The sequence below is a fragment of the Salminus brasiliensis genome, chromosome 23 (genome assembly GCF_030463535.1).
Source record: "Salminus brasiliensis chromosome 23, fSalBra1.hap2, whole genome shotgun sequence".
NCBI classification, from domain to species: Eukaryota; Metazoa; Chordata; class Actinopteri; order Characiformes; family Bryconidae; genus Salminus; species Salminus brasiliensis.
The window spans coordinates 28362275-28506453 of NC_132900.1; the positions used below are offsets into that span (position 1 = coordinate 28362275).

General features: G+C 41.7%; 7 protein-coding genes across 11 annotated transcripts; 3 read left to right on the plus strand and 4 right to left on the minus strand.

Annotated features, from left to right (window-relative positions):
- Positions 1–1838: 1838 nt before the first annotated feature.
- afg3l2 (AFG3-like AAA ATPase 2) lies at positions 1839–13005 on the minus strand. Of its 2 annotated transcripts, XM_072669171.1 has the most exons (18): positions 12812–13005; positions 11377–11476; positions 11192–11272; positions 10898–11046; positions 9583–9735; positions 9415–9489; positions 8214–8338; positions 7848–8121; positions 7439–7576; positions 5570–5723; positions 5357–5464; positions 5075–5200; positions 4646–4756; positions 4334–4449; positions 4048–4248; positions 3534–3728; positions 3167–3440; positions 1839–3086 (listed from the first exon to the last, which is right to left on the minus strand). In XM_072669171.1, the coding sequence occupies exons 1-17, from the start codon at positions 12902–12904 to the stop codon at positions 3198–3200; spliced, it is 2442 nt and encodes an 813-aa protein (XP_072525272.1). In that variant the 5' UTR covers positions 12905–13005; the 3' UTR covers positions 1839–3086; positions 3167–3197. The 2 variants fall into 2 exon arrangements, with proteins under 2 accessions (XP_072525272.1, XP_072525271.1); XM_072669170.1 differs by having other exon boundaries at positions 1839–3440.
- Positions 13006–17000: 3995 nt separating this feature from the next.
- plcd1b (phospholipase C, delta 1b) lies at positions 17001–38100 on the plus strand. Of its 3 annotated transcripts, none has more exons than XM_072668865.1 (15): positions 17001–17080; positions 22748–22906; positions 25457–25685; positions 26467–26596; positions 27788–28016; positions 28592–28793; positions 29486–29630; positions 29821–29973; positions 31974–32126; positions 32748–32907; positions 32992–33108; positions 33980–34158; positions 34897–35029; positions 36262–36411; positions 36854–38100. In XM_072668865.1, exons 1-15 carry the CDS (start codon positions 17050–17052, stop codon positions 36943–36945), a joined length of 2262 nt encoding a protein of 753 aa, XP_072524966.1. In that variant the 5' UTR covers positions 17001–17049; the 3' UTR covers positions 36946–38100. The 3 variants fall into 3 exon arrangements, with proteins under 3 accessions (XP_072524966.1, XP_072524965.1, XP_072524967.1); XM_072668864.1 differs by lacking the exon at positions 17001–17080 and adding an exon at positions 21247–21470; XM_072668866.1 differs by lacking the exon at positions 17001–17080 and adding an exon at positions 21619–21706.
- Positions 38101–39094: 994 nt separating this feature from the next.
- Positions 39095–58885, minus strand: ctdsplb (CTD (carboxy-terminal domain, RNA polymerase II, polypeptide A) small phosphatase-like b). 2 transcript variants are annotated; one of them, XM_072668721.1, is made up of 8 exons: positions 58030–58885; positions 51091–51251; positions 48592–48624; positions 46452–46553; positions 45491–45547; positions 44084–44176; positions 42416–42601; positions 39095–41775 (listed from the first exon to the last, which is right to left on the minus strand). In XM_072668721.1, exons 1-8 carry the CDS (start codon positions 58103–58105, stop codon positions 41650–41652), a joined length of 834 nt encoding a protein of 277 aa, XP_072524822.1. In that variant the 5' UTR covers positions 58106–58885; the 3' UTR covers positions 39095–41649. The 2 variants fall into 2 exon arrangements, with proteins under 2 accessions (XP_072524822.1, XP_072524823.1); XM_072668722.1 differs by lacking the exon at positions 48592–48624.
- Positions 58886–63325: 4440 nt separating this feature from the next.
- Positions 63326–75996, plus strand: hhatla (hedgehog acyltransferase like, a). The gene is made up of 13 exons (XM_072668910.1): positions 63326–63457; positions 67459–67597; positions 69461–69528; positions 69649–69762; positions 70843–70863; positions 71877–72071; positions 72698–72907; positions 73066–73237; positions 73333–73477; positions 74059–74094; positions 74663–74864; positions 75258–75399; positions 75546–75996. Exons 2-13 carry the CDS (start codon positions 67492–67494, stop codon positions 75680–75682), a joined length of 1548 nt encoding a protein of 515 aa, XP_072525011.1. The 5' UTR covers positions 63326–63457; positions 67459–67491; the 3' UTR covers positions 75683–75996.
- Positions 75997–77546: 1550 nt separating this feature from the next.
- On the plus strand, positions 77547–82053 carry klhl40a (kelch-like family member 40a). The gene is made up of 6 exons (XM_072668578.1): positions 77547–78734; positions 79082–79242; positions 79386–79493; positions 80520–80705; positions 80820–80969; positions 81471–82053. Exons 1-6 carry the CDS (start codon positions 77607–77609, stop codon positions 81580–81582), a joined length of 1845 nt encoding a protein of 614 aa, XP_072524679.1. The 5' UTR covers positions 77547–77606; the 3' UTR covers positions 81583–82053.
- zbtb47a (zinc finger and BTB domain containing 47a) lies at positions 81858–94221 on the minus strand. Its single transcript, XM_072668577.1, has 7 exons — positions 94031–94221; positions 91723–92248; positions 89770–90545; positions 89133–89280; positions 88933–89048; positions 88603–88747; positions 81858–87940 (listed from the first exon to the last, which is right to left on the minus strand). The coding sequence occupies exons 1-7, from the start codon at positions 94031–94033 to the stop codon at positions 87540–87542; spliced, it is 2115 nt and encodes a 704-aa protein (XP_072524678.1). The 5' UTR covers positions 94034–94221; the 3' UTR covers positions 81858–87539.
- A 2167-nt stretch (positions 94222–96388) lies between these two features.
- On the minus strand, positions 96389–141424 carry vipr1a (vasoactive intestinal peptide receptor 1a). The gene is made up of 13 exons (XM_072668923.1): positions 141301–141424; positions 136315–136402; positions 130510–130614; positions 117963–118069; positions 116986–117083; positions 114298–114430; positions 106924–107077; positions 106092–106152; positions 104292–104358; positions 103836–103927; positions 102338–102467; positions 100796–100837; positions 96389–99398 (listed from the first exon to the last, which is right to left on the minus strand). The coding sequence occupies exons 1-13, from the start codon at positions 141352–141354 to the stop codon at positions 99207–99209; spliced, it is 1323 nt and encodes a 440-aa protein (XP_072525024.1). The 5' UTR covers positions 141355–141424; the 3' UTR covers positions 96389–99206.
- Between the last annotated feature and the right edge of the window lie 2755 nt (positions 141425–144179).

Genomic DNA, 144179 nt, shown 5'->3' on the forward strand with positions numbered 1-144179 from the left:
AGCAGCAGCAGCAGCTCTGTGACTAAGCCAAGCTTCACCTGAACTTCCCTGCCATAAAAAAAAAATTAAAAATAAAATAAAAAAGGCCTGAAACAGCCCAGACGATGACTAAGACCCACGCTGAAAGTCCAGAATCAACTTCAAGTAAAATAAACAAATGAAACCTCAGTAAATCACTCAGCTAATTCACAATCAATAACACAAGCGGGGCAGCAATCTGCGTGCAGGTGATGTCACAGGCTCGAGCTGGGAAAAGTGGAAGGGGGGGGGTATTGGGTTGGCACATCCTCTCAGCGCTGAGTCAGAAGAAGAGAAGAAGGCAGTGAGGGAACCCTCTTCGTGTCTGTCGTGTCTAAATGTGGACATCCTCCTCGGCTGCTGAATCACGCCTGCTCTCAAATCTGCGCTGCCACTGTGGGGCGGGGAAGAGGGGGGGGGCTATTTCTGATTGCTGCGTGTTTTGATGACACAGCTCAACACATGGTCTCGAGCTGTAAGTACACGGTGATCTGGCTGTGAGTTTTGAGAAGAAGATTTCCATGTTTTTCCCCTCAGGGCCAGAGAGAAAGTGTGCGCAGCCAAGAGCCAGCCTGGAGCAAAGGCTCAGAGGCAAAATTCTAGGTGATACAGCGCTCCCTAGTGTCGTTCAGAGAGACGTCCGGCAAAGGTTAAAGCAGCACATACACATACACCTGTCTTTACCAGAAAAAGAGGAAAATAAACAAGAAACAATAAACATAACACAACACAGGGCATGCCAATATACCAGCTAGTGGGCAAAACTGGCTGATATTGATGAGTCAATTAAAGCAGGAATAATCAGCAACTTTTATATTTCCACTTTGTGTCATTATTAGGATTTGAACTCATCCTAATGATCTAGAGTTGCACAGTATGAGATTTTCACATCTCTGAAATTTCACGATAGTTAGGGCATTGCTCAATTCTTCCTGTTCTTGTTAATAATAATAATTAACAATAATAATAATAATAATAATAATATTGTATGCTGACCCTTAAATGAATAAAAATGTTTTTGTTTTTGGTTGAACAAAACTTCACTTATAAAAGTATATATAAATAAATAAATAAATAAAGGTATATAAATATGCGGAGCTCGTTTGGTGTTGAGCTAATTATTTTCACTATGGTTTATTCTGCTGATGATTTTTGAGACTTGGTTGGTTTGCGTTTAGGGTTGGGTTGCATTTTTCTTTTTCCTCTAACAGTATTAAGCACAAATACGCGGCATGACAACCATCAATTTTCATACCACGGCATACCTAAAACCGACACAGATGCAACCCTTATGATAGCAATTCAGGCTAAACAAATCAATATCAACACAAAAGAGCATCAAGGTTACAGGAACAAAAAATTAAATACAAAATATGGAAAAATATATTAAATATTAAAAATAAAAACATTAAACGAATGTAAACATAAAACAAACATATATATTGTTGCTGTCATGCAAAAAAGGGAATCTCCAAAAGAGCAAATATACAAGAGAAGGTCTACTCGATTTTTGGAGCTTTTCCATAGATGTTTGACACAATGTAATGAACAACTGCCAGATTTACATCATGTCAAAAAGTAAAAAAACAAACAAACATAAAAATAATCTTTACAATACCACAAAAGCTCTTTTTACAAAAGAGATACAATAAGAGAAATTGAGGTATTGGAGAAATTGGAAATTATATAGCTGTAAATCACAGTTATCAGACTTTTTAAGAGGGTTAAATTGGTATCGGTTGGGCTCTACTAAAGATCCAGAAATCTTGGAGCCATGCAGTCTTCAGAAAGAATTAAATAAACAAAAAAAAAATCATAACTAAATTCATATACATTTATTCGAACATTCCATTTTCACAAAATACAACATGTACAAGAACTCTTACAGAATCCAGATTGCTAGAACGCCTCACAGAAGTGCCTAATATATGTGTGTGTGTGTGTGTGTGTATTGAGATGCTTTCGCCGGATGTTTTCTGAATTAAAGGGCTTGTATGCACCACATTAGGCTTTGTTCTGTTGAATAAATAATGCATTTTGAGACGCTTACTGGCAACCTAGACTAAAATGGAGAACACACTGCTCATCTGTGTGTCCGCTGGACTTCGCTTTTGCAAGCCACATGATATATTCTGGAAACCGCTATAAAAATCAATGCTTGTAATCAAGGCTATAAGTCTAAGCTTCAAATTAATGTTGTCTTAACGAGAGTGACCACATACATACATACAAGCTGATTTGGGCTTGGAGCTGGGGAGCTTGGTCTTCGTAGATTACCGCAAAGAGACTCAGAAAGATGTGACTTTGTAGGTGCAGAGGAGCAGGTTATGCTATGGTTTGAAGGTAACACAAAAAAAGCGCTCCAAGAAAAGGCTTTGGCCTACTGATTTATCCTTCAGGATGATTTTCATTTTTGGGTTGGATAGGTAGTGACCAGGCTCTGTTTGTGTGGATAATAATTTGCATGGATAAAATAAATAAAAATCCATATTTACCCAGTGTTTCAACATGTTAAAAAGCAGAATTTCGTGCTCTTTCTGTTGTCTTTCTGTTTCAAATTTAGTGAACGAACAGTGCATTTTTGCCTTTCCAATGCAATGCAAAACCATAAAATCGGCATCAACATCTTTTAATCATAGATCTATTATACAGAGAAGAGACAAGCTATGATGTATGAGACCTTCAGAGAGGTAAAGATTACTGAAAAACAACCAGAAATACTGAACTTTAGTTTTCATTTAAAGATATATGCTCTTATAATGTTCTTATGAAGTCATCTAACATCCGCTGTACTCTTCTTGGTCATCAAAATTCAGACATTGCTAGAGCATTTGTGGGTTTGCTTTGAAAATGTGGATTCTGAGGCAAAGCAGTGATGTCTGCCATCAAACCCAACCTCACTCACTTTCAGCCTGGAGTTCACTGACCAAGACACTGAGACAACAAATGCCTTTCCACAAAGCATCGTTTCTCCACGTACCTCTACATTCAGCTGTGCAACAGAAACAAACTCAATCAAGGGTTGGGTGCGGCAGTATGGACTTGCAAGGTCATATCACCAGCCCTTCCTGCTGAGAGAAGATCTGCTTCAGTTACCTTCTCCTTCCCCGAGCAGGACTCAAGCATTAAAAACTCGTCCCTCTCCTACCAATAAGTGCTTAGTCTCCTATTGCGCCTATCTAGAAAGGCATGCCGCCTTTGATCTGGCGGGCAACCTGCTCCTCCGTGCTCTCTTCTTTCTCGCTCTTGCGCTCCTTGTTCCAGTCCTTCAGGCCTTCAGGGAGTGTGGTGTCCTCATCCAACCCACCGGTGCCCTCCACAAACTCCTCGTACGACGACTTCTCTGCAAACGGCCGCCGGCCCAGGAGTTCCACCATGTCATTCTTGTCCAGCACCTCCTTCTCCAGCAGGCGCAACGCCACCTAGTGGGAAAAAAAAACAACAATTAAAGGGGATATGGTAAATCATGAGGTCGGGCACACAAAGGAAGTAACAGACATGCATCTAGATCATACCTTCTCCACATCTGCCTTCTTCTCCGACAGTAGTTGTTGCGTACGCTGATATGCGGTGGAAATAAGGTTTCGAACCTCTGTATCAATCAGACGGGCTGTGGCCTCACTGTAGGGCTTCTCCAGAACGACGTCTCCCTGTCGAGGGAGGTCGAAGGACACCTGGCCCACCTTCTCATTCATGCCAAACTGCACTATCTGCGGACCAAGCGACGAAAAGCATTTTTTTCAGAAGCCAGATCCTACTAGCTACTCCTAAATGATTTTTAATGAAGAGATCAGCTGATTAGATATAGTAAATGCCAATAGTACCCTGGCAGGTAAAAGCGTAACTCTGTTAAACAAAATGTACCAGAAGATGATCTGTAAAGAGTGCCAATTCTGTATATCTTCAGTTGGTTCCTAAAAGGGTAGTATCTACAGTTTAGACTCTCACTGTAGTCTAGGTGACACGTCCCATGTCTATCCACTGTGGTTGGCCAAAGGGAAAAAAAAAATTGGTCAAATCCTGACTGACCTGTGCATATGCGCTCTGAGTCACTTTCTTGAGATCATCCTGCGCCCCGGTGGTGATCCGTCCGAAGAAAATCTCTTCGGCGACACGTCCGCCCAGGGTCATGCACATCCTGTCCAGCAGCTGCTCCTTGGTGTACAAGTATTGCTCTTTGGGGAGATACTGAGCATAGCCTAGGCCTTTCCCACGAGGGATGATGGACACCTGAAGAAACAATGACACAAGTCTTACAGCATACAAGAGAGCAGGCAACCCCCCCAATAAGTGGGATTTCTCACCCCATTCTCACCTTTAGCAGAGGGTCTGCATGTTCCAGGTACCACCCAGCTACTGCATGTCCTGCCTCATGGTATGCTACGGTCTTCTTCTCCTCAGGCTGCAACACCTGTGTCTTCTTCTCCAGGCCTGCACACCCACACAGAATTAGAAGAACTCTCTCTGTACTTTCTGTGCTTTCATACAGCCCAAGGGGTTAAACGGAATTCTTACCCCACAGTGTTTCACCAGCTGAGATGCTATAAGATGTGTGAAGCAGTATGCAGCAGCATCTCCTCCACACTAGCACGCTGTGCTTACATAAGCGACACGTTCACACACTCACCTCCGATCACACGCTCAATGGCCTGCTCAAAGTGTTTCTGGTTGATGGCGTCGGCGAGGTGGCGAGCTGCTATCAGCGCTGCCTCGTTACACACGTTGGCAATGTCAGCACCTGCCAGCAGCATCAGTAAATGAAGAAGATGATGATGATGTGAGGTAGGGAATATTTCATTTCTGAGACATAAGCAAGATATGACCAGTAATGGTTCTGTTTATCCTTGAAACTATGAGCACTGCATGTAAATCTTGCTAATATGAATTACATAAATGAATACTTAATACTTAATGTTATTTAATAAATGAATAAAAGCAATTCATTCATTCATTCATTCATTCATGTATTCATTCATTCATATGTATAAGTTTCTTTCATGCCAAGCAATGATTTATGTTTAAAAAATAAATAAACAAATAAATAAATATTACTTACCTGAAAAGCCAGGAGTTAGAGCAGCCATTTTTCTGGCAAGTGCCTCTTTGTCCAGCTCTGCGCCCAGTTTTAGCGGTCTCAGATGCACTTTGAATATAGAGGCCCTGCCTTTGATATCAGGAGGACCTGCACAGTGTAGGAATAAACAACAGGTGAATGGATAATGCACTACCATTAAGCCTAGACTAATCGAAATTTCCAGTGTTGAACCACTACTAGCGCAGACTATTTCATGCCCAGGACACCAGCCCTATAGATATCAGACGGTCCAAGACAACATACCAATGTATATCTGCCGGTCAAAGCGTCCTGGTCTCATCAGTGCCGGGTCCAGGATGTCTGGTCTGTTGGTGCCAGCCAGGACCACAACATTGGTGGCAGTGTTGAATCCTTTATGAAGAGATTATAGGGGACCATTAAATTACTAAACACTGAGCTCATCGGGAATGAATGCTATATATAGGAAGCTTTAACACAACAAAGTCAGGCACCCACCGTCCATCTCTACTAGTAACTGGTTAAGAGTGTTCTCCTGCTCACTCTGCCCCCCGAAATTGCTCCTGCCTCGCTTCCTACCTACAGCATCGATTTCGTCTATGAAGAGGATGCAGGGTGCGTTCTTACGAGCCAGAACAAAAAGATCTCGGACCTGGAGAAATTTATTTTGTACACAGTATTAGATACAATTGCAAGTAGGGGGGTGCTACAATTGATAAATAAAATTAATACATAATATTGTTTGAGGCTACAATTAATTGTTTTGGGGTTTTTTTGGCAAATATAGAATGCAACTTTAAAACCACATTATTGTTCCTACACTCCTTGTCCATTTTATCAGCTCCACTTCCCATATAGGGACACTTCTATAATTCCAGACTGTATCCATCCGTTTCTCTGCATACCTTGTTAGCCTCCTGTTACCCTGTTCTTAAAAGGTCAGGTCCCCACAGGACTGACCACCACAGAGCAGGTAGTAATTGGTTGGTGGGTCATTCTCAGCACTGCAGTGATACTGACTGACATGGTGGCAGTGTGTTAGTGTGTGTTACGCTGGTGCGAGTGGATCAGACACAGCAGTGCTGCTCATTGTCCATTGTATTAGACACTCTTACCTACTTGGTCCACCTTGTAGATGTAAAGTCAGAGACAGAAGCTCATCTGTTGCTGCACAGTTTGTGTTGGTCATCCTCTAGTCCTTCATCAGTGCTCACAGTACGCTGCTCACAGGACCCTGTTAGCTGGATATTTCTGGTTGGTGGTCTATTCTCAGTCCAGCAGTAAAGTTGAGGGGTTTAAACACTCCAGCAGCAGCACTGCTGTGTCTGATCCACTCATACCAGCGCAACACACACTACTAACACACCACCACCGTGTCAGTCAGTGTCACTGCAGTGCTGAAAATGACCCACCACCCAAATAATACCTGCTCTGTGGTGGTCAGCCCTGTGGGGTCCTGACCACTGAAGAACAGGGTGAAAAGAGGCTTACAAAGTATGTCGAGAAACAGATGAACTGCAGCCTGTAATTACAAAAATTACAAAGAGCTCCTATTTGGTAAATGGAGCTGATAGAAAGGACAGTGTCAAAGGACAAAGTGTCTTTGTTTTTACACTCATTGTACATTCTGTCAGCTCCATTTACCATATAGGAACTCTTTTTGTAAGTTTTGTAAGCGTAAATTTGTTGGAGTACATCATAATGTAAGAAATCAAAATAATCTTTGTTTAAAGCAGCGGATCTCATGTAGTTAACTGAGAAACTATGGATGGTTGTGGGAAAATTAATAGAACTATTTTGATATATTTTTAAAAAGTTGTTGCTAATGTACATGTTTTGTTTGACAGCAACTAGCTGCTGTAAGGAGCTCACATCTGTAAACACAACACTTCCAAAAATATGATGCAAATGTAATTAAATATCAGATTAACACCGTTAAACTATTAAGAATTGAAGGACTTGAACCCTAAACTCTACCTAGAACACATCCCTCCAAAACCAACCAAGAATGAGACTAATCACTGAGACTTAATTAAAGGTCAACATGTACTCTGACGGAGTTGTACTCTGAAAGCTTCTACGACGAAGAATGGTCACATGGATCACAACAACCTAAGTAATCCACAAATCTGGCCCATCTGGTAGACTGGCACAAAGGAAGCCATTAGTCATCAAAGTCCACCATGGGCCATGTCTTAACTATGCCTGAATACCCTCAAGGGATGTTGCAGGCATGTGGTCATCTGCTTCGCGCTTCGACAGAGGTTCAATTTCTGACCTAAAATGTGAAGGCCTACGTTTGGTAAAACCTCATCACTCAACCAAAACCTCTCTCAACACTAGAGGACAGTTGCTTAGTTCACCTACCCTGGCTGGGCCAACACCCACGAACATCTCCAGGAATTCAGAGCCGTTAACAGTAATAAAGGGGACGTCGGCTTCACCTGCTGTGGCCTTTGCTAGTAGAGTCTTCCCCGTACCAGGGGGTCCAGTCAGAATAGCCCCCTAAGACGCAGCGAGTCAAAGGTTATTACAAATAATACATACATAATTACCTGAATTAATTACATTAACTTAAATGTTTGACAACCATACAACAAAATGTTATCAAGCAGTCAATCACACCATAACCAACGTTAAGGTCATCAATTTTTTGTGAGGATTATTGTCAGAGATAGAATGGAATAATCTTATTTGCATGATAACTGGTCGTTTAATTATTAGCACCATGTTCAGAGAACAGATTCTGGTCTGAAGCCTTTGGTCAGTTTACTACCTTAGGAATCTTGGCACCCAGATCCTGGTACTGCTTTGGGTTCTTGAGGAAGTTCACAAACTCCATGATCTCCAGCTTGGCCTCCTCGCAGCCAGCGACATCCTTGAATTTAATGTCAATCTCGTCCCGCAGAACTTTGGCAGTGGTCTCGCTGACACTGAACAGGCCGCCCATGCCCCTGCCGGGACGACCTGCACCGGGAAACCCCCTCCGCAGCATGAAGAGCAGGGAGCCGATGATCAGTATAGTGGGCAGCAAGCTCAGGAGGAAAGACCTGGGGGGGAATTCAGACCACTACGTGTCTTCACATGAAAAATGAGAATTCCATTAATTTATATAGTTTATTGCAGTTACATTTGGTCTTACCCATCACTCTCAGTGGAGTAGACCACTGGCAGTGTGTTCTCCCCTTCAATACCCAACTCCAGCTGAGCGGTCTCTAGATTCCGCTCAAAGGTGTCCACACTACCGATGGTGAACCACACATACGGCTGTTAAAAACAATACAATAAAATCCATTATATTACACTAATCGTTACATTATTGTGTTATGATTTATAGAAAACAATCAATGGAACATGTATGTGTGGTAGCAATGTACAAAGCACTGCTTTAGTCCATGCATGAAATCTTTACTGCCTGTTATTGTGCACCATGAGCTACTGTATAACTAAGGACAAACTGTAATTAAGGACATGCTTGTGTGTGCAAACATACACGGATAAGACACTTCATTAAAACCATCCCCTTGTTTCTACACTCACTGTCCACTTTATCAGCTCCACTCACCATATAGGTACAGGCTGTAGTCCATCTGTTTCTCTACATACTCTGTTAGCCTTATTTCACCCTGGTCCACAGAGAAGGTAGTATTTGGGTACTAAGTCATTCCAGGTGCTGCAGTGTAACTGACGTGATGGCGGCGTGTGTGTTGTGCTGGTGGTACGAATACATCAGACACAGCAGTGCTGCTGGAGTGTTTAAACACTGTGTCCACTTAATTAGACACTCCTACCTACTTGATCCACCTTGTAGATGTAAAGTCAGAGACCGACGCTGACCTGTTGCTGCACAGTTTGTGTTGGTCATCCTCTAGTCCTTTATTAGTGCTGGCTGGATATTTCTGGTTGGTGGACTAGTCTTAGTCCAGCAGTGACGATGAGGGGTTTAAACACTCAGGCAGCACTTCTGTGTCTGATCCACACACACTACTAACATGCCGCCGCCACCATGTCCGTCAGTGTCACTGCAGTGCTGAGAATGACCCACCACCCAAATACTGCCTGCTCTGTGGTGGTCAGTCCTTTGGGGTCCTGACCACGGAAGGACAGGGTGAAAGGAGGCTAACATGAGAAAGTATGCAGAGAAACAGATGGACTATAGTCTGGAATTATAAAACAACAACATGCTGCTCTATGGTCAGTGGAACTGATAGAATGGACAATGAGTGTGGAAACAAAGAGATGGTTTAATGAAGTGCTCGATTGGTGTACTGATGCTGAATGCCTTAAAAGAACTTACTACTGACCAAGTAAAAAAACAACCAAACAAAAGAACTACAACTCACCTCATTAACTGGTGCTTTTCCTTGAGGGAAAATGACCTTCACATAACGCTTGTTCACAACCTCCAACTTCTCAACCTGCACAAGAAGAAAACAGAACCCCAGTTTTAGTCCACTGACTGCAATCCAAACAAACTCAGCTAGGAATGAAATCAGCAACCAGAAACTCACAAATCCTTTAGCCAGGTAGCCGTTTACAAAGTCTTTCCAGGTGACTTCTTTTCCTCCACTCCGAAAGAACAAATGGTATGTGGCCAATGTCCAGAGGGCCACAGAACCCAGGACAACCATACGGAACTCCCTGTCATCCCATGGGAACTCACCCTTCAAAAAAAAAAAAAGGCAAAATTCAAAAGTGAGGTTTCATAGGGCTCAGAGTGGTCCTGCAATTAGGCCACTTGTGGACGCTGCCACTAAGACTAGGAGGATCACTGGTTCGAAACCCGGCTCATGCTGCATGCCATCAGCAGCCGGAGCCAGAGAGAGCACAAGTGGCCTTGCTCTCGTCGGGTGGGAAGATGGCTCTCTCTCTCCACCCACACCACATTAGCGTGAAGCTGGCCAGCACTGGGTATCTGCTAGCCAGTTGGAAAAGATGGTTACGCATGTGTAGGAGGAGGCATGCGTCAGTCCTCCCAGTGGTTGGGAGCATTACATGCGATAAGGGGAGAGTACTAATGAGTGTGTTGGGTAACTTGGGCTGTCTAAAATTGGGCATTAAAATATATTTTTATGTAAATGTCAGATACTTCATTCAGAGTCATCTAAAGGACTTCCTTGCGTCCTCAGAGGGCAGGGTCAGCCATGCTATGCCACCCCTGAAGCAGAGAGGGTTCGGTGCCTTGCTTAAGGGCCCAACTTTGTGGACACAGGTATCAAACTCACAACCCTGTGATCAATATCTCAGTGCTTTAACCACCAAGCTACCAATTCTTATTAGGACGCATAATTATGTGGTTTGTTGCAGCAAGTAATTTTAAAGTGTGCTTAAGAGAACATTTAACATTAAACAGTATACAATATGGAAATATATGGCAATATGGATTTCAAATTGCTCCCTACTGACTCAATAATGGACAGCTTCGACAGATACAGATACTACAGATACTGTGGCTTCACTACCCAAACAGTAAACGCAATGTTAAATATGAAGCCATGCAACCTTCATATAATGGCTTTATATGAGACATACGACATTGGGTACAGACGCTGATGTTTTATGACCTAGCACACCTCAAGAAACAGGGAGGCCTTTGAGATTCAGCCTTTGGTTTTATATTGCTTGGTGTGAAAGGCCTTAGATTATGTATTGCTCATGTTACAGAGGTAGGTGAACGTAGCATTATGAGATAGGAGTCTTGCCCAGGGACCCCATACTGCCTATGAGAGAAATACTCTCCTCTAGGTCAAATGGAGGGCAGAGGAGTTATTCGTCGTGATATTTACCACAATCATATCCACAACAAAACATCAACAGGAGCCAAACCTTTTCGAGACGACTGTACCAGGTGGAGTCATCTTTCCTTCCTTTCCTTTTGCCTCCACCCCCACCACCTCCTCCTGCACCCCCACCACCTCCTCCTGCACCTCCATTAGATTTATCTGTGGTCTTCTGTGAATTGTTTGGCTTTGCCTCTGGAATAAAAGACATTCTAAAATGTAAATATACATAAACAGCTTTATGTACAGTCAAAATTCATGCAGCAGTAGTCCAAGGCCAGTGGACGCATAAGTACAGCCTACTACCGCAATCTTAAACAGGATAGAAATGATACATCACCTTTGGCCTCCGCACTGGGCGGTTTGGGCTCACTGTTCTTTGGGCTTCCATTCTTGCCATCTGGGAAGTACTTTTCAAATCCTTAGAGAAGATAAGATATATGAGAAAACAAGGACAGCACAACCTGAAAGAGTAGCAGCAGCAGCAGCATCCCAACATAAAAAGCCTTCATGTTGATAACATACCTTTCGGAGGCTTAGAGCTTAATCTTCTGTACGCTCCCAAAACCTGGGAAAGCAACGCTCCTCTGTCCAGAGTCTGCAGCGCCTCTCTCTGAGTAGATATCTGAAAAAACACAGGCAAGTTCAGGGTCAGGTGGGAATGGTGGTAGAGGCTGTGCACAAAACAAGATATTACTGGTTTTTAATTTGTCCCATTCATGCACAAGATAAAATAGCAGATGGTTTTATTTCTTATTTAAATTGAACTTTTTAAAAGATTTTTTTTTTCAATTATTAAAAGGGCCCACATCCTACATTGCTTTTCTTATATTTTATAATTTTCCTTGAGCTCCACTTATAACATTTGTGTGGCGTTATGTCAATTGTTACATGTCCGTTTTCCAACCTTTCTTTATCTTTTTGAATTACACAGGCTGTTTCCGTTACTGCGCCTTTAAAATGAACATAAACAAGCTCTTATCACCTTATCCACCTTAAAGGCATCAGTTCAAATCAGTTTCTAAAAACAGGCTTTTTTTTGCAGCTTAGGTATTATACATGAATAGTACATACTTACACATCACATTAAACTCTTTCATTTCAATAAAGTGAAGGAAATTAAGTCTCTCATCTTAGGGATCCTCTAAAAAAAAAAAAAAAAGTTGCACCGCTCTATCAAATATATGATCAGCCCAAGGCAAGGACTTAAGGTTGGCTTTAACAGCATATACACTGCTCACTTCCATTTAGACCATGACAAGAAATAATAGGACCATCATATTTGATTGTCAAGCCTTTATAACGATGTTATAAGCATTACAACAAAGGCTTCTGAGCAATTGCTGATTCTAAAGACTACAACATTGTACAATGACATGAGTACAGTATAGTACAGTATGAAGAGTAAGGTTTACGGACCTACTGCAGAGCAAATAGACAAACAAATGCCCTACAGCAGCAATTTAAGATATAATACAGTGGTTCTTAGACCAGTCCTGGGTTCCCTCAGACATCTAAGCCAAACCATTAAGAACACTGATACCTGGTACAGGTGAACTGGGGGGGGGGGGGGGTGTTGGGGGGGGTACAGTCATGGGGGAAATAAATATCCAGTACAGTCATGGGAAATGAATTGGTTTAATTGGTTTTACTACCTAATAATTATTAGCTAAATATAAAAGCAATGGTTTTCCAGCTATAGACCTAATGGCAAAGCAGAATTCCCCCTTTTTACTTTAGATTGTGTGCATAAGCTTTTAAAAAACGAACTTACTAAGTGTTAAGTTACCCTTTTCCTAATATGTGCAGTTATATAGGCTATAAACACTAAAGCATAACGTTAGACAAGTCAAATCTTAGGTAAGTTGGCCAGCAGCAACGTTCGTGAAGGGTAACTGTCAGTGGCTAACGCTGGTTAGCACAACAAGCTAAAGCTGCATTCAATAAGGCTACACCTTACCACTCGCCCGCAATTCGTTGCTCTGTAGTTGGGCAGAAAAACGCCGAGGAGGCTCCTACAGCCTCTGGAAAGGCGAAGGTATCTGTGTGCCATGGCGGAGACTAAATCAACACTGGTAACGGTGTTTAGGAAGAGAGTTTAACGCATAAATAACTTCACGAGCCATGCCAAAGAGCAGGAGAGGAGAGCTTCCAGCGCATGCGCACTGCTCGACGCTAGGCGGAGCCTTGTTTTTTGCTGATCCCCAAATCGTACTTGTCTGGTATTTCCGGAGTGTATGATTTGTAGATCGCGTGGTTTACACAACGCTTATGCTTGTCCTTATGATGCTCCGACGACCATGAACGTGCAAAGGAGACTTTTTAAATGTTCAAATAAATATATTGAAAAAGCGCAGTGCTTATTATATCCAAAAATAACAAAAATCACAAGTTATAAACTAGCTAATATTTATTTAGGTGAATAAATATGCTTGTTATGTGTGACCCCTGCTTATGTGACCTTTTGTGTAATGCACGGGATTACATGAATTATACAGATATTCTCAAATTAGCTTTCACTGAATTATTTTTTTAGAGGAATATTTGAGTTTTTTTCCTATTTTACAGTTTATATAAATTAATAATCTATAGCATATGTGTTTGAAATAAAGACAATAACATTTAATAAATTAAAAAAAAATAAAATAATCATAAAAATATCAAATAGACACTGCAATCCATAATATCCATAATATTTCTATATGATCTCAGTTGACAAAAAAAAACAACGAAATATTTAATATGAACAGGGCAGACGATTATAGCTCCTCTGTGGCCTTCCTTTATGAAAGCCTAGTTCACGACCACAGCCTCTACTGCCACCTATAGCAGATCTGACTGACTGCACAGGGTGATTAAGCAGATTAAAGGTGTAAGGTGCGTTGCTCATATTTTGCCTGTGAGTCACACGTTACTGACTCACTACCGGACACATGACCAACCACTGGACTTGCCAAAACACCAAACCCCAGTATAAGCTACACTGTCAGTACAAAAGAAAGACTTAGCCCAGTTACTTCCATGAGATGTTCTGTATGATGAATTCAACTGAGCCATACTGGATTAAATCATTATAATGTATAATTATTGTTTTCTATATTTGTATTTAATATTGTAGATTATATATATATATATATATATATATATATATATATATATATATATATATATATATATATATATATATGGGGGGGGGCATATACAAATATGTGACAAATGAATAGAGGAAAATTATGGCCAGTGTCTTAGTAAGTGACACTTAGCAAGTGTCAGGACATAGTAGAACACCTAACTTCTTCTCGACACTGTCAACTTAGCAGAAGACCTCCAGGTCTGAGATATTCTTGGGCTGTCTTGCAGCACAGCTTGATTAAGGCCCTTGCCTTGTGGACAAAGATAACTTTCATATTCAGGTCTTTAGACTGTCGCTAGGACAGTCTAATATAGTTGTTGAGCGTCAGTATGAGCATTAAAGAGTCAGAAAATCATATTATAAAGCTTGGGATTCTGGTTCAGCTGACAGTTCCCACTCACAACTGGTGACATGCCACAGGCCTGATTTGCTAATGATGGTGTGAGACCAAACAATCTGGGCCCTTGCAGTCCTTAGGGTCCGCCATTGTTTGCACAAGCTACACTAATGATTCAGATTTGAACTGTGCATTAGGGTTAATTACGTTTACAATCAATTTTTTGCCAAGGGTGGCCAAACTTTCACACAAGACTGTATGCATGTATGTATGTATGGTGTGTATTAGTGTTAGCTATGTGTGTGTATGTATGTACATCTGTATGTATGTATACATGTACTATAGGTATGCAGTGTATGTATGCATTGGGTATAGCTATCTATATATACAGTATGTACTGCATGCATGTACATTCATCACAAGGGGGCATCCAAGTAGTATCAGTGCTCATCAGGGGCTCTGCTTCTCATCAATGTACTTGTTTTATGGGCTGTTTCTATAAACTGTAAAAATGACAATAGCCAGGCGCTGGCGTGTCTGTGAGATCTGAACTGGGCAATTCCACAATTTTAGTTTCATTGAACTGACAGCACATTTTTTTGCAGTGTCAGATGAAACTACACTGCTGTGCACCATTTGCCACCTCAGAAACTACGATGTGGAACCACTAACATCTAACATTGAGTTTCATTTATTTATTTAGTACAACTTTACCTAAATATTCAATACCATTAATTTAATTAATCTTATAAATTACACTGATTATGTGGTTTCTGACACTCTATCACTGCATCTATAGAAATTAACACAGCAGTAGCAGTGTGCTAGCAGCAGAGATCTTGAGGCCTGAATCTGGTTATTTATAAGCACACATTGAGGCATCTTGGTTGAATGGTGGCATTTGAGGTACATTATATGTCCAAATGTTTATGGACACCTCTTTTAATGAATACATCCAGCTACTTTAAGTCGCACCAATTGCTGACACTGATGTGCAAATGCACACACACACACACACACACACACACACACACAGCTTGCTTGTCCCTGTAGAAAAGTACTGCCAATAGAATAGACCAGGACTCTCTGGAGCAGATAAACATCAACCTGTTGGCACCATGATGCTGGCTAGAGGGGTATGACGCTCCCAGCTGTGGAGCAGTGGAAAAACTGTGTTCTCTGGAATGATGGATCCAGTACCTCACTAACGCTCTTATCACTGAATGCAATCAAATTCTCACAGCAACACTCCTCCAAAATCTAGTAGAAAGCCTTCTTCCCTGGACAGTAGAGACAGTTACTCCAACAAAAACAGGAAAAACATTTGTTTAATACTTTTGAGTTTGGAAAAAACAATGAATGAGCAGGTGTCCCAATACTTTTGTCCATACAGTATAAGTGATAAAACTGTGTTAAATGATGATGGTGATGTTTGGCCAAGCTTTAATCACAGTGCCTTCTTCTTACCCTCCCCTGGCCTCTCTGAACACATGGATGGGCCTGGAGAAGCTGCCGATGGGGCCAGTGTTGAAACCCACTCACCCCAGCGCTGACTCTGCTGGGGAAGTAAGCCAGGAATGAATGGGAGTGCTGAGTGGCACAAGAACACACAGCCACCCATCAGTCCACTGCCTTTGTTTCAACAGGGCCGGAGCGCACATGGACGGTCAGAAAAAAGCAAGATGTCCACATGAACGAGGGCCTGAGGGTTTCGTTCTGCTCGAGTACCCGCTTGCTTTGAGATCATGCCACCTGCATATCACGGTTCTGCTTTGAGCGGCTTAGCGTGGTTCTTCGGGTACAAAAACAACAACACTTCATTCATTAGAATCAGTCAGTCAATAAATAAACATTTGGAGACGTTTGAGATCCCTGTGCAAGCATTTGAGGACAGCCAGGTTCTCCAGGCCTTCTGGTGTTGCTGAGATCTCCAGGGCATTTATTTTATAATGTACAAAATTCATGACTTATTGACTCCTAAAGTTTTGGCTCCCTCTGATAGGTTTGTTCCGTTTCTTTAGCCTAAAGTTGGCCTCCTTTGCTTGCATCATCTCCACTTCGGACCACATATTGATATGTTCCCATGACCAGCTACCAAACTATAGCTTGACCAGCTATAATGATAAACAGCTTATCAGTCAACTGTCCAATTACTTTTGTAATTGAAACACTCCTTATCACTTCAGAGGGAATGTGGGTGGGGCTAAACTCATGTAGGCTGAATAGGTGGTTGAGAAAAAAACTCAACCTTGGTCCTCCCGGCTTTAACTCAATAACTCAGTTAATCAGCTGATCAGTCGGACCAGGCATGTGGGTAGCAGGGAAACACTAAAAGGGCAGAGCCCTGCTTCCAACAACAGCATCACCCTCAAGAACTGAGTGAACATCTGCTTACTGCCTAAAATGTAAATCCACCCATTGACAGGTGCCATTGGAACCAGATAACCAGTGCTATTCTATTCACCTGCCTGTGATTTTACCGTTATGGCTTATTGGTGAAAACCGCTTGTGTCCACCAGGTGGTGCTGTTTCGCATGCTGTTTTACTCAGTGCAGGCTCTAAGTTCGCCAGTCTGCCTTCCATTGGCCACTGTGTGAGCTTCTCCTCAGTCTAGGGTCATGCGGGCTTGGTCTCTGCTGTAACTTCTCCTGCAGTTACTTGGTTTGACCCTAAAGAGAAAACTTGGGTAGACGATAAATCATTTATCTCTGTGAAGATTTACACCACAATGGATTCCAATGGCGACGTGATCAAACATGGTGAGTTTTAACTGAAGTTAACCTCTTAGAAGCTTTGATTGGTGGCCTTTGCCTTAATGTGATGTGAGATAAGTTACATTTTGAGAAAAATGTGCTTTTATTGCTAAAAAAAAGTCATTAAATTGAGGTTGGATGAACTCGAGGTTGGAGGTCTAATTTAGTGATCTGTCCTTCTGAGTTACCATAACAAGATATTTTTTATTTTACAGCTTAAATGAGACTGTATTGTTTGAATTATCTCTTTAATAGGCCACGTTATATCAAATTCAGCTGTGCTGATCCATGAGAAAGCTATACCCAGACTACTGGTGGTGGTGTTGTTTTTAAACTGGTATTAAAGTGAATTAAGAAAGGCCTAAAATGTCAAACCAAGATTTGACAAGGTTGCTTCAAAGAGGCCTCAGTTTATCAGGGTGGTACCATGGACAGTTCCAGGGGGGGCATGTCCGTCTTGGACCTAATGTATATCCGATTTTAAGATTGTTCATCATCGCGGATTACAGTGAATGGAACACAGTCAGCCTCACTTTAAAGAGAGCCGCTGCCGAAGCATGGTGCATGCTGTTGTTTTCTTCTATGTATGATTAACTCTGTTTTTTTTGTGGTTGAAAACGTTGGTTAACTCAAGTCACGTCCAGAACGGCCCTACGCCCAGTATTCCGTTGGGAGCTTGACTCCAGAGTTGGCCCGGGGGGACATTCCAGCTAGCAAGCAGGCGGAGCGGGTAGCATAACACATAATCCACTCTATCACTGACTGCTCTCCTCTCAGTCCCCTAGTGGGACGGTGCCTCAAATCATAGGCTCACCTGTGTGATTATACTGATGGGCATTTTGTGACACAGTAGGAATAATTATAGGCCCCTGACCAACACGTTATTATGTGGAATGTAACACTGAGTTGCTCAGTTTTGGTAAAAGGGCCCTAGCCCACACTTCTCTTCCTGTTTTGCCCATATCCAACATTGTTTTTTCCCCAAATCAAGGCTTATCCTGCTTGCTGGAGTAACTGTCTCTACTGTCTGGAGAAGAAGGTTTTCTACTAGATTTTGAAGGAGCATTGCTGAGAGCAAGAGCAAGTCAGGATTTTGGTTGATCACCACCCCACCTCATCATTCCCACCTCCCCAAATTATCCCAAAAGTATTGGATGGAGCTCCAACCATCATTCCAGAAAACACAGTTCTTCCACTGCTCCACAGCTCAATGCCGGGGGGCTTTATACCCCCCTCTAGCACACGCCTCGCATTAGGCAGCATGGTGCCAATAGGTTGATGTTGATCTGCTCCAGAGAGTCCTATTCTAATGGCAGTACTTCTCTACACGGAATGGCCAAGGTGTGCTGTGTGTGTATGTGCACATCTGTGTCGGCAATGGGTGCAAATTAAAGTAGCTGAATGCATTCATTAGAAAGGGTGTCCACAAACTTTGTACACATACAGTGTATCTGTTGATGCTGATGCATAAATATAATATTGGGACTAAATCCGCCTAAATCAGCATGATCAAACATCTTACAAGTGCAAATGAGCTCTGTTCTGATTGGCTGGCCCAGTCATGAAAATATATAAAAAGGTCCAGGCTGGAACTCTCCTTATAACTTCAGAGTAAATGGGCGGGGCTAAACTGCTGGCTGCATAGGTGGCTGTATCTGAAAGCCATAGTTTTTGTGACATCACAAAAGTAAAGAAGTCAAATCAGCTGGTTTCCATATATTGTGTATCTTTCCATCTATACATATTGATATACTGTGTATATATATATATATATATATATATATATATATATATATATATATATACACACACACACACATATATATGTGTGTGTGTGTGTGTGTGTATCTTTGCATTCATACATTTATCAAACTCTTTCATTTCAATTAAGAGCATTCTGTACATTCAGTTTTCCATGATGTGAGCCATTTAAAGGGATACTTCAGCATTTTCCAACCTAATGTTTATCTGTAGCATCTGTCTGATTACCACGAGCAGTCATTTCTGTGCACCCATAACTCAGAAGTCACACACTGAAAATGAAAGTCCATGGGCAGACGCTCCTGCAGCTGCCCACTGGCTTCTGTTATACGTGTATTACAGGTCAACAGGTTTGAAATTTTATAGTTAAGCAGATGCAAATGTATAACATATACTACAGATGAAAATGCTGGGCTGTTCCTTTAAGATGATTTGAGAGCGTGATAATGAGCAGTCTGCAGTGCTGATCATTGACACGTCAGCTGTTTGTTTAGTAAACACTTGTTATTTGTTATTAACAAAAAATAAAATATGGGTGATTATGTATTGCATTCATTATGAAATGTGCAAAAAATAAAATGAGGCAAAGGTGTACAAAGGTTATGGCACATTTCATATGGTAAATGTGTATAGAATACTAATTAGAATTTCCAGCAACCACTTAGCAAAACCATAGCAACCATGTAGCAACACCATAACAACCACCTGGAAAACCATAGAAACCACCAAACAACACCACAGCAATCACTTAGCAACATCATATGAACCATCTAGCATCACCATATGCTAATTTGTTCACTTATTTCACTTCCTTTTGGTGACAACCAGGGTGTCTAAACTTTTGCACATGACTGTATACCTAATATACCTCTAGCACAGCAAACTGAACAGAGTTAATTAACAGCCACTGTATTCAACCGGTTTCTCCAGCCCTCATTTAAAGAAATACCCCAGTGTAGATCATATGCCCATTGGCCTCTTTTATTAATAAACACTGTATGGACAAAAGTATTGGGACACTATTGCTTATTTATCATTTCTTCCGAAATCAAGGATGTTAAAAGAGAGTACTAGTAGAGACTACTAGACTACTAGACTAGAGTACTGATGTGAGGATTTGATTGCATTCAACAACTTGAGCGTTAGGGATCCATTAAGTATTGGATGGAACGTAAATGACCATACACTACAGACTGCATCTGCTGCAGGTACAGATTAGGTTGAAAAATGCCAGCGTTTCTTTAATAATCCAGTGTCCTCACTTGACCCCAGTTTTACTGCCACTGCTAACCTCAGGCTGTTGCCGATGTCCCTCATTTGACCTTTAATTTGTCTTTGAGGTCACTTAAAGCCTTCAGACATTTTCATACACATAAATGTCCAAAAGTATTCAGAAAGCCCTTCAGGTTAGCAGGGGGGTTAAGTGGGTAGAGGGCCTCCCATTATTAGAGCTGTGGAGGTGTGGAACTGCCTTCTCTGGAGTGATGGAGCTCCACTCAAAACCTTTTGGGATGAGTTGGGGTGCAAGAACTATTCATCCAATATCAGTACCTGACCTCACTCACACTCTTGATGCTAAATGCAATCAAATCCACACAGCAATGTTTTAAAATAGAGTCAAGCCTTCCCAGAAGAGTCGAGGCTGTCACTTCAGCCACAGGGAGGACAAAACTCCCTATGCTGTGCTGTGTGTTGCTAGGTCGCTGCTGTAGCATCCCAGGTGGTTGCTATGGTGTTGCTTCACCATGGTTGCTATTGCAGCATCCCATGTGGTTGCTTTAGTGTTGATAAGTGGTTTGCTATGGCGTCACATATAGATTGCTAGGTGGTTGCTGTGATCTTGCTAGGTGTTGATAAATCAACTGTTTATTTTGGTCAGGTTTCCCAATAGCATCTAAAGTGATGATCATCTTTAAGGGTAGAGAGAGAGAGAGAGAGAGAGAGAGAGAGAGAGAGAGAGAGAGAGAGAGAGAGAGAGAGAGAGAGAGAGAGAGAGAGAGAGAGAGAGAGAGAGAGAGAGAGAGAGATTGTTCAGGGGGATGCTCGCTCTACCACTGAGGAATCACCAATGTGCTGAGATGCTTTTGGGAGACGGTAAGTCAGGAATCCTTCAGCAGCACCAAACTATGTGTTACCATCTCAGACCACTAGATGTCGCTAATGCTTCAAAAAGCAACACGTACAATTTTACTATTATATATTTTTTTGTTACTATAAAAAAGGCAAATTCGTGTTTTTTAAGGCCGTATATTTAATTACACCTTTATTAACATTTCTCCATAAAAATGCTTTAAAATAAAAATCACAGTCTGTCGTTAGAGCAGAGAAATGTAGGCGCGAGCTGCAATACTTCACAGTCAGCCGTGAGTTCACTGCGATAGAGATCTAACTAAAGATGGTCTGGCCCGCTTTGTAATCCAAGGAGTGAACTTTGGATGGTCCACGCCCAAGGAAAAGATACGAACACAAACTTCCCTCAGGCAAACAGAGCAGGGTAGTTGTTCTCGGAGCTTTTGCTCGGGAAAAGGCGCCGAGATGCAGTGCATACGACAGCAGGCGAGCCGGAGCAAGTCTGAGGAATTACTGCATCAGGCCCAAAGCAAGAAGGTGGCAAGTCTGAACTCGAAGCTGCTGGGTAGGAGCGAATCGTTTTTGCACCGTGTTGTCTTTCGTTTCGATTAGTGGATAACAGTTTTCAGGCTTTATATTCGTCAGTTTCGTTTTTGAGTTCCGTGGTCCACCTTAAATGGGGCAGCGGTTTCGCTCTGGCACCTGAGCAGTAATTGGACCATATGGCTGCCCAGCAGCTGCGATATTTAAGGTGGAACGGTAACTATGAATGAAAGCTGGCGAGGACTGAAGCACTCAGCTGTAAGTGACTTGTGCATACCTTGAGCAGCTTTCTCTGAATTATATCTAGATAAATATATTTGGATATAGGCAAATGTTTTAATATTTAAATATAGAATAAAATAATCACCTATATAGCAATTTTACAAATGCAGTAATATTAAAATAATAATAATAATAATAAAAATGAAAATGTAATGATGTAGCATGATGTTGCAAGTACCTGCCCAGGTGAAGTGGGTGGAGGAGCCTCCAATATATATATTATACAATATATATATTTCACATATTTTAAAGGCTAGCCATGCAGGTTTGGTGCCATCATAATATTCAGACTGGTAAATATGAAAATTAATGATGTAGCATGATGTTGCAAGTACCTGCCCAGGTGAAGTGGGTGGAGGAGCCTCCGATCGTAGTGACGTTAAGATGACTAAGTTACTACAAGGAGATCGAAATTCACAAAGTCCAAAAATTCCTCCAGTATCAGTGTAGGAACTGAAATTTCACACAATTTAGGGGTAAAAATCCAGTAATTTCAAAAGTAGGTGTGTGCAGAGCTTAGCCCCCATCCCCTCCCTGCGGCTAACTACAGCAGCTGTACCGCATGACAGTGGCTTGGACACTGCTGGTGCCAGGACAGATGACAGATAACTGGGGTTTAGATATGACTGTCTAGGAAATTCTGAAAGGCGTTCTGAAAGGTCTTACCATAATTGGAGCCAACGCTTTCAGTTAGTGACATTTCCTTCCACCCTCAGCTGTGAGTGGCATTATTGAAAAGAGCAGGCGGTTACAACCCACAGCAACTCCACAGCCACCAAGTTTCAGACCACGTAAAGTTACAGAGCGGGAACAGGGCCGAGTGCTGAGCTCAGAGCATAGTGCAGAAAAGCCTCCAACGCTCTGCTGCTGACTGAGAGCAAAGGGGGACCGGCTCCATATTAATGCCTATAGGTTTAGAATGGGGTGTCATAAAAAAAAGCTCCTGTCGGTGTAATGTGTAGGTGTCCCAATACTTTTGTTTATATATGTCTCTTGTTTCCTCCTCCCTGGCCCTAGGCATGGAGGATGATCCGGATCTTCAGTTTTTGCTGAGTGGCACTGAGCTGGTGAAAGTGCGCTCTGGCTCCTGGAAGAAGACGCGCTTCTATAAGCTGCAGGAGGACTGTAAGACCATGTGGCACGAGTCCAAGAAGACCCTGCGCTCCAAGCAAACCTGTGAGTTTGTCAAACATGTGACTGTGTGCACACACTGAGCTTACAGTTTCTTACCTTACACACACACACACACACACACTCATATATATAAGATCTATACTAAACATCTCCACAGCTCTCCTCATGGAGTCTAGTATTATTTAGCATTCTCCTCAGATCAACACCTGGTTTGGAGGTAAATCAGGGCTTAATGATGGTAAATCAGGTGAGCTGCTGTTGCTGCTGATGGAGTTGAACACATCCTCCACGCTGTGCTGGCTGGACAGGGGGGCATCCAGAAGAAACCTGGAGGAACCGAGCTCTGTTCTTCAGACTAGCTCACCGACAAGATCTCACTACTTTCTTCAGAATGAGAAGCTCTTATTCCTCTTTATGTTCACCTGCATCTGTTAATTGAGCTGTGGATGGTGCTCCATCCAGTACTTTTAGAATGAATTGCGGAGAGTTAGGGATAAGGTTGGGTCGTGATCATGAACATCCTGACCTCACTGATGCTCTTGTCACTGAATGCAATCAAAATCTGCTAGCAAAATCTAGCAGAAAGCAAGCAGGTCAAGTAGAAGCAGTTACTTAATATTTTTTAAACATCCTTGATTTTGGAAGAAACAATGAATGAACAGGTGTCCCAATACTTTTGTCCTTTTTACTGCTCCCAAAGTTGCTTGGTTTTAAAATTGTGTTTTATGAGCAAAGCGTTTATGAGCTTCCCGCCTGCCAAGACTGGCATGATTAGATTAGATTGGATGCTTGTTGGATTAGATTCTGACGTGGGCGTTAACCTCATTATATGTGTTGATTTATGCTTTTACTCAACTTTTTCACCTAATCTCATGCTCACATGCTTCGTATTAGATGCTGGGCGTCAAGCAGGAAAGTATGATAGTTGCCATAGAGATGTCATTTTCTCGCTCCAATGGGTGATAATCCTGCGAGACAGGCTGACAAATGACTCGATGCAGGTGACGACAGCTGTTTGAAAAAATCATCATTTCCTTTTGTATCAAATATTTACGAAGTGACCAGATCCATGCTGAAAATCTCAGACTGGGTAAACACACACAACACCAGCGCGAAAATTACTTACTTTATCAGCTTCGATCAAAGTTCACCGTCATCATGTTGGCAGGGCTGCTGGATCACCATCTGTTTCTGTAACTGCACCAGTTCACTGTTTACAGTCATATGGAGAATACATGGTACGAAGTAAGCTGTGCGAGTTCCCCCCGGAAGCCTTAAGCTATTAACTGTTAGCAGGTAAAGTTCAGAGCTGTGTCCGAAACCGTGCCCTATTCACTGACCCCTACATGTGAAAATCCAGGTCACTACATAGGGCACTATTAAAGGAACAAAATTCGACAAGGGAGTAAGGGAGATTTTGGACACGTCGTCCTGTGCGACAGTCTGAATAAAGGAATCCTCCAAATAAAAACACAATGAATTATGGGTATGGATTATACATTATTTGTACAATATATATTACAGTGCACTGAGAATTCAGCACCCAAGCCCTGCTCATGTGAACTCCCCCATTACTAGCAATGCCTTCAACACATGTCAAGCTCATGTCTCTTTTTCCTTTTCGAACTGCCGCTGATGCAGCATCGCTAGGTAGCCAGCGCGCCCGGAGGAAAGCACGGCTCTCCAGCTCCGAGACAACAGCTAACACTAGGAGTGATGTGGGGAGAAGCCCGACCCAAACAGTCCATTGGATCATGCAGATTCCCAGCACTACGTTTTTCAACACCCCTGCAAAATGGCCAAGTAGTGCACTATATAGTGAATAGGGCACAGTTTTGGGCAGAGCTTAGATTTGCACTGTATTATGGGAATTGTAGTAGATTTATAAGTGTAACACAAAGGTAGTTTTGTTGTCAAATGAACAGTAACCCCAAACTTTATATTTTCCATCTCCACCTATCAATAATTCTGTCTTTGGTGGTCGGCACTGTGGTTTAGAAGGTAGTGGGTAGCTGATATTAGCTAAAGGTAGCTACTCTCGCTGGTATTAGCAAAACGCTACCTTGTCTAACTGATATTAGTTTAATGGTAACTAGCTGATTTTGTTAGCTAGATGCTAACTAGTCTAACTGATTTTATTTTGATGGTAACCTGCTGAAGTTAACTACACTAGCTGGTGTTAGCTAGATGTTAAGTACTCTAGCTGGTGTTAGTTAGATGCTAGTTAGAAGTTAACGACTCTAGTAGATGTTAGTTGTTCCCAGAACAGTGAAAATTAATTTCCCTGCCAAACTAGGTAACACACCGGCACAGCGTCCACTGAGGAGAAAAGACTAGCACTAGCTTATTTGCTCGTCTGAAGAGGCAGCTTCTGTTAGCTGTAACTCATGGCCATTTCTTAACAGCTTTTAAATGCATTCCTCTGTCTGTAAGTGCGTACATATCTGTATCAACATTGTCAGATATGCACATAAACAATATTAGATATCGGCATCAGCCTCCACTTCTCATATCAGTGCGCTAATTTGATAGTTTTCGCTGATATATAGCTATCAATAATTCAGTCTTTAATTCTTCTTCTCTTTTACCCAGTTTCTGTTGAGGATATTGAGGCGGTGCGGTCTGGCCGGCGGACGGAGGGTCTCAGGAAGTACACAGACGAGACTCTGGAGCTGCGGGCCTTCTCCATCCTCTTCAGAGGTCGCCGCAAAAACCTGGACCTGGTCGCCAGCTCAGATGAAGAGGCCAAGCACTGGGTATCTGGCCTGGAGAAAGTCATCTCCAATGTGGGCAGCCTCAACCAGCAGATGAAAACTGAACAGTATCCTCACGAAATTGCATCCATTAGTGTTTGTATCTTCTTGTGGGGCTTTATACTGTTATCTACTGTGTTTCGTTTTTGGAGCATTTTTATGAAATTATGTATTAAATGAGACTGGATTAGAATTAGCTCAAGTAGAGGTCTGTGTGCTACCATTATGGCCCGAGGGTCACAAGTTCGAATCCTGAGCTATGCTGCTTTGCCATCAGCAGCCAGAGTCTGAGAGAGCACAATTAGCAGATGGCACTCTCTCCACTTATCACTATTAGCGTCTGTTCGGTGGTGTGGTGGAGCTGGGGACCCGGCATTTTCCACAGAGAATGTCTGCTGCCTGACGGCTGTTCAAAAAGAGGTGCTGGCTGGCTTTGCATGTATCGGAGGAGGCATGTGTTAAGTCCTTACCCTCTGAGTATTTGAGAGCATACCTAGTGCTAGGGGAAGCTACGAAGGGTAGGTCAATTGGGAGTATCAAATTGGGAGAAAAAGGGAAACAATCGACAAACAAATGAATTCATTTTAACGTTTTAACCCTGTACGCTTTAGACTCATTATTTTTCAATTGTTAAGTTATTGTGGTTATTTCAAGACTATTATGGAAGTAATGTAACTCTGAAATTGTGTGAAATTGACGTCTTGGCCAGTCAGTGGGTCTTTAGAGGTTAATGCAGTTTGACTGTAAAAATTATATCAAATAGTCAATGCTACATTTAGGGAAAAAAACAACACAATATAATATGTGCAATATTATTAATGTAATTTTGGCCTTACATTAAAGCTTCAGCTGGATACTTAACTGCTTGCGGAAAGCTGATATAAACTGTGACAACAAGATGAGTCCACAAGAGCTGAAGAGTTTCCTGCACGACATCAATATAGACGTGGAGGACGAATATGTCAAGCTGCTGTTTGAGGTGACATCTCAATTAAATACACTGATCTCATTCAGATCCACTGAAAATGGAAATAATACTGGAGGCACAAAAAGTACTTTTTCTTTTGCAGCGTTAAAACCCATTTGAACTCCTTGAGTTTTGTTCCATGTTGATAATCAAAATATTTTTTCTAGATTTGACATATTCTAGCTAATGTTACCTAGAAGTGAACTACTCTAGCTGATGTCTCAACAGTGAAAATACATTTCCAGTAGAAGACAGTGAGGGAGTTCCCATCATCCAATGCAGCGATTAGCTCTACCTCTGTAGCTCATCTGAATTACATGACTGTCACTACGACCAGAAGACAGCTGGTTCGAACCTCAGTCATTCAATATGAATTTATTTATTTATTTTAATTTTGACGACTAAACCATCCACATTAACTTGCATCTCTAGTACAGCTTCCCACTGATGGCTACACTATATGGACAAAAGTATTGGGACGCCTGCTCATTCATTTTCTTCTTCTGAAATTCAAAAAGAGTTCATCCTGCTTTTGTTGGAGTAAGTGTCTCTACTGTCCAGAGAAGAACGCTATCTACTAGTTTATGGAGGAGCACTGCTGTGAGGATTTGATTGCATTCAGCAATCAGAGAGTGTTAGTGAGGTCAGGATGTTGGATGATCACCACCTTACCTCACCATCCCCTCCCATCACCATCCACAACTCCCCAACTCATAGCTAATAGCATTTATTAAAAGGGGTGTCCACAAATGTTTGGACATGTAGTGTATATGCCATCTCATAGGGTTGGGTGATATGGTAAAAATACTTTATTACGATATTTAAAGAATTTAAATATTTAAAAGATACATGTAATACATCAGTAGTGACAGAGTCTTAAAAACTCCTAATAAGATACTCTCCTGTACTGAGTACAGTGATTTCTACTCAACATCTGATGCCCTTCATCTAATTAAACCAGTCTAATTACACTGTTGTTAATGAAACCTGCGGTTCATCAATCCGTGTTTATTAAGCACTAACAGTATCATCGATATGCTTAGAAAAGCAGAATTTATCATGATATGATAAAATATCGTCATATTGCCCAGCCCTACCATCTCTACATCTCTACTATACCAGCTATCAGTAATTCAGTACACAGTGTACGCTTTCTCATGGTTGAATCTGCTGAGACCGCTCTTCCTCTCTATTTCCCTGCAGAAATGTGACCAGTCGAAATCTGGCTTTTTGGAGATTATGGAAATTAAGCACTTCTATGAGATCCTGACCCAGAGGGAAGAGATTGATGTGATTTACGGAGAGTACGCAAAAACAGATGGAGTGATGAGTGCTGCTAACCTGCTGGAGTTCCTGGTGAAGGAACAGAGAGAGCAGGTGGATCTGTCATATGCTGGTCGGCTCATCGAGAAATACGAAGTGGATGAAGCGGGTAAATCCAGGAATTTCATAAAAACCACCTTAGAAATCCTCACTGAAACACACAGTGCAAACAGACCCTGAGTGTTCCCGCCCTGCTCTGCTTGACTGGCTGCAGATGTGTGGCACTGTTGAATGAATGGGGCCATTCATCTCTTTTCCCCTAGTATGGTGTTTATTTAATGGTGCTTTATTGAGTATACAGTATTGACCGCATGCAGACAGTTTATATGATACATGAGTGATATATAGGTGCAAAACTGTTGCTTGAAAAATTTGTCCTTTGACTCAAAAGTAGGCAAATAAGACATTTGTGATGAATCATGAATGACTACACAAAATACTGTTATTAGTAAAAATTAATTATAATTGCTTTGGAGGCATTCTACACATACAGAATTTTGATTAATCGTGATTAACTGCATTATTTTGTGTAGTTATTTTGGATTTCTGAGCCATTTTGCACACTTTACACATACACTATATATATATGTATAATAGGGACTGACAGCAGTTGGTTCTTTTGTTTAAGAAGAAGGCCAGGCTAAGGCTTTGCATACATGGATTTGTTTGCCTTCACTTTCTCAGCCAAAGCAAAGCAGCTGATGACGAAGGATGGTTTTCTGATGTACCTGCGCCAGCCCGAGGGTCTGATCATGAACCCAGCCAATAAGAGTTTGTACCAGGACATGAAACAACCCTTAAACCACTACTTCATCTCCTCCTCTCATAACACCTACTTGCTGGAGGACCAGCTCAGAGGCCCTAGCAGCACTGAGGCCTACGTACGGTGTGTACTGGACAGACTGTTCTCTTACACACACACACATACACAAAGCTTGGACAGCACAGCTATAATTCAGGGTGTTTTTCTGCAGTTAGATCCTGAATCAGAATGTTTTAGGACATAGCAGTCACAACATCTTACATAAACCACCTTTGCTGGCATAACATAAGAATATTATGACCAACCCTGGTTTGGAACGAACAAGACCTGGGACATCACAGATGCCATGTGACAGGGTTTGCCGTATGTATAAATAAGCGAGCACACCAGTCAGTTGTAGCAGAGTGCAAAACGGTCGTCATGGGCAAAGGATGCGACTTGGCTGAGGTCCAAAAGGACATTATGATAGCCGTACCGGACGAAGGACAGGAAACTTTGTGAGGTTTTCTAGAGCTGCTGTAGTGAAGGTGTACTGTGAATGAACTTCTGGCACACTGAGAGCCTCCTTAACGGCATTACAGTAATGCCCCACAGGCCGTTGATGCCAGTGATGAATGACGACTTCAGGGAGAGGTACAGAGCAATCAACGCACCACTGTGAAGCAGTTAACCTCTATAACGAACACCTTCCGTCATTTAATACAGTCCATGCCATGACGTCTTGTTAGTGTCATCCCAACCAGGGGTGGTCTTGTATGTATGTGTGTGTGTGTACATATAAACACTATCACTGAACTGTACCGCCCTCCTGACAGAGCCCTGATGAAGAGCTGCCGTTGTGTGGAGCTGGACATCTGGGACGGTTCCGATGGGGAGCCAGTCATATACCACGGCTACACACTGACCTCCAAGATCCTCTTCAAAGATGTCATCAAAGCCATTAAGGAGTACGCCTTTAAGGTAGAAGCTGTACTTACTGCTGGTTCGGTCAGTGGTGTCCCATTAGATAATTCCAGACAATTTCTGCCTGATTAACCAGGCCTCACACACATGCATGGAGAAATGAAAGTCTTCTGTTAGGAACCAAGCCATCATTGAAAATAGTGTAGAGTACTGCAGTCCTTTGCTGACCCTTGCTGTTTCTTCTCAGACATCGGAGTATCCAGTGATCCTGTCCTTGGAGAACCACTGCAGTGTGGAGCAGCAGAAGCTGATGGCCCAGTACATGACCTCCATCCTGGGCAGTGCTCTGCTCACAAAACCCCTGGGAGAGAACATGCCTACGAAGTTCCCCTCTCCAGAGGTGAGTTACTGCCCACAGCACAAGTGCAGCAGGTGGTTTAACGGTGTAATTCATGGTGTATTTATGTAATTACATTTAAATAGTATAGCGAAATGACAATAATTCCTGAAAAGACTCCTATTGGTTAAAGAGACAGGCTGACCAAGTCTGACTAGTGAATGAAAACTCATAACCACCTATTATGCAAATAAGATAATTCTAGCTGATGGCTGTTTGATAGCCCCATTTGCATATATTCAAAGTGTTCCTTGAGGTTTTCTGCTAGCCAGAAGTGATGGGGGATGATCTTTTCTCAATAGCACACTTTGAGAGAACAAATGATTGATAGTGTACGCCAACTGCAGTGATCACCATGCCAGTGGTAGTAGTTTTTAATTATGATAAATGAACATTTGCATACAGTGATGAACCATGTTAATTAGATTATCTTGTCAGTCTTTTAAAAAAGATCTATACGCCTCGTCTTGGAGAGCAGGGGTTGGTGGTGAGCAGTGGTAGTGGCATTTCATTGCATGTTGGAGCAGGTGCTTTTTCTCCTGAATTCACTGTGGCATATGAGGAATGCATGCAGCTGGTGTCCACTTGAGATTTTAGATTTGAGCTTTTTACTCTTTAGCCTGTCTGAAGTAGCTCAGAGAAATCAGAGTGAAATCAGAGTGAAATCAGAGTGTCGGCCATTTTACTATACCTTTTAAATACCATACATGATTACATAATTACACAATCAATTACAGTTATGCAATCATTTCCAATCACTACCCTTGTTGCTTGTCCAAATGTTTGTGGACACCCCTTCTAATGAATGCATTCAGCTACTATGGAAGAATGAACGAATGCGCTAGTATCCCAATACTTTTGTCCATATAGTGTAATTGTTCAATTATTTAAATTACTTAAATTACTTAAATACTTTTCCAGAATTCCATCATGAATGAGTTCAATGCCTAAAAAATTACCTCACAGAAAGTTTGTACACAAGACAGTTAAAGATACACAGCTTGATGCCTCAGACACTGTATTCCAATTAGTACTGACAGAACGATTTTAGTTTTGGGCCTAAAAAAAAAAAGATTAATAAAAATAAATAATTAATTTAAAAAATGTATTTATTTATTTATTTTTACCCATTAATGGCAATGGGATACATGCCACATGGGTGGGTGCTGTAAGGCAAATTAGTAAAATAGTCCCCAAGGAAAGATTATTGTATTGAATATGCCATTAGTTTACTATTATAAACATATGAAATCACATAGTCATTTTGGATTGCAAATAAAACAGCTGTATTTGTTGACCTCTGCTAACCCTGGTTCCTGTCACTCCAAACCCCAATTCGAAAGGCCTTGTTTCTATCTGAGCCACAAAAGAATGCAGATATTGTGAAAAAAGGGTGGAATTCCCCCTTGACCCTCGTAGCGCCATACCTTTGTAAGCAACAGTGATAACTGTATGGTTCTAAAGGTTTCATTACAAGCTGGTGGTTGAGCTCATCCTGATAAATGACACATGGGCACTTCCCGGTGGGGTTGTTTTGCAGGGGGAAGGGTAATTGTAGCTGCCCTATTGTTTTGTTCCATTCACCTCAGTCAAGGTGTGCCTTCGGTTTTTGACCTACCTTAACAATGAAGTAGACAGCTGATCTTCTTTGTGGGACGACGGCTGTTTAAAACTCTTCAGTTTTCTATTTTTAAAGGAATCAGTCATATTGTGGGGTTTCCAGTTAGCATGTGTGACAGCACTATCACTACTTCTTCGAAGTTAGCCGCATTAGTTTGTTGGTGTAAATCATTGGTTCCCAACCCTGGACCTGGAAGGCCCCCTGTCTTTCACATTTTAGCCTGTTTACCCTGCTCCCACCACACCTGATCCAGCTCAACAACTTAACAAGCCCTCTTGAGTTGAAGGTGGTGCGTTAGAGCAGGAAACCATTCCAACGTGCAGGGCAGAGGGTCCTCCAGGACCAGGTTTGGGTTCTGTGCTGATCATCATGTTTCTCTCAGGAGCTGAAGGGCCGGTTTCTGATCAAAGGGAAACGCATGAACAAACTGGAGGCCTTGTTCTCGGACCACGCGGCTGGAGAAGAGGAAGAGACGGTGACAGAGGAAGAGGACTGTCGCAATGACGAGGAGGAGGGTGAAAAAGACACGTCTAAGGTATAAACTCAAATTATTAAGTAATTTCATTCAGTGCACAAATGTGTGTCATGGTTTCTCTGGCTTAGCCCCGCCTCCTTTGGTGTCTCACTTTCTTCATTTTTCCCAAGCTCCTCCCATTACCTGTTATAGCCAATCTTGTTTCCACTGCCATATTAGTGTAAATGTAGCAGTTAATCAGTTTCATAGGCCCCATAATAGAGCCCTTTGTAACGGCAAAAGCAGATGTTTCATCAAATTGTGTAATTGGCCGATTCTCAACATCTAGCTAGATGGCTGGTGTAGTGCACTGCCTTTCCCACAACAGACTAGGGTTTGATCCCCAGCCAGGCAAGCACACCACACTACACCAGTAAGAGTCCCTGGGCAAGACTCCTAACACTACATTCCCCTACCTGTGTGATATTCAAATGTAAGAGCATGCAAATGTCTCCCTGTATCACACACTGCGCTACCAAAACTGAAAGGGTGAGGTTTAGCATGTGCTTCCATTGAGTCACGTGAAGCGCCACCACATCACATACTATTAGTGCACTAATTAAAATCTATTCTGCTGAGATTGTCACTGTTTTGCAAAACCTTTAGTTAGAAGTGTTCATTTCGGACTGTGTGTGGCCTCAGAAACCGAAGAAGCTGAAGCTGGCTAAAGAGCTCTCGGACATCGTCATCTACTGCAAGAGTGTCGGGTTCCATGGATTTGAACACGCGCGGGACAGCCAGGCCTTTTACGAGATGTCCTCCTTTAAAGAAGGAGACGCGGTGAAGCTTGCGGAGAAGTCTGGTAAGGCAGAAAAATGATTGGTTACTGTGTCATTCAGGTGTAGAGATGCAGCTTCAGCTTCATAACTGATCTACTGGTTTGCAGCAAATGAGTACATTCTTCATAATGTGGACAAGCTGAGCAGAGTTTACCCATCAGCATTCAGGACAGAGTCCTCCAACTTTGACCCGGTGCCTCTGTGGAACGCAGGCTGCCAGATAGGTGAGATTCACATGCTATTACCATAATAATAATAATAATATTAATAATAATAAAAGAATCATAAGAAGAAGAATGAGGGTGATTTTTCAGTGCCTAATCTTTGGAATCATATAATTGAAGTCTGGAATTTAACGCAGCCTGGAATACGGCTTATTTGCATTTTGCATGCGTCTCACGTCTGGATCCTATGTGGATATACTTTGGACGGAATCACATTCCATTTACAGTTGTGCTGAAGGTGGTCAGGATCTGTCTCAGACCATCTCTGAATATGGTTATTATAACCACAGTGTGTGTGAGACCACAGTGTGTTTGGATGTGTTTACACCTGACTTCAAGTGAAATGCAAACTTGACCCAATTACCCAAAAATGCATGCTATATATATATATATATATATATATATATATATATATATATATATATATATATATATATGCAGTGGCTTTATATATATATATATATATATATATATATATATATATATATATATATATATATATATATATACATATATATATATATATAAACCCTGTTAAAGCCTGAACTCTCAAATAATTGCCAAAACAATTTGAATTCTTTGGATTAATAATTAAATATCACTTTGCAAATATGACTTTTATTTTGTATCATATTTGATACATCCGGTATCAAAGGTTTACTAAGTAATTTTTCTGGTTCTGCTAATCCACCAGTCAGAAATCATTGTTTTAAAGTATCTTATTTTATTTTACTTTATTACGTAATGTATTTTTATATTAAAGTGTTGACATAAGTTATGACAGTGAGTTACACTGGTGTAACTGCAGTTTTATCACATGACTGCTTGATGTCATCATAACTATTAATGTGAATCTCTATTCCTCCTCCAGTGGCCCTCAACTTCCAGACACCATGCAAAGAGATGGACCTGAACCGGGGCCTGTTTGGCCAGAATGGACTGTGTGGCTACGTCCTGAAGCCAGCCTACCTCAGAGACCGAGCGTCAGAGTTCGACCCCATCACTCTGACCAGAGGGCCGTGGCTCAAGCACAAGGAGTTACATGTGATGGTGAGTAACTTCCTCTAGCTTAATGGTGTAATTTAGCTCAGAAATCTCATTTACATGATTTTCTCCTTACCCCAAATATATGGTGTTTTGGGGTCTACTACGGTTAATAAGGGCCACAGCTATGGGACCACCAGAAGGAGGTGGGGTGATGTCCAGGGTGGGTGGGGTCTGCTATGATCTTGCCAGTGCACTTCATGACACTCTGGTATATACAGTACATCTTTAGGTGTTTACTTTTAGTGTACACCCAGTGAGCTGCTCTGCTGCCCTGATAATGTGCTGAGACTCTTTGGCACCTTGCAGTTGGTCATTTTAGGAGGCCTTTTCAATCTGAGGTTGGACTAGTAGCAGCAATTTGCCTTTTTAGCTTGTTTGACAAGATCATGCACCAGAGAAACTGCAATGCATACAGTGGCAGGAGTCTAATACAGTGCCAGTGGACATCGGCCGTCCGAGTCTGAATAAAATACATGTGTATTTATTAATAAATACATGCATATTTATCCACATCAGTTCATTCATATAGTCCCTATTGTATCCATCACAGATTGTGCCTTTGTTGCTGTATGCAGTTGCCCTATTGCAACAACTGGATCTTTTTATGTACCTAGATTGCCATTGTTTCCATATGGCAACACCATGCAGTAGCAGGTTCAGTATTAATTATTGTTAAAGTAACAGCATTTTATTATATTTAATGTGAGGACCGGACTTTTGGATTTTCATTGTTATTTTCAGGTGATCTCAGCCCAGCAGTTACCCAAAGTGAGCCAGAAAGCATTTTCTATTGTGGATCCTTTGGTGCGAGTGGAGATCCATGGAGTGCCCGCAGATAAAGCCCAGAAGGAAACACGACACATTCAGAACAATGGTACTGTATATTTGTCTTAAAAAATATATATCTATAATTTATGTTACAGTAAAAAAACATGATTTAATTAATTTATTATTTGTGAATTTATTTAAAGTGTATAAAAAGCTTAAATTTAGTTTATATGTATCTAATATTTCCCAGGTTAATGTGAGAATATTATTATGTAATATTAATGTGAGAAGTTTATTATAGTTATTATTATAACTGGTTTGGTATATTTTTGGTATTTTGTGGTATATATAAAATATCTTTAAAAAGAAAGTTTTTAATATACTAACATTATTGCAAAGTATTAGATGTACTGACTATATTTAAGATTGGGGTGTAAAAGTATTAGATATAATAATTAATAAAATGCATCTTTCATTCTGTGAAAATAATTCCACAAAACAAGTTCCTCTGGGAAACGGCGCACAGATGGTTTGGTTAGAAGTTAAAACATTGCTACGTCTTGCTCAGCAATGCCAAATATATTTGCAGTGTCATCAGAAATAGTTTGCATGCGACCTACAGTAGTTTCAGATGATGTGAAAAGCGAGAAGTAAAGACAGAGAACAGAAACAGGCCTAGTACTGTTCTCAGAGGATCCCCGCGAGGAGTGATTTTAATGTACAAAAGGAGTGGCCTATTAATCATATTCATAACCTATTTGAGAAATCAGTTACAAAAGGTGACATAGAATGCATTTATTAAGTATTTAAATAAAAAAATGTTGACTTAACTGAAGAATAACAAACTATACACACCCATTTAAGCCATCAGAGGTTTAAAACATGAAAAATCTGAAAAGGACAAGTGTCCATTTGGCTGTTTCTTCAAAGAGAGACCAATTGAAAAACTTAAAAGCTGCATTATCATCACTCACATTGCCAGCTAATCATGCTAAATACATAAATTCATACAGTTTAATCAAATGATTATTTAATCAGGTGTAATTAACTTCTCTAATATGCAGCAGTCTTCTAAAATCAGGCCTTGTTTCCAGTTGTACTGCTGAGGTATTGGTTCAGCGCTTGTGAGGAAGTGCTTCTGAAAGCTTCAGGTGTCTCTGTTTAACAGGCCTTTCTACTTGGAGACTATAACCGTGGTATAAACATCTGAAATCCTGTGCTCGGGGCCATTTTGGCTCGAGAACAACACTGGAGGTTTCTCAGTGTGAATGGACTGATTAAAGAGAAGGGCAAAAGCCATGAAATAACACACTCACACACTCCTTGTCTTTACCAAAGGCTTCAATCCCATGTGGAACGAGAATTTCCAGTTCGACCTGTACGTGCCCGATCTGGCGCTGGTCCGCTTTGTCGTGGAGGACTATGACACCGTATCCCACAACGATTTCATCGGCCAATGCACGGTCCCATTCTCCAGCCTGCAGAACGGTCAGTGTTCGCTCGCCTTCTTCCCCCTTCATTCCTGACTGATGCGTTCTGCATAGTTTACAGTCATCTGGAATACATCAGTGTACAGATGCAGGGTTATGACTTTAGGGTCAGGGGTGTGGGTCGCAACATAGAATAATACATATATAATACATATGGAAGTAGCATGATACGTGTATTTACCTAAGCTGGAGTCCTCACTGAAGCTACACAATAGCTGAAATAACACACATACAGTAAAAGTGAGCTTGCCAAAACACATGGAGCATGCTGAGAGATGAGGTGTGGCCTCTGCTTCAGCATTAAATGGCCCACATCACAAAACTGAACATTATTTAATATTAAAAATTATTCACTCTCCAGATTGCCATTTAAAAGGTACCAACTGGGCTGGGGAAAACGTAATTTTGGGACCTCTGATCTTTGTTGATTTCATCTGCAGGATACCGGCACGTGCCGCTGTTCAACAAGGACGGGGACCTGCTTTCCTCCGCTGGATTGTTCGTTCACGTCATGGCTGTAGATGCTGAGTAAGCAAGCCATGAGAGCGTTTCTGAAGAGGTCTCTGTATGCTTCCGGGTCCCAATCCAGTCTCAATTTTCGTTCTACAGACACTTAAAGAGGGGTACTAAGAATGCTGATAACAAGGGCCAACCGCATTAGAGCTGGAACAGGACCAAAACATAGACGGTTGGTAATTGTGAGGGGGGGGGGGTCTTCTGGACTGTAACTGTGCATCATACTGTTTATTAACATTTCAGGGTATCAAGCCCCCTTCACCACATCACTCACAAATCTAACAGCTGTGTTAGTAAGACTGGTGTAACAGTCTGTAGTAGACCTCAATGCACCCCTAAAACCATAAAGACTATAGAGAGACTACACCTGCAGACTAATAAAGACTTCCAAGATGTACAACTAAGGGAAAGCAGATGACCGTCTGACGTAGGGACTTTATTATATAGCTGAACATGCTTTAGGCCTTCCCCCCCCAAATTGTGAATTTTGACCTCAATGTTTCTCCCAAAGGTTGTTACCATAACTTCTGAGTACTGAAATTCTCTCCTATATTATTAAATCCCTCTTGGTGGCTCTAAGAGAGCAGTTTTTAAGCAGATCAGCAAGTCCCAATTAAGCCTCACCCAAAAAAAACTAAACGAGTTACCCATATTCCACTCTGTATAAATCCAGAACAGTTAATGTCTTGCAAATTTCCATTCATAGATCCATTAATAACGGACCACAGCTGTGATGTAAATAATTTTTTTAATATCAGCTGTTTTTTGGAGCCAGTGTTTGACAACTGCTGTTCAGTCATGTTTATTTGGATGCAGATATTTGCCCGACTGCCTAGTAGGCCGGCAAAGAAGATGCAATTTCTCAATTATGCAAGGACTGCCTCTTCTTTGCCTAGAAGACATACTGTGGCTTTAAAGTGTGTGTCAAAGTCCTTAGCAATAGCATGTTGACTCAACATCACTACTGTGACATTAACAGCATGCTGCCGCTGGCCTCGCCCAGCATCACTACCACAGTGACTGCTGGCCTCGCCCAGCATCACTACCACGCCAGCTGATGTCCTCACCTCACGATCTCTACTGCGGCATTAGTCACAAGCCATGCTCATGTGCTCATGTTGTAATGTTTCTGCATGGCTTTTGTTTTAAGTGATAAGTTGAATTTGTTGAATGCTGAAAAATAATATTGCTTTATTAAAAAAAAAATACAATACTTTAATTATTTAGTAAAAATGAAAATGTTAGAGGCCCCAGAGTTTTTAAAGAAAATACATCAGAACTGAGCAAATGAAAAAGGCAGCTGCTTTCAAGACCACAAACTGACACGGATAAAAACAAAAAAAAACGTGTTATCTTGCTGGGACAAGATGTAAACAACCCCCTCTGTCAACTGGATGGAATGCGGGGAAGCTCAGGGCTCATTGCCTAGACAGAGCTATTTCAAAATGAAAGGGCCAGACTCGTGCAGAAGTCTCATAAAAAAGACAGTTATATTAGGACGGTTTTCACAGCCAGCTCGCATTCATAACGCTTCGTAATCACAGCCAGATGTTTCCTGCAGGATTATCGTGGATAAGGAAGAACGCCATTGTGCTCCTGAACAAGTGGTCCGGAAATGCTTCTAGTATTCTCCACAGAATGCTCCAGTTTCTCTCCCCTGACGCCTCCTGGTGGTGCTTCAGGGGTCCGAACACCAAGACACTTGTGGGAAAAGACATGCATTAGAACACAGCAGAATACATCCATGAGAACGTTATTCACTGTTATTCTTTGCAACATGAAACCAGACCAGGTTCCAGACGTCAGCATCTGGTAAATGACTGACACAGCTGCTGTATAGTAAATGCTCCTGTAGGCATACCTGTCCCCTTTTTTTTGCTGCAACAGGCAAAAAGAAGTGTGGAAAAAGTGGTGATGGGTATCTCTCACCACTTACATGACATGGCCAAAACTTTGTGGACACCCGATACAGCATTTCTTCCAGAAGCAATGGTATCAAAGAGGAGAGACTCTGGAGCAGACAAACCTGTTGGCCAGACACAGGATAGAGGGGCATATGATATGTTGGTCATGGTAAAGTACTAACTTGGTACTGTCAGTTATCCCATTTGTTTAATCACCCCCAACCCAGCGCAAGAAAAACTGTTAAATCAGACGCAGATTCGTTTTCTTAAAAAGGTGCTTTAATATAACGTCATAGTCTGGAAGAAAATTTGCAACAAACCATGGATCAGATCACCTTGAAACATACTGTAAAATGTGGCACCGCACAGCCCCTTGTCACTGGTTTCCAGCTGCAGTGACTTGTTAACACGTCTACATGGCTTTCCAAATAGAAACAAAGAAAGATCTACAAGACAGAACCCCAAGTGGATGTAATGCTTTGCGATAAACTTGACCGTGTGTGTAACCGTGCCCGTAGCGATTAGAGAAGAAAAAACACACACCCCTGCTGGAAGAACATCAGAACATCCTCAGCCAACACCAAAAGTGCTCCAACTTTGATAGGTCAACTGGACCATGAGAAAAGATGAACAATGAGAAAAGAACATGTAAATATTGTCAGTAAAAGAAAGACCAAACAAATAATCCCATAGCTTCTCAAATTCTACACTATGAGAGAAAACCATGATTATGTTAAAAAAAAAAATTAAATTGTCCAGTCTGAAACCAGAAACCATGCAAGGAGCTGTACAGAGCCGAAAACAGGAAGAAACAGCAGCAGCAGAGGGATAATATATATGTTTAACATTTCAAACCAAATACTGACAGATTATCGTAATGAACACAACGAATACTCTCTTGCCTTGCTTGCAGAGATGAAAGATGGAGAGAGGTAGCGCAAAAAGGGAGAAATGATTAGAGAGACACTGAAATAAACACGGACGAGTCGTCGAGAGTGAAGTGTGGTGTGGCGTAGAGGGGAAGGACATACAGAGAGGTTATTGCGTGCTCTGCGGCGCTTCTCTATAAGCCGCGGCTGCTCCTCTCCTAGGCACTGAGGTGTCGGGGCTCCACACTTACGACGCGGTCAGACAAAAAATAAACAGAACACATCCATCTCTTGCAAAACCTACGGTACATCTCAGCTCAGCTAGAGCTGAAGCTAAAGCTTGAGCTTACACTCCAAACATGGCCCCTCAGTCCAACTAAAACCTTCCAGACAATTGAGCGTGTGGCGACGGACTGCTCATGCTGGCCTCGGTGCACTTTAACGCCTGCCGATCGGCCCCGGCCCGAAGCGCAGCCTTCTCCCTGGCTCCTGCTCTCGTGTCTTAATGCACTGGAATCTGCTGTGTGGCAGCAGCATCAGGTTGCAGTTCTAAACAAAATTACCAACTTAAAACAACAAAGCGAATCTCATACAGGTGGCTCAAACGAGCCGCATTCAAGAAAACAACTACACCAAACGATAAAATCGATAAAAGAATAAAAAGGGATACATTTGCAACTGTGCATCCTCAGGAGAACAGAAAAAAAGGATGATTCCCCTTTCAGTAGAATTAAAGGGGATGAGGCTTAAGCTGCATGGTGTCTACGCTACATCACCAAAGGCAGACTGTTGTTGCAAATGCAACAAACCATGCAAAACACATTAACGCTAAAACTCAACTTAACTCAACACTAACTCACTCTAATCTCCGGGTGAATGCTGTGAAACGGCCACAAGCCACGGTCGACCATCACAGGCTTGTGCTCTCCCCTACATTTCAATACTCTAATTAATTTACCTGGTAAAAATGGACCCACATGCTGATGACTAACTTCAGCAAGTGAATGGCATGAAAAATTAAATGTTAAAGAAATGGTAAAAATAATGGAGCAGAAACAACCATCCGTTGGCACGATACAAACATCAGGTGTGAGATTGGAGCTCATCATCTTGCTACAAAAAAAGAAGAAAAAAAAAGGAGCCTCAACATAGTGTAAAACGATCATAAGTGCAAATGCATTCCTTTGCTCTTATAAGACAAGTAAGATACACACGTCTAAAAGAATCAACGATAAAGACCACGTCTATATGATGGCACAAGCTAAAGAAAGCAAAAGAAATCAAGAACACAGATGAAGACGTTTACCTATAGTTAAAAAAAAAAACAAAAAACAAAAAAACAAAAACCCTGGCCTCTGTGCCTTTACAAAACAATTCCCCATGTTCCTCCGGTTTAAAGAGTAGAATTCTGGAAAAGATTCTCTCAAAATATGCCATGTACAAAAGTGTGTTTCCCCCTCCCCCATAAAAATGACATTCAAAAAAGGCACTTGGGTAAGCGAGGACAAAAGGGAAAAAAAAGTGTTACAAAACAAAACAAAAAAACCAAACAAACTAAAAAAAATAATAAACAGTCCTTTAACTTCTACAGGCCACAGAGCCTGCCTGCATAGCGACAACCCAAAGATCTCATTGGGAGTCTCTCGTTTTCACAAGAGGACAAAGAAAAAAAGGGGAGTTGGTATTTTTTGGTTTATTATTAAGCACTTAATAGGAGAGCCAAATCTGGGTCTCTTGAGCAGTAAAGGTCCGCATGTAGTGAAGTTTACGTCACACTGTGTGGGTCTCCCTGGTGGGCTGCAGATGTAGACCTGCTGTTCCTGTGTAGTGAGCAGTGGGCTGCCGTTAAGTGACATCTGGGAGAGCAGGGAGTCGCCGCCCCCTTGCCTTCCCTGTCCTCGCCGGACCACTCCACTGCGCCCCCTTAAGGCAGGGCAGCTCAGCTTGCTACCTGGCTCTGAGGTTCTGCAGAACTCCGTACACTTCGTCTTCTTTGCTCAGTCCTTCGAAGAACGGAAGCAGGTCCAACAGCTCTGTGTCCGTCATGTCATCAAACCACGACTGAACTGGAACCTGAGAGAATGACACACAACACTAGTTGTTGACTGAGCGCAATAAAGGATGAAATACTGATTAAAGTCAAGACATACACTGATTCATATTTTTGCTAGTTTATGTGCAAACAATAACAGTTCACGGTCATGCATAATCCTTGTATTGTTCATTGTGGAATACCAATTTGAAATCTGAAGTACTAGCATAATTTATCATTTTAGACAATAATATGCAACCAAATTAGTTTTATATAATTGAACACAGCAATTCCAGACTTCTCAACACTAGTGTATACTTTATTCAAGGGGTGCAAATGTATTTATTCATAATACAATACTATAAAACAACAAACACACTGTGCTTCTGTTTCATGAACAAGAAGGAAGCCTGGAATCATTGTTTTTAATGAGAATTAAATAATTAAATAAATGCATACAATATATAAGTATGGTTTACATTTGAGAATAGCCAGACCTTTTGTTTGGCCAATAAAACCAATAAAATAAAAACAATTAACTAACTAAAGAAAAATATGAATGAATATTTAATATCAGCTAAACTAAATTCTAACATTCAGAAATCTATGCAATTAAAAAGGCACATCCACACGAATTTTCAATTGTTTAGTTTCAGCAAAAATTACGTAAAAGTGGCTCACAGCATTCTCAGGGTGGAAGATGTAGGAAGCAGGGGAGTTGTCCACTATGATGACATTGTGCAGCTCCCTCCCGAGCCGGCTGAGGTCTTTGACATAGTTTCCTCGATGGAACACGCAGGATTCCCGGAAGAGCCGAGCCCGAAAGACTCCCCACTGGTCCAGAAGGTCAGCCACAGGGTCAGCGTACTGCAGCAGAAAAGCCAGAATGTCAAACATTCAAGATGTTAATAGAGTAACAATATGATTATACACCACAGGACTTAAAAGTAACTACTAGTAAGGTATGCAGTCTTCCAGTTGCTCCTAACAAATAAAAAGCCAAGAAAAAAAAAACTATTATAAAATATGCTAAAATAATTAATCTACAATAAATAAATAAAGCCATCTATTTACAAAAGGACCACAGGTACATGCAGGCTGACCTTAAGGGACTTACCTGGCTCATTATAATCTAAACACAAATGACAGCTTCAGATCAGAAGCACCTAGCTAAGCATTCAGCCACTTAGGTTCTCAGCCTAACAGACAAGGCAAGCTAGGGCATCCTACAAACAAAGCAACTAAGATACACACACACAACTCTAGAACAATCAGCCTTGACTTTTAACAGCGCCATGTACAACTAATAAGACAAAGAGAAAGCAGTGACCGAGACGCCGTATACAGTCACAGCAACAAAGGAAACTTCACGATGGCCTGCAAAGCATCCCGACGGAAAACAACGGAAGCTTTCAAAAAACAGGTGAAGCTACAGGTCTGCGGCTAGGCTCTGTGGGCTAATGCTACCGGTGCATGGAGTTGTGGTGGCAATAGAGACACTTACCCATGCATTAGCAGCTAAAACAAATGCTGGCCACACAGAGACAGAGAGGGGTGGGTCAGATATTAGGAGGAGAGCAAAAGAGTTCACAACCCATTCACAAGCCTTTAGGCATGCTTCAAAACAAGCATCACAATAAACAAGCCCTGCCAAACAGTGAAACAAGGTTCCTATGGTTTGTTTTTAGAGGGTTCAAATAAAATAGATAATAAAATAAACAAAAAAATAATACAAATAAGGCTTGGATAGATCACTAAAAAGGGTCGTTGCAGAAAGGTTACCATGAGATGCTAAGAACAGCTTTATAAAACCAGTGTCAAAAGGATTCTTAGCCATGATATCAGTGCTGGCAATAGATCATGTGTATTTGTGTACTCTGCTAAAGACATACTATTAAATTGATAGTTCAGCAACAGTTTAGCAGCATATTCAATAACATCTAAGCATGAAGTCCATGAACAAATCCCCCAAAAAAGGTTCATTTTTTATGCTTTACTACTACTACCATCACTCAATTTCGATGCACATCATTTACTAAACACCAACATAATCCAAAATCCAAATAAACAAGACATCTGCAAGACATTCTTTTAAGCAAAAGGTTGCAGCATTGAGGTGTATAAAACATCAAACTGAAGTTACCACAACACTCTACATAGCCCTACATAACAGAGATAGCCTTGTGCTGTGTGCAAGAACTTGTAAATTCAGACGCTGCATGCACTCATAGCATGTGTGCCAAAGGTCAAAGTAAGCAGAGTGTTTACATTATGGGCATATCACATTAACCCCCCCCCCTTCACTTCTGAAAATGGCAGCATTAGAAGGGTGTTGTGAAGCAGCCAAACCTTGGCTAGACTGGCTGTGAAGAGCACACACTCGAACAATTCTCCCATCTTCTGCAGAAACTCGTCCACATACGGCCTCTTCAGTACATAGACCTGTAACAGACACACACCGCAACATTTTTTTCCAGTTTATTCAAGTTACATATGTTAACTGGAGACTAGGTCTATCACAATCACTACATTTTAGACCTAGTTTTAATGCAGATATTAAAGTTTAAGTCTAATTATGCTATTGTGATACATAATATGCTATTTTAAGCGTATTGATGCTATTATCAGTTCTTAAAGAACACCGATCAGCTGCACATTTCAATAGAAACAGTGTAACTAGACTGATTTAACTGGATGAAGTGCAGTGGATTTGAATGAATGAAAAATCACTACTCAATATGGGAGAGTATTAGAATGGTAGTTTTAAAAAGTTACATCATGATGGATATCATGTATCGTGAAAATGTCCTTAAATATCATAATATTTTCACCATATCGCACAGCCCTAAGCCTAATCTTACACTTGCTTCCCAACTATCTTGGTAGCTAAAGGGCCCCATCATGGAAAACTTGGGTCACACAGTCAAGATTTGTAAACCAAGCTGTGAAATCACACCACCAAACTCATTTACATATCTCCGCCCTTTTAACCTACCACCATTTAGCCCCACCCATTCATACTACACTTCTCAGGAGTGTTTTTTTTTTTTGTATTTTTTTTTATATAGCACAATACAAGGCAGCCATTCAGAACAGAGCTCATTTTTATACCAATCTTAAAGGCACAGAAATAAAACAGCCCGTTTAATTTTACAAGATATGGGGTTGAAATGGGGTTTTGTGGAGAATAATTTTGGTATTTTTTGGCACATTAAGCCACTCAAACATTGTTAAAATTTAAATGTGGACCTCAGAGAAAATATACAACACAAGAAGAAGCTAGGATAAGGGCCATTTAACATGATCTAATATGTACAGGCACATTTGCACGCCTACAGTTATGTAGAACAATACAAAAAGTCAAGAAATCAAGAAAGGGTGTGAAAATAACGAATTTTAAAGAATGCAAACACCATATGGCCACCATACACGATCATCCCAAATAATTGATAATCTCAATAAATGATAAAATGGTACAATAATTATGATACTACTGGAGAGGACTTACAGCACTACACAAACACATGAAGAACTGCTGCACACCGATGAGGGCCATCCTTCGACGACATTGAGCTGCCACCCAGTGCAAGTAATCATGAATAGGCCAACCAGGACAGACACAGCCTATCCTGGATTACTTGAACCAGGTAACAGCCATGCTTGCCTCCTTTAAAAACCACCACTTTATAAAGTCATTAAAAAAAAATACATTAGATCTGAGAATAAGCAGACATTGTTTTCTTGGAGTTACAGTACCTGATGCACTGTGCCATCTATCTCCACTGGGACGATGAAATCAGCATTGCTAATGGGCTTTGTGCAGGAAAGAAAAACAAAATCAATTTGTCAAAACCACATTCAACAATATTACTGTCATACAGCACAATTAAGATAATGAATGTTACTACAAAACATGTAAACAAGCACGCAAAGTGCTTTATACTAGTGTATGCATGCAGTAATCAAACTAAACACCAGGTGGCGCCAGGGCACTACAGCTATAATGTTACCACACACATTAATTATTGTATCTTCATTAAAGTGCTAAGAATGGTCAAACAGCAGATACACTTGACAAAGCAGGAGTTCACAGACAGCAGGAGAATTTAAGCTAAGTTCAAGACAAAATATCCATCCTTAACCATCTGTCTATGGGCTATTTTTTAACTTTTGGCTTAAATTATGTGGCTAGAGCAAACTCCCTTCATAAAACAGCCCCTGGGATTTTGTTTAGGCACATCAGCCCCTTTCCTACGCTCTTTCAGCTGCACTAAAAGTGGATTAGGTGCAACAACCAATGAGGATTACGTCAAACACTGGACAAATTTAATCAGAACAAATTGAGCAAAGGCTGCTCTCCTGGTTAGTTTAACTACTGGCTAGACTACCGGCCCCTCTCGCCCAAAAATGTGAAGGCTCAGACCACACAGATCCTAAGAGCTGCTAAAATAGGTGCTGCTCTCCAAATCTTCTCGCAGCAGGAGAAGCAGTAAATGCAGCGTGACTGCTCAAATCCATGTGCACATAGTGCCGATTTGAACAGTCACAGCAGGTCACGAGCACCATCATGTTTAAAAAAAAACAAGCTGCACTTTAGTAGTCCCTTCAGCAGAGCAACCGTATATGTGCATGTCTTGCACAGCCTACGCACTGATTATGGTGGCGCGTTACTGGAGAACAATCCAATGCTGATGTAGTCGGTCATTAACTGGCCTACCTTGAATGAACTGTGCACCAGGGTCTCGTCCAAGTCTATTACAACACACTTCTTGCCATAGTCGTTGATGTTCACCTCGGGGAGGAGGTATTTCTCTGGAGGCTGGAGGAACAGAGCACAGGGAGGAGGATGAGTGCCATGTAAAGAACGAGGAGATGCTGTCAAGACATCATGAGAGATATAGTGGGAGGGGATGGGGTTGAGAAACTGCATGGATGGAGCTGCAAAAGCTTTAGGTGTGTTGGGGATGTTAAAACAGTCAGTAAAAGGCAGTCAGCAATCAGGCAGTAAAATTCCAGCTCGGTCCCACAGATTCCTCAAAAATGGGGAAGAAAGGATTATGGGAGAAGGCAGGAATTAGCAGTTTTTGCTCTCACGCTCAAACAAACAGGAGATGGGTCACAAACACAAAGAAACCAGTGCAGTACACAGAAGCAGTGCTGTTTGAGAACAGAAGCTTATGTTGTGCTAACCTAATCTATAATCCTTGTCTTTTTTAAGTGGATGAGTCAAACTAATCTTTTAAGCAAAGTAAATCAGAGTGCACTAATGAACCTGCCCTGGCGAGCTGCAGACCCAAAAGAGAATCACTGAAGAAAAAAAAAAAAATTATAATAAAAAAAATTATATATATATATATATATATATATATATATATATATATATATATATATATATATATATATATATATATATATATATATCTCCATGAATAAATAAAAATCCCTGACCAAGGAATCTATACACGTCTTCTCAAAATACTGTAAAACAGCGTCTGAGGCAGGGGCAGCATGAGATTACCATAGCATGTAATAACTTTCTGTGAGGGAGGTTTTGGAGGCATCTGGTTCCTATCACCACCACCACTGTTTGTGTAGAACAGATCATTTTATTTCAAACTACCCTGAATAACCTTGTTAACACATTAGTAATTCAATTATGGTTACATTTTATTAGTTAGGTGGAATTCTCCATGACTAACCCTAGAAAACGGTCCCTCATTAAAAAGACTAACTCATCAGCTCATTACCTTGCATGATAAATAAACAATGTTTATTTATCTGTGTGATAACGTACGTCATTCTTCAGTGTCCTGAAAACTTGAATGGTTGTGCATGGCTTGTAACTGTTTAGTACAATTAAATAAAAACTGTTCAATAAGTATGACCTTATGCTTTAAAACTTTTAAATTACTCCAATAACTGTCAAATAACCTGTAGATTACTTTCTAAAAACCAATACTCCGTTCATATTGCAGAAAAATAAAACGTTCCTATGCATCTCTTCCCAGTTATAGCTTATAACAATTACTGGAAGAACCAACTGTTCCACCCTGGGAAAGATATCCCTCCTGAAACACTGTGAGACATAAATAATTAAGAGAGTAAGAGACTAAACATAAACCAAACAAAGTTTTAAATAAAAGGCTTCATTGCCAGCAGCCGACCGGCTAAGAGGAAAGCGCCGGGTCCCCAGCTCCACCACACCACCTAACAAGACTCCTGTGCCAGCCAACATTGCTTAAGGAGTGCTGAGGGGAGAAAGCACCCACATGAAGAGAGCTGGCCAGTTGCGCTCTCTCTGACTCTGGCCGCCGGTGGCAAATCCGCAAGGGTCAGAATTCGAACTTGCAATCCCTAGGCCACAGTGGTAGCGTTTTAGACCACTAAGCCACATATGAGATTTTATGTGGCAAAAATATGTCCTGACTGATTTATTTTATAAATAAATAACCCCCCTTAAATCTCAAATCGTGCATGTGGTGTGTATATAGTACAAGCCCCTCCCCACCTTTGCTCTGATCAGTCAGATATCTAGTTCAAATCAATGATCATGGATAATTAGAACAGACCATACTGAACTAGTAGACTAATACCATCCCACCTCCATTAGTTTTTATTCTGCTACATGAGCATGTGGGGCCTACACCTGTGTTTTAAAAGATCTTGACCAATGAAGCTGCACCAGAAACAGTCCAGTCAGCCCAGCTGTGTTGGAAAGGTAACGCAGCACGTACAATTTGGTAAAAGGGCCTTCGCACTAGAGCTTGGTTCAGAATCATGGCTCTGAAATTGTTCCTCTCGCCCCACTCTGCATGCAAAAACACAAGCAGGAGGAAACAGAAAGGGGTAATACATACACCGGGTACAGGGATGACCTCAGCCTGTTCACACTGGGCCACGACACCAGGAGAGATGAAGACAGAGAGACACAAACACACACAAACAAACAGGAGAGTGTGAGGTGATATAAGAAACATAGAACATGTAACCAGTCTAGAAAGGTAGCAATGAGGTTGAAATGAGAACACACTCATGGTGAAACTGAACACAGAATTACACACAATACTGAACATAAACACAGCCAAACAGTCTCAAAGTTGCCGTCCAACAGATTGACGAGTCACACTGGAGTCCAAACTATGTGCAGGATGACTGAAAACTGGTCCATATCTTAGGCGCCACAGATTTATGGGCATCTGCAAAAATCTTACATATAGAGCACCTAGTTTTATATAATAAAAAGTAGTGTGAAAGTATCCCACAACACTGACAAACAACTATTTACCACTCTCTATACTGTATTTATAAACATTACATAGCATTTTTACCTTAAAATTGCTCAAATGACCTGTAAAAGGGGAAATAGCATCTCCATCATTCCTATTTCAGCCTCCTGCACTATGTGACTTTGGTGAAGGAAGCAGGACAACGCTTATGAAATCGTGAAGCGTCCAATCTTTTTGCGGGGCAGTGGTGGCTCAGCGGTTAGAGCGCCGGGTTGATAACAGTGTTGTGGGTTCGATTCCCGGGCTTGGCAAGCTGCCACTGTTGGGCCCTTGAGCAAGGCCCTTTACCCTCTCTGCTCCCGGGGCGCTGGAGTTGGCTGCCCACCGCTCTGGGTGCGTGTGTACTCACTGCCCCTAGTGCACTAGTGCGCGTGTGTTCACTACCACAGATGGGTTAAATGCAGAGGACACATTTCGCTGTACAGTGTACAGTAACAAATACGTGCACCTTTTAAATACGTAATGCTGTGTTCGCATGTAAACAGGGGTTTATAGGTGATCATTTCCCTGATAGGAGCAGTTTTGTTGGATACGGTCTTGTGCTTTTAGCCCTGAACTTGGATAGGAACTTGATCAGTGTTTCAGCTTTGGTTTACGTGGTGTCCTTAACTGTTATATGAAGTTAATGCCAGTCATGGTGGTGTATTGTTTATTTAATGAAGTTAACAAATGCTTAAATGAAGGGGGATTTGGGCAGGTTTCGCAGTATAGGGGAACTCTCTGTCCTTAATAGAGGGGGGTTGCGTCTGTAATTCTACGCATCCCAAGCTAAATGAATGTGTTAAATCTATTTGTGTTACTCCGTCATCTCAGTCCACATGCTTTCACACTTTCAGTGACTCTTCTGGATCTCTTAGCTTGTTGCACATGTACAGCATGTCTTTCAGTGGTGGCTCAAAACACGAATTACATTTCCTGGCTGAAGAGGGTGCCCAAGAGCAAAAAAATTCCCTTCTCACAGAATGCTGCTTTAAGTGCCAGTATTAGTATCAGCAAAAGAGAACACTGATACCATGTCAGCACTGTGTGATTATTTTATGCCAGAGGAGAGTAGAAGCTAAAAAACCCTTGGCAAAAAATGGAAGAGATGTATTTTGAGAGGTGCCTGGCCTGAAAATGCCGCTACACCACTGCAACATTATGTAGAAGTAAGACATTTTAGATGATAGATTTTATTTTTTTATGAAAACTGTGAGTGTAAACAACTAGTTAAAAGTCCCTTATTAAAGTGAAGTAAGAACCTTTATACACAGTGTCCTCTTTTAAGCCTAGATTTTATTTCTGGTCCAGAACACTGCCATTTCTGTAGGTATCTGAAAGGTTTAGGCACCTACTGAGCAGTTAGGTTAGGTAGTGCTGCTATTGGCATCGGCAGATACTTGACCAAGTATTGGTTTTGGAAGGGGGGGGGGGTCAATTTTACGTTGTTAGATCAGTTTTTACAATTTGACAGACAATTCACAATTGGCGACATCACATCTCATCACACAGTAAAAAATTTTTTGAAATTATAATTTTTTTCTGAAAATCTATGATAACTTTCCTACCGGTTGGGACCTAATCTACATCAAGGTCCCTCAAAGTCCAGACCAGAGAAGCCACAGTATTGGAAAGTTTTGTGCGTTTTCCCTGCTCCAACATGGCCAATCTAATTAGCGAAGGCCTGATCATTATCTGATAAACTCAATTAAGTGTGTTACAGCCCAACAATGTGTATGCAGTGCTGTGCCTTTTCCGTATGCTTGGGTGATTTGATAAAATTGTCTCTGCAACGTCGACAGTCCTGGTCAACGAGGTCATAAACAAGGTCAGAACCAGATACAACCATATGTTACGGAAGTATTGGCTCAAGACATCAGGCATGAGCGTTCGAGATTACACAAACCAAAACCCAGACATTAAGTTCATTTCAAAGGAGAGAGTTCCTTCCCTCTAGGATTCTTTTAAAGATAGGCAATCATCAGGTGCTGCAGGAAACTACAAAAGACCATTTTGTTGTCTCATTATAAAACTCTCAAATGAGCTACTGTACTGTTTAGGACTGGAGTTATCCAACTGTGGTCTTCTTACCTTAGGCAGCGCTCCGTTCTCCTCCACAGGAGGAGGCAGAGGGCTGGTGTTGTTGTTGGTGGTGGCAGGAGGATCAGCTTCATAGTTCCGCAGGCAGCAGAAGAACGAGCTGAAGAGACTTCGGCGACTCTTCTTTTTCAAGCTGCTGCTGGACAGTGAAACTGTCCCAAAGAAAAGGGGAAAACATGTTGAAAACATTTAGCAGAAAAAAGGCAAACACTGCTAATCAACAAAGAAAGTTGGGGGAGTTATAATAATAATAATACTTATTATTATAAAAATAATAATTGATCATAATTGAAATCCACTTTTACATATGGTTTTAGGGTATTTGTTTAGATTTCTTCAAAAGAGTTTGAACTCAGAAATGAGAAAACTCTACTTTTAGCAACACTTTTCTCATGTATGCTGGAAACAAATGCTTAAGTACATAGGACTGACATTTAATGGCATTTTCACAAATTTTAACAAATGATCCATAGCGAAAAGCAGTATAAAGTTGACTATGGTATGCTTAAGTGCATTAAATAAAGCTAAATTACAAATTCCAGATCAAGATTTGAAGAGTTCAGTCTTTACCTCTGAATTCACCCAACTAATATATTAACAATTACCATCTTCACCAATGCAGAGGCAAAATTCTCTTACAGCCTGATACAAGTCATATTGCCCGGCTCTACTGTAAGCTTTAAAGGCTAAGAAACTGCTGTTTCAAGCATGATTTAATACTAAATCTGTAACGATAATTTATGCAAAAACCAAAAAACATTAATCAGTCACAAGTTCGGCATCAATTGCAACATAACTTCATTAAACGATGAACTACAGAGTATATTGTTATTCTCGGTGTTGCCAAGATTTGTGCCACCATACTCACCACTACAACTATGTTATTGAGGTTACAGATTTTTCAGTAACCTCTAATGAATTATTATAGATATTTCTTACATTCATTAATTTTTAATTAAAAACAAAAAAATCATTTTACATCTTGTGGAAAGTCTCACAGGGTTTTTTTTTTTTTTTTTTTACATTAAAAAACTTTAAACTGTCGACAGTACTGTCTGCTTTAATGTCTCGTCAAGCCACACAGACTAGCATCAGCCTTTGGAAGAGCTTAAACTGAAGTCAAAAATCATTAAGCTAAGTGTCTACTGGTGGCATGAGAGCTTAAACTGAGTTTAGGAATACTTTAATAAATGTTCTATTTTGGGCACCATAATAACAGGCAAGGAACAAATTCACGCCACGGCGTGACAGTGAGATGCCATCAGTCGCCTCTCTTTCAATCTCACCCTAATAATAATCTCCTGCCATACCAAAGCCACAGCAAGCACTCTAAACGGCGACACTGAGGTCACCGGCGAGAGAATGTCCTTTAAAAATAGAGGCGGGGAGGGGGTAAGAAACAAGACCCTCTTGCTTCCTGATGCCACCCAGTCCTCTATGGGCCCAAACATACATTGGCTGCTGCCTGCAGCTCCATTTTAAGGGCATGCAGATATTCCCTTTCCGTCCGGAGCTCGAGTGACGACTCCTGTGGCGGCACGGAGCAGGGAGAGCACGCGAACGCTGGTAGAAGGAGGGAAAGAGACAGGAGGGCTGGTACAAAAGGAGGAGGCGCCAGATTCTACATACAGCCAATAAAAATGCTGAATTCCTCTCCTGCCCCTTTGCTCAGAGCTGCAACTCTTAACTTCAGACCCAAAGATCAGATTTCAGAGCGAAGCCTCTCCCAAGGCTCAAAACCTAGTCTTTAAAAAGGGCTTCTTTCATAAAAGTAATGGCAATTCCTGGAACCTTGAGGACTCAAGGAGCCTACGATGGTTTGATTTATGCATGCCACTCAAAATATGCCCTTTATTTCACAGAACTTGTGGCAAACTTCTTTTGGAAGGCCTTTGAAAAATGGCTCTGTACAACACTTACCACATAAAGGGCCATAATACTGTAACAAGTCATAGAACTCTGTAACTGCTGTTTTGGTACTACAACAAACCCTTTTAGGATGCAATCAACACTGCAATTCATTTTACAAGGTTATATTTAAAGTCGCATGTGTGGCAATCTTGGATTCTACACATCTACACTTGGGTTCTCCCCCTCTGCTCATGTAGCAGAATATAATCTGAGGAGAGTGGCTGTTCTGTTTATAAACAATATAAAAACTACATACATGCCCATTTATAATCAGGAAAATTATAGTGTAGTTCATCCCTGAAAGTGCCGTTTATACTTGTAGAGGTGGACAGTATGATGATAGTTTAACATTGTTGTGATTAATGTTGCCAACAGTACTCGGTTCTGAGTATATCGTGGATGTCAACAGTACCTAAAAACTGCTGACCAACCAACACTTTGCTTTATAAACAGGTTTAATACTTAGTGGTAATAAATCTGCCAAAGCTTTTTTAAAATTCTGGTCCTATCAGTGTACAGTATAGTTTACATTTAAGCCACATGCAGTTCTGCTCCTTTGTTTTTACCACTGTGTTCCAGCAGAGCAACGTCTGGCATCCCCAGCCTATAGCAAGCTGTGAGGAGCATTACCAGCTCAGTGTTCCAGCTAACTGTGGCTCAAATCACACAGTTTTAGAGGATCAAGCCTCATATCTGAGAGCACAGAGTTGAGTGAATGGGCTTAGGAGTGTTTTCCACTGTTTTCAGGTACAGTCAGTAGACTGCTTCATCCAGGTTTGCTTGCTCAGTCTTTCAGTCGAACTCTGCGTCACTAAACTCACAACTACTGCAGGCTTGTTTTTCTCCACCTGTTTTTAGAGGAAACTCAGTGAGCTCCCACAGCACCCCAGACCTGTGGCTCTCTTTAATGCACATGGGTGAATGAGCTTATTTGGCCATGTACTAGATACTAGATAGATGTACTATTAAATACATAAGTATGCGGCTTTGGCATGTAATACATCATGCTCAGCGCACACATTGTAGAAAACCAAATATGGCCAATTTATTATAAGCCTTACTATAAAATGTTTTTACATCAGACATCAATAAAACCAAACAGATATCAGTTCAGAGTGTGTATCGCCACACACAAAATGAGTTTTTGCTGCAGTGTTTTAAAGTAAGTGGGAGTCGAATGTTTGGAGGGATAGGTCAAACTCTACTGAACGATCGTAAACTACATCTATAACTATATATAACATGAACACTCTGATATATGGTGGAATATGATGGATCATCTACCAGCATGGTCATTTGCATGAGTTTAATACAAGCTGTGGTGCATATTCAGATTAAGTAACATCACACGCACACAAAAACAAACTTCCTCGTTTAATTCTGTCTGAACAGTACTTCAGTACTCATGGCAGCTGTAGAGAACTAACACTTACTTACGGCCTCAGAAGACTTAGCTATAATTAGCGTGTTTCATTATCATATGCCAATATTAACAGTCATGTTTGAAAACAGCAGTCAAGAAACCATCTCTGCATACAAATCATCAGGGTGCGTTCACCTGGGTTCATAAAAACCTACTCCCATAGACTTATCAACATTACCTCTTATAACTGGTTGACTTAACAACAAACAATAAAACTGATACACCCAAAAAACCAACTAGATAAAGCTTTTTTTTTTTTTTATTTACACACACTTGTCTCCTTCAACAGAAACCAAACAGCCTGCCATTCCTTTGAATAACGAAGTACAACGATCCTGCAGTTACTACATGCACTTGGTTTATGAAAACGAGCCTGAATATCCTTCGGCTACAGCATGGCCTTGAGGCCTGTTTGAATGGCTTGCTCATGCTCTTTCACATGTACACACACACACACACACACACACACACACACACACACACACACACACACACACACACACACACACAGTGCAGCAGATGGGAGGCTGATCAAATTTAGCAACGCCAAAACCACAGAATATGTTTGAGGTCAATGTATCAATATGGTTGCGCACATCACAGTGTAAGAGGTAGAGGTTTCTGGATGATTTTATCTGTACTACTGAGGGTAAATATAATAAATGGAAAGTCACAGTGAGGTGCAAAGGAGGTGGTTAAAACATCTAATGAAACCGCAAGCTTAAAATGTTGCGTAGCCCCCCCCCCCACGCTACCAAAATAGTTAAGAGCTGTCGAGGAAAGGACTCCACAAGGTACCACATCTAAAGGTGTCCTGTGATTTGTGACCAGACATTAGCAGCAGATCCTTCAAGTCCTGAGCTGGTGCCTTCATGGATTGAATCAATTAGCGGATTAGACTTTCGGTCGGCACTAACCACTGCATACCATGTGCACCCTATAAGACCTGCCTGATGTCTTGGAGATGTTGTGACCCAGTCGTCAAGCAATCACAATTAGGCCCTTGTCAAAGTGGTTCAGATTCTTACGCTTGCCCATTTTCCCCCCACCTGAAACAAATCAACTTTAAGAACTGACTTGTCCACTTGCTGCCCAATATACCCCACCCCACTGAAACAAGAGGGCTTTAATGTTATGGCTGATTGGTGCATAATCCTTCTGCTTTTTAAAAGAACATAACAGTCACGCCAAGCGAAACATGTGGCAAGTCGGGATATATAAAGAAATATCAGAAAAGATCTGGCATGCAGCGTGGAGACGACACCGATCATTGCAGAAGGCAACGAGGCACCAGTGGAGCTGAAGGTATGTTAAAATGCAGCTGCCTCAAACTGCTCACCACCCATTCACCCACTCCCTCGCTCTACTCTACACCTCCTCCTCAGCCCATTCCTATTCAAAGACGCCTTAGTGCCATGACCATATTAAGTTCCCAACTCGAGCAACTCCAGCTTAAGTACAAGTGTAAATTCATTCAAACTCATTTGTCTGAGTGAAAATCTAAATAAGCTACAGATTAACTGGGCTGCTGTAGCTCGGGGTGTGTGGTGCACAGTAGTATACTGTAATACTGACGGCACTTGACTGACAGTTTAAGTGATTTGTGCAATAAATTACAGGGATGATGAATTTAGTGCAAATCGATTTGTTTTAGCAGACAGTTTAGCACAAACAGTCCAAAACACATGGACACAAGCCACTAAAACCACCTGCCTAAGTTCTAAGTTGTGAGTTTGGCCCTCCATGGCTCCACAACAGTGTTGCTGGTTCACCGGTTGACCTTCCTTGGAGCACTTTAGATCAGTGCTGACCACTGCAAACTGGGGACACCCCCACAATACCTGCCCGATGCTTTAGAGATGCTCTGCCCCAGTAGTCTAGTCCAGACACTTTTTCTTTTGGTTCTTGTCAACATGTCTCAGATCCTTACCTTTGCCCATTTTTCCTGCTTCCAACACACCAACCTGAAGAAGCGACTGTGTCCTTTCTACCGAATATACAGATCTCACACCCCTGAAAGCTGCCAGTGGAAGCAGAAAGTTAATTAGTGATTCACTTCAACAGTCAGTGGTTTTAACGGTACGTCCGATTACCGTAAATCAGTGTAGACCTTTTCTAGAACTGTGGTTTGTGTAGTACAAATGTACATGTACATTTAGGCCCACCAATTCTCACTGGTCAGTCTTAACGGCACAGTAACAAACACAGCCTGTTTAATTCCAAGTGAAGAATGTGGTACAGCGTAGTGGGCAACAACACTGCCCTCCCTGCAGAACTGATCTACTGACTGATCCCCAGCAACACCAGTAAGCGAGGGGGTCATCAAAATGGCATAAATGTAAACATACCTAATAAAGACCTACGAGGCCGTGGTCTCGTTTTAGAGAAAACGACACGTTAAATGATCAACAACACCCAGGCCGAGTATGCAACTTCTCTCCGAACAGCATTGCAACATTTCTAATCTTCATTCTTTGCATAAACGAAAAAAGCAGCTGTCAGGGGTCGCTCCCATCACAGAGCCAGGGGTCAAAAGGTAAAGGCCTGGAAGCACTCAGCGCTCAATTTGGTCAGCCGAAAGGACAGAGGGCAGCTCGTGCTGACGGACAGCAGTAACAGGGCAAAAACGCCACCATCCCTGGGTTACTTTTCACCCTAGATAGCTTACCATAAACAGCCAGAGTTTTACGCAAGGTGCAGCATCCTGTTTTAGACCTTACAGCTTAACAAACCTGTGGACACACACAATTCCATAGCAGGCCGGTCCAGATGAAGAGGGGGGGGGGGTTTGGGGGGGGTGCTATTTGGGTTGAGAAACATGCCAAAAGATAACAAGACCTACATTTTTAGCTTCAGCTCAAGTTTGCATGGTTCAGATGGTTCAGTTTACAGCTCTACAAGTGAGTGGTTGTTGGTTTACATGACTTTAAGTGCACTAATGTGGGTGTAGGCTTTTTCTGGGAATGAAAATAACTAGTCTAACAACTTCATTCCCACAAATAGGATCAGTTTTCATATACAAACCATTTTGATTACACTTGAGAGCTCAACACACTGTAAAAACACAGAACTGTACACAGCTAGCCTCATGATTACAGCCCAGGATTCACTCACGCCGTAGCTATAAACATCAGGCAACACCAACCTGTATATGGCAACGTTGTCTTGCACAGCAGTCCCTGCTAATGTAATTTGCTTATTAACAGAAATTAAATTTATTTCCATGCAAAATTCATTAGTTACTACAGCAGAGATATGCCCATTTAAAGTCCCTGTCAGTTAGCACTAGCTAGCCTGTGCTAGCTAACCATCTAACGTTCCCTACAGCTGCGGCTATTATACTAGCTATAACTTAGAGACGTAACTTAAAAGTTGCCTTATCCAGCCATATCTCCATTTAATAAGTAATAATCTGCCTTATTTCGAGACTTTAATTTCAGATAAATATTACTATGCTACCCTCCCCGCTTATTATCAGCCAATATCCGCACTTCAGTGAGCCCAACACACGCCCGCTACCACGGTCCACAGCGTCGCCACCAAGCCGAGCTCCCCCCCAGCAAACCCCGATCCCTACACCGCCAAACCCGCCTTACCTTTCTCAGGATTTGACGAGAGTATCTCCTCCTCCTTTGGATTGGTAACTTGCGTTATTATGGACGTGTTGTCCATGGAAAAACCAGGACGTTGTTCCCTTTTCTTCCCCAGGAGCAGCAAGCTAACAGCAGTAACCGAGCTGGACTCTTGTGCTCCACCTCGACTGTAGCTAGCTAGCTAGTGCCGAGCTAGCGCTAACGAGCAACGGGCAAAACAAAGAGCTGAAACGAGCTGGTTATGGACGTCCTGAGGAGAAAACTGATATTATTAGGACGTTTCCACGAGTACTGCTATCACCACCACTCGCTATGTTCATGGAGAAGACAGCCAGAAGACGAGTTAGGCGAGTTAGCTACAGCTAGCTAGCTAGCGCTAACGGAGTCAGCCGAGCTATAACGGAGTGCCGCCAGCAAACCGATTTGTTTTGAAGTCAGCGCTCGGGCCGCTCACAAACCTCGGGTCTCCTAAACCTGATAGTATTTGTACATTACTACATTTATAGCTAGCTAAGTAAATATCCCCTTTATACGCAAGTAAACCAACGGAAAACTTCCTAAGCGCGATAAACGCGCGTCCAGCGTCCAGCTAGTAGCTAAGCTGCTAGTGCTAGCTAAGCTAACTTGGCTGCTGCAGGCTGCCTATAAAAGCAACAGTAAAACACGGGCTGGAGAAACGAGCCGCTTCGTATAATAACAGTAGCAAAATGCACAAAACCCGCTTCAGGAAAACAGCGTGAAGGAGTATCCGATCTCTGAGGAGGGTTTAAGCTTTGGTGATCGTGAAAAAGCCCGTGTTTTCAAGCCGAATGTCTGATATCTGTAGATATCCTCCTTCCAATATGGTGGCGGCGAGTGTTTGAAATTGGCCAGATAGATGTGAGGAATCCTCCTCCTCCTCCTCCTCCTCCTCCCCTCATATTAAAAATAAAAGCCACGGTCAAGCAGCGGGGCAGCCCTCGCTTCAAGGACTTTTATTACCCTAAGCGACTGTCCATCGATTATTTAAGCAATAACTTGGGTGAGCAGGACGCTGCAAAACACCCCTGTTTTACAGGCTGGCTTCGTATGGCGTGTCTAACTTTTGACCTACACCGGGCTGTGAAACTACTGCGATCAGCTGTGCCTCACCTCAGCTATGCCTCAAACGTATTAACATTAAGATATTTAACCAGCTTTCTCTACATTTCTAAAATAACGAAGATTATGAGAAAGATTAAAGCTGCTTAAGTTTTAAATATGCAAATGAAATTGAAAATTTTGTGAAAAATTATCTAAATTAACTAAAATAATATATATATATATATAATGTCAGAATTATGCTTTAATTGGTGGTTAATAATAAGAATACTAATACTAATAATTAATAATAATTTGCCGCCCAGCGTCGTTTACGGTATAGTGCAGCTCCCTCTAGTGTTGAGGTTATGTCAGTGCAGCTTCAATACCGCACACTCAACAGTGCATCTGCACTGGTCACTGTAGTCCAAGCGTTTTAATATGAGCACTCAATACAAATAGAATAAAAATGAGACACTGAAGAGCATTTAATTGCTAAATACGAAATAGATTAAGTTTTTTAAAACTTATGGTTTTTATTTTTATCATTTGATTATTGATGATGTGTGTGTGGTTTTATGTGGCACAATACTTTGACGTTTTAATACTTTTCCGTTTACAAATCTATTTCTAACCATTCGGTATGCAATTCAATTTACTTTGATGTTATTGTCATTAAACAGGGTTGTGCAGTTAAGTACAACGAGACACTGTTAGATGTCTACTGTAAGTCTCCGGTAGAGGGTAAGTCTCCATAGAGAGCATCCTGAGCTGCTGCATCACTGCCTGGTTTGGGACCTGCACAGGCTCTGACCGCAAGACCCTCCAATGCATTGTGAGGACAGCTGAGAGGATCATCGGAGTCTCTCTCCCCTCCGTCATGGACATTTACACTGCCCGCTGCATCCGCAAAGCAACCAGCGTTGTGGATGACTCCACCCACCCTTCACACAGACTGTTCTCCCTCCTGCCATCAGGAAGAAGGTACCGCAGCATCCGGTCCAACGCGGCCAGACTCTGCAATAGCTTCTTCCCCCAAGCCATCAGACTTCTCAACTGATGTTTTTTTTTTCTGTTCCATGCACACACATACTCTCTCTCTCTCTCTCTCTCTCTCTCTCTCTCTCTCTCTCCAACCATTTACCCCAGATAATATGAGAAGGCTGTCTGAATAAGGTCCATTATAAATAAACAGGCTTTTTTTGTGGGACTGTGCCTTTAAGACTGAAATATGTAAATATATGAACTGTGATTGGCTGTATTAGAGCAACGTCACCACTGGCGGGAGTCCCTGTGGTCAAGCCCACTGAGTGTTAGCCAGTGGTCAGTGTGAATTCCGGCGAGAACACACACACACCTCTGAAATGGAGAAGGGCTGCTGTGCGGCTGACTGTAGAAATGCACTGAGCAGAGCTCAGAGATCTCCTCGTACAGGCTGCTGAGTATCTCCATGATGATGGGCCTCGTGTAAACTGTAGCTGTGGAAAGTTTTAGTCGGACCGGAGAAACAGTAAAGATCATTATGGTCACTGGAATGTGTAGTTTAGACGTTGGAGAGAGGTTTCCTAGATCTTAACACACAGATATATCATTGGTTGCGTCCTAAAGAGAACAGTTGCCAGTGCTTATGGGTAATGTAGTGCTGGTACTGTCTACCAGACTGTGTTTACATTTCAGCCTGACCAGCCAGGCAACTTTTACTGGATACTGTCAATTATTTTGCAGCATCAGTTCAAGAACAGCTGCACACACACACACACACACACACATACGTATGTATATATATATAATCATATAATATAATACTGCTGTTGAACAAAACCTTGTATCTCCATAAAACAGCCACTTTCAATGAAAGTCATTTTGGAGCATATCTATTGGTCCATTTATCATGAAATTTTGACATAATGTAAAGAACAACTGCCTGATTCACATTACATCAAATATGTGGATACAAGGTTTTTGCATGATGATACTTAAAGACTTTTTTTTAAATAGATACAATAGTTTACGATAGGGTTTCCATCACTGAGAGGAGTCTGTATGTATTGAATGGTCCTTTGAATGTTCACAGTTCTACATAACATGGTAAGATTCTGCATGACACAGGTGATCTGAATGTCCTGTTCTGAAAGGTACAACAGTAAATATTACATTACTAGTAAAACTTGTTTGTTTGTTTCAGGAAAATAAATGGTGACGATGCCCGACACCCTGACTACAGGCCAGGTTAATTCAGTTTCACCTCCACCCCTGACTGAACTAACTGGATCCACGATCTGAAGAAGTTTCTGAGAAAAGGCTTGTCAACACCAGTAGGAAGCAAGAAGCCACAGCTCTCCTGAACCGGAGAGGACAAGCAGATGTACAGACTGTTGAAGTCCCAGGCATTGAGGCCCAGAGAGGAGGAGACACACAATGGCCTCATCTCATAACCTGACATAACAGATTAGATCTATAACCCTTAAAAGCAGTAAGGCTTATTACACACTAAGGTGGATTAATAACACTTTCGGGCCCTTTAAAGGGTAAATACTGAAAATCACAAACTAGAAAGTGAGCTGAAATGTCATTCACAGCCTGCTGTAAAGTTTGATGACAGCAGAATGATCATTTTTCAGAGGACTACCCAGTTTCCCAGAATATCTACTGGTGTCCTCCTTCCACCTTAAGGTACCACCAAGCGCCAAGGCCTTTGCCTTTGTGGAGAAATTAGGCACATGTTAATATCAGGAAACCCGATTCCTTGCCAACTGTTAATATCAGTGGTTATTTGGGAATTTGGCTGGATGCAAAGTCCAGCAGCTTTTAATTTAAGCAGAGAATCTCTTGTTTTATTCCTGATTTCTCAGATTTAAATGGTTTTGCCACCCGGTTCCAGCAAGAGCATGACCTCAATGCATTCCCCTAACTCTGGCTACTTTCACTAAGCAGTTCAGGCCGAAACACTCCTTATAATATTCAAGTGAATGGGTGGAGCTATACCTCCAGGTTAAGTACATGATGGATGTAAACGTGGCAAAGAGCCAAATACACACAAGCGAGTTTGTCTTCCTGTCTTGCTAATTCTGTTTGTACACTGAAAAACTAGCCTTGATATTTGATATTACACAAAAAACTAAACACAGTTAATATTATATATTTAAAACTATATATATTCAAACTATTGTGATAAGACTGTCTTTAGGCTATTCTGCTTATTTATTTGCTTTAAATGAAAAATACTGCAAAAAAACACCAAACACAGATTCAGCGTATCACATTTGGCCCCCACAAAGAGCCAAATACACACACACACACACACACACACACACATATACACACACACACACAAGACTGTATTCCTGTCTTGCTAATTCTGTTTGTGCACCGAAAGATTTGAATTTGATTCATAAGTAGTGGCACCTAAACAATATGTTGCATCAACACTTATTAACATGTTTTGCCAATCAATCAATCAACCAATCAATCAATCAATCAATCAATCAATAAACAAATAAAGACAGTTACATGCTGTATTTATGTGCAAACCATTTTTATATAATTAATTACGTTAATTCTTTTAATGAAAAATAAAAAAACAACAAATTTAGCATGTTTCCATTTAGTCCCTACAAAGATCCAAATACACACACACACACACACACACACGAGACTGTATTCCTTGCTAACTGTGTTTATACACTGCAAACTAGCCTGTTTAAAAAGTGATGACACCAAAACTACTACTCAACACTTATTATTAACACATATTATTGCCAATCAATCAATCAATTAAATAATCAATCAATAAACAAATAAAGACACTGTGTTGTTATTGCATACTTTATTTATGTACATAAATCATTTTATATAAATGTATCTTCGATGTTCTGGAGCTGCAAAAAAAAAACAACCCATTGCCAAATTTTACATTTGGTCCCCACAAAGAGCCGAATACCGGGCTACATTCACACACGCACACACGCGCACGGTGAAAACACACTGTATCCAGAGCGCCGCGCAGCAGCAGCCAGGGTTTCTTTTACACTCAGCTGCATTACACTGACGGACAGCACTGGACCCCCCTCCCTTTACTGCTGCAGTACTGGACTGAAAAAAGAGCTAAATATACCCCCCCCCCCCCCACACTCCCCCTCCTCCTCAACCCCCCCCCCCCCCCCCCCTCCACCCTCCACCCTCCACCGCGCACCTCACAACATCCACACCAGCCCACTGCACATCGCCACTGTACAATCAGCACGGATGTATTAGGGCAAGCCCCGCACTCATCCCCCACCTTTTCTTTTCTTTTTTTTTTTTCCTTTTTCGTGGGGGTCGACATCAGCTCTCCAAACCAGCGTGACCTCCTCAGAAAAGCGGGAGACCTCAGGTCAGTATGAAAGCTCGACTTGACTTCTAGGAGCTCCAGTGAGAAGAGTGCGGCGGACCAGCCGGAGCTGAGGCATCCCTGCATGAATGAGCCACGCGTGAGTGCTGGAGGGGTCTCCAGTGAGCGTGCGCTTCTCCCTCCGTCGCTCGTGCTTAGACCCTGCATTTGTCTCAGCTCAACTACTTTCACGAGCACCGAGGCAGTGTTGACTTAATGGGGGGTTTCTTGTTGAATTATCTGCTGCTGGAGATCACATAGCACAGCAGATGCCCCGCACTGTGGCTAAAATAGGAAGAGACTGTGCTGAGCAGCTGACGGTGCTCTTTCTGAGGAGCTGTGAACCGGGGCACTCCCATTTAAGTCACTAACTCTGGAGCCTTTGCAGTCCGCAGGGGTTTAATGGGCTACTGGCTGGACGTCTTTAGAAGTAGCCTGGGTTGCTGCTCAGTTCAGATTTGCAGGTTATTACATTAAAGTCTTTATAGAGTTAAATATATATATATATAATCTTTGTGAGGCAACATATGTGAGCTAAAATATGAAGAAAAGGATCACCAAAAATAGATCACCATATATGGCTTAAGTATTTTTTTGAATCAACCCTGTTGAAAGAATGAGCTGGTAGTTGGTGTCAGACCAGGTCAAAGCTGGTCTTCAATGGTTAAGGTGGTTAAAATGCTGGTCATCGAGGCAAGACTAAGACTAAGACACTAAGACTAAGGCTGGCAAACTAGTTAAGTTAAGTTAAGCAGGTTAACCACTTAGCTCTTGTAGCTAGTGGTCATTAAACTGGTCATACTGCTAGACTGCTTGGTTAAGCTCATTGACCGGTTTGGTCATAACTGTGGATCAGCATGGTCAGGCTTTGCTCTTAACCAGAATAGCATATGTTTTTAAAATTTGAGCTTGATGGAGTAACTGGTCCATCAGTATGGCCAACTTGACCAAGATGATCGCCAAACTGGTCATACTGGTTGACTGGTAAAGTAGGTTCGCTAGTATGGTCAGGCTAGTTATGAAAATCAGCCAGGTTGGTCGTGTTGGTCAACAAACTTGGCCATACTGGTTGACTAGCTTGGTCAGGTTGGTCATGCTGGTAGACTAGGTAAACTAAACTTGGTCGTACTGGTTGACCAGCTTGGTCAGGTTGGTCATGCTGGTAGACTAGGTAAACTAAACTTGGTCGTACTGCTTGACTTGCTTGGTCAAGCTGGTCATAATGGTGGATCAGCATGGTCAGGCTTTTCTGTAGCTTTGCTCTTGAACAGCATAGCATGTTTTTATTTGAGCTTGATGGAGTAACTGGTCCATCAGTATGGCCAACTTGACCAAGATGATCGCCAAACTGGTCATACTGGGTGACTGGTAAAGTAGGTTCACTAGTATGGTCAGGCTAGTTATGGAAATCAGCCAGTTTGGTCGTGTTGGTCAACAAACTTGGCCATATTGGTTGACTAGCTTGGTCAGGTTGGTCATGCTGGTAGACTAGGTAAACTAAACTTGGTCGTACTGGTTGACCAGCTTGGTCAAGCTGGTCATAATGGTGGATCAGCATGGTCAGGCTTTTCTGTAGCTTTGCTCTTGAACAGCATAGCATGTTTTTATTTGAGCTTGATGGAGTAACTGGTCCATCAGTATGGCCAACTTGACCAAGATGATCGCCAAACTGGTCATACTGGGTGACTGGTAAAGTAGGTTCACTAGTATGGTCAGGCTAGTTATGGAAATCAGCCAGTTTGGTCGTGTTGGTCAACAAACTTGGCCATACTGGTTGACTAGCTTGGTTAAGCTTGATGGAGTAACTGGTCCATCAGTATGGCCAACTTGACCAAGATGATCGCCAAACTGGTCATACTGGTTGATTGGTAAAGTAGGGTCACCAGTTTGGTCAACCAGGTTATGGAGGTCAACCAGTTTAGTCGTGTTGGTCAACGAACTTGGCCATACTGGTTGACTAGCTTGGTCAGGTGGGGTCATGCTGGTTGACCAGGTAAGCCATCAAACGTAAACGAAAACATTCCCTATACTGATGATTAGAAGCTAAGATGGTCAACCAGCTTAACCAGTTGGTCAGGGTGTTTTTTTGGCTGGGTTATTGTTAACCAAACCAAACCGAACATCTACATTTGATTGTGAATGAAAGTATTGTTAAATACCAACCACATTTCATCACCGTACACCAATAAGACCAAATTCTGTGCTATTTTACTTATTATACTGATTTTATGGGACGTGAATGGGTTAAACCGATGTTCATCGAGGTGAACGCTCCACGTGAGTGCTTCTGAAGGAAATATGATACTCACAGCATCTTATTGATTGAACTGCAGTGCGTTTTAGATATGCTTGATAATGTAGGGACTGCTTTCAAAGGCAACAAAGGTTTGCCACAATAAAGAGTTCAAATGAAAGACTGAAGAAACTATATAAGCCTCCACTTATTGACTGTTATACGACCCAATTCCTGAAGTAACATTAGCTAGCATGCCATCTTTTAGCTTTCGGAAAATGACTTGGAAAGACTATGGGTGCGTATTCTGAACTGAAACACCTTCTAAAAGGTTTAATCTGTGTGATAACTGTCCTTTTTTATTAGACTAAAAGCCTTTCGGGCAGATTAATAGGCCTACTTGATTATTATGATGAACATTAATTCACAAGCCTGCGCAGCAAAATCAGGAGATCAACACAAAAAGCAAATTATTTCTAAACACACACTCCGGGTATGAATTATACAACATGAAGGACCATTAAGTGACCAATCAGACTCTGAATTTATCACATGATTTAACCATTATTAGCAACATGCTAGCACTATCTCTCACACACAGTCTGCTATTCTGGAGTATAAACTCAGATTCTGGAGAAAACATATATAAATCCATATTTGAATATCAAACACAAATAATTTAATGTGTAGTCATATATTTGTTTTGATGTAATTTACAAAAATCTATAATTTGTACAGTTCCTCCTAGATAACATTAGCTAACGCTAGCAAAATATAACAATATCAAGTAGAGACGGAACTATTTAAGTGGTAATGATGGCTAACGTCATATTGCACACAATAATAATAATAAAATAAAAAAAAAATAGTAAACATGTGCACATTTGAACACATTGAAATTTTACTAGCTTTACAGGTTTAATAAATTTGTGTTTTTTTTCCTAGACACTGCTTGAAGTTTACAGCAAAAATTACGTTAAGAAATGCAATCCCAAAAAGCGTCAGGTCTCAGATACTGGCCATTTGGGATTAGATTCCAAAGACCAGAAAATTGACTATATTTTGCTTTGATCAAAGTGCAATGGTTTAACTAGCTATGATAGTCTAGTTGCCATGCTGTGGACATATAAGACAAACACTTAAACTGACAATTGTGTTCTTTAAGAAACCAAGTTAATGTGTCAAGTACCATCTGTTATAATAGTATTATTATAGTATTATTATAGTATTATATAAACCTACTCAATATTGAGCTGTTTATTTTGTCCTGATATTGGCAGAGAGAAAATTAGCACTCTATTGATTCTCTTCGCGTGAAATTGATATTGCTGAGGTAAAAAAGGTCCGGACTTGAACCGTTGTAGCAGAAATTTCAATTCGTATGGTTTATTGAACAATTTTACTCAGAAAATAAAGCTAGAGAAATTATGTCAGAGACGTTTTAAGTTACACTAACTCCATTAATATGGCAAAATCTTAATTGGTAAGGTAAAAAATTCAGGACTTTAGCAGTCCTTGCGAAAATATACATTTGTGTGGTTTATGGTAATCAACTTTACCTCAGAAACGAAGTTGGAGAAGTTAACAAGTCAGAGAATTTAGCTTTTGCAGGTGTTATAGCAGGTGTTGTTACACTACATGAATTTAATATAGGCTCCCCAGCTAACACAGCTAGGGCTGTAACGAACTAATGTGACCTATACTGTATTTATTGATTTATTGCCTGTATTTTCATTCACCAGCACATCTGTCCCTCTCTTGAACCTAACAGATTCCCCTCAGTATTTGGTGCTAGATTTTAACCATGGGGATCAAGACAGCCCTTCCTAAGACTGAGCTCTACCTCTACACGTCTGTCTTAGCACTGGCTCTTGCATGGGCAGGCAGTTGGATCATAGAGGCATCTAGTGGTAAGTCATGCTGTTTTTCTTAAATGTTGCACAAAACATGGCTAATCCAGAGCTGCATTTGAATCTGTTCTTAGTGAGGGTTCAATTTTAGCCTGTGGGGGGATAATTTGACTATATTCCCCCTGCAGGACAGGACCCAATTAATGTTGTCCCAGTAGAGACCCTGAACTATTTCTCTCAGTCTCTCACACACTGATTAGAATGACATCCATAATAATTTTTTAAATGTCCCATATACTTAAAATCTGAGTCTTCTTACTTTTTGAGACACCAAAGTGTCTGATGTTGGACGCAAATGTTGTTAAAGCTTCTAAATATACCATTAATTCCACATATAGAAACAATGCTGCAAAAACAGCCCCATCCATTCATGCTAGTTTCAAGTTTCAAGCCAGACTACTAAGAGATAAAAAAATGGTTAAATGATGATTGTCTTTATTATAGAAAACGACTATCATGCCATAAGTGGACCCCAGAGGCAAAAACAACATGCTAAATATATTATAGAATATGGGCTCTTTAATATACTTCATATAATATACTTTATGTATACACACTTGATGGCAATGGTCAAACCAAAAAAAAAGCCAACTAAGAGCCCTTCAAGCTTAGAGTACGGCTCGGCTCGACCCGCCATCCTTTAAGATCCATGGAAGACAAGCATCCAGGCTTTTTTTCTGGCCTGGCACCGAAGTGATGGAATGAACTTCTCCTGGCAGAGTCGCTCACGGTCTTCAAATGCCGAAAGAAGACCCACTTATTCCAAGAGTACTTGGGCGAAGTGTATTGCAGAGTATTGTGGTCTCCATACTAACTTTTGTATAGTTGTATAGTTTTTGTAGCTATGAGTATTTTCTGAATAAAAAGTGAAGCACTTTTGTAAATTGCTCTGAAGAAGAGCGTCTGCTAAAGGCTTTCAATGTAAATGTTATATATCATGTATAGTAAGGCACTACTTCTGCATGTACCATAAAACAAGCAGTACCCTGAATTTTACCTGTTGTTTTTTTAAATTTCCATTTCACCCTGACCTTTTCAGGACACTGTCCTACATACTGCATGGACAGACAGTTTGGTTTACCAAGTAAAGGGTGCCAGTCACTTTGCTGGCTTTAAAGCAATAGAAATGCTGCAATGACATTTTTTTTTTATAAAAGCCACCCATTCATGCAGAGTTATCTGTAGTAGAATCTCTTAGTATATACAAGTGGCATACAATCTCTAAACGCTTTTAACACCCACCGCCCACACACAAACACACCAGCACACCCAGTTTGCTGGGGACGCATGTTATGTAATCCCTGATTATTTGTATTTCAACGAAGCAAATGAGATTTTCCCGAAATAGGCCTGGTGCTCTAGATTGCACTGCACTGTGAAGCAAATATCTTAATTTCTTGGTTTGTTTGGTGTTCTAGAAAAGCATGTGGAAATGCTGGTATAGAAGGATATGTGAGTCTGTATGTATATATATATGGCTTTCCATTAGATGTTGAAAAACTGATGTGATCATTTGATTTGATTGCATTCAACCATGAGAGCATCTGTGAGGTCGGGTACTGATGTTGGATCTTAGTAGATCTGACAAGCTCCACTCCATCACATCCCAAGGCTCCATAGAGCTCCATCACTCCAGAGAACCCAGCTCCACTGTTCCACAGTCCAACCCCAGGAGGCTTTATACCCCTCTAGCTAATACGTGGCCTTGGGCATGGTAACCGTAGGCTCATGTGCAAGTGCTCCAGAGTACTCAGTTTACTAGTAGGGGAGGTGTCTGAATACTTTTGGACATGTATTCTGTTCGGTATTTTTTCTGTTAGGCCTGAAATGAGAAGTCCTAACATATTTCCCTTTGTTTTGTAGAAAATGTAAACAGGAAGGCCTTTAAGGAGAGTGTTAAACCAGGATGGCACTACTTTGGAAGGAAAATGGTAAACATATATGTATATACATTTATATTTATATACATTTAGGGTAACGCATCCTAAACATACCTTGTTATGAAGTGATATTATTAAGGAATTATTAATAATCTCTTGCTCTCTCTCCAGGATGTAGCTGACTTCGAGTGGGCGATGTGGTTCACAACCTTCCGCAACCACATCCTGTTTGCCCTCTCTGGTCACGTAATCTTTGCCAAAATCTGCTCCATGATTTCTCCCAAGGTGGGGATGTTGTCTGCACGGATGTTGTTTCTGAGAGCCTTCCCAGTAGTCTTGTGCTGTAACATCAATAGCTATTAAAAATGCATGTGCAGTTTAATGTTACATGTACTTTTATTGTATATGAATGGCTTGTGCTTTCGAGGCTGATTACTAAATAACAGGGGTGGAAAAGACTAAGAGAAACTCTACTTTAAGGGTATTCTGGTCTTAAAACTAACGCTTAATCCATTTTTGGAGTCCTACGAAAGGCTACAGTTCCTGGTCATCTGAAACCAAAGGCACCTGTCATAGGGTTGTATCTACAAATTGGGACTAAATTGTGAGGCTAGATGCTCCAGAAACCCACCAGAAACATCACTGGCAAGAAGCATTGGGGCAGGTTGGTGGGTTCGACACCTGGGTTTGCTAAGCTGCCTTGGTTGTGCCCTTGACCTTTTGTGCTTTAAGGGTGCCGTAGCATGGTGACCTTATGCTCTGACCCAATTCTTCTGGGCTGGGATTAGAGAAGGATTTCGTAGTACTGTACTTCATAAATATTGATATATCGAAGTATTGCGATATCAAAAACACAGGATTTTTCATTAATAGCTTACATACGAAGATTGATGGCAGCCAGTGGTTCATTTTGTGTTAGATAGATAGTAGTGGTGTCCCCTGTCCTTAGATCCCACTGTTCTGATTGGATAATACATCAACTTTAATATTATGCAGGTGTGTTTTTTATACAATGACCGTTTTCCTAAAATACCATTAAAAAAGAGCTGTATATCGCCCTTCTTACAGTATCGCAATATATTAAATCATGACCCCTGTAACGTGATGCGTACCATATCAACAGGTTACACTTTCACACATTCACACAATACACAGCCCTAGTGTACCGTACTGCAAATATAACAGGAACAGTTAAAGTTACTTACTAAAAGTACAAGCATTCAGTAAAACTCAAGTATCTTGAAGTATTTTCCACCCCTACTGCAAAATGTTGTCTGAGAACCAACGATAACTACGTGTTGTCTCAGTGTTATTAATGTTACTGTACATGCACTCTTATTTTGTTTCTTTCTGCTTCCCGTGAAGATCGGTGTAAATGGATGTAAGGTAATGCTAATTATGAAACTTCTAGATTTAGATATAACATCAGTTTAGTTCTAAAAACTAGATGTTTATTAAAGCATTCCTAACAAGAGAAGCACAAACAAGAAAAAACAGGCAAGGTAGTTTTGCCAGACTGCTATTGGCTGCATACAATCGTCAAAGCCTATTCAACAATGGGGAGTTTGGGACCAACATATCTGCTTTTAATTAATTAATAAAAGGTTCAGTGGTATAAAATGGCCTCTATTCATATTTACTAGTTTTTAGATGTGAAGGGCTCAGGACCTCATGAACATGGCTTATGAATAACGTTGTGCTAGCAACGCTGGCTGAAGCCGATAGCCACCATGGTAGAGATGCTAACACTGTGATAATGATGTTAACACCATGGTCCCAATGCAGAGGAGGCTGGAGGTCGGCGCAGTAATGGTGCTAACACTGCAATAGCTATGCAAGGCCACAGGAGCGATGATAATGCCACTGTAACGATAGGACTTACTTTGCCACATACATTCATGCCACAGTGTCTTCACACCACTTCCTTTTACAATAATATTTTAGGCTAGCAGGCCCAACTTCCGCTTACCTAAGATTACAGCTCCTCTCGGCAACACAGAGAAACATAGTAAAACATAGCAAACAAGTAAAACATAGTAAAACATAGCAAACAAGAGGCAGTTCCTGCGCATGTGCATTTCAACAAGGTCCGTCCATCAGTCAGTCAGTCAGTGAGCGAAATAGCTTCTTCTAGAATGGCCCACTAGGCAGTCTGGCAAAAAATAGTAGTACTGTAAGTAATGCATAATTGCTGAAGTTTGTTGTCTAAGTAACAGTAGTATTACCATGTGTTAGATTGGTTACTCAATTGAACTGTTGCTTGTGTTACCATAACTTGCATGAAGTACTAACTAACTCACTCTTCCATCACTATTACCACTATACGCTACTATTTAGCTATGCTAAACTCCTTCCCACTGCTTTTCTAATGCCATCATTTTCCACATCCTGATCCACAGAACAGGTCCCTGATCTACATGCTCTATGGCTGCTTGACAGTGTTCATCATTATGGGCTGGACATACGTCTCACTCATCCTGTCGCACTGCATCGTCCTCTACAGCGTGGCCCTCATCAAAAGGAAGTGGCTCTGCTTCGTGGCTGGACTCACCAGTCTGGCCACCTTCAAGATGGAGCCCTTTGTCTCCTGGCAGGCAAGTGATTGCATAAAAAATGTCTTTATGACCTCCTGATCATGATGGCCTCATTAAAAGTCAGGCTTATTACTCAGTTATTAATCCTTAAGGCTGCTATGAACAGTGGTGCTATGAACTTAGTAATAGCTCCTATGGTCAGGCAGGTTTTACCTCCAGGCCAAATCTAACCAAGCCCCTTCAGCTAGTCAGGGACATCTAAAAGCAATTGGATGGATAAAATTGGGTGAATTAAGGCTGTAGATAACATTTGCAGAAAGTTAGATCTCCATGTGCCCAATCCTGGTCCTGAAGAGCTACCATAGTGGATAGCTGAGATCCAATACATCTGCCTCAATATTTAATTCATAGATCAGGTGTGTTATCAGTCTAATGCGCTGCTACTATGGCCCAGGGGTCACAAGTTCGAATCCCGAGCCATGCCAATTGGCTGTGAAATTGATTGGACTCCCTGTTCTACACTGCTTAAAGAATTGGCCATTTCTTATTACAGTAGAGCACAAGACACAAGAACCTCCCTAAATGGCCACTGTGGTGTGTAGACTGCGTGTTTCCTCAGTTCTGATGCACATAAGGTAAATCTGGGTAACCTAATGAAGCTCTGTTATTTATTGGCTGGACTCTAGGCCGGTTTTGTGACTGGCACCTTTGAGCTTCAGGATATCCTGTTCTATGGAGGCTGTGGGTTCTCCATCATGCGCTGCATGAGTTTCGCCCTGGAGAACTGCGAGAAGAAGGACGGCAACTACACCTTCATGGATCTGATCAAATACAACTTCTACCTCCCCTTCTTCTTCTTCGGACCCATAATGACCTTTGATCGATTCCACGCACAGGTCAGTCCTCTGCATCTCACTGCCATGGAGGAACCAGCAGAAGTTTCTGCTGAACTGATATAACAGACTATTTCTGAGAGAGACAAAACAGTCCCTATATCATCAGTGAATGAATAAATCCCACTACTTAACACTGCACTCTTGTGTTTTTATTTCAGGCAAACGACCCGAACTTGACTCGTAAACCCAGAGAAATGTGGAACATAACCATCCAGGCTTTGGTGCACCTTGGAGCCATCCTAGTGGTGGACGTGTTCTTCCATTTCCTGTACATTTTGACGATCCCTGGCGACATGAAGCTGGTGAAAGACCTCTCCGACTGGTCCTTGGGTTCGTTTCTTAAATTTAAATAAGCATTTTAATTTGTAGCTTGTCTTCACAGTAGAGATGGACTAACCAATGACCTCTTTTGGTCAATCTTGCAGCTGGACTGGCCTACTCAAACCTAGTGTATGACTGGGTGAAATCAGCAGTCATGTTCGGTGTTATCAATACTGTGTCACGACTTGATCACCTGGACCCTCCTCAGCCCCCTAAATGTATCACCATGCTGTATGTCTTTGCTGAAACGTAAGTACATATATCTCGTGCACTCGACATGTTTATTCCTGTTTTTATTTTTAATTTAGTTTTATTTTATTACAATATTTTCTAATTGTGTGCAATATTATTTCAAACATTTTCATCAGGTTAGGCTCATTTTTCATTCTTATTCTTTTGTCTTAAATGTTACCATTTTTTTAACATTGACATATTTATTTATATTTTTCTAAACATTAATTATTTTAATGTAATTCTTTATGATATTTTATATTTTATCTCTTATATTGTATTCTGGATAAATTTGTTTTGTTTATTCATTTCTTTTCATGTTATCTCTCTTACTAATTCAATCTTAAAAAAGTTGGCATATCATTTACTCTTATGCTTCTATTATGTTGATCTTTTATGCTATTTTTATTTGTTAATTTGTTAATTTAAATATAGTCAAATATAGTTTAAATATAATTTTATTAGAATTTTTACATTTATTTTCTGTAAATGCTCAGCTACATTAAACAAGAGAAAAATAAAGGTTGATTTATTAAATATTGTAAAAATAATGTAATTGTTTTTGATTAACCACATTTTGCATTGCTTCTGTCTGATAGGCACTTTGACAGAGGAATTAACGATTGGTTATGCAAGTAAGTAATCTCTCAGTTTAAATTCTAATTTACATTAATGGAATTTAGCCGACACGCCTATCTAGACTGACTTACATTTGAATCATGTTACAGAGGACCCCCCCAGGCTACCTGCTCTTAGCTATGCAGTTACATTTTGAATAACGGTGGGCTGCCTGGCCTCAGTGTTGTAGGCTATAACAGCTAGTTACCATTTATTCTACTGCTGAGTGTGACTATATGCTGGCTGCATAACCACAAGAGTATACTGTGAGTGTTTTGGCAGAGCAATAATAGTCAATTTAGTCCATTTTAATGTTTACTTTAAAATGCATTGTTTTATTCACGTTTAGGTGAGCTCTGGGGTTAGGTTCACTCAAAAGATTTGATTTATATATTAAGACTTTATAAATGAGCATAACTTGATTTATTTAAGGCACTGAGTTGCCTCAAAGTTTTTAAGTTAGGTAAGCTTATCCGGGTTTACAGTGTAGAGTGTAGAACTTCACTGTGTAGCCTACACTGTGAAATTTTGCTAGTTTTCACAGTTTTCACCATTCAATGTGATCACGCTTTATTTATCTTCAAGGTACGTTTATGACTACATCGGAGGCAACCACGATGGAATCTTCAAGGAGCTGGTTGCCACAATCTGCACTTTTGCCGTCACAACTCTGTGGCTGGGGCCCTGTGAGCTGGTGTACATCTGGTCTTTCTTCAACTGCTTCGGCCTGAACTTCGAGCTGTGGGTGGCTAAGCTCTTCTCTCTGCCACCCCTGTCTACGATCGAGGTAAGAATTCAGGAACACCTTGGGTTGTAACTCCTGTCAATCAGAGACAGCTTGATCCTTCATGATGGACAGACTGAAGGTTCTGTGTTGAGCTGAGAGATAGCACACTGCCATGAGAGGTAGAAGTTCTAGAGACGTCAAATGAGAGAAGCTGCTTTAATACGAATTTGATCTTTACTCTATTTCTATTTTACCTCATTTTCTAACCAATTTGAATGGCCATCCTTGTTCACTCCCCCTATCACTAGCAATGCCCCCAACACTAGGACGGTGAAGTGATGTACCTTCATTTTTAAGTGTACCATACACCACTGTACTCCAGCTGTTGCGTCAACGCAATGAAGGTCAACGAGGGCAAGCGTTGTTATCACATTGTTGTGTTTATTTTTAAAGGGTCTTATGTCTGAGGCCATGTCACGCCGAATCAGGGGACTGTTCAATGCCGTCAACTTCTGGCAAATCATCCTTTATAACGTCCTTGCCCTGAACAGCTTGGATTTTGCTAAGCTGGTGGCCAAAAGACTGCTTTTCAAGGGTAAGTGGCACATTTGAAAGTAACCAAGCAGCTTAAAGAGTGCATTCATTAATAGGAGTGTCCACAAACTTTTGGAAATGTAATGTAAGCCAGTACAGCACCTTACATTTTAATGCACTGTGTCGTATCTTTTGTTTTCCCTGCAGGCTTCCCCCTGTCCACTCTCTCTGTGCTATTAGTGACTTACTGCGGCATCCAGCTGGTGAAGGAGCGAGAGCGCAAACTAGCGCTGCTGGAGGAACCGGAACCACAGCCGGAGGCAGGCAAACCCAAGACTGATTAAACCAGTGGAGAAGGACGGTTCACGGAGTCCGAGCCTCCATACCAAACCCAAGCAGCCCCCGTCGCCATGGCCACTGCTCAGCACAAGGCTGTTTTTTAAGCACAAGGCTTTTTTTAACTGTGAATAGTCCTCAAGTGCACTTGCAGTGAAAATGCTAACTGCCCTTTTCCTCACACACATACACACACACACACACACTCAAACCAACAAGTGCATTTTGTATGTTATCCATTTTATTTAAAACCATATTGGGTATCTGGAGAATGGGCTTGCCAAATATTTTATGCAGATGTTATATATTGAAACATTAAAGTCCAAATGCCTTTATTTCTCTGTGCCTGTGGTTGTTGTTGTTCTCATTAAATACAGTGTAACTTAAAGGGCTATTTCAGCCTAAAACTAGGATTTAAGATACTATTTCCCATGTTATGTAATGATTTGTGGTGCAGCACTGCTTCCCACAACCTCATTGTTTTGACAGTTCATGATTTCATGCCTCACTACAATACCCAGCATGCCTGTGGACATTAAGAATAATCCCCCATGGTGATGAAGAAATCTTGACTGCTGGCATAGCCACTGCTGTAGAGGCTAATAATTACTAAATACATGAGGTTCAGTGTCATAGTTAAAGCACAAAGGTACCTACTCGCCCCAAAGAGCCTGCAGTTTTTCCAAAGCTCTTCCTACCTTCAAGACACATCATCAGAAGGAACATGCACTATCTATACCTTATTGCCTGGGTTGCCCTGGCACTGAAGTGGTGGAACGAACGTCCCCTGGGTGTCCGAACGGCCTTCAAACACCGACTGAGGACCCACTTCTTCCAAGAGTACTTAGGCAGAGTGTAGTGTATGTGGAGTATTATGTATATAGGTATCCACACTGACTACTGTATTTGGCAGCAATACTAGCTTTGCGTATCTTTGGATTCTGGCCTAACTTAAAGCTAAGGACATTTTCTAATTGAATGGTGAAGCCGTCTGCTAAATGTAGGCATGTTTACAACAATGGCTCGATTCTGGCCCTTAAATTAATTTATTTGTATGACCTGAAACTCTTTCATTTATACTGGAGGCCCTTTCAAAAAGCAGTGTCACCACAAGGGAGAAATGACAGAAATTTGGATACTACACCACTGGGCTCAGCCTGTGAACTGCAGTTACCCTTGTTATCCTCCCTGAGAGGATTAACTGACACGTTTTTGTATTATTCTGTCACATGATTCAATATGGACAAATGCTTCAGTGAGAATGCCCTACGTCGGACTGTGTGTACCACAGGCAAAACAACAAGGTCAGTCAATAAGTCTGTACCTTCCACCAGCCACTGATTTTTTGGCTGGGTCATAGAACAATGGAAAGAGTGCTTTGTCAACACTGCAGTGTATTTACTGTACGTAATACTTTATAAATAATCTCATGTAAATCTGCATTATGAGGTGCTGAGGTTTCTATATAACCTGCCAACAGTCTTCAACAGTCTCCTGGTCAGTAACGGCAGGATGTTCTGTACATAGATCTGATCTGATCTGTTGGTCTGTTGTACTTTCCTCATTTAGAAGACCCGTCAACTGTGTACCCTCCCGACAAAAACACTGTTGTGATGGTCTTCTTTGGCAACACGTCAGCTGTCGATGTGGCCATGTGGTAAAGATGGCGGAGGAGGCGGGGGAGGGACCAAGATAAGAAGACTCAAATGTCAGCCACTCCAAATGTGAGTCCCACAGCTTTGCTCAGGCCTAAAAATAAACACACCGCTGACGGCCCATGACAGCTGATAGGAGAAGCCACACCACGTCGCCAGCCTCCATTTCTCTCTCTTTGGGTCACGCAGTTAATACAATCAGTCCAGCAGTGGGAGAGGAGACACAGACCCTCCTACTTGCCATATCTCGCTAACGCGCCAGGAAAACTTTGACAAGATGGCCGCCGAGCCAGTGGACCCAGTGACGGAGCCACGGATGTTCCAGCAGACCCTCCTGCAAGATGGGCTCTGTGAACTCCTGGAGAACGACAAGTTTGTGGACTGCGTCCTGAAGATCAAGGACCGGGAGTTCCCATGCCACAGGCTGGTGCTGGCTGCTAGCAGCCCCTACTTCAAAGCCATGTTCCTCTCCGACATGGAAGAGAGCAAGAAACGAGAGGTTGTGCTGCAAGATGTGGAACCGAGCATCATGGGCATGATCCTGAGGTACATCTACACTTCTGACATCAACCTGACCGAGCAGAATGTCCAGGACATCTTCACGGTGGCTAACATGTACCAGATTCCTTCGATCTTCAGTGTCTGCATGTCTTACCTGGAGCAGAAGATGGTCCTGAGCAACTGCCTGGCCATCTTGAGGCTGGGGTTGCTCCTGGAGTGCCCTAGGCTGGCCGCCAAAGCGCGGGACTTCGTCTGCGACCGCTTTGAGCTCATCGTCCGGGACCAGGACTTCCACCAGCTGGGCTCTGCGGAACTGGCCGCCATCATTACCTGCGATTCCCTGAATGTGGAGAAAGAAGAGACGGTCTTTGAGGCTCTGATGGAATGGGTCGAGTACGATCCGAGGGAGCGGCTGAAGGACCTGCCAGACCTCCTGCACTGCGTGCGGTTCCGCCTGATGCCTCCAGTTTACTTCAAGGAGAAAGTCGAGGGGCACAAGTTGATCAGACCCAACCAGGAGATCAAGAAAGAGCTGCAGCTAATCAAGGATGCGCAAAAAGGGCTGATGCCTAAGGCCCAAAAGTCATCAAGCAAGAAGGCAGGAGCTGCAGAGGCTGGGGAGGAAGAAGACTGGGATGAGGAGGAAGAGGGCCTGCTTCCAGGGATCCTGAACAACAACCCGCGTTTCGGGATGTTTCAAACGGACCTAATTCTGATGATTAGTAACACGGGGACAGTTGCCTATGACCCTGCTGAAAATGAATGCTACCTGGCGTCCTCGTCAACCGAGATCCCCAAAAACCACTGCAGTTTGGTAACCAAGGAGAATCAGATCTTTGTGGCTGGAGGTCTTGTATACAACGAGCAGAACACAGAGAACCCCTTCAGCTCTTACTTCCTACAGGTAACGTCATGGGAAAGCTATTACTCGTCTTATTCCGCATCTTGTACCATCCCTAATTTTGTCTGCATCACAAATACATATACTATGCCATGCATCACAGGCTCTAAACACATGGTGACTCATCCATGGCTCATCAGGGACTAACATGCTATGAAAACAGCTGTAGCTCATCTGTCATTATTGTCTATATTTATCCCGATTTACTTTGATGCCATTACCTTGTTCTAAATGTCACAGATAATCGTTGTTGTACCCAGCTTGGAAGTAGAGGGATGCAAATGTTCACAGGGAAGAACAGCAAAGCTAATTTGTATGCCGTACGCCGTCTCCTCTTCTCTCTCGGCCAGTTTGACCCCATGAGCTGTGAATGGCTTGGGATGCCCTCTCTGCCCAACCCCCGCTGCCTCTTCGGGCTGGCCGAGGCCCAGAATTCCATCTTTGTTGTGGGTGGAAAGGAGCTGAAAGAGGGAGAACGCGCATTAGACTCTGTGATGATCTACGACAGGCAGTGAGTAAAGCCGCTGTGTCTTCTTACTAATAGAATAAACGTCCCATCAATCGATTTCTCGTCCAATTCCAGTACGTAGGCCGTAGATCGTGATGAAACCTCTTCACGAGTTTTGAATATCGCTGTGTTTGTTCTTCTTACAGATCATTCAAATGGGGAGAGTCAGACCCTCTTCCATACACAGTCTACGGGCACGGCACCGTCTCCCATAATGGGCTCGTCTACGTACTGGGAGGAAAGTCCGAAAGCAAGTGCGTCTGTCTTCATTGTCCATTCTTTATTGTACAGCCAGGGCCGCCTCTTGGCACTGTGCAGTTGGTACTGAGCCAGCAGCGTTCCTGAGCATTTTTAGATGAAGAACTCCCAGAACTAAAACACTACCGTTCAAAAGTTTGGATAATAAGATCCAACTTTTAAATGGAACATCCTTAAAAAAGGCGGGCTTCTTCAAGGGTTCCTTAATAAAAGCAGTGGTTCCATACTGAACCTGATCCTTCACAACTGGGCTCCGCCAGGCTAATAGTTCTTCTTATACAAGTAAAACTCTTTTAGAGGGTTTCTTAAAGAACCTCAAAGAAATCTTTCGAAGAATTAAATAACCCTTTTTTTAGAATGTACCACTATTACACGTCTTTGAGACCTTTTGGGGATTCTTCAGCCCTTTAAGTACACTTGTTCTTCTAAAAAAACACTGTATGTTCCTTAAAAGCACCATAAGTCAGTTTTAAACTGAAGAACCTCCAAAGGTTCCTTGAGGACACTTTGAACATACTGTTCATAGTGCACTGTAACAACCTACCATCTTAGAAAAGAGGGTTCCTTGTAGGTTCCTAAGTGAAGGCAATGTTGCAATGAAGAACCATGACCTCTCAAAGAACACTTTGAAAGATTTAATGGTTCTTTGCCTGGTTACATGGTTCTTTATATACAAGGAAACCCTCTTTTAGATGGTTTTTAAGGAACCTTTGAAGGTTCCAAATGCCACCAAGATATATAGAAACTATAAAGAACTCTTGTTACTTAGAACGTAGTGAGCATACTGTACATAGTGTTCTTTAACAGTTGAAAGGGGCTGAAGGGGTTCTTCATAGGGTCTTAAGTAAAGGCAGTGGTTCTGTGTGGAAACACTGTATCTCTCAAACCCCTTTGAAGGTTTAAATGGTTGAAATTAATGAAAAAATGGCCGTCTTTCAGTACTACATATAGAACCTTGAATTCTGCTTAGAGTGTATTTGGAGGTCATGCCCTCACCTAAAGTGCTTTCTGTTATGTGAAAGGAAGTGCCTACGGAGAGTGTGTGTCTACAACCCCACCAAGTTTGAGTGGAAGGAGCTGGCCCCCATGAAAACTGCCCGCTCTCTGTTTGGCGTCGCCACCCACAAGAACAAGATCTACGTGGTCACTGGGGTCACAGACAGCGGCCTGACCAGCAGCTCAGAGGTGTACGACATTGCCAGCAACACGTGAGTTACACTCGTCTAGTGCTCTGGCGGCCTTATCTTAATGACCTTAACGTTGACCTCCAACGTTTCCATGGGATCCCTTAAAAAAGATCTGCCATCTGTCTGACGTTACAGGTGGTCAGAGTTCACCGAGTTCCCCCAGGAGAGAAGCTCCCTGAACCTGACTGAGCTGGCTGGGTGTCTGTACGCTGTTGGAGGCTTCGCCATGATGCCCAACGACACCACCGAGAAGATGGAACCCACAGAGATGAATGATATCTGGAGGTCCGTGTCTGGTATAAACCAGGGGGCCATGGAGGGCTGTATGTACTCTGTATGTATGATGATAGATCAGCCAGAACATTAAAACCACTAATCAGTGAAATTAATTACATTATCTGGTACCAATGTCACCTGTCAAAAGGTAGGTAGCAAGTGAACGGTCTTGACCAGTTCTTGTGTTGGAAGCAGAGGGAAATGGGCATTGGGGTAGCTAGACTGGGTCAGAACATCTCCAAAACATCAGGTAGGTCTTGTGGGATGTTCCACAAGTGCTCCAAGGAGAAACAACCAACCGGTGACCCTGCATTTCCAATGCACAGCGTACAGGACTTTGATTAAGTGCTAACACTGATCTTGGTACCATATACCACAGAACACCTTCAGAGGTCTTGTGAAGTCTAACAAAACATGCCATATACTGCATAGGCAGGTGGTTTTAATGTACTGGCTGATCGTTGTAGTGTAGCGTAGTGTATTAACACTATGATGAACTGTGCCTCACAGGTTTGATGAAGAGGAGAACTGCTGGAACGGGATGCTGAGGGAAATCGGCTACGCTGAAGGAGCCACAGTATTAGGAGTGCACCTCAATGCTTTGCGACTTACCAAGATGTGATCAACGGCACAAGCTAACGGACTTAGACTGTACATACAGGTTTTTTTTTGGTGTGTGTGTACGTGTGTGTTTAACCTGACCACAACAACAAGAAGCTTCAATGATCACATTTTAGTGCACCTATTTTCTGAAGTTACTGGACAGACTTCTTGGACAGACTGGTTGCAAAGGCCGGCCAGCAGGGGGAGACAAAGAATGGACCACTACAGTGCTGCAGGATCTCACAGCGTGGAAACGTGAACTCTGGGTGAACTTGTGGGCCGCAGGAAAGTGTATTTGTATTGTTAACACCTTTATTTGAGTTATGCTGGATTGGAAGATGAAAAAAACAACAACTCAAAAGTAACGAAGGGTTACAATGTGTGTACTGACATCACAAACAGACGGAAATACAGAAAGCTGGTGGAAATACAGATATATATATATATCCGTATGCCATCCATAAAACCTGCATGAATAATATGAATGACACTGACAGTCTTAATATGTGTAAACTAATGAAAATGAAAGAACAGAGCATTTAGTGCTGATCAATAACAAAAAAACAGACGTAATTATTTCTGGAATAAACAAGGATGGGCGTCCCGTTAGGTTTCTACAGATGTAACAGGACAGGAGGACAGTAGCAGACGGAATACAGACCAGTATAAACATCACCTTTAGGTTCGATCCTCTCTACAAATGGTTTCCTTTCATGTAACAACACAACAGTAACTTCGGACGTACCAGCATCACTACAGAAACACCTCAAACTGTCCATTTTCTCACCTTATCTAATAGCGTTATTGACAGGGAACTGGTTGACATTAACGAAACACAACAAACCAACCAACAGTTTACATACTGAGCCTTTTTTCCCCATCACATTTCCCACCCAGAACTGATAAAGCAGCAAAAATGAACCACTCATGGCATAGGATTATACTTCCTAGCAGCTAGGCTTAAAGGGGAAATCCAACGACCATGCAAAATGTCTGCTTATTTACATGGTTAGGATGTGAACGAAGTCCTTCAGAGTGGTTTGGTGTGAAATGCTTCGTTTTCGAGAAACTCACCGAGTCAGATTTGTTCACAGTGGCAGTGAATGGAACCAGACGCCTCAAGAGTTTAGCGCGTCTAAAAAAAATTGCAGTTTTCACACCAAATTGAAAATGTAAATGGTGTATTTAGCTTGAGACATTGTTTTAGAATAGTTTTTAAGAATATTTTGGGCCTAAAATGCATCATTCATAAAATCAATTTGTGGTGGAGGGATATATGCAGGGCGCTGTGAGGCAAAATAGTCCCTGAATTAAATTTTTATTTTAGATTTAGCACTATTTTAACATTGTCAGCATTACATATAAAAATATTTAAATTACACACAAGACACATGTAGGTTTACTGGATAGCAAATACAATGGCTGTATTTGTGTTGGAAATAGGGGGACCCCTGGTCAGTGCTGGTCCATTCACCAGCACAGTAAAGCGATTAGAGTCGGTAGGTTTCTCTACATAAATGAACCATTTCACACCAAACCCCACTCGGAATGACTGATCTTCACAAATGGTGAAGATGAAGATGGTGGAATTCCCCACAAACAGTACAGGCCTTTGTTTGAAGTACACATAGATTACTGATTGCAACAGTTTGACCATTATAAGCTTATAAGAAGGGAAGTCCAAAGGTCAAAATCTGGAAAATCGTATAGAGCACATCTGCTCCATGTTCTGCTACTACATTTGTATCTGGGCTACAACAGTGGTTCCCTGGAGAACCCCCTGTTTACCCTCCTCCCAACACTCCTGCTAATTCAACTAATCAGCTAATTTACAAGCCCTTTCTGAAACGAAGGTTGTGTCTTAGTGCAGGAAAACCACTGAATGTGCAGGGCAGGGGGTCCTTTAGGATCAGGGTTTGAGAACCAATGGTTTACCAGACTAGTGAAACACATAACTGGGTACAGCACATGGTAAAACAGCTATTTTAAAGTGCCTACTGCAGTGGCTCTCAGGTTTCTGCCTGGGGAGTCACATAAACTACAGTCAGGTCCATAAGTATTTGGACAGTGACACCACCACATCTGTTCAAATATTAATGGACCTGCCTGGATTGGTTGGGCCTGATTTTACAGATTATACACCAGTTGTAGGAACACTGAATGTTAGTGTTCTGTAAAAGGTGCTACAAAAATGCACAATACGGGGTTAATATCCAGCGTGTGGCTGCCTAGTGAAGAGCAGACAGGGTAGAAAGCAGCCAATCAGAGGCTGTTCTGCTTTATGTGTTGTTGCGCGCACACACACACACACACAAATTATTTATGACAATTTTGCTGGTCCAATCCTATTCAAACCCTGGCTAGTACGCCCTCTAGCACCCTCTAGAGCCTGTTAATGGGGGGAGCAGAACTAACTAATGAATAGACTGATAAAACAATGACTTCTTAATTTAAATTTTAATTAATTCATTAATGCTCCATGAGTTTTGCAGAAAATCACGCTTTTGCTGTTGCAGCCCTGGCTGATACGCCCTCTAGAGGTTAAAATTTTCTCAATTAATAATTAAATAGATTTTAGATGAGATAGATTTCTTCCACTATTACATTTTGGTGGGCGGCAACCAGTGGAGGGTGCATCCACAATCAGAAGATTGTGGCCCACCACAATGTAAGAGTGAGTAAAATCCCCTGTATTTTATCATCAACTGAGAAATTCCCAACCTCTAGAGGGCACAATAGCCAACATTGGAACAGCAAAATTGTAATTAATTGCCTCTGATTGGCTTCTTTCTGCCCTGCCTGCACTTCACTAGGCCCCACGTGCTCTGCATGCTGGTTATCAACCCCGTAACGTCCTTCACATTCAAACAGAACGGACTTACTGCACCACATTACACATAGCTACATCCATTTAACAGCCAGCAAGAAAACTCTAAATAAAAAAATATTAGTACTGAATAAAAGTAGATGCATTTAGTACTATTTAACTCCAGTCTGCTTTGAGGAATGTGGGGTAGATTGAAATTGCCTTGGCCCTGGTGTTAAAGATAGTCCTTCGCATTCTTAGCCAAACACCAACCCCAACAATACAGAAATGCTTATAATAAGGTGCAGGAAACTTTGAGCAAGCCAGAGAGGGCACTGATCTGATAGCAGGTATCGGGATCAGTTCAAGATCAGGAAAACAATCATCACAAAAAATAACAGCTGACAAATACAATCAAAAATACTGAACTTGCCTGGATGTTGCCTGGATAAACAGCTACATTTATAGACCATTATAAACATTTCAGTGGAAAACACTGGAATCAATTTTGTGTCAAAAAGAAAAACGAAAAGGAAAATCCATCCTTTTTATCTGAAACTTGACCTTCACCTCCTTCTGAGCACATCTCCACCAACTCCATAAAGCACAAACCCCCAGTTACAATCATTCACTTTTAAAGGAATAGTTTGGCGACCAATCAAATGAACATGATTGACCGCTGCCACCACATGCAGTCAAACAGCCAAGACAGGTTTGGTATCTGACATTTGCTTCTTACGTTCAGAATGGGAGATGCTAGGCTAACGTTGCTAACAAACACTGGTCTCAGACTGTCACCAATCTCATCTCTGTTTAGGTCTTCAGTTGTTTTAAACAGACAGAATCATGTGGTTTAGAAGATGGATTGACCTACTTTAGTCGATAAACACAAAAATAAACCCCTCGGAGATGAATAGCAGTCAAAATCGTAAGAAACTGGAGCTACTTTTGCCTCAGGACAGTTTGCTGTATGGCATCACTCTGCGCATTGTAGTTCTATTTGAAAGTTTTGCGACTAGTTCGTGTAGCTTTTCAGTAGATTTCTGAAGCAAAAGAAATACATCGTACATTTTGTACAGAAGAAACTGGCGAAGGCCTGAATCCAACGTTTAAATTTGTTAAAGTTTGTTCTTAAAAAATGTAAAGAAATGACGCTTTGAGCAAACTGAGACATTTGTGCGAATGTACTTAGAAAATGGAAATAGTGACCGTCTGAGACCCATGTTTGTTAGCAATGTTAGCCTAGCATCTCCTATTGTAAACAAAAGGAGCACACAACAGATACCAAACGCTAATCTGCTTTTTTTTCGCTAAACTGATCCTTTAAAAACCTTCAGTACGAAAACAGACTCCACGATCATACGGGTCACATTTCCAGACGTTGTTTATAGACTGCATGTTGAATGAGGACTGCATTTCAATGTAGGCTTTTCGTGAAATGCTAAAACATCTGTCAAACATCTGTGATGCTAGACAAGTGATGTCATTAACTATAGCTAGAACTCTGTAGTATACTGAATATATATTTATACTGCAAATAGAGCTATAATTTCATAAATACCTCAAGGTTAGTTTTAGTGTCAGTTGTTTTATGTAATATTTTACATTTGAGATATATATATATATATATGTATATGTATATGGTAATACCAAAATTGGCACAGGTGATTTTCACTTTATAAAAAGACGACGTAATGTTTTCCCTCTAGCTGTACAGATTACATAACAGGAGAGATGGATGGTGTACAGAGTTTATATACACACATGTTAGGGATGAGCATGAAAAATTAAGCGTTTGAGATCAGTTGAGATGGATGCAGAGGTTGAGGCTTTTGGAGCTGATCTGTAATTTAAATCCATGGCATCTGGCTGACACCATTATCCAGAGCGACTTACAGCTGAATGAGGCTGCAGAGGTAGGCGGGTAGTGGATATAGCACTAGGAGTCTTGCCCAAAGACTCTTATTGATATTGAGCCCCTGAGACTCCCAGTCTGGCCTGTAGAGTGTAATCTGGTGTGTTTATACAAGATTGGTAATAACTTGATGATGGGGCTATAAATACCTGCGGGGTGTGTGACGGGCTCAGACACTGAGAATAGGTGGTACAGTGCAGTGAGTGTCTTGTTGGATGTGTGGAAAATGGGTCGCAAAGCAGACGTGATTGCATTTAAAAGGAAGTAGCTGAGTTGACAAGTGTGTGGAAGCAGACAGTCATACAGGTCTACCAGCAGGGGCAGATTTCCAGTCTACAGAAAATTCTCAAAAGAAGTTTGGCCGAAAAACAAAGCTGACAGACAGGGACAGCCAATGTGTTTCGACGGCTTGTGATTAAAAAATGGCTTCGCTTGCAGGCAAGAACTGCTTTTAGATGTCAGCGCAGGTTCTTCATCATCAATGTTTGAAAGAACACTCCACAAGGAACTGCAGGGAGGAGGCCTTTGCAATTTCCTGTAGACTGGGATTTCTGCCGCTGCTGGTAGACCAGTATGACCGTATGCTTCCATACACCTGCCGATTCTGCTACTTCCTTCACACTATGGTTTTTGGCACGTCCAAATTCAACCAGCAGAATAAGGCGCTGTCACTACGACCAAAGGGTTGCTAGTTCGAATCCTGGTCATGCTGCTAGCAATCGACACCCGGTGCCACTTAGCTCTCTCCAGGGTGGGTAGATGCTGGCCGGAACTGGCGTCTGCCGATTTATGCATCAGAGCTGGGTACATGGCTCTTTCCTCTGAACGCGCTGGTGCCAACACATCAGCGGCAGTTAGGAAAAGAGGCCCTGGCTGGCTGTGCATGTGTTCTTCACCCTCCTAGTGTTGGGAGCATTGCAATGTGATGTGATGGGGGAGAATATGTACGGGTTGGGTGATTGGTGATCCAAATTGGGGAGAAAATGCTTACAAACTTGCCCCACCTGTTAATGCAAATGAGTGCATTAATGGGCGGGGCATAGACAGGTTAATTACTGTAGCAGCCTAAATTAACGGACATGTTTAATAGTTAATATCTAAATGCTGTTAGCGGCCAATGATGCTTTTCTGAAGGCTGATCAATTCACTGTCCAACTTTTGACATATACTGCAAATGCCCATCCCTAATACACACACAAATAAAAGCATGTTACACAAGAAGTACCTGGAGTTGGAACGGAACACAGAACATTAGCTAGGCCTCGCTAGAGTCGGTCCTTGCGGTGGGGAACAGAGGTGCCAGCAGGTGCGAGTGTGAGGGGTACTGTGGCAATACTGCTGCTGGATGAGCAGATAGGCCACCGGAGTCTTTACAAGGCTCCGTCTCCACCGGAAATGAAGGGACCTGACTGGTAGCAACTTGACTGGTAATGGGGGCAGGGTCATACTCAGGGAGATGGGCCTCCGGGGCTGGTGGGTTGTTGACCGGAAAGCACTTTTCTCGGTGGGCTTTGAGCATGTTGGAGAAGCGGAAGCGCTGGCCACACGTCTCGCACGGGTATGGCTTCTCTCCGGTGTGAGTGCGCCGGTGCCGCTTCATGTTGGGCCGGCTGGTGAAGCTCTTGCCACAGATCTCGCAAATGTACGGCTTTTCACCTAGGACAGGCAAAGGCAAACCATCAGCAGGGAAACTGTACAAATGCAGACTAGGGCCTCCCTCAACTCTCAAAATAGCCTGTTCACACAAGGCAGGTTGGGTCCATGGATTCATGCTGATGGTGCCAATGTTTGACCCTACCATCTGTGTTCCTCAGCAGAAATCGAGAGTCATCACACCAGGTTATGTTTTGGTGAGCTTGTGCTGAGCCACTGCAGCCTCAGCTTTGTGTGCTCGGCTGACAGAAGTGGAACCTGACGTAGTCCTCTGCTGTTGTAACTCATCCAATTCAAGGTTGGACGTACAGAGTATGTTGCCGGACAGAGTGGTTATCTGAGTTATTGAAGCCTTTCTGCCAGCTCCAACCAGTCTGATCATTGTCTGTTGACCTCTCTCATCAACAAGGTGTTTCTGTCTGCAGAACTGCAGAGCAGCAGAGCTGCCGCTCACTGGAGGTGTTTTCTTTAGTACCCCATTGTGAGTAACTCTAGACTCTGCTGTGGTAAAAATACCAGGAAATCCTCTGTTCTAGAAATCCAGCCTAAGCCAGCCAGCAATTATGCCACGCTCAATATGCTCGAGACCAAGCTATACACAAGCTATAGCACAAATGAACTGAATGGTTCATGGTTCTGGCTTGAACGGAGTGTGCAAATCTTACCTGTGTGGGTTTTCATGTGCTCGTCGAAGTACTGCTTCATGTTGAAGTCCTTGCCGCACCACTGGCACATGAACTGCTTGTGTCCGATGTGGATGCTCATATGAGATCGCAGCTGGTACTTATACTGGAAACGCTCGTTGCAGTTCTGCAAAACACGGATTCATGAAATCTTTAATCCTTTAAGAAGTACGGTCCAACCACCAGTGGGATTTGCGGGCCCACCAGGCCGTACAGGTCCGACCGTCACGCAACAATCAGCTTAACCCCACTAGTTCATTTAGCAGCATGTATTTTGGGGGATTTTGTGAAAAGCCAGGGGAATGCTTTTACCTCACACCTGAAGGGCTTCTCTCCTGAATGCTGGAGGAAGTGGACTTTCAGAGACATGCTCCTTTTGAAGGATTTCCCACACGTCTCACAGGTGAAGGGCATCTCCTTTGTGTGAGCTGAAAGCACAGACAACAGGTTAGGAGACTTCTGAAGCCAGACTAAAGAAACCGGACAGTCAAAAGACCATTAGCGTAACTCACCGATCATGTGCTTGCGAACATGAGCCATGGTGAAGAACTTTTTCTCGCATATCTCGCAGGTGAACTTCTTCTCGGCATAGCCATGGACAATTTTATTGTGCTCATGCAGGGACCAAAGCTTCTTGAAGTCTTTGCCACATGTGAGACACTGCGGGAGAGATGAAAATAGTACTCGGCCTCAGATCAGCAATTATTCATGTGTTTAAGGTGTCATTGTTATATGCACTATATGGACAACAGTATGGGGACACCTGCTCATTCTTTATTTCTTCTAAAACCAAGGGTATTAAAAAGAGTTTATCCTGCTTTTGCTGGAGTAACTGTCTCTACTGCCCAGGCAAAAAGGCTTTCTACCAAATTCTGGAGGAGAATTTGATTATATTTAGTGACAAGAGCATTACTGAGGTCCTCAACTCATCCCAACAGTATTGGATGGAGCACTATCCATCATTCCAGAGAACACAGTTCTTCCACTGCTCCACAGCTCAATGTTGGGGTGCTTTATACCCTTCCTCTAGCCCACACCTGGCATTAGGCAGCATGGTGCCAATAGGTTCATGTTTATCTGCTCCAGAGAGGCCTATACAGACATTTCATACTGGTCAGCTAAGCAGTGTGTGTGTGTATGTGTGTGTACCTGAATGTTCTTCTCACAGTCCGTCTGCTGATGCAGTACCAGCTCACTGTTCAGCAGAAAGCGCTTGCCACACTTGTCACACACCTGCATGTGACTATGTGCCATGCTCGCATGCTTCTCCATGTCCCAGCCATTGGTGAAGACCCGCGGGCATCTCGTGCAGGGAAAGCTCCGCCTTTCCTCCACTGGTGCATCCGGCCCAAACCCCTCCTCTTCCTCTAACTCTTCATCATCTCGACCACTCCCACCTCCACTCAAGCCCCGCTTCACTCTCATGCTCGTTCTCATAGCAACTGTCGCCATGGTGTCCATGGGGGTGTGTCTCCCTTGCCTGCAGGGTCTCTGAGGGAGGAACTTGGGCAGACTGACGTCACAATGCGCCACCTCCCCCACCTCGTCCTCACTGGTACCTCCAAGCACCTCGTCCTCAACTTCGCTTTGATCGTCCTCTTCCACCGAGTCCCTGTTGTCCTTCTCCTCCATCTTCTCGAAGCCAGATGGATTCGCGGCAGGGGACGAGCTGCCCCCCTCTAGACCTTTGGATACATTGAGGGTCTGGTTGTTCAAATTGAGCTCCACAATGATCTGCTCTCTGTTGAACGCTGCAAGGTCTTCAGAGTCCCTCGTCGCCTCCACTTTGCCCTCCACCTTACACACCTGTCCCGCCTGCCCATCTCCAATCTGGACAGCGTACGGGCTCCTCTCGCTTTTCCCTGCGAAGATCTTGGCGCTGGATGGGTCCTGCTCCTGCTTGATCTCCACGTAGAAACTGGAACCTGGGTCAAAGGCATGAAACAAATAATTCTTTAAATCAAACATTTGACGCTTGAATCTGAGAGGGTCGGTCAGTCATTTTACAAGGACCGGTGCAAAATCTTTATGCTGGTCTGGCTCCTCAAGACTTTATGGGCAAGCTTCCCAGAGAGGGATTAAGGCTATCCTTAGACTACACAGCATTCTGAATGGAGATTTTTCCAAATATAGTCCATAACTAGGCTTAATCCCAGTCTTGGAAACTGGCCCTATATTTTCTATTTATTGAACCGTGCCAAAAAGTCAGAGATCAGCCTTTATTTATATAATTTTCAGTCAAAACCATAAATCATTCAGGAGCTATTTCTGAAAAGATACAGATATATTAATATTATTATATTATTAAAATTCTATGAAAAAACTGAAGTTTCCAAAAATGCTGCAGGATACAAGACCTGGTCATCCACCAGCACTGCCCCCATCAGATAAACACTTGAAACTTTTCTTTTTTCATAATTTGTTTGTTGAATTATTCCCTTTTTCTCTCAATTTGGTTCTGGCAATTAACCCACCTGTTCGTATCTCCACTTAGCACTAGCAATGCTCCAGACACTGGCCCTTTAGGGATTGTAACATGCAATGCCAGCCACTGCCTCTTTTCAAACCGCTGCCAGTGCGGCATCACCGGCCAGCCCACATGCTCGGTTGATGACGCTGGGTCCCCCAGTTATGGAGAAACATAGAATTTCTGTGGTATCAACTAGTAAATTTCTGATATTGTGACATCCCTAATGTGCAGCTGATCAAGAAGCTCTTGCTGAGATGAGCGAACAGACAAATCAAGCTGTTCAAGCTGCTGCTGCTATCAGAACAAGAGTCCAGACCTCAACATCATTGAAAGTGTTTGGGATGATTTAGATGATGAACATAAAATTATCCTAAACTTCCAGGACTGAGCTTAGGTTCCCTGCCAATTTCAGCAGAAACACTGGACGTGAGTCTCCTGAGAAAGATGGAGGCTGTAACAAAGGTAAAGGTGGAGCTCTAAACAGTCAAACATCTGATATTGGAGTTAGATGTTAAGACTTCTGTGTCATTGTTTGTCCAAAAGCTAAATGAAGGGTGGTCTCTGACTTTTACCTCTGACAAAATTTGGACATTGAATAACACACAAAAAAAACCCGCACTGCCCGGCCCTACCAGCAGAGCCCGCCAAGCCGCAGCTTCCGCTGCTGCTGTTGCCGTTGCTCCAGGCTTTGCTGCTGGCGTCCTGCTGCTCTGCGGTGGTGGCAGGCCGGGCATGCAGTGAGCCACGGGACATCAGCTCTCGGCAGGACGATGCGATGTTGCTCATCTGCAGCACGGTGGCGGCGCGGAGCACGTCCTGCGCGTTCCCGCTGTTCACCAGCAGCTTGGAGGTGTAGATGAAGTTGAGGATCTGCAGTAGGCCCTGTGGCCGGAGCGCCTCCAGCGACAGCTCCACGCGCTGCAGCTCCTTGCTGGAGGCGAAGAGCGAGTGGAAGAAGGGGCTGTAGGCCGCCAGCACGCCTTTGTGGGCCTGGAAGGTGGTCTTGTGGCGCAGCAGCACAATGTCCACGTCGCACAGGTCCGGCTGCAGCAGCCGCTGCTCATTCAGGCGGTCCATCAGGAAGGTACAGTGGAGGGCCACATCCTCCACCACAGAGTACTCCACGGATGGGTGGTCAGCAGTCTTCTCCACTATCAGCTAAAGAGGGACGCAGTGATTAGCATGTATCCTCTATTGTTATGTACTGTAGTATCTATGTACTATTTATACACAGTGATCAGCCATAACATTAGTACAACCGACAATGGCTTCATCTGTCAAGGTGTGGGATCTACACATTAGGCAGCGAGTGAACAGTCAGTTCTTGAAGGTGATGCTGGTGTTGGAAGCATTTCCAAAGCACCTGCTCCTAACGTCTTGGTGCCAGATACCACAGGACACCTTCAGAGGTCCGCTGTGGTGGCACAAGGGGACCTACTCAATATTTGGCAGATGGTACTAATGTTATGGCTGATCAGTATATTGTCTTTTGTTATTCTTTAAGCAGGACTAGGCCGAACACCTTGCATTTAACTAACAGGCTACTCTTGGCTTACCTACTGGAGTTAGGCCAGAGGGAATAAACAATAATTAGCATGATCCTTAATAATAATGATCATTTTCCATATTCTTAATGTGTCTGTGATGTTAATTACTGACTATTATTATTCAGTAATAACACAGAAAACATTCAGTGCATTCTAAGAAAACTGCTATTCTTAAATTACACTGGTAACAAATGCCTGTCAGGAATCACTGGAGGTTTTATTGGGCATCGGAGCATAAATAAAAATAAATATGAACAAAAATAAACAATAATTCCTGTGATCTTTCATGCGTCTACCATCAACACTTCAAAGCAAATGACTTATCTGAAGCTCAGCATTTTGTAACTTATGAAGAATCATAAAAGTTAATAGGCCACAGCATGTTCCACAGCATAGCAACAGCCTAGCAACTGCATAGCAACCACCTGGTTAATACAACTGTTAAACAACTGCAAGGCAACCACCTGGGACACCATGGCACCTGCTTTCCAACAGCATGACATCTAGGAACTAGGAACAGCTTAGGAACACCATGCAACCGCATGGCAACCACAATGATCACAATAGCACCTGCTCAGCAACAGCATAGCAACCACCTAAGACACCACAGCAACTATACCGTCACTATCAGGTGAAAACATCATAACTCCTAATGGGCAGCTTTATAAGAGACAGAAAAAACCTATTAAACATTAATATATTGCACATTACAGCGTTTCTATTGGTCCATTCTTCGTGAAATTTGGACACAATGTAAAGAACAACTGCCAGTAAAAATGTAACTGTAAGGGAGTGATTATGATGTTAATCCACACAAACATCATAGATGTATCTCCCAACCTTTCACACTTCAGAAAACCGATAAAAAAATATCGGAATATATATTATAAAAATTGATCGTGATCAGATGTGTGCTGTATCGTCCACCCTTTCAGAACTCACTGTTCTCCTAAACACAGAAAATTCCAAAAAGTTCCCTGAGAAGTTGAAAGTCTGGAAAAGCTGCGAAATCTATTGACTAGGCTGAAGACCCAACCAGGATGAACCTGAACCAGGCTAAACCTGGGCCAGGCCACCTGAAGCTGGATCTGAAGCTACAGGAGGACCAATTATGGACAGTCCTGGACGCACTCCCTCACTCTCAGCCACACACACACACACACACTGCCTGAGCACAGCTCAAAGACAAACGCCAGCAGAAGTTCCACAGTACTAAAGGCTGTGACACTGATGAACCATCAAGGTGAGCAGTGGGTTAGCCTTGCCCTGCCACAGCCACAGCCCTCACACCGGCGATGGGAAAGGTGCAAATCGGTCTGGCTGAGGCGCAGAGGCCTAACCGGGATTCCCAAATTCACAGAGCGACCAGAGCGAGGCTCTTCAAAGCGGCTACCATTGCGATCCAGTGGCGTTAGCTGCTGCGCAGGAGCTCCGTTTCCCCTCCTCAGGACTTGTGCTGCTCCTCTCCATGAACAGAAAGGCTACTCCTTGTATTTGAACGGCGTCCTTTGATTTGGACGTCGGTTCTTTCTCGCCATGTTTGCATGCAGAGTGATCGGCGGCTGCCTTTGGCGGAGGGCAAGTGGTGATTGGAGCTCCAAAATCATATGGGGCGCTCCGTCTGGAGCGTTAAAGCGACAGGGATGCCATAAACCAGGCGTGTGTGTTTTAGTGCAAGAGGCTTCAAAAATGAGGGGTTAGCTGGGGTGCCTCGGATTGGGGAGGGATGAGCAGGGCTGTGTTTGGAAGGACGGCGAGGACGGAACGCGTTAAAACGCACGTTTGTCCACGGCACCTGGGTGTGCTGTGCGCAGGCAGACTCCAGCACAGCGAGCGAGGCTGCTGCCGGGGTCAGCGAGTCCACAGCGGAGTGAACCGGTTCAGCACGACCGGCTCGCTGGATGTAGAGCCGCTAAGCTCCACACGGGGGCGGCAGAACACCGCGCACTAATTTCCCCCCGTTTCCCAATATCGGTCTTAAAGGAGCATTACGTGACATTTTCAACACTTTTCCTCATAATTAAATCGATAAGATGTTCGCAGTGTTAATCAGAGGCACAGAATTAAGGAGTCTTATTGTTTACAGTGTTTGTGAATGAACCCAGACATCCATTTTTAATTTATTTTTAGAATTAAATGCCTCTAAAAACTCCCACACATAAAGCTTTAATATAAATGCTTACAAATATGCTTGGCTGATACCCGAGACACGTTTTTTAATAGTTTAGAAAGAGCTTTTAGGGTAAAATGGACTTTTAAATATGTTCCGAATGGAGGGATACATGCAGAGCGCTGTGGCGTAAAATAGACCCTATAGAAAGCTTTGTTTTTTGGGATTTACCACTATTTTACTATCATCAATGTTACATATAAATCTCATTAGACTATAAAACATCACAGTGCCTGGTTCTGATCTCCACCACTGTATAAATAAACCTGTGAGCAGCCATAACCACAATCCCACCTGCCTAATAGTGTGTTGGTCTCCCACGTGCTACTGAAACAGCTCTGACCCACCCATCAAGGCATGAACTTCACAAGACCTCTGAAGGTGTCCCGTGGCAAGATATTTGCAGCAGATCCTTTAGAAAGTCCTGTAGTTGTGAGTTGGGGTCTCCAAGGATGGCATCAATAAGGCCTTGGTTGACCATGACCCTGTTACAGCTTTTCTCCGGTTGTCTTTCCTTGGAGCACTTTTGATACTGGTACTGACTGCTGCAAGACCTGGAGATGATTTGGAAATCACCCAATTTGGTCATCTAGCCACCACAGTTTTTGAACCTGGATGAACCTGGATGCCTAATATGTAGATCTCACTTCTTGACTGGTGCCACTGGAACCAGATAATCAAAGCTATTCCCGTCACCTGTCTTAATGGTCTTAATGTTATGGCTGATGGTGTAAGTATTACTGTTACAGTGACTGTTGACTCATGCACTGCAGGGACGGGTGCAGTTACCATGGAATTCAGTTTAGCTTGAGAATAGCCTCCACAAACACTGCCTCCTGCTGGATGACTCTCAAGGTTATTAAAACAATGGGATGTTGAAGATGTCTTATCTAACTGGACATCAAGCCAAAGCATGCTCAGTCCAGCTCATGCGTCTGGCAGGGGTTGAGCGCTGCAGGATGGACAACATGACTGCCGCGGTGTGGGAGCCAGCAGAATGTCAATCGAGGAAAGGAGGGAAGGGGAGAAACTTACGGGAAAACTTTGAGAAGGGATTTAGCGGATAAATAAATAACAGATGGGATGTATTTCAGAGGAGGGGTAAACAAAGATGGTATCACTCATATGCTCGCAAACCATCCCTCCACCTCGCTCTCTTCTCAATCTTCTTGTCTGGCGAGAAGAGTAGATGGAATCAGGCTACCTCGCTAAAGCTAAACCTTTGGATGATCTCAATAGAATTATAAAACAAAAGTAAATAATAATACAAATGAAGTCAATTATTAATCATTTAAATACACAGATCAGCCATAACATTAATACCACCGGCCTAATTCTGAGTTAATCCCTCTTGTGCCAACGTAGCATTAGATCTGACCATAGGTTCAATGCAGCTCTCGTCCATACATCTCGTAGATTCTTGTTATAGCAGAGGCTCTCCAGAGGAACTGGAGCTCCACTTCACTGCTGATTTCGTTAGCCTGCTGCTGGGGTGTATTTGTCCACGTGTATCCTGTGTGTGCCGTCCAGAGTAGTTTGCTGAAGGTGCCTGCACTACTACAGATGGGCCAAAGGGTCAAAACAAGACAATCTAAGTTAATAACGTTGAAAAAAGTAGCCGTATAAATGTCAACCTGTGTTTATTAAACTCTTGAATGATGCAATGCAATAAAATAAGACCCACTGAATGACACGTAACATCTGCAAAACACTTTAATTGACCAGTATAGGCTACTCTTCATATAACACAACATTTACATTAGCATAAATAGCTTTAGCAGTTCTGCTCACCCTTTTGCACATTTTAGCAGTGTGCATGTAAACGTACAGGATAACTGTACCAATGTAGGAGCTACAGCATGTGTTCTTTTGATCATTCACAGACTCTGAGGTCTAAAATGAGTATTTTGTGAATTCTAAACAGTCCAAACTCATGTAACACAACTGGTACCCAGCACTGGACTTTCCACAGATTACAGAAAATACATAAAAATGTACAGAGTTTGACAACAAATGACATGCAAGGTGTAACTGTAAATCCCAGATGTTTGTGGACACCCCTTCTAATAAATGCATCCAGCTACTGACACACACAGCTTGTATAGTCCCTGTAGGGTAATATGGCCAATAGAATAGGACTCTCTGGTGCAGATAAACAAGAACCTATTGGCAGCACACTGCCTAATGCCAGGTGTGGGCTAGAGGAGTATAACTCCCCACCACCATTGAGCTGTGGAGCAGTGGAACTACTGTGTTCTCCGGAATTGTGGTTGGTTGGTGCTCCTTCCAATACTTTTGGGGTGAGTTGGGGATGATGTGGTGGGGTGATGATCATCCAACATTCTAGTAGAGCCCCCTCTTCCCTGGACAGTAGAAACAGTTACTCCAACAAATGCAGGATAAACTATTTTTTAATACCCTTGACCCAATACTTGTCCATGTAGAGAGAATATATATATATATATATATATATATATATATATATATATATATATATATATATATATATAGTCATCAAATACACAAATTAAGGTAACTTGCTGGCTAACGCCGGTTCCTTAAAACACTAAAATGACAGAAGGATGGCAATACAGTCTCCTGACTGACTGTGTATTCACTCGTTCTCTCTTTTGTTATCGTACTTAGAGCCAGTGAGTAAGAACCGGCCATGTTTAGACTAAGGCTAACATTAGCATCTCCTCTGTTTTGGGCTTTTGGAGCTGGGCTGAGCCTCTTCAGTTCAGTGCAGCCACAACAGGAGCGACGTTTCCAAAGCTAGACTTACGCAAAATTGAATCATGCCAAAAGTTTCTGAGGTGCAATTGCTCATCGTGGTAAATCCCACTGAAATTAATGCAATTTTGCAAGATGACTCAAGTGATCGCGGCTTTATGACCCTCTGTGAAATTGGTCAGAGACTGCTGTCCCTCTTTATAACTAAACCTAAAGAGTAGAAGAACAGCATTAACAGGAACAGGTATAAGGGAGAAGATTTCAAGCTGGAGGACAGATCTGGGTGTCTACAAGTAATAATAATGAGAGCACACTGATGACTAAGAGGTCACACTTTTAGTACCACAACAGCTAATTAAGGCTTTGACGAGTTGAACCTTAGCGCAACAAAGCCGAATAAGAGCAAGATGCCATCGCTAAATGTCACCAGCACAGCGAACCATGGCATTAGTGAGTGTGTGGAAGGGTCAGGGATGATTCAGACTTTCAACAGGACCTGCTAGCTTCAGCACTTGTTAGCGGAAGATTCATGAGAACCGTTACTGAACACTGTAATACAGAGCATGTCATCTGACTCCTCCTTGTACTCCAAATGCTGGCCCTGAAGGCTGATTGGTTGAAAGCAGTCACATACCAAGGAGACGTCCGATCTCAACCAAGAGAAAATGTTTACTCTGCTAGCTGGAACGGGTCAATTAGGGCAAATTCACCAAATGGTCAAAACTTCCACATAAAACGGACCCATATCCTACATAATGCTTATGCTAGTTCATTCATTTCTTTTTTTTTAACCCGTAACAGAGATTTCACTGCTCTTGAGGGCCCGTCCACAAATATCTAGATATTTTTAAACGTGATTTCCCTCCCTCCGTTTTTGAAAATATTTCCATCCACACAGCAATGAGCATGCCCTAGCCCTGGTGGTACCTTATAAGGAGAGACATCAAAACATCATGAGGAAAAACACAGAAAATACAGAGGTTTCATTCCAAATTACACACTACTACCTATGTAGTGCACTATTTAGGCCATTTAGGCCTAGAAATGATGCCTTCTTTAAACAGTGCATTATTTATATACCTGTAATTGAACCGTATTTATATTTATTTATTTTATTTATATGCTAAAATCTCAAATCTAGAGCGTGTAGACGCTGTAGTTTTATGACTACTATTTTCACTATATAGGGAGTACGGAAGTATTTGAAATTCAGCCAGACACATGTTTTAATGTTATGGCTGATCAGTGTAAAATATCACATTTAAATTATCACATTTTTTGTCCTCCTGATTTGATCAACACGTTATGAGCGATCAGATCTTATTCACAGTCATAATTCATACCTCAGCCTCATAATTTGGGCATGATCATTTTGGTCCAGAAATGTTCACACTGTCCCGTCCCTCCTGACCAGTCTCTGTTTGACCAATGTGCAAGAATGTGACGGACATCAACGTTCACGACACGGACGCACCGGAGACCACATGCCAATCTAACACGACCGTCTAAACTCAGTCACATGGCGCTGTTTCCCAGTGTCGATGAGAGCCGGGCCGTTTCCACAGCAATGATGGTGACGATGATGAAGCTGATGGGACCCGGGCCCTGGCTGAAGGAGCTTCTCCCAGGACTGGCTCCTGGATCTGGTTCTCGGCCCTGGCTCAGCTCAGATGGTGGAGAAGTCGTCCTGGCAAGCTGAGGCCCGGCGGGTGTCTGGGCTGCACTTGGTCAGCATGGTGATCTGAGTGCTGGAGTGGTTCCCGTTGCTGGCCAGACATGGCTGCTGGTACTTCGTGCCGGCGCCAAGGAACCTCTGCATGTGCCACCGCCGCCATTTGCGCTTAATTTCGGACTGAACCTGCAAGGGGGGGTTGGTTGAGGGGGCGGGTGAAAGGAAGACGGGACACATTTTTAGAAAGAGGAAAGAAATGAAGAGGTAGAGTGAGATTGGCTTTAAGACCAGTATTACAGGAACACAAGAACCATCTTTTGCTCCACAGTGTTGTAGAACCCCCACCGTTCCTCTAAACTGTTCACAGTCTCCCGGAGCAGTCTATATGTCTATATGGTCTATACCTTACAGTGAAGGTATGTAGTACGCAACTGAGAGCCAGCCAAATGATCGAGATGTCATGGATAAAGAGGAGACGGGAGAGAACAATGAGATGAAAGCAGTGAATGTAGCGAAATCAGGTGTTTCTCTCTCTTTCATGTCTTATCAGTTTCACACAGATACCGTAAAGTCAGCCTTATCAAATAAAAAGCGCTGAAATCAGGGATTAGGAACCAAACAACTTCAAACGGCTTCAAAACACCCATAAAATACCAGCTCTTGTGATGCAATTCAAGCGCTGTGCAGCTGAATGCACAATAAGCTAAAAAGTTATTTTTACTTGCGTGTAGAAAATGAAGACAATTCTGCTGTTGATGAAAGTCCAAATTTAGGATAAGAACATGAATGACTTTCTTGTGTCATTAAGTTAGAAAAATATAATACAGTATTATGTAGTAGAGAAACCATTATGACCCATATGAAAAAAAGATATTCAAAATGTATTCAAAAATATTTTGTTATATTAAATTATTTTACTATTAAAAAAAAAAAAAAAGTAAAATGCATTTTCAATTTTCAACATAATTAGTAAATTTTAATATATTTGTTAAATATATTTAATTATACATTGTTTTAGTTGTTGGTTTAAAAACACAAGATATATATATAACATGATCCAGCTGCATTTTTGCCATGTATCTATACCTGTGAAACTTAAATACCTGTGTTTTATATTTAATATCTGTGTTTAATAATGTTTTTTGAATAAATGTGTTTTAAAGTACTTTGTATATAGTCTATATAGTCTAAACATACACACTTTAATGTGTGAAAATGATTTTAGAATGAAGTGTATTGTATTTGTATTTTTTTACAAATGTATTTCAAATGTATAAAATATGTGAAAAATGTCCGTATGTATATATTTATATATATATAACTAGCGCATTAGGCAGTAGGGAGGGGACATTTCAGATCCAGTCAGGGTTTAATACTAGATGAACTGAGACACATCTAATCAAAAACAGACATTTGAATTTGGCGAGACATTCAAGAAACAGATTTATGAGTTGTCATTGGGTTGTCTTGTCTTGTCTTGATTGATTAGACTTCCAGTTATTAGACTTAAGAAATAATAATTTTAGGGAATAAATTTTCTTTGGTTAAACAGTAGGACAAAACCCAAATGTTGTTTGTATTACCTCTCCATTTAGAAAGCAGTACAGGACAGCGACGCAAAAGCCCTGAAAATGGAAAAAAAACAACACAGTAGATGATTGAAGGCCTGGAACGGATACACAGTCATTTGAAACACAGCCAACTCTCAAAGCCAGCCAGCAGGCAGGATGCTATTTATATAATCAATAATTGACAGTATAGCACATTTTTACAGGACATGGCACTAGTTAGGCTAGTGAATAACCTTGTTCACATGGGTCCACTTGGAATGACACATGTAAGCAGTGTTGTAGAGAGGTGGGAAGTTGTTGTCAAGGCGATTAAAAGTAACAGAACCAACACCTGAACACATCGAGTCCGAATAAAGTGTTGCCAAGACCGAATCAAGACCGAGACCAGGTTAGCTTACTGTATCTAGAGCTAAACACGTCATATCGAAACATGATACATACTAAGACTGAGACAAAGTCCAGACTAAAATAAAATAACAAGACTGAGAGAAGAAAGTCAAATTTATAAAGACACTAAGTCAAAAATAATATTATGACTGAGACAAGACAGAGTTAAAACAATGCCAAGACTGAGACAAAGTAACATCAAGACTGAGACAAAATAGAGTCACAATAACATTATGACTCAGACAAGAGAGACAAAATTACATCATGACCAAAACAACATTAAGACTGAGATATGATCGAGTAAAAATTACATCAAGACTAAGACAAGACTGAGACAAAATAACATCAAGACAGAGACAAAATAACATTAAGACTAAGACAAGACTGAGTCAAAAGAAGGTCAGAACTGAGAAAAGACTGAGTCAAAAGTACATAAAAACTGAGACAAAATAACATTAAGACTAAGACAAGACTGAGTCAAAATAACATTAAGACTGAGACAAGACTGAGAGGTAAAATAACTTCTTACACAAGGCCGAGTCAAAGTAGTGTTGAAAATGGACCCAGATCATTCACTTGTGGTTTTGAGACTTGAACTTGAACACTAGAAATATATGTGGTGAAATTTGAGATTTCGTGCTTAAAAATCCTAATTAATTCGTAGTATGTGGTTAGAGATCTGTAGTGTTCTCCCCAGAGTCCCTAGATTCCTCAAAAGCACCACAGTGAGAATCCCATCAAACAGCTGGAGAGACGCTCCACATCACTTCACAGTGACCTTTAAGTTACGATGCTTTGGGGGATTTCACTGACTTTTACCAACCTGAGAGATTTTATACAGCTATATTTACTCCGAACGAGGCACTCATATTTCACTGTCTATATATATTTTATTAGACTGCAGAGACTCAATGATGGGTCGGGGATACGAGGCCATGCTTTTATCCTCATGTAACCGTTTTTTGCCTCAAAAACAAACATCGACAGAAGTCTGGAGGGGGAAGGGCCACATCCCAGGAGGCATTTATCACTGCTGCTGCCATTTTCTGTATTCTCCTGGCATTTAGAGAATCCCAAGCAGATAAACAACGATGAGAGAGAAATAAACATACAGTTTGTGTGTGTATGTGTGTGTTTGTGTGTGTGTGTAAGTGTACCGATGCATACCTGAAAGGAACCCAGGACAAGGTCAAACACCAGCCGCACGTGAGACTGTACGTGACGAGGCATGAAGGCGAAGACGAAGTAATTTATTCCAAACAGGGGAATCAGAAGGAGAGTTGATTTCGCCAATCTCCTGCAAATCATAATAAAACAATTATATAAAAGTATGTATGTTAAAGTATATATATGAGGTTTTCTAAAATACCTACCACCTATCTAATAGTGGGAATAACCACCCTTGGCTCAGATGACCCTGGCAAGATGTTGTAGCAAGGACTGTTTTAGGTGATGGAAGGTGTTCATTATAGAGGTTACCTGCTCCACAGTGACGGTGTCATCATTCCCCTCTGGCATCAATGGCCTGTGGGGCACCACTGTTAGTAGGCACTCAATGAACGAGAATTCGGCATGCGGCTCTAGAACATCCCACAAAGTTAGATTTTTTTCCAAAATTTGGAAATTTTTTGGACATCAGTCAAACTACATCCTTTGCCCATGACCATAGTTCTGCACTCTGCTACAACTGACTGGTGTGCTTGCTGACTTATGTGTCGCTTGGCATCTGAGTTAATTTCAAACAAGGTGTGGTCATAATATATATATAAATATATATATATATATATATATATATATATATATATATATATATATATATATATATATATATATACAGTGAATGAATGGTGATAGCATCTCAGAAACCGCTAACTTCATGTTCTAGATGTTCTTGAGCTGCCGTAGTGAAGGTGTACAGGGAATACACTTCTCACACATTAAGTGCCTCCCAGTGGCATAACAGTGGTGCCCCACGGATCACTGATGACTGAGGGAAAGGACTTCAGACTCTGGCGAGTGGTACAGAGCATTTGACACTAAGCCCCTGTGGAGCAGTTAACCTCTGTAAGGAACACCTTCCATCACCCGACACGGTCCATGTTCTAATAGGACAAAATTGTAACTTTATGACTTTATAAGTAAAAAACCTTCTTTCAATGGAAGTCAATGTAAAAATATTTTGAAGCATCTCTATTTGTTCATTCACCATTAAATTTCGACACAATGTAAAGAACAACTGCCTGATTGTGCAATTTCCTGAAGTGAAATGTTTTCACATGGCAGTGATTATATGCAAATTAGTTATGTGACTGTATATATAATATTATTTTATTAACCTTTTTTAGGTAATGTTATGCAAAATTTGCTGATTAAACCAAAATGCCACACCATAATATCCTTCAGAGTAGGAATAGGGATGAACAAATTGTGTGATTATTGCATAAGCCATAGTTTTATGTAGACCTGTTAAAAAAAAGCAAAAAAATGTAAAAAGTTATATTATACGTTTATTCAGCGACATATTGGACTATTTTTATTGGCCCATTCGTTTTCACACACACTAATTTTCAAATAATTTTTTTTATTAATCTTTATTATTTGCTCATAATATTTCCTTTTTTTATTATTTTCAGCTCCACATGTGGACCATTTCAGACCAACTTACGAGTATTGGTTGGATTCATTTCTGCCAATGTCCCTGCAGTTGATTTTCTGGCGGAGTATCCGGATGATGCAGATGAACAAAATGAAATTCATCTGGAAAAGAGCAGATCCTGGTGTAATTACAACACACCCTAACCTACAGTGCCAATGACTTTACAGTGAAAGAGGCGTCAAGCGACTTGAATCCAGAATCAAAGCATTTTGGAGCATTTCTATTGGTCCATTCTTCATTAAATTGATGTAATGAAAATTCCAGATTAACATTATGTCAGTAAAAGGATTTTGCATTACAATGATAATTAATTATGAGACTGAATATATCGCTGCTGTCCAATGAATGCTGTTTTTAGTTTTCTCCATTGTTTGAACCCTGTGGGATAAACAGACCAATAGAAATGCTCTAAATGACTTGTAATAAAGAGGCTCTAAGGTGCTAGACTTATACAGCCTGACTCACCAGGATTATTATCAGAATCGGTGTTCTTATAATCCACCAGAGATTATCATCAATGAAATCCCAGCATCTGTAAAAGAAAGATTTTAAGGATTCCTTAACACGGATCCATTTAGGAATATTGAAGTTTGAGGATTCAGGAAACCTGAAGGGAGAAGCTGTGTTTGTTTGGTACGAGTGCTTTAGTTAAAACTAAATGCCCGGTTCTGTTCCAGAAAGCATGACTCAAGAACTGAAACCTGGATCTGATACAGTTTCGCTGTACAGAGCAATAATTCCTGCCTCTGTTATCCCTGAAGCGATTTACAGGAATATGACAAAGCTGTAGTTAAAACACAGTGTTGCAAAATGCTCCACTTTTAAGGCCTAATGATTTGGTCAGGTGATGCTGTGCTGTGTGTGGAACTGGAGCTGTGATCAGTCACAGTAAATCATCTGTCAGTATTCAGATTCAGCACTACGATGACAAGGGATGTACACAGATCCTCCATAACATTAAAACCACTGACAGGTGAAGTGAATAACACTGATTATACAGTTACAATGGCACCTGTCAAGGGGTGGGATCTCCATATTAGGGAGCCAGCAAGTGAACAGTCAGTTGTTGGAAGCAGGAAAAATGGGCAAGTGTGAGAATCTGAATCAGATTGTGGCGGCTAGACTGACTGGGTCAGAACATCTCCAAGACATCATGCAGGTCTTGTGGGACGTCCTGTTATGCAGTGGTCAAGGGTAATGTGTGCCCAAGGCTCACTAATGCGATTCATTCAATATTACGAATTGGATGGATGGACATCCAGACAGACAGATAGACGGATACACTATATATAAAATCAAGCCCCTAGCCATGCAGTCTGCCTTTCCTACACACATTAGTGAAAGAATGGGAGATTCTGAAGAGCTCACTGAACTCCAGCGTGGTTCTGTATGTAATAGGAGACACTGCTGATCTTCCACTATACATCAGCGGTGAGTGGTATTATTATTGAACAGTGGAAGTGTTTAGGAGGAACCACAGAGAGCAGCTCAGCCACCAAGTGTCAGACCATGTAAAGTTACAGAGCGGGGTCAGGGCTAAGTGCTGACTCAATGACTGCAGAGCTCCAGACCTGCTGCTGCTAGACCTGCTGTTAAAGGGGGACCAGCTCCATAAAAGCTCCTGCAGGTGTGATGTGTAGGTGTCCCAATACTTTTGTCCATTTAGTGTAGATAGATAGACAGGCCAACAGATATATTTCATATCGATAAAAACGAATAAACCAAGAAATCTGTTGTAATAACAAATGTTCGTTCTGAATTTTCTCTCATGTTCCGACTGATCGTTCACTTCGTTCTATAAATACGCTTTTCCTGCCCTCAGAGGTGACACCTCATTTATTTCCACTCTAAGAGCAAAGCCTTGAGATTTGTTGCAACAGCAGTTCTGCTGAATCGCGTCTGTCAGCCTCAGGGGTTTTTACACCACAAAAAAAAAAAAAAATTATAGATTACTGTCGTAAACTTGTGGATTCTTTACTGAGCTGCAGACCCACGAAGTGGCGACTCTGAAAAGAGATGCTTATAGGTAATACCGGGACCCGCCGAGTGCTACATGCACCAAGCAATAGGCAATAATTTGTAGTAACATGTTTTGACGCTACATTTGTTTTGTTTACACTGATCTAATGAAAAACCCCACTTGGAGTAGATCAGGGCTGGGTTGGATAAATGTTTGCATCCACTAAAGCAGATGTAAACAAACTGGTTTCAAAAAGGGTGGGTTTTTAAGGGCCTCGAAACCAAATTTACACAGCAGGGACTTACCCAACGTCGTGTAAGTAAGCTTTTGTAATGCTCCATGTGGTGATGAAGACCGCTGGGACCCCTATCAACATTGCAAAAACACACACACACACACACACACATATATATACAGTGGGTGTAGGAGCTGCTAATGGATAGCACTGGATAACATTTGACATAGGGCTGGGTGATATGGTACAAATACTATATACAAATACAAATATTACATTATATGATATAATTATATATAATATATACAATATTTAAAGTCAATTTCACAACACGCTGCATTTTTCGCAATATTTTGACATGCAGACCAAATGCATTAGTAGGTCAGATTCTTAAAAACTGATATTCAGATACTCTCCCATGCTGAGCACTGAAAGTCTGCTGCACCTCGTCCACTTAAACAGCACTAATGACTCTGGAATGAACTGCATGTCTATACGGTGATGTGATACACAGACATGCATCAGCAACTACACTTAAACCTTTAGACTCTGTATATCACTCTACTTTATGATTCATTACCGGTGAGGCTACAACACGCAGCACTGTGTACTGTGTAAAAATAACCTGTGCATGAGGGGCCCACACTTCAGTTTCTCACCCAGGTTCCCTCCTGACTGGTGTGACTGACGTCTGACTAGCCCTTCTACTCAGTAAATACACACAGTTTTTCACTGCATGCGGATGCGCCGATTTCCTGAACTTCAAAAGTCTTTGCAGTCGCCAGAACTTTCCCAAAGCACTCTGACATTCCAACAGCATCTTAAACATGTTGTTGATGCAGAGGGTTCCACAACAACCATAAATCATGCTTACTGCCGCTGACCCGTGTGCTTGCACTTACCCCAGCCAATCAGAATGTACCACCAGAAGTACTTCCTATGGGAGAAGAAGGAGACGGCGAGGAGAGCATGCAGGTACAGGCCCTCCACCAGCAGCCAAAAGAAACTGGCCATGATGCCGTACTGGAAGAACACCATCGCCGCCTTACATCCCACCTGTAACAAATAAAAGCCGCTGAGTGAACTCTGTTTACTGACCTCCTGACCTTGTGTACACAGCAGAGGCCGAGGCATTGCATATTTCCTACATGTTTACACAGAGAAAAGTCATCAGCTTTTACTGCCTCACTCCGTTGCCGCATGTCCAGCACGGAAGGAAGGAAGGGGGCCTTATGCAACTCATACGAAAGGCATCTGAGAGGGGATAAGAGGAGGAAATGAAACTGGAGTTAGAAGCAGAAATTTAACTCTTAGCGAGATACAAACCAATGTGGGTGTCTGGTTGCTGCTGTAAGAGCTAGCAGGGATAAGTTTCTCCTCCAAGCACGATGAGCCCAAATGACTCAGCGTTAACCCTCTCTGGAGTCTTTGGCCTTGCAAAGCGCACCGGGAAACCATAGCAACCACCTATAAACCACTCAGCAACACCATACCAACCACTGGGAAACCATAGCAACCACCTAGAAACCACTGGGATGCCATAGCAATTACCTAGCAATCTCCTGGAATACCAATGCAACACCATAGCAACTACTTAGCAACACTGCATGAACCACCTTGCAAAACCCTAGCAACCATCTGCAATACCAATGCAACCACATACCACAACATAGCAATCACCTAGAAACCACCTAGCAAAACCCTAGCAACCATCTGCAATACCAATGCAACCACATACCACAACATAGCAATCACCTAGCAACCACATAGCAACCAGGATTTCCAGAATTCAGCTTTTCTTTCATGTTTGAAAGGTGTTTTTTCTGTGTGTGATGCTTCGATGATGCACCAGCCTACTGTTCCATGATTGACTCGATGCAGCATGGCAGTCATACTCATCATGCAACACCTCTCTCTATTGAATTGAACAGGAGGCACTGGGGCAAGTGGCAAGTGGATGCGTGGCCACCAGCTGTGTCCAAGCGACACACTACACTACAGTCAGACATAGAGTGTTTATACAGCAGTCTAACAGCTAAAGCCACTTCATGCACATAAAGGACTCTGAAGCATTCGCCGATTTGCGGCAAACGAGGGTTGCTGTTGTTGATCAACTGCTGCCAACTATTTAAACACTCCAGTTGATCCCAGCAGCCTTAATTCATGACAACACGTAAAAATCGAACCAAAAACCATCCACGGCAGACATCGCTGCTGCCTAGCGTAGGGTAAATACAGGTTTTCTCCACACCTCAGTAAAGGAAACCATTAGCAACCTCTTGAAAGGTTCGGAAGGACTTGACAAACAGTGCTTTGCCTCGCCACGGCCTCAGAATGATGGAACATTTGATCAAGCAGCACTCAGAGAGCAAAGCTAGCAATAAAACGCTAACGTATGATTTGGCCCAGTAAATGATTTAATGCTGTTTGTTTCAGGGGAGGGAAAAGCACACTTGAGCTGCACAGTCGTCAGCACTGACCTCAGACAGTGGACTTACAGGTGAGTTGGGATCAGGTGAGGAACAGGTGAGCTGTAGCTTAAAAGGTGCTTGACTGCAACACTTAAATACAGCAATAAGTGGAGTTGCATGAATCAAATATTTACAAATGGACAAGGTCATTCATTGAACTCTTCATACATAAGATACAAAGGCTTTATTGATCATCAGAAACAACCTGAGCCATAACATTAAAACCATCTCCCTTTTACATTGTGCACGTCGAAGTCATCCCTTCTGAAGAGCCCTGAACCTTAGGCTTGGACGCTACAAGAGCATTAGCCAGCATTAGCTTCTTCAGCAATTTGTGATTCTATGTTATTGCGGTTGTGCAAAGTGGACCTGGGATACCATAGCAACCACCTAGCAACCAAACACCATACCAACCTCTGGGATACTATTGCAACCACACTAATTGCCCTGAAACTACTCGCCAACACCCTATCAACCACTGAGATGCCATAGCAATCACCTAGCAACTAATTATCAATCACAGCAACCACCTGGAATATTCTAATAACCACATACCAACACCACAGCAACCACCTAGCAATCACTTAACAACACTACAGCACATACATACACCTAGGAACACTATAGCGACCACCTGGAATACCAAAACAACCACATATCAACGCCATAGCAATCACCTAGTAAAACCATAGCAACCACCTAGCAACACCAAACCACCCACAGTCTACAGGAAATTCTCCTCATTCTAGAGCAGAAATGAGCAAAAGTCTCTTGCATGCCACTTAAGATGTTCTTTCGGAGAGTTCTTTCAGAAATTGCTGGTGAAGGACCTGCAATGACTTCTAGAAGCAATTCTTGCCTGGAAGCAAAGTCATTTTTTATTCACAAGCTGTGAAACACATCAGCGGTCCCTGTACGTCTGCTACATCTTGTAGCCACAATTCTGACGAGAATTTTCATGTAGACTGGGATTTCTGCCACTGCTGTGTAACGGTCACTTTAAGGTGGGGTACAGTGCGCATGTTCATGGAGAGTTTGGAGGAAAGCGCGGGAGAGTGTGTGCGTATGGTGAACTGTGCTGGGTTGTAGCCTGGGTTCTCCAGCTGGTGTTGTCTGGGAAGTTGTGACGAGCGAAGTCGAGGTGCTCTCATTGCTCATTAAAACCGTCTCTGAAACCCCTGCACGACGTGTTCCCTGCGTGTCTCTTAATGGAGCTAAGTATTCACCTCTCCACGAGAGCACCCACCTAACACCATACTTCCAGTCGTTACAGCTGGTAGACCAGTATGACCAGATGCTTTCATACACCTGCAGATTCAGCTACGTCCTTCACACTTTGGGCTTGAAAACAATGTAATGGTGTTACAGACACAGATCACAAGATGACGTTTGATACAAGTCAGGATAAACTGCACACTGTTGCTCAAGTTGCCATAACGCTCACAAGGTCAGAGATCATTTGTTCTTACATTCCAATTAAACTGTGTGCAGTTTTCAAGGCCTACAGTAATTGGCTCAATTGAGACGTCTCTAAGGACTCTGAGAACTCCTTGGAAGAAAAGTGATGTCTGCCGCACAACACCATAAAGTCCGTCTAAATAAGGCTGAGGATTCACAGCAGAGGAACCGCTAAACTGCTCAGGGCTCTGGGCCTCATGGCTGGAGCCTGTCACTCTGCACGCGGATTTCCTTTTATACAGTGATGTTTCTGCTCCTCCACAGAGACCGGTCGCCCCTTGTTGTTTCCAGATGAGAAATATAACTGTGAAAGCATGAGCGTAAACCATAAAGACTTCACTACAAGTTCTGAATCAAACAAATCTCTCGCGCTCTGAGCAAATTTCAACACATTACTGAAGCCTGAGGCCGAGCGCCAGTCTCTACTCCCTTCTGTTGATGAAGAAAAACAGTCAGCCCAGCTTTCCAGACTGGCAATTCGTTTTCTGCATCTCAGGAGCATGAGGGAATTACTTCATATTTTTCACATCACTAAAACACAGAAGCAAAACTAAAGGCATGAGCGCTTTAAAGATAGAAATGTGTCGGAAAATCTTGTCTTGTTCCAGTGGAAGATGCATTAAGGTCAATTCAGAAGAGGTCAGTGGAGTAATAAATATTAATGTAATTAGAGCTAAGGTTGGAGTTATGGCATACGAGAATCTCCATCCAAAACAGATGAAAGGCTCTATTTCAGTCTGTAAACACAGATAAAGCACTCCTGAGCATAATGGTATTGCATAATTCTCAGATTTAGCAGCAGTAGTAGCAGCACCTTATTTTATCAGCAGGAATTACCCCCTTAAACTCTACAGATCAGTCATTGGCTCCAGTCATTCTCGCAACTATTAAATACAAAACCATTCGTCATCTTGCGTGTTTAAGGTGGTAGTAACTTCAGGCTTCTGCAGATGGCGTTGCATGAAGACAATGGGGTTATCAATACCTGTGGTGAGTGTGATGGGATTCATGCAGGATATACTCTTTTTTAATACCCCTGATTAAGAATTAACAATGAATGAGCAAGTGTCCCAATACTTTTGTCCATTTAGTGAATGTATGCCATGGTTCCTGCATCTTCTTTCCCTTGAATCTAAAGGCCTGCTCCGTGCATGTTTAAGGTAGTGTTAAGTTCAGGCTCTAGCAGGTGGCGCTGCGCGAGGGTGATCTGACTATAAATACCTGCGGGGTGTGTGACGGGACTCAGGCTTTGAGAAGAGTTGGTACAGTGCAGTGATTGTCTTGTTGGATGTGTGGTAAATGGGTGGCAAAGCAGATGTTAATGATTGGCCAAAAGGAGTGATTGCATTTGGCCATAGTGTCATCCAGCAGCGGCAGAAATCCCTACAGGAAATTCTCCTCATTCTTGAGCAGATGTAAGCAAAGGCCTCTTGCGTGCCACTGTGCTCTATATGTTGAAGGAATGCAGTTCCCTGTGGAGTGTTCTTTCAGAAATTGGTGGTAAAGGACCTGCACTGACCTCCAGAAGCAGTGCTAGCCTGGAAGCGAAGCAATATTTTATTCACAAGCCCTGGTCGTCAGCTTTGTCTTTTAGCCACAATTCTGAAGAGAATTTCCTGTAGACTGGGATTTCTGCCACTGCTGGTAGACCAGTATGACCGCATGCTTCCATACATACGGTCATACTGGTCTACCAGCAGTCTAACAGTTGCACTATGGCTGCCATATGGCTGAACCCATTTTCCAGACATCCAACCAGGTACTCACTGCATTGTACCACCTCTTCTCAATGTCTGTGTCCCCTCACACACTCTGCAGGTATTTGTAGCCCAATTATCCTCATGCAACGCCATCTGCAGGAGCCTGAAGTCACTACCACCTTAAACACGCAAGGTGACAAATAGCTTACTAGTTATAGTATGTAACATCTGTAGTAATTTCAGAGCAGTTTCCAAATAATGGATAGCATGCCTACAGATTAAAGGGAAAGAAGATGCAGGAATACATACGTTAAATGGACAAAAGTATTGGGACGTCTGCTCATTCATTGTTTCTTCCAAAATCAGTGGCATTAAAAAAAAGATTGCTGGAGAAAAAGATTACCTGCCTCTACTGTCTAGGGAAGAAGGCTTTCTACAAGATTTTGGAGGAGCATTGCTGTGAGGATTTGATTGAATTGAGTGACAAGAGTGTTAATGAGGTCAGGATGTTGGATGATCACCACTCCACGTCATCCCCAACTCCCCAACTCCCTAGCTTATCTCAAAAGATTGGATGGAGCACCATCCATCATTCCAGAGAACACAGTTTCACTGCTCCACAGCTCGATTCTGAGGGGGCTTTATACCCCTCACGTAACCGACACCCGGTATTAGGCATGAAGCCAATAGGTTCAAGTTTATCTGCTCCAGATAGTCCTATTTTATTGACAATACTTCTCTATAGGGACTAGACAAGTTTTGTGTGTGCATTTGCACATCTGTGTCACCAATAGGTGCAGCTTAAAGTAGCTGTATGCATGAAAATCTCACAGTTAACCCTTATGCTAAGAATGGAGGGTGACCTTAGGGAGTCATAATAATTAATCACTGACCACTAATCACCAGGCGCAAGGCTGGTGTACTCCCTGGACAGGGCACCAGTCCAGTCCATTGCAGAGTAGTGATGACCCAAATACCAAATTTATAAAATAATAATAAGCCATTATTGAAGATTTAACCAGTTAACTCACACTTTGAGAGCATGGAGTCTTTAACGACTGAATTACAACCAACAGGCCAGCAACAGTAGAGCCCCAGCAGGCAGCTGGACAGCACACTGGGTCGAGGCAGCAGGTAGCAGCAGAATACAGCTAATAACAGCCAGGCCAGCATGATGTTTCCAGAAGAAAGGATTATAGTATCAGACTGACTAGGCAATGATTTAAGACCACTCGGCCTGTAATCTGCAGCTCCAACTCACCGACAGGCCCTCCATAAAGCTCCCGAGCATCACAACCACACTGTTTATCTTTCAGAATCAGTCAGTAGGCCAGGTATGACGTAAAACAGATGACTGAGCGCTTACTGGCCGGATGACTGCCAACCCTTCAAAACAAGTACAGCAGCCAGCCTGGGAACCAGCTGACTAACAAAAAGCAAAGAGGCTAATAGTGTGTAATACATGTCATGATGTTTTTAGAGCTAAAAGCGAGATCTGGTGTGATCCAGTCTGGTTAAACTGGTTAAAGGTGCTGTATACGATTTTAGAGAAACACTACTGATATTTGAACTCAACAGCAAAACACACCCCCTCCATTCAGTGCTCCTTCAGAAGCTCCACCCCCACCCAAGATCTCCATAGATTTAAAACCCTATGCAAATGTTGTACGACAGAACAACGTAATGGCAAGTAATTAGCTTTAGCTAGGTTAGCGTTAGCTCGGTTGTGGGTTGGCAAATTGTTGCTGTGCCAGATACACAGTCTCCACGGCCCCTCCCTTTCTCCCCTCCTGAGAACAGGCATGAACGCCCCCTGTTGCTGACTGGCTGCACTAAGTATAAGATCCTTGAGGAACTGATGGAGGTTCTTCAATTTGAACCTGTGGAGGAACCTCTTAAGGTACTTAAGGTTTTCGAAGGTTCCTCCACAGTTTTATGCTGATGTAGGAACAAAAGTTACTCAAGGATCTCTTAACTCTTAACAGGGTGGAGTAGTGTTGTGTTTTTCAGTCCAAGACTTTTTTCAGCTCGCAAACAGAGCTCATATCATATACAGCCCCTTTAATGTGAGGACTGACATTGAAAGGCATGTAACACTATTACATGTTTCTCTGGAATTTATAATAAATAAATCGACTGCATTTACTGAGATGCGAATTGGTGACAGTCCAAGTTCAGTGTTTGTTAGCAATGTTAGCCTAGGTTATCCAGTTCTAAACTAAAGAAGCATTGATTACATCTGAGGTCAGTGATAGACTATGGTTACTTGATTTTTCTCTGAACTTTTCCTTTAACCATTCTGCTATTTACAAAGACAGGTGAACTACTCTATCCATAAGCCTGTAAGGATGCTTATAAGCTGCTATACATTACACCATACCAGAAATTCGTTTACAAATATGATTTAGCTGTTAGTATTTAATAGCAAATTGTGCCTTTTGTGCTTAAAGGAGAGCTTATTTAGCCTACTTATTATTTTATTTAAAAAAACTGTGTAATTCTGAAGTTAGAAAATGGTCATGTAAAATTAAAAACGTAAAATACATGTAAAATACAGAAAAATGTAGAACTTGGGCCTTTAAACTTAAAAAGTGTCATTGTGCAATGTCTCTTTTTACAGCTAGCATGAGGAGGAGGAGACACTTACAGATCCTGGATTGCAGTCGTCTGGCTCCTCCACTTCATACAGCACCACGTCCTTGATAATAACAGCAATGGCCTTCAGGATGAAGGACAGGAACAGGTGAATGTGGATGTAGTTCCTTGTGCAGTGGAGCTTCCTGTGCATAGACCATGTCATATTAATATATGACTTAATGTACTTCAGTGTTTCAGATATTAAGCTCATAATAACTTCATAACGTCATGGTAGAGGGGTACAGGCAAGGTGTTGTGGACAAAAGTATTGGGACACCTAGACATTACACCTACGGGAGCTTTTATCATTCTATCCCATTCTAAACCTATAAGCATTAATATGGAGTCGGCACCTTTTGCAGCTCTAACAGCAGCAGGTCTGGAGCTCTGCAGTTATTGAGTCAGTTGGAGACTTTTCTGCACTCTGCTCTGAGCTCAGCACTCGGCCCTGACCCCGCTCTGTAACCTTACGTGGTCTGACAGACACTTGGTGGCTGAGCTGCTCTCTGTGAGCTGTTCCTCCTAAACTTTTCCACTGTTCAATAATAATACCACTCACAGCTGATGGAGGAAGATCTAGAAATTTCACCAGCTGACTTGTTGTTGTAGGTGCAGCAGTGTCTCCTATTACATACAGAACCACGCTGGAGTTCAGTGAGCTCTTCAGAACGAAGAAAGGCAGACTGCATGGCTAGAGGCTTGATTTTATACACCTGTGGCTGAAATTGGACTAAATAAAACACCTAAATTCAATGATTAAGAGGTGTGTCCCAATACTTTTGTCCCTATAGTAGTATATAATACAGTAGGTTCACTTGGACAGTCAATAAAATGGCTGTATTTGGGTTGTAGTCACGGCAACCCCTGGTTTCTTTTACTACCACTGTAAAGTCCTCTATAATAAGCCTTTTCATACCAATCCTCAGCCATAACATTAAAACCACCTGCCTAACATTGTGAATGTGCTGCCAAAACAGCTCCAGCTTTAACCTATCGAGACATGAACTCCACAAGCCCTCTAAAGGTGTCCTTTAGTGTCTGGCCTCCATGGGTCATATCAATGAACATTGGAAGCCCTGGTTCACCAGTTGTCCTTCCTTGCTGCATTTTTCATCGGTACAGACCCACAAGACCTGCCTGATGTTTTGGAGATGCTCTGACCTAGTGGCCCAATTTGGCCTTTGTCACTTTGTCTTGTCAAAGTGTCTAATGTGTAGATCCCATCCCTTCACAGGTGCCACTTTAACAAGATAACCAACGTTTTTATTGTTATGGCTGATCAATGTATGCAGCTTGCCTCAGTGGTCTCAGAGTACCACTAGACAGCAGATGTCTTGTGTCGCGAGACTACAACCTGCAAAGGGGCCGTGTCTCTGTGTTATTGAGTATATGGTAGACTAAAGGCCACGAAAGGAAGCTACTGAAGATGTGTTGAGATCATTCGAAGAGGTGGGGGACAGACTGGATGACATCATATCCGGCTCTGAGCTTTTATATAATCAGTGTCTGAAACAAGTGATAAACCTGGTCACCATGACTCAGTCTGGGTTTATTCCATTGCATTGTAATGGTTAGTGTTCTTCAGTGGATACAAGCTTAGTCTTGTCCTGTGTCTAGTAGGCAAAGGAGATTTAGTTTTTTTTTTACATAACATTGCTAAAGGCATTTAATTGATTTGTCTTATTAAGCACATTTAATCACATTATATCAAACATTATTCACATTTGGATTTTTGACAGTGATCAGTGATTACTACATTAAACAGTAACACAGGCCATAGCAGTTCCATCACATTCCTAACATGAGCATTAAGCACTAATAAATGTTGTTTAAAGTAGAATTTCACGGAATGTTTAAAATTGCCACATAATTAAACCATAAAGATTCAAAATATTGCCTGATGCTTGAGACACTGTTTTGTGAAAGGTTTTAGATGACACTTTGGCTTATTTTGACTTTGACTGTATTTTTTTAACCCAAGGCCAGTTGTGCTCTCTCAGGCTCCGGCTGCTGATGGCAGGCAGCATGACTGGGATTCGAACCAATGATCTTCAGTCTGCTGGACCTTTAGGCAAAATAGTGCCCTAGCCAACATGCTCATGTGGAGCTCACATGGGTGGAACGTGGGCTAGGTGGGTTCCAGGTGGGCATTGGCTCTGAGTGGATTTGTAGATGTGTTGTTACTGGTACCCAATTGGGCTTCCCAAACTGGCCCTATTATTACGTATGCAGTGCACAGCCCAGTGCAGTGTTTCCATCTCAATAAGTGGAATTCCCCTTTATGGTTTATATTAACTAAGCTGTTTTAACTACTGTTTTCCAGCCAAGCTTCACCCTTGAGGCTCTCAAGGACGTGTAAATGGAGGTGCTGCCTTGTCAATCTACATTCATTTACAATATGAACTAAATATATGTTATATATGTATAAAGATATAGCTTCTAAATGATCGCTTGTCCAGTTTTAGTGAGCATGACATGGTCATCAAGGGACCAAAAAAACAGCATGCACGTATTTGCGGAACACTGATGTCCAACATGCCCTTTTTAAAAGACTGTAAAGCATAAAAGAAGCTGATAAAAACATGCATCAGCGACACAGACAGCAATAAAAGATCAGTGCTGCATGGCGTGCTACTTCCTTCAAGCCATAACTCACTGCGGTTTCTGAGTCAACATAAAACAGGATGCTGTGGCTTACCTGAAAAAGCATAAAATAAAGATGGCGATTACAAGGGAAGTCAGGGACACGGTGTGACCAATGGTGTAGCCAATCCTCACCGAGCTCAGAAATGCACCCTGAGAGACAGAGCGGCACGCAAACATTAAACACACACCGTTACACAGAATGCACATGTTATGTATTGGCATATACACTATATGGACAAAAGTATTGAGACACACCACTTAATCACTGAATTCAGATGTTTGATTCAGTCCCATTGTCACAGGTATATAAAATCACGGCTCTAGCTATACAGTCTGCCTTTCCACATATTAGTGAAAGAATGGGTGGGAGTGCTGAGGCACACATCAACCATAACACTGTTACTGAGTAGGTCCCCCTTGTGCCATCACAGCAGACCCGACTATCTGAGGCATGGACTCCACAAAACCACTGAAGGCGTCCTGTGGTATCTGGCACCAAGACTAACGTTAGCAGCAGTCCCGTAAGTTGTGAGGTGGGGCCTATATGGATCGAACGTGGACACCTTTAGCTCTTTGATGTGATCCATGGAGCCCACCTCATAACTTACAAGACTTACAAGACAAAAGGAGCTCTGTGGTGGCACAAGGGGGATCAGCTCAATATCAGGAAGGTGGTATTAATGTTATGGCTGATCTTTTTTTTTTTCAGTGCATTTGGATGAATGGCGTATTCCAGTCCTGGAGGGCCGGCCTCTGGCAAAGGTTGGTGGTTGCCTTGCTTAAACACACCTAATTCAACTCAAAGTGGGTGTGTCTGAGTAGGGTAACTACCAAAGTTTGCTGGAGACCAGTCCCCCCTGGTGTATATTCTTATAATAACAATACCACACTGTTTGTGTGTCTGCATGGACACTTTGATGACTGGTCACCCTCTGCGGTCATCCATCCCACAGCATTTGTACTTGCCAACAGCAATTACAAACCTTGCTAAGACTACAAACTATCAAACACAGTCCGGGCCATACATACCATTTCCTCCCCCTCTGTGAAATTCAAGGTATAGCCGCAATTCTGCGCAATGACTGCGGGGTCTATGTTTGTCCAGCCGTCCACGGTGCAACTCTTTGATATATTACCTACAGAGACAGAGAAGGCAGGACTGATTACAACCCTCTTCACACTGCTGCTGTAAACCATAAGCTGGCTTGATTGAATTATATTTGTTGTAATTCACCTGCTGTAGCCATCATCCCCAGAGCTGTAGCACATATCTTTATATTAAGAACCTCATATATAGCTCTTTACGATGCTCATGTCCTTCGACTGAGCACAGGATCAAAAAACCCACACAGAACACATTTAAGCCACTGGTGAGTCATTCCTCCAGCATCTACTGCGACACAGACACACACACAGCACAACCAAAGCCAAAGCCAAAGCCAAAGCCAAGCATAAGGCCTTTAAATAAATTCTAAATAATCCACCACACTTTCAAATAAAACACCGCAAGGCCTGCAGCCACAGATGTCTCCGCTGTTAATGGTTGCAGAGGGGTTTGGACCATCTTCGCCTCGTCTCTCCACACGTCGTTTTTCCAGAGTTGTGAAACAAAACATCAGCGTTCACCTTTGGCTTTTCCAAATCAGAGTGAGTTACGTCCTACGTCCGCTCGGGTGAGGTTTTGCAGACGCCGCTGGATTTTAGATTCTGCTAAATGTTCCTGCACTTAATGGTGATTCCCAAGAGCAATCAGAGCCAGATACAAAAAATAAATAAATAAAGAGGGCATGATTGAATCGAGACTGATTTCTCATCTCGGCCTATGGAAATATTGAGAAGAAGGAGCTCATCATCTTCAGATAAGTGGAGGAGGCCCCAAAAAAAACAATCCTGTAGTAAGGCTCTGGAGCTCATTATGCCACTCCATTTGCAGTGTTAGATATGGTCCTTGGCCATGGTCATCTCCTGGACACCTTTACTCATGCTGGAAATATATTGCAAAGCAATACACCAGGGTTTTTCCAACCTCATCTGCTACATCTGCTTCCTCGTACTTCGTAGAGCTCTGACAACTCATTGATGCAAAGCTGAGTTAGGAAATATCTCAATTTCTGGAGGAGGAAAATGCCTAAAGCCCTTCCTCCACCCCCCAATCTAACCTCTAAAGTTAGATCCAAACAATAAATTCCAAAAATCTCTTGTTCCAGCACAGTGTTTATTGAGAGTATGCAGTTAACAGGAGCAAAATATATTTAAAAAAAGTTATATATGTGTTTTATACAGTTTTTATAAATTGACAAAAGTATTGGGACACCTGCTTATTTACTCTTTCTTCCAAAATCAAGGGTATAAAAAAGAGTTGATCCTGCTTTTGTTTGAGTAACTGTCTCTACTGTCCAGGGAAGAAGGTTTTCTACTAGAATTTGGTGGAGCACTGTTGTGAGGACTTGATTATATTCAGCAACAAGACAGTTGGTGAGATCAGGATGTTGGATGATCATCACCCTCCATCATCATCCCCAACTCCCCAACTTATCCCAGAAGTACTGGATGGAGCACCAACTCTCTTCCAGAGAGCACAGTTCCACTGCTCCACAGCTTAATGCTGGGGGGCTTTATACCCCTCAAGCCCACGCCTGGCATTAGCCAGCATGGGGCAAATCGATTTATGTTTATCTGCTTCAGAAAGTCCTATTCTATTGTCAGTATCTCTCAACAGGCACTAGACAAGCTGAATGCATTCATTACAAGGGGTGTCCACAAACATTTGGACATATAGTGGATATTCAGAATGAACACATAATTAAAGAATTACATTAAATGAGGTTAAACTGCTTGTTTTCTAGAATGGTTGTGATTGACATTTGTCCCCGGCACACCTTCTTCAAACTTGTGCAGAAGAAGAACCCATTAGAACAGAAGCAATGAAGACAGCAGAGATCCAAAGCGGAAATGATCTTAAAAAGACCCAAACCTTCTGCGACTTTCCTACTGAAATTAGCCAGCGGCCATTGATGAATTCCCCAGAGGGGGTGATTGCTCTGCACTCGTTCAGTCATGTTAGTCATTAGATGCTACAATTATAGAGAGGAGCCATGAATAAAACATCACCATCTACACTTCGGAAAAGGCTCCTAATTTGTAGAGCTCTCATTAGCCCTGAGAATCACGCTGGGAATAATTAAGGGGAAGAGAGCAGATTTCTGAGAGAACGCAAAAGAGTAGACAATCCACAGCTTTAGATATATATTATAATAATATATAACTATATATATGGAATTATATCCAGCCTTCCAGCCAGTAACTGTATTTCACCTAAGTGGAAATGGTTCGGTCAGCCATAGCATTAAAAGCACTGACAGGTGAAGTGAAGAACCTTGATAATCTGGTTATAATGGCACCTGTCAAGCAGTAGGATCTACACATATGGCAGCAAGTGAAGGTGATGTGTTGAAGAAGAAAAAATGGGCAAAGTAAGAATCTGAGACACTTTGATAAGATCCAAATTGTGATGGCTAGATGGCAGGTCCAGAGCATCTCCAAATCATCAAGCAGGTCTTGTTGGGTGTTCCTTGTATGTTGTTATCAGTACCTACCAAAAGTGCTCCAAGAAAGGACAGTCGGTGAACCAGTGACAGGGTCATGGGCACCTGAGGGTCATGGGCACCTGAGGCTCACGGATGCTCATGGAGGCCCTACCTCCTAACTTAGAGGACTTCTTGGTGCCAGATACTACAGGACACCTTCAGAGGTCTTGTGGAGTCCATGCCTTCATGGGTTAGAGGTGTTTGGGGGCTACACGATAGTAGGCAGGAACACTAGGTTATTGAGGTCGGGATGTTGGATGACAACCACCCCATCTTATCATTCCCAACTCTCCAACTCATCCTAGAAGTATTGGATGAAGTACCAACCATTATTCAAGAGAACACAGTAGTTCCACTGCTCCACAGCTCAATGCTGGGGGGCTTTACAGCCATCTAGCCCATGTGTGGCATTAGGCAGCATGATGCCAATAGGTTCATGTTTATCTGCTCCAGAGAGTCCTATTCTATTGGCAGTATTTACCTACCAAAACTGCTCCAAGCAAGGACAACTGGTGAACCAGTGACAGGGTCATGAACACCTAAGCCTCATGGATGCAGATACCACGAGACACCTTCAGAGGTCTTGGAGAGTCCATGCCATGATGAGTTAGAGCTGTTTTGGTGGCAAATAGGAGGCCTACACGATACTACACAGATAGTTTTAATGTTATGGCTGAACAGATTAAATCGAATGACCATGAAAGCACTAAGCACAAATTTAATTAAAATTCAAGTTGTAAAATTTAACATGAATACATGGACAATGACAATACGATTTTTTCACTCCTGCCTACAGTACTGAGCCTGAGGTTTGTCTCTGAATCTCATTTCCAGGAAACGAACTCAATCCCCAGCTTGGATTCCATGTATCAACAAATTGAGGGTAAATTCAGAAGAGATAAGAAGAAAGGCTCTCAGACATGCAAAGCAGGCTGTAATCTGTCAAAGAACGACCCATGAATATTGAAGAGAACAGCATGTTTTTGGCATGTAGGGTCCCAGGGCTTTTAAAATGGTAATCATCATCTCCTTACACATTTGGCCGTCATCTGTTAGAGGCGGCGCATTGTCTTCTGAACAGTGAAGCTTATCTGACACACTATAGGAAAAGTGTGCCGGCTGTGGCTTTGAAAGTGACACCTCCGAAACAGCTGGAATTCTCTTTTGAACACTAAATCAATTCAACTTGTCTTTGACAACTGAATGATGAGGCAAAAACAGCTGTTTCTGGCCCTAGATCTACTCTTTTAACCCAGCGGTCCTCAACCCTGGTCCTGGAGGCACCCTGCCCTGCACATTTGAATGCTTTCTCCTCCCAACAGCCCTGACTGAACTAATCGGCTCATTAACAAGCTCTTGTAGGGTTGCAGGGGGTGTGTTAAAGCAGAGAGTCCACTAAATTGTGCAGGGCAGGGTGACCCAGGACCAGGGTTGAGAAACATTACTTCAACCTCTTGCATTTTCAGGCTTATTACATTGCTGGGGTTTATTATTCAGTGATCACAGGGAAAACTATTCAAAGTTTTTTAGTTGATAATTTAGTTGATAAGATTTAAACAGCCATTCAAAACAGTCATTTAAGAGGTTTGGTATGAAATGCTTGGTTCTACAGAACCTTACAGCGTGGAACTGGAAATCTGAGTTTAATGCCTCTTAAAGCTCCCTCACAGAAACTTATTATACTTACCAACTTATTTTTTTTACTATTTCTTTTAATATTTAGTAGTTTTCTAAAAAAGCTATCAAGGTGGAGGGCCTTGTGAGCCAAATAGTCCCCAAACAATTAGGAGTTACAGCATGAGTATAGAATCATTTTTTATTGAAGTTTTATTGCTGTTAAGTTTTTCCTTGTTGGATGCTCTATGTTTTTTTAGTATTCTAATTCAGACCACAGTGTGGATCGCCCTGGATTTGTTCAATTTCATCAAAGTAACATAAAAACAGGTGTAATTGATGTATTATATTCCTATTTATGTGTTTCTAATTATAAATAAGGAGTTCTGACATTAATTTAGACAAAACGATAAATGTCGTGCTTTGTTAGATCACACTCAGGACACTCATCAATGAAGCATCATATTATTAATAGAGGAAAAAAGATTAAACAGCAGAAATGGACGTCACTCTAAGGCCTGCAGAAAGGGGTCAGGGAGACAAAGGCAAGACTCTTATTCAAGAGTCTGAATGTCTCTTGAATAAATTATATATTAAGTAAAATATGGTTAATGAGACTATGAATGCAAGGCTTCCTTTGTTTCCACTGCCAATTCAGAGGCACTGAATCTTTAGTTTAATCCAAGTGAGGAGTGCTGCAGACAACGACGGCACTTGGATAACAGATTCTTGTCAGTTCTTCATCGTCCAGGCCTCTGCAAGAACTATTTTCAGGTGCACTTATATAACCACTTAAAAAAAAATCCTAAGCCTGCAAGTCAAAAGTGCAAAAACACCACTCAAACTCAGGCGACTATTATATCATCACACCTAGCAATTCTGCTAAATCCTTGGGAGACCAAGTTCTTCAACATTCACAAGACAAGTCATTTCACTAAAGCATTACATCTCAATGGGGAAACACTAGACCAGCCAATCTACTCATCCAGCTATGTGTGCATTACGGATGCGCAAGACATTGTCTCCTTAATCTCCAACAGCAGGGACTAGACAGGAGAAGATAAGCTACCGCTGTTGGGGTCCGCACCGCGGACAGGATTTGTTTTGAATTGCGGCTCCACCGGAGGAATGCTTTCATCAGGCTGAAAAACAAGGGGGCAGAGGATTTTTGACGTTGCACACCAAGACACACGCGGGAGCTAATCGGCCATGGGCTGTGTTGTTTCAGTGCTCGGGCGCTGGGGCGCTTTGGCGGACCCTCACTTGTTTAATCACAGCGGCTAGTTTGGTGCTAAAAGTTAGCTCAGTAGTGATTATCAGTGTGTAAACTTGAGGGCTAAATCATCACACATTTGACTGAAACTGTGGCGAGGTGTTTAGTAATCTCTAACACACTTGTTTATGTGGTTTCTAGCACCATATGACTTGCTGTTATATCTATAATCATGGATTAAAAGTATGCTACATGCAAAAAACAGTAGTAGCCGTCACCTTAAGGCCTGAATTGTAACATAACACGGTGTTTAACAGTGACAGAAACCACATAAACATGTCTGATTGACATTACTTACTAAAGTGAGGTGTTTTGAAGTGAGTGTGTGTTAATTATTTATTAGCTAGATTAGCATTGTAGCTCCACTGCAAAAACTAAAGGACCATTCAAGTATTTATATCAGCTGGTCGTTTACATTTGGTTTAAGGGACAAACTTCGCCAGTTTCACAAAATTTCCATACAACAGCTAGCTAAAGACTTTGGCGTTTACCACAACTGGTTTGACAATCCTTTGCCAGTGTTTTATGGCAAAGCTAAGCTAAATATGTACCACTTTTTATGTCTCAGGTTAGCTTTGTTAGTATTGTACCAGATTAGCATATTAGTCAACCAGTTAATAACTTAAAGTGAATTACTTAAGTGTTTCGACTTAAGTCTTTTTTGGACTATGGATACAATGGTTGACGAAGTGATGTTTCAAGCTTGACATGTTAAATGTATTCACATCTTTATGTAAAGTTTGTTATTGATTACAGTGGGAGTTAGACCACTAGCAAAAGTGTCAAATCTTTTAGGTGCTGGGGAATTTGATCCAGCTGAAGACCAGTCGTTGCTGGTAGCTAGTTTCAGATGACCTAAGCTTCAAGTACAGCTCGGCTCCACCTGCCATCCCTCAAAATCCAATCACGGAAGACGAGCGCCCAGGCTTTTTTTCTGTCCTGGCACCAAAGTGGTGGAACGAACTTCCCCTGGGTGTCCAACGCTCGCTGTCTTCAAATGCAGACTGAAGACCCACCTCTTCTGAGAATACTTGGGCGTATAGCAGAGTAATCACCTTACTGACTTGTGTTTAGTAGAGTATAATTAGAGGATCTTTGAATTATTAGTCTATTGAAACTAGCTGAGGTTTTTCTTGGGTAAAGAGCAAAGCACTTTTGAAAGTTGCTCTGGAAAAGAGCGTCTGCTAAATGCCTTAAATGTAAATGTAAGCTGGTGTTTGATGGTCAAGGTGTTTGAAAGACTGGTCATCTAGAGGAAAACATACTCTATGCGGCCTAACCAGCTTAGCTCTTGACCACAGCATATGTATTCATATGCAAGTTGGTCATCAAGCTGGCCATACTGGTTGATTAGTTCAGTAACAGCCTGCATGGACATGCATCATACTGGTAAACTAGCTTGGTCAGGTTGTTTATATTGGTAGATCAAAACTTATCGAAGCTTAGCTTGTCAACCAGCTTAACCAGCTTGAGTTGGCAGGCTGTTTTGTCAGCTGGGTATACATAGATAATTGAAAACTTCATATCTGTGGGACACCAGTGTGTCCTCAATAGTGACAGTCCCCATCCAACAGTCATAGGTTTAATCATAATGTGGTTTTATTAGAATTAACTATAATGTGGCTGTGGTTTGAGAATGAGAGCTGTTTTTACCACCCGAGTTATGAAGCAAAAATAACACCAAAAAGGGCTGGTGAGATGAATGGCTTCGTAGCTGCTGTAAAGCTCCTAGGTAAAAAGTTCAGAAGTGTCGGGCCGCGTGAGGCCCCGCCCGTGCTGGATTTATGACATGTTCCTGGATCCGCGTGGCCCCACGTTTCGTAATGCTTGTTTTCCTCTCAACTCTCCTGTAAAACTAAGGAGCTCTTGGCCTGAGCGTGACGCAAGGGTCAAAAGGCTTGATATCTCTTAATTTGATACGGAACAGGAAGATTCTTAGCCATGGAATTTTTGCTCACATGGACAACAAAAAACATTACTTTTTTATAACATACTTTCATTTAGACATTATTTGAATTTATAATTCTAAGTGTAGGTGGGCAAAATGTTGTTTTTACTATGATAAATCACGTTCATGTGCTTTCTTATGAGTATATAAGTATCTTCTAGAGCAGTAGTTCCCAACCCTGGTCCTGGAGAACCCCCTACCCTGCACGTTTTAGGGGCCTCCTGCTTGAATATGCCACACATTAACTTCTGAAAGCCTTGATATTTAGCGGGATCTGATGTGCTGGGAGCACAGTGAACACTGAAATGTGCAGGACAGGGAGACCTCCAGGACCAGGGTTGGGAACCACTGTCCTAGAGCAGTAAATAAGAGCACATTTCATAAACAATGATCAATAAACAAAGGCCAACAACAAAAAAAATGCCTAATTTTATTTGCTTTACTTTCTTACATGGCGTGATGTTATATATGGCTGTATGTTCTGCCATATTGCCCATCCTAAACCTCAAGCCCTGTTATTTCTGAGACTCCAGATTCCAGCACTGGGACTGTACGCTAAACCCACTTATCTAGCACATCAACACAAAGGAGCCGTTTCCACATCGACTTCTGGCTCTTCTTCTTATCCCAGTTCCTTACCAGCAAGCATTGTAAATTCACAATAAAAGCTTGTGTGTTAAAAAAAATAGTATTAGAGTTTATTATGCTATATGTGATGCCAGGCTATGAACGGGGGATTCTGAAAAAGACATTCCTGGCCGGTCATGAAGCAAGTAGAAGAAAATAAGCCCACCAATATGATTAGAGCAGAAATTCCCAACCTGTTTGTCGTAAATTCTAACTGACTTTTATATTTGCAGGGATCTACATATTTCCTTTGTTCCTCTTCTCCAATGACACAAAGATCGTTGGAAATATATGGCTCAATCTTCTGCGGAACGTGACCCAGAATTCCCTGTTATCTGCTTTTAACATCAAAACCAGTAAATGTGGGTAATGAAATGTTATAAAATGCCGTTATAAGTAGTTAGTGGGTGGGTACTGGAAATTACTAAAAAGTACATTTGTAAACATATCAGCCTTCATATTTCCCAGTAAAACATGGTTTTGGGTTTTCTGGAACTATGGACTGACAGTCATACCTCACTATTCACTGTTGCAAAGGACAATTATATCAGTAAGCAGAAATGTCTTATTATATATATATATATATATATATATATATATATAATTATATATGTTTATAATATGATTCTGATATTATCATGCATTCATAGTCTAAATCCCCCTAGACTCTTGGAAGATACATGCTGGGGTTCGGATTCCTAGAAAAATTTATGACATCCAAGATATACTCAGAAAATCATATTGAGGCATAACTTTTCCGATAAAATTTTTCATATCGCACTCTCCTATAGGTCAGCCCCCATCCCAGCAACGCCCAAGGCTTCCCCTCTGGTCACATCTGGCCAGAATCACCATTCTCCAGAGTCCCACAGCCATATGAGGAAGATAAATCCTCACTGCTTCACCCTCAAGAACCTAAATCCCTCAATCCATGTTTTGAATGTGCTCCAAAAAAAAAAACTCTCTCAAGGGCTCTGGGGGGGTTTACAGTCAAAACTGTCCCTTTCATCAACGTGGAGCGGTGACTTGGAAGCCATTAGATAAATCTCAACAGGGTCCTCAAGGTTGCCACTAAAGCTGTACATCATAGCTGTAGTTCTGAGAAGGAAACCGAATGATAAGAGTGCATCGGCTCAACGGAAACCGTCACACTAATAATTCAACCATAACATCAGAGTGAAAATATGAAGAAGGCATACGACAGCTCAGTTCAACTCAGCATCAAACAGATGGAGAATTTTCCATGAACATTTAGTAAGTATTTGACCTTTTAGGTATGAAACTACACATACACAGATGTGTCAGCATTGGCTGTAATAATAAGATAATAATAGTGTAATATTATTAAGATAATTACAGTAGAGATAATAATAATAATAATAATAATAATAATAATAATAATAATAATAATAATGAAAATGGAAATGGAAATGGACAGGTTCGAGATTAAGCACACTTTTGGACCGAAGTCGTTTAAAGATAGCAGCTTAACTACATGCTGGGGTTTTGTGTGTTGAAATGCCTTCTGATTACAGCCTGGTGACTCATCATTAACGTAACTCTACCACTCAACACATCACACCTTACAGTCAGACTGAAATTAGCCCCATTAATATTGTTAGTGCTTGATCAGCAGTCAGTTTGTTTTTGCCTGTAAAACAGACATGAAAACAGTGAGCAATGACAAGCTGACAAAGTGACAAAGTGACAAATTTAGAAAGCGGCCCTCTTTGGCGAGGTCCAATGGGAACATTCCAAAGATAAAACTTGAATTCCATCATAAAGATTTGAGTGAGACTAAAATACAGTGGTAATAACTGTGGATTTATTATTAATATAATTCAGAAAGTTTAACTACAAATCATGTCTAAACATTGTTGTGTTTTCTAGACACTTTCACTTATTTGTTCAAACTCTGTTGCTTTCCAAACCAGGATCAAAAGGTCTGTGTATATGAAAGTGGTGACACCTAGATCTATTATCAGTACGGCCAGTCCTCCAACTTTGTCCATCATTTGTGCTCTACTGGCTTTCATAATGGTGTGCAGTGCTTGGACCCCCATGATTGCCACTTGTGATTTAATTTGGAGACTGGGGATATGCTCTCATAATGTTTACAACTTATGTGCTACATCAACTTAAAAAAAATGTAAGCTGACTGTTTATTGTATATATATATATATATATATATATATATATATATATATATATATATATATATATATATATATATACCTCTAATGGTCAGTTCTGTTGTGGCTGCACGATATTAGGCATGTGGTGCTATATATACATTTTTGGTAAAAAATATTAAAAGATTTACTAAAGATTAAAGATTAAACATTTAAAAAATCATTATATCCAAAAATATAAGCCATTCATAAAAAATGTGTATCTTTATTGAATGTTGTTAAAATGAATTAACATTAACTGGTATTCATTTTTAATATTAATAACATTAATAATTGAAATTTTAAATAGAAAACTATTCTGCATTGACGGGTTAAATTCAGCACCAAAAACATGTCAAATGTAAGGATTTTCTTTCTTCAAATCAAGACATCAAATTTAAATCATAATAAAATATGAAATATGGTCTGTAAATGTTCAGTATCGGCACTTTCCCCAGAATATCTCTGCTTACAGGAAACTGAGCTATAGAAATAGTTACTCTCTAATTACACAATGCTTTTATTGTTATTGGGAAGTTCCGCTTCTATTATAAGTTAGAAGCTGTGAGCACACATTGCTCATGACTCATTAATTAATCTCATTAGTTTAGAATTAGCAGCATGTCCACTGGGAGGTCTGAGGGCAAGCACCACATGACCAGTACCGCAGGATAGTTCACTCTTGGTAATGAGGTAAAATGTACCACCATCCAGCAACTTGCACAGGATTACCTATTTTTAGTTATAGGTATTTATAAGACTGCGCGACTCTGTATGAAGCCATTTGTCACTCCCTTAATGCCAGATCTCCTAAAAAGGTAAAGCAATTCCTTGTCATGCAAGAGACACCTATCATCTCATCTATAATCTGTAGAACACACGCCTTCAAACAGAATCTTTAACCACATCTTCTCAACAGGAAAATAAAGATAAAGAAATTAATTGGAAACATAAAATGTGTTTTACAGCAGAACAGCCACTCCCTCACACCTTACCAGCTGTTAGCTGGCCTTAGCGAACACATTTAGCCCCACACTAACAAACGTTTGAACATATGTATAACTCACAAACACTCAGACTTTTTAAGTCAAAGTAAAGTTCAAAGTAAAGTGTATTGCTTTCTATGGAAATTGACAGTAGCAGTAGCTCTTCAACACCCACTTCAATCGGGAAGGGCTTGTTCATTAGCCAGTTGTTTGGTTCAAGTGTTGAGAGCATGGAAAACACCAAAGGTGTAGGAGCAGAGTAATGGGTAAGGGATACTCCAGGACCAGGGCTGGGAAGCACTACCATAGAGGATCCACTTTTTGTTACCTAAAGAGCCATGTTTGAACTTTGGACCTTAATTCTGGGTTTTAGTCTCCCCCAACTAGATGGCCAATCAGCCTTAAACGTTCATTAAACTACCAATTGTATAAACCAGAGTTGAAGATCTCGGATGTAAAGATTATATACCAATGTAATAGTTGGAGAACCTGGATATCATGTGGAGGTTCTTTAACATTTGAAAAGGTTCTTCACTCACTCCCTCATTACCAGATGGTCCAGATTTTTGCTCCCAACCCAACTCAAAACACATACTGTCTGAAGGTCCCTGTGGACTGGTTTGAGAACTACTAGTCTAAAGAACCACCTAGCTTCCATTTGTAAGCTGTGTTAGCTTCATGGTTCCAAAGCAAAACTAAGCAAGCCTTGGTCAGCTATATTTAGGATTTGAAGATCAGTGTTTAAATATGTTTTTAAGTATTTCCCCCCAAACAACCATTTTAATTCCCATTTCTCTCACCATAGGTTGTTAGGGTCAGGGGAAGACTCTTAAACATGGTCTAAGGGGAAAGTGTTACTGCAGGAAAGCTCTCAGCACTGTTATTTAAAGTTTTGCTGTATTTTAAAGTTCTTTGTTCACCTTGGCTCTACTCTTAACTGCCTCAAGTCCCTCTTGTCACCCCAAGGTTTCTCCAGAGACAAATGCATCACAGTAAACAGAAGTCTGGCCCTCTGCTAGCCAACATATAGATCCCCAGAGTCTCACACATTCTGACTCAGGCCATCCTCTTCTTCTTCTCCACATCTCACAGTTTTGTTTTTTTAAAGAGAGTCTTTTAAGAGTTCAGCCTTTGTCCTGAGCTACCTGTTACAAACACACTAATTACGGCCACTGCCTCGAACAGCTCTTGCATTATTTATTGGATTTGTGTTGCGTCTTTAAAACGTGGGTGGCCTGGGAAAATGTTTCTGTTGCTCTTCTGAGAGCGAGTATCTACATAGCAAGGATGCTTCCTTAGTGTGGGTATGAGAACAGCTGGTTAGCTACATCCATCGGTAGACAAGCTGTTTACACTGTCCTTTCTGTTACCTTTCTGGTCACTGACATGGCTGAAGTAGTTGGGGCAGGGGATGGTGACGAGCTGCCCAATGCTAGCCGATGGCCAGCATGCCAATTCCCATTCGCCTCTGCAACCTGGGAAAACAGGAAATCAGGTCTTTATTTGCAAAGTTTTACCAACATTTAAGAAGTTCAAGTTCAAATTATTGATTAAGTTGCCAGTAGGGATTAGTTAGCATGATCTTCCTAGCATAACTACAGGTTCCCTTTAACTGTTATTCATTGTAAGCAACGGAAAAGCAGCAAAAGTAAGTGTACTTACAGATTTTGCATTCATGACCTATAATCCAAAAACCCTATTATATATTTAGTGCTATAGGGTTTCTCTATTTTTATACATTTTGGATCCTTACTCAAAAAGGCACAAGACAAGATGGACATGTGAAAACACAAAACACAATCTTCTTTACATTAATTAATAACGTTTAAAACCTAATAAGCATTTTAACACCTACACTATTTGGACAAAAGTATTCAGACACCTGCTCATTTTTTATTTTTAATTCCAATATTAAGGGTATTATAAAATGATTTTCCTGCTTTTGTTGAAGTAACTGTCTCTATTGTCTAGGCAAACCTTTCTACTAGATTTTGGAGAAGCATTGCTGTAAGGACTTGAATGCATTGAGCCACAAGAGCATTAGTGAGTTCAGGGTGTTGGATCATCACCACAACGCCTCATCCCCAACTCCCCAACTCATTCGAAAAGTATTGGATGGAGCACCACCATCATTCCAGAGAACACAGATCTTCCACTGCTTCACAGCTCAATGCTGGGGGCTTTATACCCCTCTAGCCCACGCCTGGCATTAGGCATTATGCCAGTAGGTGTATGTTTATCTGCTCCAGAGAGTCCTATTGTGTTGTATTGGCAATACTTCTCTACAGGGACTAAACAAGCTGAGTGTGTGAGTGTATGCATTTGCACATCTGTGTCAGTAATGAATGCAACATAAATGAGCTAAACAAATTTTTTATTATACTAATTATTAGAACTACTAAACATTAGGAGTGTCCACAAACATTTGAACATTTAGTGCCCCTGTGAAAAAGCAGTTGCACTCAAAAACACAATGATTTGTTATGCCACCTTTAGCAGCAACAGATGCAACCAAATGCTTCCTATAACTGGAGATCAGTCTTTCACATCGCTGTGGAGGGATTCTGGCTCACTCTTGAGCTACAGTGGGAGGCCTGCAAACATCAACTGCCCATTTAAGGTCCTGTCACAGCACCGCAATAAGTTTAAGTTTTAGTTAAGGTTTAAGTCAGGACATTGACTCCAAAACCTTCACTTGGTTACTCTTAAGCTTAGGATCATTGTCTTGCTGCATAACCCAACTGCGTTTAAGCTTCAGATTTCAGTTTGACTGGGACATTTCCTGCAGGATTTTCGTTTCCATCCAGTCGAATTAACAGTCTCATTAATTGGTAAACCGGGCCATGAACCATTTTGGCCAGTCTCTTTCAAAGGATGGAGTCATACCTCAGCTGATATCTGACCTTATCTGAGGCAAGCGAGGAATGCAGTTCCTTAGATGTTCATCTTGAAGGAATTTTGGTTGGCCAGCCACTACTGGGAACTGTTCCAAGTTTTCTTCATTTGTCTCTCACTGTGGCCATTAGTCCCTGAGCCACAGATGTTCTGTTGTAACCCTTTCCAGACTGATGTATTTCACAAAATTTTACTTCTCATCTGGAATTTCTTTTCATCATGGCCTGTGTCCTGCTTCTTCAGACCTAATTGACATCACTGGAAACGTTTCATTTATGTGATGTTTAGATTCAACAGGGCTAGCAGTCATTAAGCCTGGGTGTGTCTAGTTTAACTGACCCCAATGGTCAACTAAATGTTGGTTAATTGGTATTTACTAGTTAGCAGCAATGACTTTTTCACTCAGAGACAGTAAATGAAATGGTTATTTAAAACAGATTTCCTGCTTGCCCCTCTGTCCTAAACTGCACATTGACCAAGTCTGTAGGTTACTCTGATCCTTAGTTATAAAGCCTAGAATACCGGCGGTGAAGGAATCGAGTTCAGTGAATGGATCGGCCCTGCGGATCAGCCTAATTATCCGATGCAACAAATTTTGTTAAGATCGGGATCGATACTCGATCATACCTAGTATCGAAACAGTGCATCCCTATCAAGAACCATCAATAATGATGACAATAACATCTTTAGTCTGATATACAGCAGTCTTACTAAGTTCACGCCATAAAACATGCCATTAATTGTAGTATGGAATAAATTTATTTGGTTCCAGATTCCGACAGAATGCTTCCAGTTATTGCATTCATTAGTTTGTGCACCTAATTTACTTACTGAAGCTCTGATAAGGCAATAACTACAAATAATACTGAGGAAAAGTAAAGATTTGGATATGGTTAATGAACACACGGACACACATGAAACTCTCCTAAAGTGCCATGCAATAGGAGAACCATGTTTGGTTCCATTAACTCCTTAACCCCTTAATGCAGCAAGGCTTATTACACACCTAGGTGGATTACTCAGTAACTACAGGGACTTCTGTACAAACTGACGGGGCTATTCTTTGGAAATAGACGTTTGTAATAACACATTCGGCTCAGTGGCGGCCCATGGTCACTGACAAGGACCATGTTTGCAATACAGATGCCCTGCATAAATGAGAAAGCACTTCTAATGGCTGGCTTGATGTAAATGTTCTCAACCAATTGAAAGGTTCGTCGCACTCACTCACACATCTCACCTGCAAACATGGATCCATTTGTAGCCAAGAGTGTACTGTATATGTATGCATATACACTCAGATTACTCCCCAGCAAATTCACAATACTGTACATCCCTTACAGCACAAACCTCAGGGTCATCAGTTAATCACCCGCCTTGTAACAGATTCAACCAGAAAACAAGCTTAACAACCCGTTATTAGTTCACTGTCATTCAGCGTTCAGCTACACTGTAGGAACAGACAAAGCAATCAACAGCGCTATCGCTTGGGAGAGCGTGCAGACGCCACACACCTAATAATAGGAAAAAACAATCTGCATATCGCTCTATCACATATTACTCTGGGGACGCCGCTGATGTTCTTCTCCTTTTCTGCTGGTGTGGCACGCGAGCGACAGCGCTGAAACTTCTAACAAGCCTCAACTTCAAACCAGCACCACCTGTCATTGCTTTGCCTATTAAAAGCGTAATCAATGGAAGATTAGTTTTGTCTGGTTGAGGGAATAGACGCCACTTCACTCTGATTAGTCGCATGCGTGGGGGTAAGGTACAACAACTCTTATTAATGTCAGAAAACAAACACAGATGCTCACTTTGATCATGATCACAAAAGCAATGACTGCATAGATCATAAGTAAAGTCATAACAAATAAGGCGGTAATGATACATATATATGCAGGTCTTGATTCAGAGATTAAGAGGTAATTGGACATTAGATATTTTGTGTTAAAATGTCAAATTATATATTATATTTGTATATTACATAAATTAATAATATAATACACATATTGTGGCTTAAAAGCCCCACAATGTAAAACCACTAGAATTTAGCTTTAGCTTAATGATGCTTAATTTACTACCATCACTATTTCAATTATATATCGCTATTTTCATATATATATATATATATATATATATATATAGCACACAAGCTGGAGTGGAAAGAAAAAATAAAATATAGCTTTATTTAATAAATATATTTTAAAAAATGATTAATTATTTTATCTTGTTTCATATGACTAGACATACGTAGTATATAGATACATACACAAATAAAAACAACAATATATCTGTGGTATCAATATACTTTTAGATATATAATCTGTATCTATATAATTTTAGTGCTATCAGTTCTTTATGGAAAAAAAACAGATTTTATATAAGCTTGGTGTTGGTAAGTGACTGCTCTTTAGAAATATATACATAAATTTCGTATTTCTAAAAAGCAGTCATTTACCAACATCAACCTTATACAAAATCCTTTTTTCCCATAAAGAACTGATAGCAGTGAAATTTACAATATTAAACTCTTGACTAAATTACACTTTGTGCATCTCTACTGATAACTAGTCATTGCTGATTCACTGAGAAAGTAGATTTTATTATGCATTATTGTTTTAATCCATTTATGGGTGCTATATACAAAAACAGGCTTCTCACGAATGAGTATCCCATGACAGGGCCAAACTAGCTGTTTCATAACCCTTGACTTTTTTATGAGAATAGCTGGCAGATATGGGTGATGTCGCATTGATGGCAATGGGTTAGAATAATAAACCTAAAAATGAGGCCCAAGTATATTAAGAGAGTGTGCTCATATCTCTGTGCCACTCACTGTAATTAACAAGGATGGCCTCCTCCTATCTTATCCCAAAGGCCATTATACGCAAACACAAATCATCAGTTTATAAAAGTGTCTTATAAATCCACTCCATCAGGAGATAAGAGGGGCTAGCGCTGACCCTTGACCTGGTCCATTCCAGAGGAACAGAACCTCCTGTCTTCGATTTGAACGTGTGTAAAATAACAGGCTGTTTTAGCCACTTTTGATAGATCTAAGAGAGCAAACTCCAGCAAAATAGAATAAGGACGTTTGATGAGGTATCCCAACCTTTAGACACATCGTTCTCCTTTTCAAGCAGTTTGGAGGTAGACTGAGCAGACGAACTGTGGTAAGCTCCTGATGTTTAAAGCTCAACCTTCTGTTTCGGTGACTGAACTCGGCACACCGTGTGTTGATGAGGATTCCGGTGACTCATCACTGACATTACAGGCTAAAAACAAATGCGTCTCATGAAGCTACTTCAAAGCAGTTTCAGTGCAGCGACTTTTCCATGCTTTGAAAACACTGAGCATGCTCAAACTACGTTGTAGCAATACTACACCCAGACAGCATATGCTTTTTTTATTGCCCACACAGCTTTGATTGGGTAATTAGATATTTATCAATCATACTTTTGCTTAGAAAGAGTTTCAATGGCCTATATCAGCCATAACATTAAAACCACCTGCCTAATACAGTGCAGTTCCCCCTCATTCCAGCAGAACAGCTCTGATCCGTCAAGGCATGACCTTCACATATCCTGTAGTATCCAGCATCATGACATAATCAGCAGATCCTTTAAGAATAAATAATGTAAGTTGTGAGGCGGGGCCTCCTTGGATCATATCAACAAGCCTTCGGTGCTCATGACCCAGTTGCCAGTTCTTGGACGTCTTTCCTTGGATCCGTTTTGGTAGGTACTGATCACTGCCTACCAGGAACACCTGGTATAAGGCCTGCATGATTTTATTATTTTGGAGATCTGGTTCTGGTTCTGACCCAGTCTATCGTCTAGACTTCACAGTTTGGTTCTTGTCAAAGTGGCCATTTTTCCTGCTGCCAACATCACTTTCAAGAATTGATTGTTCACTTGCAGACTAATATGTACATGCCATTTCTTGACAGGTGCCACTGTAATCAGATGTCAGTGGTGGGTACTTACCGTTTAAAGCCATATGTAGAATATTATCGTTAAACCACCACCCAAGCAGCACGTCCTGTCATACATGCGTATAATTTTTCCCACATAGCTTTGATGAAATGGATTAGATCTTTATCCTTCATTGAATAAGTATGGTTATTAGTGAATGCAGGGCTTACGGGTACAATAGCACCACTAGTAGTATTACAGGCTCTCTATTAATAGAGCTACATTGGCTAACAATGACAGGCAAACACAGCAATCATATCCAGTTACTCCACTGGCTAATATTGTGAATATAAAGTACAAACAAACCTGATGTGACATTTTCCAACTTGGCCAGACACTCGTCTCGCTCCATCTCCAGGTCCATCGCGATGTCACACATCTGGACCGATAACATCTGGTCAAATAGATAAAGCCAGCATTAGAATTTGTTTGCATTCACTGCAGCAAACGGGACGTTTTCCCTTTTTTCACAGTGTTTTCATTGACATTCATTCAAAAGGTTACAGACCACAGAATTTCCCGGGTGAGCGCTGAATGGAAAAAGCTTTGGCTGCTTTTGTCACAAGCATAGAAATGGTCACAATTATGCGCTGCATGCAATCTCCAGAATGAACGAGCTGCCTATGGAATACGGCTTTTGTCGCTGCATCTCTGAAAGGGTGACTTGATGGGAGAAGATGAAACAACCTTGACTGATAATGGAACTTAAATGGAACTTTAAATGTCCAAATGTTTGTGGACAGCTCTTCTATTAAAAGCATTCAGCTACTTTAAGTTGCACCTCTTGTTGACAAAGATGTGCAGTGCACACACACACACACACAGCTTGTCTAGTCCTTGTTGAGAAGTACTGCTAATAGAATAGGACTTTCTGGAGCAGATGAACATGATACTTTAGCGCTATGCTGCCCAATGTCAGGTGGCCTGGAGGGGTATAAGCAGCTCAGTATCATTAACAGTGGCGCAGTGGAACTGTGTTCTCTGGAATGATGGTTGGTTCTCCATCCAATACTTTTGGGATGAGCTGAGGAGCTGTGGATGATGAGGTGTGATGGTGATCATCCAACATCCTGACCTCGCTAGCGTTCTTGTCGCTGAATGCAGTAAAATCCTCACAGCAATGCTCCAAAATCTAGTAAAAAGCCTTCTTCCCTCCACAGTAGAGACAGTTACTTCAACCACAGCAGGGTAAGCTCCTTTTTTTACTCTGTTTACTCCGTTTTGGAATAAACAATGAATGAGCAAGTGTCCCAATACTTTTGCCCATACAGTGTATATATATATATAAATATATATATATATATATATATATATATATATATATATTTTTTTTTTTTTTTTTTTTTTTTTTTTTGGCTAGAGGAATACAAAAACCTATTTAGCCCAGACTGCTTTAGGAACGAGGCAAAGAATTGTGTAGGCCAATTGGAAGTGAGCTCATTTACATATATTGCCTTTAAAGGCGCAGTAACAGCCTGTTTAATTGAAGAACAGTACGTGATGTCATGAATTATGGATGTTTTTGGTTTAGAAAACCTCAGTCCTGTCATAAGTGGACATCAGGGACAAAATTAAAACGAAAAGGAAATTCTGCGCCAATCCAAACATTCAATTTTTTCCCACAATTTAAGGGGCTTGCTTTGTTAAACAGTGTAAAACAATAAAAACCCTTTAAAAGTTATGAGGTGACAATGTTACACGTCAGTTATATCTCACAATCTTCCCTTTTTTTATTGAAATTCCAGATTTTATAACTTCTCAAACCCGGGACATCTGTGCATTGCATGAACACTTCCCTGCGACTCGTGACAACGTAATTCGTTTTCCCCGCCACCTTCCTTCTGCGGCTGGCTCCAATTTTCCTTAAAGCATAATCTTCATTATTTGACAATGTGCTCCCTTAGATTCCTCCAGAGGATGCTGAGATTTATTGCGGTTACTTTGGCAGATGGAGACTCTCAGCAGTGGCATAAATCTTCTCTCCAACAGCAATTGTTAGCTTTGAACAAGACCCATATGGCTATAGGACGGTGCTCCTACTGGCCTGAACCTTTGATATCAGGTGCAGGTTGGCTAGTTGGGCTACAGCCCATGAGAGTGTGAGGTTTGGAGCTACCATGGTGCAATCTGCTTAGATATTAGATACAGCTGGTTTCTTCACGTGTCGACACCTGTGACTGTCTGGGGGAAAACGCAGAGGCAAAGGCATCAGCATGGCCAAGCATTAACACAGTGATGAGAACGAAATGGTGGAAACGTCCTTCCAGACAGATGTACTGAAGCGTAAATGCAAGTTATATATATATTTAAAAATGCGTCATGCGTCATGCCTTCTCGAAAGGGAAAAAAGAAGAAGCTGTGATCAAGGACACTCCTGACTTTGGACTCTACCAACCAACAATGCAGGTGGTTGCCATGGTGTCACATTCAGGAAAGGCAGCGAATGCATCACCACTTTGAATGAATCATGTCTCAAGACAACGGACAGTGTTCTGAACGTGGACACAGAGGAATCCCACCATGGTTACCCACCACAGCAACAATGCTCAACAATGTCAAGCATACAGAGTTTTCCACAACTGACAGTTATAACACGGACCAAAGACAGGAAATGGGAATGTAAACTGGAAATATGAACCAAGAGAGTCATGTAAATGTAGCGCCAACAGTACTATATCAACACCCGAAGGACTGAATTTACTCCTACAGTACTGATTATTATCTACATTGTTCAATGTACACCTTTAGGATTTCATAAACAGCTAGTGTGCAGAATTAACACTGTAATTACACTTAATAAGCAAGCACAACGATATCAGAATCATAGCATTATCAAAAAATGCATCGTCTTCAGATGATGATTACATTCGACTGATAATCCAAATCAATATCTGTTTCTCAGATAAGAGGTGTTTTAACATTCACTTTCAAGCTTGAATTAATACACCTTCTGAATTACATTTATATACTTTCAGGTTTGAATTAATACTCTTTCAGAATTACGTTTATATACTTTTAAGATTGATTGAATACACTTAGTATTGAAATAATATACCTTAATGGCTGAATTAATACACTTTCTGAATTACGTTTACATACATTTCAGAATTGAATTAAGTCTATATACTGTATATAGTGCTGAATTAGTACCTTGAAAGTTGAATTAACACCTATTCAATTGAATTACCACACTTTCAGAACTTTTCAGAATGACCACCTACTGTGTTGAATGAATACCTTAAGGGTGAATAAACACCTTCAGTGTGTATGTGTGTGTGTTCACTGCATGAATGGGTTAAAGGCGGAGGCCACATTCCATCTGTGTCCAACACAAATAGTGAATATGGGTGTCTTGTCTAGTGCCAAATTAACATCTACATTGTTTATTGTACACATTTAAGGTTTAATAACCACCTATCGTGGATAATAAACACCATAATTAAACTTAATTAAGCATACACAATGATATCAGAATCATATCAGTACAGGTCAGTAACTGCACCGTCTTGAGATTTGACTGATAATTCAAACCGATATTTGATGATGCATCTCAGACAAACACCTTAAAAGGTGTTTTAGTATTGTTAAAACTTAAATAACAACTAGTATGTTGAATAAACACCTTAAAGCAAGAACAAACAGAACAGGATTGAATTAATAGACTTTCTGGATTGAATTAATACACTCTCAGGATTTAAATAATATACTTTCAGGGTTGAATAAACACATCGTCAGGATCAAAATAGCATACTTTCAAAATTAAAATAATGCACTTTCAGGATTGAAATAATATACTTTCAGGATTGAAATAATATACTTTCAGCTTGAATGAGTACACTTTCAAGTTTTAAATATTTTTTTTCAAGATTGAATTAATATTCTTTCAGGTGTGAATGAATACATTTTCAGCATTTACGTAATACACTATCAAGATTGAATAAATACACTTTTAGGATTTGAATAACTTCCAGTGTGGACTTAAAATATATCACACTTGAATTAAGTCGAGGAGGATTTCAATTACTGCCTTCATAATTGATTTACTACCTTCAGTGCTATATTATACTTTAATATTGACTCACAGAGCAATCTGAAATGGAGAATTATCACTAAAAGGACAATTTGGTCCAGGACTAGGCTAGTTAGTCCCCGTCAAGGAAACCAGCTTATTATGTTTAATTAACGCCACACCAACAGAGTTCATTTGCTCTGTCTGAACACAAAAACACACTTTAAGTGTATATATCGTCTCTGTCAGACAAAAACCTTGTATCTCCAAAAGGCAATGTTCAACTATCAGTGGAATTTAATGTAAAATGATTTTATTCCAAGTCATTTTTGGAGCATTTCTATTGGTTCTAATGGAGATACAAGATTTATATGTGACAGCGACGATATTGAACACAGATGATCCTGCCAAAGTCTCCTTTTAAGAATTAAAACCATAACAGACTTGCATCAGGCTAAAGGGTCTTACGGGAGTCGGAGCATTACAGATACCTCTGACTCATGTCCAGTACACAATAAAAAAATCCCAGTGCTCACTGACTGCTTACGCTGCTCTGTTTTATCCACAGCTGGACTTTAAAGAATGCTGTGGGTGTTAGAATAATTCCATAGACATTACAGCAGTTAACACTGGGAATTTCACTGTTCAAATGAAAACTACTGCTGCCAGAATGCACACACACACACACACACACACAGATGTAATTCCAATGTTACGTTCTTCTATAATATATATAATATATAATACAATAAAAATAAAGGTGCTGCAAAAAATCTTGAACTTTGATCTTTTGGTTCCACAAAGAACCTGTGAATGTTCCTTAAAAACCCTAAAAGGTTCCTCACACCCTGACTCTCTATTCCAAGAATGGTTCTTCATAGAACCAAAGGGGGCTCAGCATTGAGCTGGGGAGCTGTGGAGAAGCGGGGTCCCTGCAGTGATGAAGCTCCATCCAATACTTTTGGGGATGAGCTGGAGTGCCAGAACTGATCATCCAACCTCATGGATGTCGTCCTCCACTAGTGCTCTTGTGGGCTGAATGCAATCAAACCCTGTTCACAGCACATCCCAGGATCTTGTATAAAGCCTTCCCAGAAGAGTGGAGACTGTAGGGGACAAACTCCTTATTAACAGCCTAGAAACTAGGGATGAGCATGTGTCTACAAACTTTTGGACAAGGCAAGTGCAAGTGCGCCAGACCTACAGTTAATGTAAAACTGGACCCTGTTTACTAGCTCACCGATTAGCAGGTATGCCATGACCCTATATGTGTGTGGACTCACCGGTCCGAGCGCACAGGTCAAGCCCAGTATGAAGATCCGTTTGGTCACGTCCATTTCAGTCCCCAGCGCGCGACGGACGGACAAAGCCTGTCGACCACCTCCACCTCCACCTCCTCCTCCTCCTCCTCTTTCTCCTTTTTCTTCTTCTTCTTTATCCTCCTCTCCAAACCCCAACCCAGCCACCAGAGGAGAAGATCCACCAGGAAACTTTCAACTTTCCTAATGTCCACCAACCCAAAGCGCGCGTGCGCCTGCACGAGCGGAGTCCTTCTGAAGTTCTGCTCCGCGCGAGCCCAGATGGGGTATTTCCTAGACGGATGGCTTTCTCAGAACCCCCCAAAAGTCAAGCCTGACCAATAGGAGGACAGATAAGCGACGTTTCTATTGGTCAGCCCTCGCCTTAGGCTAAACGCGTGCAGTAAAGCTACTAACGGTGCATTGTGGAATCCCTCCTCACGTGAAGTGAGCCTGCTCCCAGTCGCGAGCCGCCACGCCGTCCGCAATAAAGCTGTCCGCGAGCTCCAGAGGAGGCTTCAGACTGGAGCCAACGAGAGTGCGCGAGACCGAGGCGTCGACAAACAGGTGAATGGTAGGAGGGAGAAGGGGCGTGGCTTCTGAGCCAATGCCAGTGAAGCCACAGCTTAATCTGAATGTCAGATGGATGAGTGTTTAGAGCTCCACCTTTACCTTCATCACAGCTCCCATTCTTCTCACGAGACTTTCAGTGTGTCTGCAGGGAGATGTTTCCACATCCAGACCTTTCTGATTTCTGATTTTCTTCTGTGCAGTAAGTTTTGTCATCAGCTGTCCGCACACCATATATATCAACCATGGCATTACTACCATCTGCCTAATATTGAGGAGGTCTTCCTTGTGCCGCCACAGCAGATCTAAATGTAAATTCGAGGAATGGCCTCCACAAGACCTCTGCAGGTGTCCTGTGGTATCTGGCACCAAGACCAAGATCCTTTAAGTCAGATCCTGTAAGGCTTAGGTGCCCATGACCCTGTTGCCGGTTCATCACTCGTCCTTCCCTGGAGCACTTTTGGTAGGTTCTGACCACTGCATACCGGGAACACCCCACAAGACCTGCCTAATGTTTTGGAGATGTTCTGACCCAGTCAGCCATCTAGCCATCACAATTTTGGTTCTTGTCAAAGTGGTTTAGATTCTTATGCTTGCCCATTTGTCCTGCATCCAAAAACAGCATCACCTTCAAGTACGGTTCACTTGCTGCCTGAACAGTCAGGCTGACTGACTTTAGTTACAGTACAATATGCTCAGATATCATTTAACAAGCCTATTTACCACCCTGTTATATGTTATATGAAAACACTGATTTTCCTTTTATTGGCTGGCTAACAGCACCATGATGGTCCACAGTAGCCACATAGGGTAGCATAGCATAGTATAGCATAGCTGAGCCAGCACTGTAACAAAACCCAGTATATGTTTTTTTTTTTGTAATTAAATAATACACTTAGAGTCTTCCCTTATAGTATTGCTGTTCTCCTGAAGCAACCCTCCAAATGGTGCTTCACTTGGTCGGCTAGCATTACTTTTGAGCCTCACTTTCGCTAGTGGGCTGTGGGGCTAGTGGGGTTTTGGTATTGGCTCTGTTTTGGTTCTACTGGACTGTGAGTTTCATGGTATGTCAGTTCCATGTACTGAACTCTCACTGTTCAACTATATGGTGGGAAACACAGTGTTCCATTCTAATAGCCCCTTAAATATAGCCAACACTTGATCCTATCCAATATTTCTGGATTGCTTTGGCTTGGATCAGGACATCCCTTCTCAGTACTTCAGCATCGGTAGTGGAAGATAACATCATGCCGATGCACAAGAATGCAAGAACGTACACCAACAAAGGCTGATCATGTGGAAACAGAGGGCCAGCTCAGTTTGATCGCACTAGACCGGCCTCTGAACAACAGCCATGTGTTTCAGACGATTCCTTTACATCCTCTTGCATTATCATTCACTTTGATTGGACTTGATCCACTCTATCCACTACACAGAAAGGCCTACCTGGCCAAACATGACCACAGAGATACTTCCTGTCCTATCTTGTATATTGCACTGGTGAATCATTTGGACAAACATGGGCTCAGTAAACAGAGACACTGGGCAAGTGTAGGCCTCGCGCATGCAAATAAGACACTTTGACATATGTCATGCCAAAGAAAAAACTGACTGTAAACCAACACACCAAAGCAAACATTTCCCTCTAAAGGCACGAGAGTCATTCGCCGCTGCAGCAACTGTCCGCGGGTGGTTCTCTGTGTGCGGAACGTTTCCCACACCTCTTTCTTAAGAACGTGCAGCAGTAACGTGAAGCTATCTTGGGTCCAACTTCAAGTGCCCTGGTACCATTGTACTCACATAGTGATAACATTGGTCTGGTGTTTCATGGCTGATTTGTCGCATGGAGTCATTGCAGTTTCAAGATATGCAGAGCAGAGGTAGATTGAGCATACGATTTGAGTACAATGTAAGACACAGATACTTGGAATACGTAAAGATACGTATGCTACAGTTGGAAATAAATAAAAAAAGATTAAAGTAAAATTCCAGCATTTCTTTTTATCTATTCCATATTTATTGTATCTGTGATGGACAATCATATTGAGAGGTTTCGCTATATTTTCTAAAAGAACCGTCCAAAAGCCTTTACAATAGTAAAGGTAAGTCAGTGATCAGATGCTGAAGCAGCCGCTTACTGACTTCTATTATAGGTGTCTTTTCCATTCAAATGCAATGCTTCACTCAGTCAGCTAGCATTAGCTTTTAGCTCTTTTAGCCTCACTTTCATGTCCCACGTAGCAGTTGTGTTTAGCCTTGAAAGACTTTTGCTAATGAGCAACTTTTGATGCTGT

What these genes read in the sequence shown, in the direction of transcription:
- klhl40a (XM_072668578.1), top strand. Translation starts at nt 77,607, where the DNA reads ATGGCCGCCGAGCCAGTGGACCCAGTGACGGAGCCACGGATGTTCCAG. An exon ending in TACGACATTGCCAGCAACAC is followed by an intron (nt 80,706 to 80,819) that starts GTGAGTTACACT and finishes CTGACGTTACAG; the next exon opens with GTGGTCAGAGTTCACCGAGT. An exon ending in GAGATGAATGATATCTGGAG is followed by an intron (nt 80,970 to 81,470) that starts GTCCGTGTCTGG and finishes TGTGCCTCACAG; the next exon opens with GTTTGATGAAGAGGAGAACT.
- hhatla (XM_072668910.1), top strand. Translation starts at nt 67,492, where the DNA reads ATGGGGATCAAGACAGCCCTTCCTAAGACTGAGCTCTACCTCTACACG. An exon ending in CTGTATGTCTTTGCTGAAAC is followed by an intron (nt 73,478 to 74,058) that starts GTAAGTACATAT and finishes TCTGTCTGATAG; the next exon opens with GCACTTTGACAGAGGAATTA. An exon ending in ATTAACGATTGGTTATGCAA is followed by an intron (nt 74,095 to 74,662) that starts GTAAGTAATCTC and finishes TTTATCTTCAAG; the next exon opens with GTACGTTTATGACTACATCG.
- ctdsplb (XM_072668721.1), bottom strand. Translation starts at nt 58,105, where the DNA reads ATGGACAACACGTCCATAATAACGCAAGTTACCAATCCAAAGGAGGAG. An exon ending in AGGTCATCCCTGTACCCGGT is followed by an intron (nt 46,554 to 48,591) that starts GTATGTATTACC and finishes CTGTTCCTCCAG; the next exon opens with CCTCCAGAGAAATACCTCCT. An exon ending in TGGTGCACAGTTCATTCAAG is followed by an intron (nt 45,548 to 46,451) that starts GTAGGCCAGTTA and finishes TCCTGCACAAAG; the next exon opens with CCCATTAGCAATGCTGATTT.
- vipr1a (XM_072668923.1), bottom strand. Translation starts at nt 141,354, where the DNA reads ATGGACGTGACCAAACGGATCTTCATACTGGGCTTGACCTGTGCGCTC. An exon ending in GCTTACTTACACGACGTTGG is followed by an intron (nt 104,359 to 106,091) that starts GTAAGTCCCTGC and finishes TTTCTTTTACAG; the next exon opens with ATGCTGGGATTTCATTGATG. An exon ending in TTGTCCTGGGTTCCTTTCAG is followed by an intron (nt 100,838 to 102,337) that starts GTATGCATCGGT and finishes TTCCATTTTCAG; the next exon opens with GGCTTTTGCGTCGCTGTCCT.
- afg3l2 (XM_072669171.1), bottom strand. Translation starts at nt 12,904, where the DNA reads ATGGCACACAGATACCTTCGCCTTTCCAGAGGCTGTAGGAGCCTCCTC. An exon ending in AAGCTCTAAGCCTCCGAAAG is followed by an intron (nt 11,273 to 11,376) that starts GTATGTTATCAA and finishes ATCTTCTCTAAG; the next exon opens with GATTTGAAAAGTACTTCCCA. An exon ending in GGTACAGTCGTCTCGAAAAG is followed by an intron (nt 9,736 to 10,897) that starts GTTTGGCTCCTG and finishes TTTTTTTTGAAG; the next exon opens with GGTGAGTTCCCATGGGATGA.
- plcd1b (XM_072668864.1), top strand. Translation starts at nt 21,371, where the DNA reads ATGCAGTGCATACGACAGCAGGCGAGCCGGAGCAAGTCTGAGGAATTA. An exon ending in GAACGCAGGCTGCCAGATAG is followed by an intron (nt 33,109 to 33,979) that starts GTGAGATTCACA and finishes TTCCTCCTCCAG; the next exon opens with TGGCCCTCAACTTCCAGACA. An exon ending in ATTCTCCAGCCTGCAGAACG is followed by an intron (nt 36,412 to 36,853) that starts GTCAGTGTTCGC and finishes TTTCATCTGCAG; the next exon opens with GATACCGGCACGTGCCGCTG.
- zbtb47a (XM_072668577.1), bottom strand. An exon ending in TGTTCGCAAGCACATGATCG is followed by an intron (nt 89,049 to 89,132) that starts GTGAGTTACGCT and finishes CTGTGCTTTCAG; the next exon opens with CTCACACAAAGGAGATGCCC. An exon ending in AGAAGCCCTTCAGGTGTGAG is followed by an intron (nt 88,748 to 88,932) that starts GTAAAAGCATTC and finishes CGTGTTTTGCAG; the next exon opens with AACTGCAACGAGCGTTTCCA.